Raw genomic sequence first — 144179 nt, forward strand, 5'->3', positions numbered from 1 at the left:
GCCATTTGGTCCTAGACTTTGTTTTGGGGAGTTTTTAAACTACTGATTCAATTTCATTATCTGAATTGGCCTACTCAGAATTTCTATTTCTTCATGACTCAGTCTTGGAAGTTTGTATGTTTCTAAATATATATCCATTTCTTCCAGGTTTTTCAATTTGTTGGCATAGCATTGTTTGTAGTAGTCTCTTACAATCCTTTGTATTTCTGTGGTGTTGAGAAAATATTTTCTATCTAAAAAGATGAAACTTCATTTGCTGAGTATAGGAAAATATATTCTCATAGGAAAACAGTTGCACAATAAATTAACAAATAGCAAAATCATTATCACTTTTATACATGTGAAAAAATACATAATAGAATTATTAAATTTCTCTGGAAATCACTGGCATATCCTGTTCCAAATATTTGTGTATGAAAATAGAGATTCATATTTCAAAAACACCATTGTAGTGACTTAATCAAAATATATGTTTTATATTTTAAAATAGCACTGTAGCAAACATGTTTGTTGCACACATGTTCAGAGCTGTATTGCATGGGAAGATCAAAATAAAGTAATTCTCAGTCAAGGTTTGATTGTGCTCTGTGTTGTATAGATAATGCCTTCCGCTTTAATTCGCTCCAATATTGGTCCATAGATCTCCTTTGAAAAGGGTCCCATCAGGCCTTTAGCATGAATTTCACCTGAAAGAAAATAAATTTGTAGTTACCATTTTAAAGGTAATTAAATGCTAATTTCTGCAGCAAGAATCTCCATATAGCAGTAAAATCAGAGTAAATGAATTGTAGGACTAAACATTTTTAAAATAGCTGCCTAATGGTCCCCTGTTAAAGTATGACTTAATCAATACTCTGCAAAGAAAAAGGGTTAATTTTAGATTGAAAACACAGCTGGACTTAGGGATAGTGTCAGACTTTATACACTTAACTACAATAATTTCTGTCAAGAAAATCAGAGAATAAAGTATAATAAGACAGTAAAGTAAATCTAACTGGTGTGCTTTATTTACTGATGTCATCTTTTTTTAAAGCATAACACCAACAGAATGAATTGAAACCCATCTGGTTATTTGGGCACAGGTATCTGTTGAGATTGCTGAAACAGTAAGAATGGACATGTTCCTTAAAAGCCATTATGACCTCATCCTTCATTACTTCATCCTTCTGATTCCTCAGTAACTAAGTACATGGTTTACCTTGATATTGGCTAATGTGCTCTTACAGATAGCATATCTATAATATCTCATCATCTGATATTGATATGCTTTGATGTTTTCTACTCTTCTCACACTTTCACAAGGTCTAAGTGGGGTATTATATTCAGAGGCAATGCTAACTTGAACATATATGTGATCTCAAGGGAAGAGTGGAGAGTTAAAATTTGAATTCATTTTGTTCAAAATATTTATTGAATACTGATAATATATTGAGACATGAAGATTAATAAAACACAGTCTCAAAAAAAGAGAGTGCTTTCCAGCAAAAACACAAAAATAAAATAAAACATGGTCTTTACATTAGAAGATCTGGAAGTAAAGATACTTTGCTATTTCAGTGTTACCATCCCCAAAATATGAAAAATCAAAGAAATAAATGGAGTTAACATTGCCTAGAGGTCCCTCCATGTGGTAGGAGTTTTATGTATTATTTCTCTTTAATGTCACAACAACCCTATGAATTGGAGATGACAGTCCAATTTAAAGATGAGGGAACTCAGAGATGCTGAGTCAAGTGCACCTCATCACTTAGACATCTCGTGAGCTGGGACAGAAAGCAGGTTCAACTCCAAACCCATGATTTTTACTCCCCACAGAGTCATCTCCCAGTCAGCCAGCACCCGGATCTTCTGAGATGGTTCACTTTTAGTGAATGCAGTGTCACACTCATGAATAGTTATTTGATGTCCAGGCACTGAATGACTTGGAGATAAGGAGACAAAAGAACTTACCATCAAGCAACATTTTGGCAGCCATAGCAGTGGGTAACCCCACAGTTTTAGCCATTGCTGAAAAGCCATTGACATCTCCATACACCACAAGATCAATAATTTTATTTTCTAAATGTCCAGAAGGATGTCTGATCCCAAAGCTGTCTCTCATCACAATCATATCTTTCTCTCCAGGACCTTAAAATAGATACACAGACATTGAAAAGGCATTGTCATCACAACTCCAGTATTGGATTTCCTCTCCACTGTTGCCCTTCCGCCTTCACACATTGCCCTCCCGTTACATATGGCTCTTAGACAATTAGCCACACTGCTTTGTAGCCCAAAGGCCCATTGGAAAACTCAAGGAAATTGTAACTCGAATTACATTCTTCTATCCAAGTTGCTAGCACTACAGCCTGGCTACAGACACGGGGGCACTGCTGTGGAAGCCATCCACCTTTCTCTCAAACGTGCTCCTTCACCTTTTCCAAATTAGCTAAAAATTAAAGCAAAACTAATAATATGTTCCTTTTCTGTATTACCCAAGTTCATTCTTACTTAATAGTTCTCTCATTTGTCCCTCTGGAAAAATAGTCAAGTGCTGTTTTTTTCATGTGGTATTACCCACTCCTACTCCTTGGCTCCAGCCCTCCAAGATAATTGCTCGTTGTTCTGACTGCATCTTATGTTACTTTTTCTGAGATGTTCAGCTAATATCCAATGGCTTACCATAGGAAAGTTTCACAGCCAAATGCTTGGAAAGTGCATCCACAACAGACTCTGCCTGAGGGACTTGTTCATCTCCAAGTAAGCCCAACCTGAGAAACACAGGAGATGGCTGCATTAGTACAAGTCTAGTACATATTCTCACAAGGAAGCAGAAGGGAGTGCTCCTTGGATTTAATCTTGAAGAAAATGATCATCAAATGACAGTTCAAGTCATAGACTCTCCTAAATGGTAAAAAAAATAATAACAATAGTAATGTTATAACCTTAAGAATCATCCCTAGATCCTCCCAGGCAGCTCTCTGGGGCAAAACTGACACATTGGAAATCCACACTGTTGCATAGCTTTTTATGAGATTATCTTGCAGGTTAGTACTCCCACATTAAGGATGACAACAAAATGTGGCATGGCCATGTGAATGAATGTTTTAAAATAGTTGGGAAAAGACAGGGTAATTCTCCTGCAGGAAAAAAAAAAAAGAATTCCACCTTTCTTGGGAACTGAGTAGTAATTGTTTCAAAATAAGTATTTCTCAAGTTATAATTGCCATTGAATTTCTTTCTTAATCTACATTTCATCCCCACATGAATAGGTATATGATGATCTCTCTAAAACAGGCCAACACTAAACCTGCAGATTAAGCAAAGACAATGTAAAATGTTTGGTTTTATTTTTACCTTTCTTTGATGAAACAGAACTAAGTAATCATCTATCAACTAGTTTGCTCTATGTTGACTGGGGGGCACCTACCGTTCAACAGCCTCCAGCTGGGTACTGTCTCCTCCTAGTTTCTTGGAGACAGCTTCTTTAAGCACACCATGCTTGGAGGAAGGTGAAATCCCAACTAGATCACAAAGAAGCTCTCTCTGGTTAGAAAAATAAAAATAAAAATTCTAAGTTCCTAATAAAATAAGTTGAGAAAGTATTTTATTAAGACATTGGACTTCAAATGCACCTTGAATTAAATTAGAAATAGTAAATTGTAACACATACATGTGCATATGTGTCTGCACACCCACACATAAATAAATGAATGGTATTCCAGAATGATATTTGAGCAACAAAAATGAGCCATAACATTAAATCCATGCTAAGCAGAGGGTATCATATTGGCATCACATTTCCTGTCCTTGTACATCGTCTCCATCACTTGTTCACTCATTTCCTCTCGCTCCCAGCAGTCCAGTTTGGCCAGGATGAGTGGAAGAGGCTTACTGCTGTGGATGCTCGTAGTAACCAGAGTTATTCTGTAGGTCCCAGAGATGAAAAAGACCTTGCAGATAATAAAATCTCAAAGGAAGAAAACTTAACAGTGGTCATAGCTTTTTCTACTTTCTAAACAAGACTTTTTTTCAGGCTCCCAAGGGAAAAGTTATGCTTCAGTTTAAGGAAAAACAAAATCAGTTCACCACCTGGCTTTGCAAATAAAAATTTTTATTAAAACTTGCTCATTTGTTGATCTATGGCAGAACTGAGTGGTAGTCTGACAGACATCTCATGGACCATAAAGACTAGCCTAACATATTTTTAATCTGGTCTTTTACAAAAAAAAAAAAAAAGTTTGCCAATCTTTATTCTAGACTATAGCTACCAAGATACTGGGACCAACTCCAAGAATACCTGGATCAACCTTCCCAATGCAGCTGCCTCACCCCCAGATTCACTCTCCTGTCCAACTTATTGGAGAGACACTTATTCACTCCTGTCCAACAAGTACATTTATGGAAGGTAAACTTGAATTGGAAAGGCTCTTGGGTATACAAAAAAACTGAGTCGAAAAGCAACTGACTAGCAAGAATACCAAAGTTTCTTTGGGGAGACTTATTAGGATTAGTATATTAATCCTTTTCTCCCTGTGATAAGTTTCTGGCATTTCTATTGGAATATGGGCAACATTAATTTAAGTTGAATGGCCAGCTAATAACAAGTTAATTCCAGGCAGATAGTGGGAGCTCTACTTTACATTAGTTCCAAGCCTCTAAAGTCCCTTCCAACACTGAGCCTCTAGGATTTTTTTTTTTTTTTTAAGATTAATTTTAATTGATTTTTAGAGAGAGGAAGGGAGAGAGAAAGAGAAACATTGATCTGAAAGTGAAACATCAACCGGCTGCCTCCTGGACACGCTCTACAGGGGATTGAGCCCACCACCCAGGCATGTGCCCTGACCTGGAATTGAAGCAACAATCTTTCAGTGCTCGGCACAACGACCAACCAAGTCACACTGGCCAGGGTGCCTCTGGAATTTTAATACAACACAGATACGGGATGAGCTTAGGAACTGAAAATTCAAATTCCACTTCATTACAAACGGCCAAATGAAAGAACTGACGGGATTCATGGGTTAGGAATCCAGTTCTGTGGTGTCACCAGCCGCCCTCATGTGTTATGTTTTAAGAGGCCCAAACTTAACTCCTCTCACTGGGTCACCAGGTAGACTAGTGGCAGAGCTCAGAGAACAAGTTCATCTCTTCCTGGGGATGAAGGAGCCATCAAGTAGTAGAAGTTGCTGAGGAAACAGGCCCAGGGGGCCAGCCTCCAAGCTTTCTCCATGCTCCCTCCATTCTCTCATCACCGTGAAGGGAAAGGGGACTTTGGGGCTAGGGTTTATCTTCCTGTGCACAAGCCACCGAATGGGTTCTTTTGCTGGTCCAAACCAAGTTCAAACCTGACCATGTCAGAAGGCATTTCTGCAGAGCAGCAGACAACGCGTAATTATGGAATCACTCACCCAGGTGAGAGGCTTGGCCTCACGTCGAAGGGCAGGAAATGCATCTCTGTTTATAAGACCCAATTTCACAAATCCATTCAAAGCTTTGGCATATCCCTGTAATGAGAAGTATTAAGCAGTATATGAAAATATTCTCTTCAAAGAAAAAAAATTACTTTTTTTTTTGAAAGAGGGATCTATCTTTATAACTTGTTTAGAAAGCGGGCTGAAAGAGTCATTTGCATTGCTCATGTGGATGCAACCTCCTTCAGGTTCAAAACAAAATCAATAGTGTTACAATTCCATTGGTTTACATAGGAGAGATTGCAAAACTTGGGTCTTTACTTTTTCTTCTGGGATCATCGGGTGGTATTCTCTGGAAGCATAACGGCAAATTTCCTTTTGCGTCATAAACTTTCAGTTCAGCAAACAGTCTTCAATAGGACAGTTGTTTTCTCTCATAAAGAAAGAAGGGGCTTTTAAGAATAGTCACCAAAAGCAAATAATCCATTCCAATGATTAAGAACCACTATTCTAATGCATATAGAGAGCAGGACAAAAAGGTAGATCAGAAAGATTTTCCACAATGTCATAACTCATAAAAATTCCACATGTGCTCTTCATTGTCTACAGGACAAGTCTGAAGTTCTTGGTATATTACATAAAACCCATTCCAATATGCCCCTCCAGCCTGACTCACTAATCGGCATCTCCACCACTCACTATTCCCCAAACATGCTTCATTCTTCCAGAGACCTGGGCCTCTGTGCATGGGATGTGGGAGCCACCCTTCTTCACAGATAAAATGTTTACTCCTTCCTTAAGACCCAGCTCAGCATACCTACTGAGCCCCCTTCTTCTCTGTATTCCTGTAGCATTTTACACATATCTCTCTTATGGCACTTGACACAAATTGTAATTGTCTATTCAGCTGCTGAACTGTAAATAGAGAATGTGTGTGTGTGTGTGTGTGTGTGTGTGTGTGTGTGTGTGTGTCCATGCCCTCATCCAATTATTCATCATTCCAGTAAGCTGAAAGAGAACAAGTGACCGGATGAATAGATTCTGAATGATGATGAAGTGATTGAAGTCCATAATTGTATGTTCTTCTGTGAGCAAATGGGGGGGGGGGGGCAAATAAAGGGCTTTGTATCTGCTGCAATTACAGAAACTGAGACAGAGAGACAGGGAATGAGCAGAGGAGGAGGAGGAGAAGCAGCAGGAGGAGGAAGAAAAGAATGTAAAATTATTTTAGCAAACAATAAAGTATTAACATATAAAAGTTTCTGTAAACATCAGACAGTTCACCATTTAATGTGTGGCCACCTAGTAGTTTTCACATTTCTGAAAGGTTGTATTATTCAAACTGTTCAAAGGTTACTAAAGAATACACATTTATTTTATCTTATCCAATGCAAATATAGTTCAAATAGAAGAAACAAAAAAAACAATATCTCCAGCTTGTTTCTAGAATCTGATAAGTGGCAGAGATCCCTTCATCCAACATCTCAAATACTGAGACATTTCAAGATATTTTTTAATCTTGGAAATATATTTTTATGGTAACCTCTAGAAATGAATTTATTGTATGTATTCATTCATCAGTAAGCATTTAGCAAATTGCTGCCACATGTCAGACTTGTGCTAGGGGCTGAGACCACAGAGATGATAAATGAAGTCCTCACCCATGAAGAAACTGAAATCCAGTAGAAAAGTTGGATAAGTCAAACAAAAAGATGTCTAGTACATAGTGAGCAAAGCTACATGGCCACTGCTGACTACAATGCAGTAGAATATTACAGGTGCTATGACAGAGGTCAACACACAGCTATGGGATCTCACATAAATTGGGAGGGGGGGGGCAGTCACAGAGAAGAAGTTAAGAAAGATTCCATGGAAAGTTGATATCAAACTGAGTCTTCAAGGACAAGCAGGTGATGGGCAGGTGCCAAATATTATCCAAGGTGTCTCCATCACGCTTGGATGATAGTGTCTCATCTCTAATACCAAAAAGAATAATCAGGTTATAGAAAGGTTGTTGACATTGCTCAGGACTGTGACCCTCATGGATATGAACACTGTGACATCTTCCATCCTCCAGTGTTGGGTTCTGTCGTGTGGCTCTTACCACATGATTGAGAGCTTGGTTCAATTCTTAAATCTCTTAAAATCCTGTTTCTGGGTCTACATATTTAGCCAAAGACTATACCTAAAAGTAACATACAATCCTAATTCCTACAACCCCCCACCCCAACACACACACACACAGTTACTAATTTTATTCTGAGAAAAAATTGAAGACAACAGAATCAAGAAATGTGCCAGAGCTGGGGGTGGTTTGGTTCGATTCAGACTAAAATTTCTGTTGTGCCTACAGGCTTATAGAACACCTGGGGTTCCTAGACCCCTTAGGATGTTACCACAGGCATCTCAGCTGATTCCCGAACAGTAAGGAATCACATTCACAACAGGTACCTGCCCTCCAGGGGCTTAAAATCTGTTTCAGGAGACAAGAAAAATATACATAAAATCTAACTTAAAATGCTGAGAGTAAATGCTACGTGCCAACGAATGCAGCAGAAGTGCTAAAGAGTACAAAATGTAGTGGTTGTCTTCTCTTTAAGAATGAACAGGTACCAGCCCTGCCCATACTCTGATTTCAGACTCTGACCTCCTGAATGGTGAGAAAGTAAACGTCTGTTGTTTCAGGCCACCTAGTTAGTTGTAACTTGTTATAACAGCCCTAGCAAACAATTTCACTGAAATTGTCTACTCTGGTTATACTGGTAACTACTCTTGTGATTAATAAATGTGTAGTGAACAGTTGTATTTATGCTTCTAGAATTTATACCGCATTTTGTGGTAAAAAGATTTGCTGGGGGGAAAATGAGGCTGACTCCATCTTCAGCTTTAGGAACACACACTGAGGGCAAAGCTAATTGGCACATTTCATCCCACTGGCCTCAGGGGCTAATGAGACAAAAATTACATTTTTAGCTATGAAGATGATGCACTTTTTCATTCTTCCTGGATTTGAACCTAAGAGGTTGGAAATGCTACCACCATCCTGCCACTGTGGGAGCCTGGGAAGGAAGACCTAAGAGGTGAAGAGAAACCAAGGCCCACAGTGTTCACCTGGCTCCCCGAAACGCATTACACCTGAAGCGAGTCCTCTGCCTGACCCCTGCTGTTCTTGAGTCAAAAATCCCTTTTTGCTCAAACCATTTTGAGTTGTCTCCTAATGCCTCTTAATCAATAGTCGTGTGGAAACAGATTCCAGCCTGGCCTAGCATCTCAATTATTTTGATTACTAAGAAAAATGAAGCATACACTTCACTTTACGTCAAAACAGGCAACATGTTTTATCTGAAACACAGTCGCTTACCTTATATCTTAGTGTCCCCCGCAACAAAGTGTGAGCAGATGAAATGCCATAAATCTCAGCATATTTTGTACTGTCTCTGTTAGGATAGCCTTCCAAATTCAACCCAGGGTAATAGTCCATGGGGGTGACTGCATCAAGGAAGGAGACACCCCCTGCAACGTTCACAACCTGAGGAACATCGAAAAGGTACACCGGGTTACAATACTGTGTCCCCCTTGAATTTATCTGTGTTATTTGCATAATAAAGAAATCAAAGTTTTCAAAGGAAGCAATAGAAATGTTTTTTTGAAAAATACTTTACTTTCCATACTCCAGCTGTTTCACTAATATGATAATTCACAAATCAATTATGCTCCCAAACTTCATTTTATTTTTTAATTTTTATTAAATTCATTGAAACAACAATTGGTTAGTAACATATTACATATTTCAGATCTACAACATTAGTTTGATATTTGTATCCTCGATTGCATGCTCACCAATAAAAATCTAGTTGTATTCCACTACCACACATTTGACCTCCTTTACCCAATTCACCCTCCCCACAATCCCTTCCTCTCCTCTCAAAGTTGAAAATCAGATGTAAGCATTTAGCATTTTTACTAAGATCTTGTTTTCTTTACTTTCTCTCATACTATGGAGTTTTGTTTTTAAACAAACAATAAGCTAAAAGACACTCACTTAAATGGCTTCTGTGCTCAAAGAGCAATGGCAATGTTCTTACTGTTCTTTTTCTTTACTCCCGTCCCCGCTTCTGAATCCACATCATGCACCAGCCTTGTATATTTCATTCACACAGTTAGCATTTACTGAGCACCTACTCTGTGGTACTGGATCCCGCTCACTGAGGGAATAAGAATGATGGACAAGATACAGTTCCTGACTCCATTCACTCCTTTATTTATTGAATAAACATTTCCTGAATGTCTACCAAGTTCCAGGAGCTGTGCTGGAACAATTATAAGGACCCCACAGCCCAGACTAGTCAACATACAGTGGTATGTTAGAGACAAGGAGTGGGGGACATGTCCCCTCACAAGAAAAACAACCCAATGAACAAATAGTGAAACTCAAGAAAGTGCTACCCCCAATCTTACTGCTGATGAGAATTTAAATTACCAATGACCGAGCTCTTTTAATTTCTCAGTAATCTGGCTTGGCCAGTTTGGCTCAGCAGTTAGAGCATCGGCCTGTGAACCTCAGAGTCCTGGGTTCAGTTCCTACTAAGGACACATACCTCAGTCGCAGTTTGTCCCCGCCTCAGTTGGGGTCATGTGGGTGGCAACCAGTTGATATGTCTCTCTCACATCGATATTTCTCTCTCTCTCTTCCTCCCTCTTTCCCTCCCACTCTATCTGAAAATAAATGAAAAAAAAAAAAAAAAAAAAAGTCCTTGGGTGAGGATAATTTCTCAGTAATCCTAGTACCCCTTACCCTCCCCAGCACATACTCAAAATGCAGTGAAGCATTTTTTTCTCTTTAATTTTGATTAAAAGACTAAATTTTTCTTTTAGCTGGTGAGGTTTACGATCATCCTTGATATAACAGAAAAAATCCTGGAATGATATAAATCGGGGCTCAGATTCTCAGGCACGGGGTGTGGCTGCTGGTGGAACTGGATTTTGTCCTGCTTGCACCATGGGAAACAAGTTCTGAACACATGTGTGAACCTGCACAGAACAATCCTGCACATCAGTGACCCTTGGGGGAACGCTGAGGGATTCGCCAACAGGAATCTCCAGCTAAACCTAATGATTCCCACGGCTTATTTGTAGAAAGGTTCTGTATGTGCCTTGGTATAAGAGACAAAATGAAAATGTGTGTCTCTCTACAGCTGAAGCCCAGAAGGAAACACACTATGTTGACTATAGAGTCAGGCCTAGTGGAGACTCTCCATTTAAAGGCTCATTTTGTAGAACGCCAAGCACCATCTGAAACTCCAGGAGGGAGAATCTAAAAAAAGTAAAGAATGTTTATTTCATTTTTCTATGAAACTCTTCGGGTTCAAGAGAAACCATTTCTGCACCCTTTCTTTAAAACAAAGTTCTTCTATTAGGAGTCTAAATATTATAGAAAAATTTATTAAGAAAGCAATACTTGACCTTCAGTGTCTCCAAACCCATCTCATTTCTAGAACCTATGGCAATGTAAATCTCATTTACTTGTTTGAAGGTTAGAAATTTTTTTTTACAGAAACATTCAATAAAGACTACTAGACTCCAGCAATTTACTAATCAGAACAAAATCAGCTGGTTCATACATAAGTCTACCGTGAGATCCTTGTGAAGAAAACATGGAAATGTAAGCTGAACAATAATGATTCCTGTAGAGACTGACAGCTGCTGAAGCAACTTGACCCCACAATTACTGCATTATCATTTGATATCATCTCAGACTTGTATTTCTAGTGGCATATTATAAGTTTCATTAATAAGCTCTGTCTTGTTTAATATTTTGTTAATGACTTGGATGAAGACAGAAATAATTATTTATATATTTGGTAAAGAATATGCATTTTTTTGACTCAATAATACTCACATGTAAGACCCAATCCCAGCAGAAACAGTGGCTCCTTACTCACTGCTGCTGCAGGTGGTTCTAAATACAACTCCTTTACACAAACACACACACACGCCCCTCCTAACCAATGAGAATCAATAATAAGCTTGATTATTAAATTAAAAAGAAATATAACACAGAAAATATACAATCATTTACTCAGGGCCCACTGTGTTCCAGGTGCCTTAGAGACATTACCATTAACACACACAATAACCCATTTTTCAGAGGTGAAAACTGAGGCTGAGTCACCCAGAGGCACATTTGAACCCAGGCCTACCTGACTCCAATGGCCATGTTCTTTCTCCTATGCCATATCTATACCCTTAATGGTGCTTATTTCTGGACCAGTTCTTTGCCTGAAAACTGCATTAAGCACGGTTGCAGGCAATGGAGAGTAGTGTCAGCTTTTATGCATGTGTGTGAAAACATTTGTTTCATTTTACAAATACTTTAGGAAACATTTGCAGAAATGGAATGTCCTACAAAGGAGGGGTTGGGTGTGGCTGTCAAGGTAAACTTGACTTGCAGGCAAACTTGAGCGTTAGGAGACTTATCGCAACGCTGTGTTTGCAGAGCAAGCGGTCCCGACCCGGTTAGCTATGTGTAGCTTGGGAAAGGAGGCTGCTGGGGGTGATGGTGAAGCTCTGGCACGTCATTCCCAGGTGCCACCATTATAGGAAAGTATCCCACCACCCGTGGAGGGAACAGAGATAAAACAAGACACAATCACTGTGTCCACAGATGTGGAAGGAAAGTAAGTGTCATTAGAAATAGGGCTAGAAGTTAGAAGCTAGAGATCGCACCAGTGGCTGGAAATCACTGCAAAGGTGTAGGACAACGGATATGTCCTAATTCATAGGCCACTGCCCAAGTCGCTGGGAAAGTTTAAGGCTTCACTTTTAAGCAGAAGCCAGAGGTCCCCTGGCTCCCCGTTTATGACTGTGAATTACGTAAGGCCTGCTCCACAGTCCCAGAGGGAGTGCAGGGATAAGAACACAAGAGAGACTTCTGGGTTGCGAGACAGACTGATACACTTGAATTACTGAGTGAATAATACATCATCTGAGAAATTCTTAGACACAGACAAAGTGTGGGAGTCCAGACAAAAGAATAGTGAATAAGGGCCGGAGCGGTCATGGAAAGATCCATCCACAAGAGGAAACTTGAGCGGGACCTTGAAAAAAGTATCATTTTAGCAAAGAAAAGCATCATGTTTTCTCTTGGTGTCCTTCACAGAGTCAGGGCAATGCAAGAGCACTTTTTTTTATGAAAGGAGTTCAGGATGAAAGGAAAAAACTTCAAATTCAACAAATACAACTTCGGCTGCCTGAAAATAACCTCTTCCTTTCCCTGAGTTTTCCACCACCAATTTCTTCAGGTCACTAATGTTTGCTAGAGACTTATAACATGCCTGACAATCTGATAAGCAGATTGTAATTTATGTGAGTTCACTGAGCCCTAAGGCAGGGACCCAGCAAGACTGCTGTTATTATGTTTATCTTTAGACTGGAGCCCAAGCTCAGAGAGATGAAATGATTATTCTAGTGCCCCTCCAGCCCAGCCAGAACTCACAAAGCCAGGTCAACGGACATCAACTGACAACAAAGGGTTCTGTGTTCTGTGGGTTGCACTCTGCTGACCTTTCATTGTTTCATTGTTCATAAAGTCATCTTTATCACTTATATGGCCTCCTGAAAACAAGCATTTTGCCCAAATGAAGCAAGAATTTTTCCTGCATTCACTTATTAAGCTAGTCTCTTTTTCAAGACTGCAGAGGTGAAGGGGGCATCAGGAGACAGGCTATGGCAGAAAAAAGATGTGTCCTTGGTAGAATGTCAGACTGAGTTTCTTGCCCAAACCTTCATGATTCACAGACTTGGAGAACTAGATGGAACCCTGGTGCTCACATTATGCATCAGGAGACAAAGTTCCAAGGGAACTTCACAATTGCCTGGTCTTTGGTGACATTGTGACAGGTGCCACCACTTGGAACAGACTCAGGGGTTCTGTTTCATATCTTGAAACATGTAAGTGTATCTTTCCAGCATCAAATTTAAGTGTCCTGTTTGTTTACTTATTTGTTTGTTTGTTGTTAATCCACACCCGAGGATATTTTTTCCTTTTTTTTTTTTTTTAGATAGAGTGAAAGAGAGGGAGGGAGGGAGAAAGAGAAATATCAATATGAGACACATCAATTGGTTGCTTCCCCTTTGATCTGAGGGCCGACACTCTAACGACTGCGCCAAACCGGCCAGGGCCAGTGTCCTGTTTGTTTAGTAGATTCTTAAGTGCAGCTCTGGTCCTCTGGTCACTAAATTGGTTCCTCTCAAATTCAGCTGCACATTGGAATCACTTAAGGAATTTTTAAAGATCCAAAACCCAGGTGAAACAGAAGCTCTGGGAATGGGGCCCAGACATCAGGATTTTGTAAACTGGTCGGTAATCCCAGCCTGCAGCAAGGCTGGGAGCCACACTGCCCACCACAGGCTCAGAAGACCACGGCTGCTAACGACATGCACCTCATTCCTAAGAAACTTATTTCGCTTTCCTCCTTTGTTCATACACTTAGATTCACAGATACACTGAGAATTTATAATACTGCTGTCAGAGTAATCTTTTCAAGACACATCTAGTCACGTAAGTTATCGCTCCCTGAAGGGCCAGGAAGAGGGGGAGAATGGAGGGAGGCACCAAGGTCACAACATGCAAAGGGGGGGCCCTCAGCCTAGTCACATTTGTTCCCAAATATGAGTCTTTCCTTAGGCTATGGGGATAAACTCTGGAGGTAGCCCAGTGTGACTCGGTTACTGGCTGTGCCACTTGCACTCTAACTGTGGCAGTTAGCTAAGCTTCTTATGCCTGTTTTCTGCCTTACAAACCTCATAAGATTGTTGTAAGAATCAAATGAAGTTGCCGCTTAGCACAGTCACGAGTGGCAGCACCTCTGCCCGGCTGGCAGCTTCTTATCCTTCAAGGCTGAGCACATCTTCTCTACTCTGCTAATTTTCTCCTCCCCACCCCTTACCAAGGTCAAATCAACTGTCCTCTCAGCTGCTCTGTGGTAGGCACTTCAGCACACTTCGGAACTGCTCTCACTGGATGGCAGCTATCTGTCCAATGTCTGTCTAGCCCACTATAAGGCTAGCAGTAAACGGGGAGAGAAAAATGCCCTGACATTAGCTAATAATGTTTGAATCCCAGCTGAATGATCTTAACATTCTCGTTAAGTCACAGTTTCCTTATTATAAAATGATGAAAGTAATACTAAACTCAGAGAGCACTTATATTCTGGTACACAGCAGTTGGGGGAAATTTCCTGATCTACCAGACCCTCCATTTCAAGAGCCACCCCATTTCCAGCTGTGAATTCTCTGAGGTCAGGAACATCATTCACTGTGACAACCTTTGGAATCTTGCCCCATGGCCAGCACACGGTAGGGACTTGGTACTTGTTTGCCATGCTGAAATAAATCACAAGACCAGTATTTACACATGCAGAGAAGTTGAGAAGTGAGTTTTTGAAATGCAGAAACAACTTGTAAGAAGAGGAAAGATTGAGCACAGGTCATGCTGGGAACAGTGAGGTGACTAAATGGAACAGAAAATAAACACTGGGAAATGCCAGAGGAGGAGAGGATGGAGCACAAGCAGTGTAGCCAGTATTAAAGGGCCTCGGTATCAGGGAGAAAGAGTATGGATTTCTCAGACAGTTACTTTAGGTTTGTATCTAAAGCTTTGATGAGAATCCTTCACCTTTCCATTCAGCAGGTAGGTGGCGGGCTGCATTATGTTCATCAAAACTCCCACTGGACTCCAGCTAAACTTGTACCTCAAAGGATTGTCTGAATGTTCAGGAGCTGGAAGCCCACCACAGTAAGAAATATAAGATTCAATCTGTAAAACAAAGAATCAGTAAATTAGGTGGAAGATAGGACAGAGGGGAAAATAGTGATGGAAAAAATTAATTAAAAAAAAAATTTTTTAACTCATCTCTATTGTTGAATGTATTACAGATGGTCCCCATCTTTTTTTCCCCATTGACCCCCCTCCTCCCCAATCCCTCTCCCCTCCTGCCTTCCCCACACTATTGTCGGCGTCCATTGGTTATGCATATATGCGTAGAAGTTCTTTGGTTTATCTCATCCTGCCTTCCCTCCCCCCTTCCCTTTGAGGTTCATCAGTCTAACAACCAATTTGTTCTTCTTAATTCCTTCTTGTTTTTACCCATCTCCCCATGCCCCACCCATCTGGCAATTAAATTTTTTAAAAATTCAATAAATTAGGCCCTGGCCGGTTTGGCTCAGAGGTTAGAGCGTCGGCCTGCGGTCTGGAGAGACCCGGGTTCGGTTCCGCTAAGGGCATGTGCCTTGGTTGCGGTTTGTCCCCGGCCCTGGTTGGTCGTGTAGGTGGCAGCCACTCGATGTGTCCCTTTCACATCGATGTTTCTCTCTCTCTCTCTTCCTCTCTCTCCCTCCCACTCTATCTGTACAAAAAATGGAAAAATGTCCTCGGGTGAGGATGAAAAAAAAAAAAAATTCAATAAATTAGGAAGAATTAACAATAAATTAGGGAGTATAATGGCATGCATGAGGTACACTTGCTACAGTTTTTCCTTTCTTAAAGTTACGAAGGCTTTCCAAAATACGTCCTCAAAGGCAAAAACCATTAGATTAAGTAACAGTTATATTTCATGTACACTACTTTTTTTAAAAAACTCTTTAGAGCCCTGGCCGGTTTGGCTCAGCGGCTAGAGTGCCGGCCTGCGGTCCTGAGAGACCCGGGTTCGGTTCCCGCTAAGGGCACGTACCTCGGTTGCGGTTTGTCCCCGGCCCTGGTTGGTCGTGCGGGTGGCAGCCACTCGATGTGTTCCTTTCACATCGATGTTTCTCTCTCTCTCTCTCTCTTCCTCTCTCTCCCTCCCACTCTACCTGAACAAAAAATGGAAAAATGTCCTCGGGTGAGGATAAAAAAAAAAACTCTTTAGAGATTGTGACTAACATTTTGTTCACTTAAAAATCTAACTATTAATTCAGTTCTCCTTGGTCAGTTCCTCCTGACTTTTGCATTAAATTGTATGTTTGATTATATACATTTTAATATGTAATTTTAAATATATTAATCAATATATGACATAATTAATGTATAATTATAATTAATTTTTAATCTATATTTGATTATATATATTATATACATAAAATCTAAAACATTTAATCTGATTCATCACATTTAATGTCCAGTAGTTCTTTCTCATTTATAAGAGATACTTATGTACCAACAGATGGATAATATTGTAAAGAATTTTTCCCACTTTTAAAAAGTCAAACCTTACTATAGAATCTCCAAGGCAGTCTAAAATATTTTATTAAACCAAAATATTATGGCAGCATCTATTTCTCTAAAATTTGACTGCTAAGACTTTGACATTATTTTACCATGTAGATATTTCTGCAGTTACAGAATTTTACTTGAAATTTCTTGTCAAAGAAATATAGCAACACATTTAATCAAAATTGTAGAAAGATTATTTTCAAGCACAGAAACCTGGATCTTTGAATGTTTCCCTAAATGAACCTTTGCGTGTAAATGGGGCTCACCGTGGCTCCTATTTCTTTGGCCTTATCTATTGTGTCCATTGCCAACATATGATCAAGACCAGGGTCCAATCCCAATTCACCAATGACTGTGATTCCAGCATCTTCCACACTATAACAGGTGAAAAGAGGAGGAAGAAAAAGTTGAATATAAAATAAAAATAATGCCATGGAGCTACTTTGTTGAAAATGACTGAAACTTACCTCTTTTCTAATTCCTTTAGCGCTGGTGTGATGTAGCTTGCAGTGATCATGTTAACTTTGCTTCTGATACATGCTTTGGCCACAAGAGGATGCAATACATAAGGCAACAAGCTTAAAAACAGAGGGAGGAGTTAATCAGAAACATTCTTGTCCAAGGGTACCTTCCAGTTTACCTTGAACTGCACTAAAGCTGAGACATCGCTCTGATTAATTTATTCTCACAATAATTTCTCGAGTACTATAGTATAAAAGCATTTGGTTACCGTGATTAAAATTCTCCAAAATATGACCTTCACCTAACTTTAGCATTTTTCTCTCTCTATCTCCTCCATTAATCATATGTGAAAACCAAGAAGCTGTTGTAATTCTCAAATCCCAGTCTTTACTTTGTCATCTCTGAACCTTTACTCTCACTATGCCTTCCACATGGGATGCTCCCTCCACTCTTCCACCCCTACCCAGGCCATAGCCTCTTTAAAGAAATGTCTGAACCACTATCTCCTCCAAGAAACTTCCCCAGATTTCCCCAAAACCAGATTTCCTTCCTCTTCAGTCATCCAACTTTTTTTTTAATAACATTAAATGGGATATATTCCATTTTTCCTTATACTTCTGTGATTTCCTATCTTGGGTCCCCTACTAAAAGATAAGGTTGCTGTCCTTTTCCCCTCTACATCTCCCAAATGGCTATCAGGAGGGGATAAAATTTAGTGTAGGTGGTCTGTGTGTTACATTAAAGAGTAGAGCTTAGGAAGGGCCAGAGCAGAACAGAGGTTTAAATGGTGTTGACTAGTGTAAAGCCTATCAAAATGGCTAGAAGTCTATGCAGTGATCAAAAAATGAAGATGTATATAAAACTCAACTTTAAGTGGGTTTTCTAAAATTTGGTTTTGGTATTTTAATTTAGTGCTGGGAGTACACAATAACAACAACAACAACAAAAGAATTTTCACAAATGTTTGTATAAATGAGTATATTCAGTCTATCCAAGAAATAGCAAAATATACTGTCTATCACTTAACAGTATTTAACTTTTACTAGTTCATTGCCTATTTGATAAAGCATGCAACATAGTAATAATGAAAATATAAATATAAACTTATAAACACATTCACACTAAATCTCTGTATATGTCAAAGTCATCCTGCATACTTGAGATTTTCTCTGTTTCACACAAAAGTAAAATCTCTTAGGCTCTTACTCCTTCTCAAATTAATAGAATAAATATTGCTAAATAGATTTATCATGTAGGATAAAATTGTGTACATATTTTGCCGGTATCAATAGGAAAGCTCTTGATCTCTATTTTTTGTTTTATTTTTTTTTCTTTATTGATTTTTAGAGAGAGAAGAAGGGAGAGGAAGAGAAAGAAATAGAAACATCAATGAGAGAGAACATCCATTGGCTACCTCCTGCATTCCCCACACTGTTGGATTGGGCCCATAACCTGCACATGTGCCTTGACTAGGAATTGAACCGGCAACCTCTTGGTGCATGGGTTGACTTTCAACCAGTAAGCCACACTGGCAAGGCTATTTCCTGGCTTTTTTAATCTAAGATAATTATTACTGAAGGTAAAGAGACGGAAAAAAAAATTCCATGCAAATGAAAATGTAAAAAAACTGGGGTAACAATACTCATATCTGTCAAAATAAAATTCAAAACAAAGGCCATAATGAGAGACAAACAAGGTCACTACATAATACTAAAAGGTTTGATCCAAAAAGAGGATATAACCCTTGTAAACATATATGCACCAACATAGGAGCACCTAAATATATAAAGAAAATCTTGGTGGACATTAAGTGAGAGATTGACAGCAATACAGTTGTAGTGAGGGATTTTAACACCCCACTGACATCAATGGATAGATCTTTAAAACAAAAATCAACAAGGCAACAGGGACTTTAGACAACACACTAGATCAGATGAACTTAATTGATATTTACAAAATATTTTAACTCAAAGCTGGAGAATATTTTTCTCAAGTGCACATGGAACATTTGCAAAGATAGACCACATGTCAGGACACAAAATAAGTCTTAATAAATTTAAGAAGATTGAAATTACATAAAGCATTTTATTTGACCACAATGGTATAAAGCTAGAAATCAATTACAGTAAAAAAAAAAAAAAAAAATCAAGCATATGGAGGCTAACTATGTTATTAAACAATAAATGGGTTCATAATGAAATAAAAGAAGGCATCAAAAGTTACCTGGAAACAAATGAAAATGAACACACAATAACTTAAATGGAACACAGCAAAAGCAGTCCTGAGAGTGAACATCATAGCATTACAGTCTTACCACAAGAAGTAAGAAAAATCTCAAATAAACAATGTAACCCTCACCTAAAAGAATTAGAAAAAGAACAATAAACAAAGTCCACAGTAAGTAGAACTAAGAAAATAATAAAGATTAGAGTGGAAATAAATGACATAGAGATTAAAAACAATATAAAACATCAATAAAACCAAGAGCTGGTTCTTTGAAAAGTTAAACAAGATTGACAACCCTTTCACAAAGTTATCAAGAAAAAAAGACAGTGTTCCCAAATAAATAAAATCAGAAATGAAAGAGGAGAAGTAACAATTGACACCACAGAAATACAAAGAATTGTAAAAAAAAATATTATGAACAACTGTATGCCAACAAATTGGAAAACCTAGGTGAAATGGAACATACAATCTTCCAAAACTGAATAAAAATAGTCAGAAAACATGAATAAACTGATTATAACTAATAAAATTGACGTTGTAATAAAAAAAAAAAAAAAAAAAAAAAACTCTCAGCAGCAAAAATCCAGGACAAGATGACTTAAAAGGTGAATTTTACCAAACAGTCAAAGAACTAACATGTATCCTTCTCAAACTATTCCAAAAAATTCAAGGGGAGAAAAGACTTCCAAGATCTTTTACAAGGCCAATATTATTCTAATTTCAAAACCAGATAAAGACAACACTAAGAAAAAAATTATAAGCCAATATTTCTCATAAACATAGATGCTAAAATTCTCAAAAATATTAGCAAACCAGATCCAGCAATACATTAAAAAGATCATACATCATAATCAAGTGGGATTTACTCTGGAGATATAAGGTTAGTATAATATTTGCAAATCAATAACATGATACATCACATAAACAAAATGAAGGATAAAAATCACATGATCAATTAATAGCTACAGAAAAAGCATTTAATAAAATCCAGCACCCATTTATGATAAAAACTCTCAGCAAAGTGGGAACAGAGAGATTATACCTCAACATAATAAAGGCCATATATGACAAACCCACAGCCAGCATCATACTCAGTGAACAAAAACTATAAGTGTTTCCCTTAAGAGCAGGAACAAGACAGGAATGTCCACTTTTACAACTCATATTCAACATAGTTCTGGAAGTACTGGCCAAAGCAATTAGACAAAAAGAAGAAATATATGGCATCCAAATTGAAAAGAAGGAAGTAAAACTGTCGTTATTTGCACATGACATGGTATTGTATTTAGAAAACCCTAAAGACTTCACCAAAAACTATTAGAGCTAATAAATAAATTTGGCAAAGTAGCAGGCTACAAAATTAATATTCAGAAATTGGTGGCATTTTTATATACCAATAATGAACTATCTGAAGAAGAAATTAAGGAAACAATCCCATTTACTATTGCAATAACCAAAACAAAAACAAAAAAACCGGTACCTAGGAATAATTTTTTTTTATCCTCACTCGAGGACATTTTTGCATTTATCTTCAGATAGAGTGGGAGGGAGAGAGTGTGGAAGAGAGAGAGAAACATCAACTTGAAAGAGACATATTGAGTGGTTGCCACCCACACAACCCCAACCGGGGCTGGGGACAAACTGCAACCGAGGTACATGCCCAAACCAAACCCAGGCCTCTCTGGTTAGCGGGCTGCCACTCTAACGGCTGAGCCAAACCAGCCAGGGCTATACCTAGGAATAATTTTAATCAAAAAGGTAAAAGACCTGTACTCAGAAAATTATAAGACACTGAAGAAAAAAATTGAGGAAGATACAAATAAGTTTAAGCATATACCATGCTTATAAATTGGAAGAATTAACATCATTATAATGTTTATACTACCCAAAGCAATTTATAAATTCAATACAATTCCTATTAAAATACCAATGGCATATAACAAATATTCCAAAAATATACAGGAAACCAAAAAAGACCATGAATAGCCTCAGCAATCTTGAGAAAGAAGAGCAAAGTTGGAAGTATCACACTACCTGATATAAAAAATACTAAAGTCCATAGTAATCAAAACAGCATGATTTGGGTACAAGAACAGGCATACAGATAAAAGAAACAGAATAGAGAGTCCAGGAATAAACCCACACCTTTATGGTCGATTAATATGTCATTAAAAAGTCAAGCACAACAATGGGGTAAAACATTCTCGTAAATAAATAGTACCGGGAAAATCGTACAAATACATGCAAAAAAAAGGAACTAGACCACCAACTTATACCATACATAAGAATAAACTCCAAATAGATTAAAGACTTAAATGTAAGTCACAAAACCATAAAAATCCCAGTAGAAAACATTGACAGTAAGATTTCAGACATTTCTCATAGCAATAGTTTTGCCAATATATCTCCTTGGGCAAGGGAAACATAAACAAATGGGACTATATCAAACTAAAAAGCTTCTGTACAACAAAAGAAACAAAATGGAAAGGGAACCCACTGAATGAGAGAACATATTTGCCAATGATACATCTGATAAGGGGTTAATTTTCAAAATATATAAAGAACTTATACTACTCAACACTAAGACGACAAACAACCCAATTAAAAAATAGGCTAAGGGCCTGACTAGGTACTTCTTCAAAGAGGATGTACAAATGGCCAATAGACATATGAAATAATGCTCAATGTCATTAATCCTCAAAGACATGCAAATTAAAACCACAGCGAGATACCATTTTATGCCTGACAGAATGGCTACCAGCAATCAATCAACAATGAGTGCTGGCAAAGATGTGGAGAAAAGAGAACCTTGGTGCAGTGTTGGTGGGGATGCAGCTTCTGTGGACAACAGTATGAAGTTTCGTGAAAAAAATTAAAAATGAATCTGCCTTTTCACTCAGTGATCCCACTTCTCGGAATATATCCTAAGAATCTCAAAACACTAATTCTAAAGCATATATGCACCACTATGTTTATTGCTTCTTTATTTACAATAGTCAAGATCTGGAATCAGCCAAAGTGCCCATCCGAATATGAGTAGATAAGAGTTGTGGCACATTTACACAATGGAATAATACTGGGACATCAAAACAAAAACAAAAACAAAACAGGAAATCTTATGTTTTGTGACAGCATGGATGGACCTGGAGATTATAATGCTACATGAAGTCAGTCAGTCAGAGAAAGTACCATATAAGCTCACTTGTATGTGGAATCTAATGAACAAAATAAACTGACAAACAAAATAGAAAGAGAGGCATAGGTAGATGGAACAGACTGAAAGCTGTCAGAGGAGAGGGTTTTGTGGGGCTGGGTGAAAGAAAGTGAAAGGATTAAGAAAACACACACACACATCTAACACAAAGGTACAGAAAATAGTGTGGTGAGAGACTGATAGTCAGAGGAAAGGTGCATGGGAGGTAGGTGTAGGTGGGCAGAGGTAAGGAAAATGGTGACCGAAAGAGACTTTGGTTAGGGTGACGGGAGCATGATGCAGTGTGCAGATGATGTTTTGTTGAGTTGTACACTTGAAACCTGTATAGTTTTGTGAATCAATGTCACCCCAATAAATTCAATTGAAGATAAAGTTAACATGAATAAATTAAGAGCTGCATGGGTATTGCATCTGTCCTGTTTAGCATTTTTACTTTTGACTGACAAGTGCATCAACTATTTAATCACAAGAACATTAAATTTAGGTGCAACCCACTAACTATTATATTGCAGTATATTTTTAGGAGATTAAGAATACTTTGAAGACAGCCTTGGCCTGGACCTCTCATCCTTTTCTATCTGGAGTGTGACTGCCGCGCTGCGCGGCCCTTCCAAGGCAAGAAGGAAAGTTGAAGATGTTGGAAATGTGGCATTAAACTGGAAGTTATTTTAGGATTCATCCTTGCGACCCAAACTCGAGTTGCACATCTGCATCACGGGGACCTAGACTGATCATTACAATGGAAAAAATCAATAATTTCAAGATACCAAGCAAATTATCTAAAAAACAAAAATCTGCATTGTGCTCAACTCCAAATGTAAATATTTCTGCCTCTCTCTTTATTCAGAAGCTTGGCTATGGAACAGGGGTAAATGTCTACCTTATGAAAATATCTCCAAGAACCTTGTCTCATTCTCCTTGGGCTGTGAAAAAGATTAATTCTAGATGTAATGGTCATTACCAAAGTATGTATCAAAAGAGACTAACTGATGAAGCTAAGCTTTTTTTACGTTTCTTATAATTTTATTTTTGTTACAGATGTTTCTCCTTTTTTATCCCATTGACACGCTCCTCTCCACCCCACCCCACCCCACCCCATCCCTGGCTTTGTTGTCCATGTTCATGGGTTATGCATACATGCATAAAAGTTCTGTGGTTTATCTCTTCCCTCCCCACAACACCCCCTCTTCTAAGGGTTGTCACTCTGTACCCTACTTTCACGTCTCTGGGTCTACCCTACTCCTCAGGCTATTATGTTCATTATATTCCACAAATAAGTGAGATCATATGATATTTGTCTTTTTCTACTTGGCTTGTTTCACTTAGGATAATACTTTCCAGGTCCCTCCATGTCGTCTCAAAGGATAAGAGATCTTTCTTTCTTACAGCTACATAGTACTCCATTGTGTATATGTAACACTGCTTTTTTTATCCATTCGTCTACTGATAGACTTCTGGGCTGTTTCCAGATCTTAGCTATTGTAAATAGTGCAGCTACAGACATGGGGGTATATATATTCTTTCTGATTGGTGTTTCAGGCTTCTTAGGGTATATTCCTAGAAGTGGGATCACTGGGTCAAATGGCAGTTCAATTTTAATTTTTTGAGAGAACATCATATTGTTTTCCACAGTGGCTGCACCAGTCTGCATTCCCACCAGCAATGTACTAGAGTCCCCTTTTCTCCACACCCTCACCAACACTTGTTGTTTGATGATTTGTTGATGGCGGCCATTCTGATAGGTGTGAAGTGATACCTCATTGTTGTTTTAATTTGCATCTCTCTGATGATTAGTGATATTGAGCATTTCTTCATATGTCTCTTGGTCATTTGTATGCTGTGTTTGGAGAGGTGTCTATTCAGCTCCTCTGCCCATTTTTTTATTGGGTTCTTTGCCTTCCTTTTGTTGAGTTGTATGAGTACTTTATATATTTTGGAAATTAACCCCTTATCTGATGTATCATTGGCAATGATGCTCTCCCATACAGTGGGTTGCCTTTCCATTTTGATGGTTGTTTCTTTTGCTGTGCAGAGGCTTTTTAGTTTGATGTAGTCCCATGTGTTCATTTTTTCCTTTGTTTCTGTTGCCTTAGGTGATGTATCAGTGAAAATTCTGCTGTGTATGATGTCCGAAGTTTTGTTGCCTACATTTTCTTCTAGGATTTTTATGGATTCATGGGTCACATTTAAGTCTTTTATCCATTTCGAGTTTATTTTTGTGCATGGTGTAAGGTGATGGTCTAGTTTCATTTTTCTGCATGTAGCTGTCCAATTTTCCCAACACCATTTATTAAAGAGGCTGTCTTTACTCCCTTGTATGTTCTTGCCTCCTTTGTCAAATATTAATTGAGCATAATGCCTTGGGTCCATTTCTGGGTTCTCTATTCTGTTCCACTGGTCTATATGCCTGTTCTTGTGCCAGTACCAGGTTCTTTTGATTACAGTAGCTTTGTAGTATAACCTGATATCTGGTATTGTGATCCCACCTACTTTGTCCTTCTTTTTCAAGATTGCTGTGGCTATTCGGGGTCTTTTTTGGTTCCATATGAACTTTTGAAGTATTCATTCTAGTTCTGTGAAATATGCCGTTGGTATTTTGATGGGGATTGCATTGAATCTATAGATTGCTTTGGGTAATATGGACATTTTAATGATGTTAATTCTTCCAATCCATGAACAGGGTATGTGCTTCCACTTTTTTATATCTTCCTCTATTTCTTTTTTCAATGTCCTGTAGTTTTCTGCAAATAGGTCCTTTACTTCTATGGTAAAGTTTATTCCTAGGTATCTTAATTTTTTTGCCGTGATGGTAAATGGGATTGTTTTTTCAGTTTCTCTTTCTGTGAGTTCATCATTGGTGTATAAGAATGCCGCTGATTTCTTGATGTTAAATTTATATCTTGCTACTTTGCCAAATTCATGTATTAAGTCTAGTAGATTTCTGATGGAGTCTTGAGGTTTTTCTATGTATAATACCATGTCATCTGCAAATAATGACAGTTTGACTTCCTCCTTTCCAATTTGGATCCTTTTTATTTTTTCTTCCTGTCTGATTGCTCTGGCTAAGATGTAAAGCTAATATTTGAAATGTCTTCATTATCCAAACATTATAGGTTATGGTGCTTTCACTGAAGCCAATAATGGTAGTCTCTGTCTTGCTATGGAATATGGGGGTGAAAATCTCTAAATGACTTAATGGAAGAATGAAATAAAGACGGCCACATTCCTTTTCCAGCAGCCATAATTTTAAAAGTTGCTTTGAACATGACAAGACAATTAAAGTATCTGCACCAAGATAAGAAATTGCTTCATGGAGACATAAAGTCTTCAAATGTTGTAATTAAAGGTTAGTTTGAAATAATTAAAATTTGTGACGTAGGAGTCTCTCTACCATTGGATGAAAATGTGACAGTGACTGACCCTGAGACCTATTATATTCGCACTGAGCCTTGAAAATCCAAGGAAGCTTTGGAGGAGAATGGTATTATTACTGACAAGGCCGACGTATTTGCCTTTGGCCTTACTCTGGGGGAAATGATGATTTTATCTATTCTGTACATTATTTTTTCAGATGATGATGATGAAGATAAAACATTTGATGAAGGTAACTTTAATGATGAATCATACTATACAGCTTTGGGAACTAGGCCACCTATTACTATGGAAGAACTGGATTAAACATACCAGAAAGTAACTGGGCTCTTTTCTGTATGCACTAATGAAGATCCTAGAGATCGTCCTGCTGCTGCGCACATTTTTGTAGCTTTGGAAACAGATGTCCAGTGATGTCACATTCATAACTACCTGAGCCTCAAGCATGGCTCATGTATATAACTGTTTTGTTTGCTGTAAAACATTTATGTAGTTATTATGATAACCCATAATTATTAGACTATTTAAAAATGGCCTATTTTAATATCCTAAGAAGGCTGAAACACCAATCAGAAAGAATACATGTACCCCTATGTTCATAGCAGCACTATTTACAATAGCTAAAATCTGGAAACAGCCCAAGTGTCCATCAATAGATGAGTGGATTAAAAGGCTGTTGTGCATATACATGACGGAAATCTATGCAGCTGTAAGAAAGGTAGATCTCTTATCCTTTGAGACGACATGGAGAGACCTGGAGAGTATTATGCTAAGTGAAATAAGCCAATCAGAGAAAGATAAATATCACATGGTCTCACTCATTTGTGGAATATAATAAACAATACAAGCTGATGAACAAAACAAACCCAGAGACATAGAAAGGAGTATGGTTCAGACTGACAAACCTCAGAAGAGGGGGCTGGGGGAGAAATAAACCACAGAACTTATATGCGTGTATGTGTAACCAATGGACATAGACAACAATGCTGGGGGGGTGGGATTGGGAGGAGGATGTCAATGGGGGAAGAGGAAAAACATCTGTAACAAAAATAAATTAATAAAAATTGCAAAAAAATATAAATAAATAAATAGAAGTGGCCTATTTTAGAACCATAGCACCTTGTTAACATTTGAAAAACTATTTCTAGCTCTGACTGGTTTGGCTCAGCAGTTAGAGTGTCAGCCTGCGGTCCAGAGAGACCCGGGTTCAGTTCCCGCTAAGGGCACGTACCTCAGTTGCAGATTGTCCCCGGTTGGAGTCAAACTGCCATCTCACTTGGATGTTTCTCTCTCTCTCTTCCTCCCTCTCTCCCTCTATCTGAAGATGAATGCAAAAATGTCCTCGGGTGAGGATTAAAAAAATAAACAATTAAATAAAAACTATTTGTATTATAAAGGTATTTTGTGTATACTTATGATCAGAATTTGATATCATAGGGGGTTTTCTATAAAGTTTAAGAAACTTTTAAGTTTAAGGAACAAGTATTAAAACGTCTTCATATAGATTTAAAATGCTAGCAATAAAATGCTGTAAACTCCTGTACCTTACATTATTTTGGGTAGTGGAGCCAATACTTTTATTAATGATCTTTCTTAAATATTCTTTATTTTCATGGATCTATTGAAATTAGCACTTTGTAATACAAAAAAAGTCTACATTTGATTATCTTTTAAAACATTAAACTTTGCTGGTCTTTCTTGGCTAATGTGCTTATTAAATATGGTCACGGGAAGCTGAGAGGATATAGCTCAAAGGAGTAGCACCTTGGGTGTTTCTAAATATTTTTGGTTAAGGTTTGTCTTGCCCTATTGGTTCTCCCAGATCTTTGGTTTTTGCTTTCATTTATTAAACATATTTCTGTACTGAGATCCCTTTTTCATTTTTTATTTACTAATCTAAATCTTAAGCATTTTGCAGTTGTATTGTAAAATTAATAAAACTAATAAGATGATGTAGAATAAAGGACACTTTAGTTACAAAAAAAAATGAATATTTCAATTATGTTTATTCTTTTGTTTTTTGGTTAATCCTTACCCAAGGATATTATTTTTCCATTGATTTTTAGATAGAGATAGAGTGGAAGAGAGGGAAGGAAGGAGAGAGAGAGAAACATTATTGTGAGAGACACATCAGTTGGTTGCCTCCCCACATAATCCCGACAGGAGCCGGGGATCAAACCTGAAACCCAGGTACATGCCCTTGACCAGGAATTGAATCCGTGAACCTTTAGACTGTGAGCTAACAGTCTAACCACTGAGCACACTGGCCAGGGCAAATTATGTTTATTCTTTAATCTTTTTGAATATTGAGAAAAACTTTATTATATTTTTAACATTCCTTAATAAATTATCTATAAACAAATGTAAATAAAAATTATTACTAAATATGGAAACCATTTAAAAGCCAATAATCAAAATACTTGCAAAATTATTTGTTGAAAAATTAATAAAAAGTGTACAATGTCATTATCTTAAATGTTAAGTAGACATTTTTTGTCACTTTCCCATCATTGAAAACTTGCTTGCTAAAAATGTTATCTAGAGCTCTGGCCATTTTGGCTCAGCGATTAGAGTGTAGGCCTGCAGTCTGGAGGGACCCGGATTCGGTTCCCGATAAGGGCATGTACCTTGGTTGCAGTTTGTCCCCGGCCCTGGTTGGGTCGTGTGGGTGGCGACCACTCGATGTGTCCCTTTCACGTCGATGTTTCTTTCTCTCTCTCTCCCTCCCACTCTATCTGAACAAAATATATAAAAAAAAAAAATGTCTTTAGGTGAGGATAAAAAAAAAAAATGTTATCTAGATCCAATAGCTCTTTCATTTGGTATTAATTGCACTAAACTAATAATACGCTGAGAACTAGAATGATATGACTTTGATCATTGGTGCTTTTTACAGACAAAGGGATTAGAATTCATAACTCATTGTGTATGTGATATAATAATTAGCCAAGGGGCCAAAACTCTTGAATTATTTGAATTGACTCTAACTCAATAAATCCAAATACTTGCAAGTGCCTCTTGTAAAAAACATACACAAAATACAAATGTAATTTTCAGAGTAACTCAACAAACTCAATTAATATTTACATTAAATTATCAAAAACTAAAATTAAAAAATTCAAACCATGAAGATTTGACATATTATTATATAACTTTTTATAAAATATATCCCTTATTTTATTTTGGTAGTCCCTACCACTGTGCTTATATCAAAACATTCTTTCTCCAATTAAAAAAAATATTTAAGGAACATTATAGGATACTCATGTTCAACAGTATTATCACCATTCAGCAAAGAAACTCAACTAAGAAAAATTTTGCTAATGCTAACTCTTTTTTTTTTAACTTTTTTTTCTTTATTGATATTAGAGAGAGAGGGGCAGGAAGAGAGGGAGAGAGAAACATCGGTGAGAGAGAATATTGATTGGCAACCTCCTGCACTCCCCTCACTGGAGATTGGGCCCACCACCTGGGCATGTGCCCTGACCAGGAATCAAACCAGTGACCTCTTGGTACATAGGTTGATGCTCAACCACTGAGCCACACCGGCCAGGCTGCTAACTCTTATGAAAGGTTACCAGTTTGCTAAATTTTAAAATCTGAATCAGTCTTATTTTCATAACCATATTACTGACACTTATTTCATAATCATATTACTGACAAATTATATTAATATATTTTTGCTGAATAAAAATTAATGTACTTAAATTTGTATACATTAAATAATGTTTAAGTGCCCCAAATGAGCTTGTTTAAATATATCCAGAAATAATGCAAAACTTCCCACTTAGAATTACCTTTTGTTATATCCGTTTTCCAAATCTGTTGTGTTTTTTTTAAGTAGGACATCACAGAACTTTCTACAAAGATACCATTTGAACCTGATGTAACTTTCTGTAAAAATACCATTTAGCCCAATCGGTGTGGCTCAGTGGATTGAGCATTGACTCATGGACTGAGAGGTCCTGGTTTGATTCCAAGTCAGGGCAAATGCCCGGGTTGCAGGCTCGATCCCCAGTAAGGGGAATGCAGGAGGCAGCTGATTGATGTTTCTCTCTCACATCGATGTTTCTCTCTCTCTCTCTCTCCCCCTTCCTCTCTTGTTAAAAAATATCAATAAAAATATATATACATATTTAAATTATATATATATAAATAATTTAAATCTTATCTAACTATGAATTAACCTAGCTATGAATGAGCAGGTAACTTTCTTCCATTATATTCTAAGAATAAGTTATTATTCTCATCACTTTGTTATTTTGAAATCAAATTTAATTACTAAGTGAATCTCATGTACCTCTATATCCAGAAGTTAGAGCTAAATATTTTGGGCTAGTAATAAATATTATATTTCAAGATCTGTTTCTATTATAAGAGTAAAAATGGTTATAAAGCTAAAGAATTTATACAATTTCATTTAAGCTTTATAAATCCACAGGATAAAATAGCCACCAAAATATATGAGACATAAAAACCTCATGACCCAGCAATTCCACTTTTAGGTCGGTACCCAGAAGAAATGTATATATGTGGTAAACAAAAGACAAATAATAAAATGTTCGTAGCAGCATGATTTATAATAGCCACATTCCAGACAAACCTAAACATCTATCAACAGTCAAATGGATAATAATAATATAATCACACATGGAATATTACACAGCAATGAGAATAAATAAATTAAAATTATAGACAACAACACAACAGCCCTCAAAATTACAACGTTAAATAAAAGGCTGCCAAAAGTGAGAACATACTGAATAATTCTAATTGCACAAGGTTGAAAAATAGCAAAAACTAATCTATGTGCTAGAAGCCACAGTAGTGTTTACCCTTGCGCCATGTGGTTAATAATAGGGAGCAAAGGGGTGGTTCCGGGGTATGTATTCTGTTTCTGGATGTGAATGATGGTTGCATAGTATGTTCACTTCATAAAACTCATTGAACTATACACATGATTTGTACACTTTTTTTGACGCATAATTCGAGTAAAAAGCATATTAGAAAAGAAGAAAGGAGAGGAGCAGAGAAGAGAGGAGAAGAGAGGAGAAACAGAAAATTAAGGAAAGAGAGAGAACACTACCACCAACAAAATACACACCAATCATTTCTTGCTAAATACTAACCTGATGACAAGATCCTGCTTTGCCACCAAGGGGCCCAACTTCTCTTCTTGTTTACTAATGTCCATGATAACAGGATTAATATCATATTTCTTGCTTAACTGTTCAATTTGATTCTTTAGGTCAGAGCCTATTTCAAGAATAAAGAAGCCCAAATTTTAGATTTCCTTCCACTAGTCAGAGAGGAAAAACACATTTTAACATCTCCAAAATAACTTTTCTAAGTTTAGAAACAAAATAGTCATTTAAAATTCACAGGGCAAACATGCTGTGAGATTAGTTTTATTGGTTTTTTCCTTCTTCAAAACTTAGGGAGTACTTACCTACTGTTAGTTCTACATTGCTATCTCTTGACAAGTATTCTAATACAGGCTCAGACACATAACCAGTTCCAAGGACTAAGACTTTTTTCTTAGTGGACATTGAAAGTGACTGAGCACGTTCCCTATAAAAAAATAAAAATAAAAAGGTAGGATGGGGGAATCATTTAACAAAAATAATAAATAAATAATAGAATCTTACTGTCAACAAACCAAATTAAAACTCAACACTATGAAGCAATATTTTTGTCATATTAGTCATAAAAAAGAACCTCAATGTGAGTTCCCTATACCAAAGTTTTTCTTTTTTTTTTTTTTTTATCCTCACCCGAGGACACTTTTTCATTTTTTGTTCAGGTAGAGTGGGAGGGAGAGAGAGGAACAGAGAGAGAGAGAGAGAAACATCGATGTGAAAGGAACACATCAAGTGGCTGCCACCCGCACAACCGACCAGGGCCGGGGACAAACTGCAACCGAGGTACGTGCCCTTAGCGGGAACCGAACCCGGGTCTCTCAGGACCGCAGGCCGACGCTCCAACCGCTGAGCCAAACCGGCCAGGGCCCAGAGTTTTTCATTAATTATTTTAGATTTCGTACAATGGACAATGGACCCTGACACCTCTGAGGTGTATGTCCTTAGACTTTCCTGTATTTGACTAGCAAGGCACAGATGGTGGACCACTGACTGTCTTACTCATGAATGAGAAACTTGGTCTCACACTTTGTACTTCTGGGGAAGTGATTCAAAATCATGCTAGAAGCTTTACCTGGGAAACCTAATTTACTCCACACAATAATCCAAGACAACAATTTGAGATTATTATTACCCATATTAGACATTTGTTTGGTGGTTTATCTTTAGATCACTTGAGAACAGTTGGAACCATAATTCTGAAATCACAGATGTCAGGAGTCAAATACAGAAACCTTAGACAAGTTACCAGGCAGGAATTTAATTATTGAACAGTTTATTCTGTTAAAAATTGTACCTTTTTGACAGAAAACTCTTTCTCTTTTCAACAAACTATTATCTCCAAGACAGTGATTAAGTCTCACTCATCTTTATAAACCCATTAATGCTCAATTTATTCTGTTTTAAATATAGAAGGTATTCATTAAAGGCCTTCTGAATCAAATTCCCAGACATCAATGTAAAACCAAAGAAATGGCCTTGTGCCAGGGACTTAAACAGCATGCTCTGTTGTTGGGATCTTTTAGGCCAGGATATCTCTCAAACTTTAATCTTTCCATTAATTATAAGTGAATTAAAATAACTATAAATATATAATGTCCCTTTCCCTCTTTGCCCTCAATAGTCGTATTACTGATGAGATGAGGTCTTTTTTAACTTCTACCCCCATCCCATTTCACCTCCCAGAATAAAACACCATTATTTGGTTATTGTATATACTTCCTAGTAACACTTTCTACAGTTTATATAATTAAAACATAGTTTGATGTTCCTCAAACATTCCAGGTTAATAACGTTAATAATGCTAAGTGGTGGAGAGGACATAAGAATAAGTCAGGGTGCAAAATAACTTAAATTTCCTTTCAAAATGCAATTGTCATATTACTCTCTTGGCACAAGATTCCACTAGGGAAGGAGGGCAGAAAATCATAGCAATTGGAGCCAATTAAACCTGCTGCTACATTAAATATGGTGTGTAAGAGGGAAGATGTCATCATCACTGGTCATGTTAGATATGACATTAGGATGCATATAAGTGATCATCAGGTGATGAGAATCAAAAGAATAGAGAAAGCTATGAAAAACAAATGCATGTGACATTTTCACAATAATTAACACTCCTAAGGGGTTATAGAGCTAGCTGTTTGTTTTGAAACACAAATTACACACTTTTGCTGTCTTATGCCAAAATATTTCACTGATCCATAAAAAGTTAACTATAAGCAAACTCATGGAAAAAGTATAACAATAATATATTGATCTGTGCAGATCTCTTCATTTACTTCTTGTAGGGACAGCTGAGAAAGAAGATAAGGCAGTTTGTTTGCTTGTTTATTTGTTATTAATGTTCCCACTATGGTTTCTCCTGCGAATTTAGTGCATGAGTCATTTTCTTGGATATGAATAGACCAGTGGAGTGGATATAAACACAAGTCAAATGCAATCAACTGAAGTGGCCTAGAATGTTCCAAAGAAATGTCAATGTTATCAAACTCTGAGTAGGAAAATCAGTTGAGGAAACAATGGCCTTAGCTAAGTACCTTTCTGTGAGAACTATTCTCTCTTGGGTAGATTTGTCAAGGTAATTTTTGACACCTTCCTCCTAAGAAGAATCCCAAGGAAAACTGACCTCTGATCATTTTCTTTCTTCACTGCTTCTCTTAATTTCTAACCAAGAGCACACTGTCCTCAATGTTACACTAAACAAAAGAGAGTCCAAACCCTCAACTAAAAACCAGACTGAAGGCACCACAGAAAGGGTTGGTTTACTCACTGTCTTTTGAGAAAGTAACAGAGGCATAACAATATGCGAAGTGCTAAAAAGAGGGACCCCCAAAAAAGGACCGCTTTTTGGACTTATGTTTGTGTATATACAAGTCTATACAGGATATTAGAAAGCCCAAATGATGTTATAATACTGTACAGGAGAAAATAATTCACACCGGTTTCAGCCAGTCACTTCGTTGGAATTTCCTATATTTATAGGCATTTTCAAAATTTATATCTTATACAAAATACACCTAGTTCTCATGAAGTCACATTAAAATATTAAAAAATACTCATCAAATCCAAGAAAAGAACAATGCTTACCTGCTCTCTCGGAGTTTCTGGATATATTTATACTTATCAGGCAATGTACCGTTGGATGTAATCACTGCCTAAATGTATATGACACAAGACATTTCTTTAATATCCACATTTTAGTCCCACAAACATGGACTCATGACTGATAGAGAAGAGACAGAAAGATAAAGAAATATGGGGAGAGAGAAAGGGACGGGAGAGAGGGGAGAGAAAGAGAGAATGGTAAGGAAAAAAAGTATATTCATGGAAAAAGTTATTTTTATAACTTACATCTCGTACCACAGGAGAAAAATTCTGACTTTCAAGGGGTTGTGTTGCATCTGATAATATCTGAAAAGAAAACGAGATTGGTAAGAGATAAATGACATTGCAAGGAAGGCTTCTTGGCATTTCTATTCATATTAAAATATTAGTCAAGCCCTGGCCAGTTTGGCTCACCAGTTAGAGTGCTGGCCCGCAGATCAGAGAATCCCAGGTTTGGTTCCCGCTAAGGGCACATGCCTCGGTTGCAGTTTGTCCCCAGCCCCGGTTGGGGTTGTGTGGGTGGCAACCAGTCGATGTATCTCTCTCACATCAATGTTTCTCTCTCTTTCTTCCTCCCTCTCTCCCTCCCTCTCTATCTGAAGATAAATGCAAAAATGTCCTTGAGTGAGGAAAATAAATAAAATAAAATGATAAAATAAAATACTAGTCAAAAGAAAAAAGAATTTAGAAAAGTTTTTGAAGATCAATAAAAACTTGGTAGACTTCTACAAGCAGTGAAATCTGCCACCCAAACACATGCTATTCCAAAGCAAGTTACAATTTTAAAAGTAAAAGTTGATTACAATCATTTTTGCTTGCTAGAAACATAAGAAACGTATTCTTCCCCACACGTTACATGTATGACATTGAGCATGATGGCAAATATCACCATATATTTGATAACCTCTATAACCTCATTCTAGGAGCTTCTAGGCCATTTCTAAGGTTCAGGCTGTTCTGTTAGAAGTAGAGAATTAGTCTTCCAGACAACACACCACCAAACCTGTAATAGGAAATCTCCTTCAGGTCAATATTAGTTCTGTATATAGACACATCAGCTTTTCAAAAATGTAGGGGAAATGACTTCACCAAATAGACCTCAAAAAGTCATCTCACAAGAATGAATCAGATGGCCAACAACATCTCTCATATTAACATCCTAGCATCCTTCTTATTCTCCTCTTTCCTTGCAAAGTATCCAACCCTTGAATATACTGCCAAAGAGGGTAAAGGTCATATAAATCGGTATTGTTGCTTCTGATGGTCAGGGCATTAGGGCCAATGAGACAATCATTCCCCCACCTCCCTTATCCATAGGTTAAAGTCTAGAGTACTCACCCAGCTAAAAAAGAGCTAAATGTACCTACCAGATGCTGGCAGGGAAGTATTGATTTACTGTATTAAAATAAATATGAAGCCCTGGCCAGTGTGGCTTAGTTGGTTGGACATCATCCCAGGCACTGAAAGGTTATGGGTTTGATTTCTGGTCAGGGCACATGCCCAGGTTTTGGGCTCATTCCCTGGTAGGAGGCATGCAAGAGGCAGCTGATTAATGTTAAGCTCTCATATTGATGTTTTTCTCTCTCTCTTTAAAAATCAATAAAAATAAAAAATATTGTTTAATTGATTTTATTAGAGAGAGAGGAAGAGAGAGAAACATCGATATGAGAGAGCTACACTGACTGGCCATCTCCTGCATGCCCCCTATTGGGGATTGCGCTCGCAACCCAGGCATGTGCCCTGACTGGGAATTGAACTGGGATCTCTCAGTCCATGGGACAATGCTCAATCAGCTTAGCCACACCAGCTGGGCAATAAAAACATTTTTTAAATAATTAAACATAAAACTAATTTCATGTATCGAAAACACAAGACACCTAGGCATCTGTTCATAACATAGGAACATTTAAAAAAAAAAAAAGGGATCGTCTGGCTGGTGTGGCTCAGTGGTGGAGCGTCGACCCATGCACCAAAAGGTCACCAGTTCAATTTCTGGTTAGAGCACATGCCCAGGTTGTGGGGGGCATGCAGGAGGCAGCCAATTGATATTCTCTCTCATCGATGTTTCTATCTCTCTTCCTCTCCCTTCCTCTCTCTAAAATCAATAAGAAAAAAAAAAGATAGGATAAGCCAGGGCATACTTTGGGAAGTTCATGGAATTAACACACCCGGGCCCCCCCCCCCCACTGTCAATTTCTCCCAGGTACCTTCTCAGTATTCCTTTCTCAAGCTGACTCCTCTACCTACCAACTCTGTATATAGGCTGGAAGACATTAGTAGGTAATAAAACGATGCTTGAATTTTATTGGGCATATGGCCAAATTGTTTAAATCTTTTGTATCTTTTCCCTCTCTAGGCTCTTTATTTCTACAGCCTTATTTAGCCTTACTGGGATCCTGGGAACGACATCCCACCTTTCTTTCATTTAAATCATAAATCTGATTATTTCCTTGTGCTTATTTAACATAACTCAGTATCTTTTCCTTGCCTTCAAGATAAGTCTCTAGTTCCACTGGTTTTCTGCAGGCTGGCTCTGCGTCTCCAACCTCAACTCTCCCTTTTGCCTCAGACCCAACACTTCAGACCTGTGAACAGATGCGGTTGCTTCTCTGCATCATGCTTTTCCTTTTTTTTTTTTTTAAATCCTCATCTGAGGATATTTTCTCATTGATTTTTAGATAGAGTGGAAGGGAGAGAAAGATTGAGAAACACTGATATGAGAGAGACACATTGATTAATTGCCTCCTGCATGACCGTGGCGGGGGCTAGGGATCCAACCTGCAACCCAGGTACATGCCCTTGATCAGGAATCATACCTGTGACCCTCCAGTTCGAGAGCTGATGCTCTAAGCACTGAGAAAAACTGGCCAGGGCTGTGTCATGCTTTTATATGCCTCTGTGCTACACCAGGCAAATGCCTCATATGCTATTCCTCTAACTGAAGCTCCCACTCTTTGTCCTCCAAAGTAAAGCTGAAGAATTGTCTCCTCTGTGAAGTCTTTATCAAAATCTGCCCCCAAACACATCTTGAAGGTAGGAATTACACTTAGCATCTTGCCATATGCCTGCTACATTATAAAATGGTAAATATTCAATTAATATATTAGTGAATACATGCAATAATTATTTAAAGTTCAATGAACTTTTACCCAAAAAAACTAAATAATTGTCACACATAAAAGACAACAAAAGGCTGTTCAACTCACTCGTTACACAAGTGCAAGCACAAGGGTCCTGAAGTAGATGGTATGCCTGTCGCTTTCACATGTAACCTTTGACAGCTCATCACTCTTGCCTAAATTAGTTTCAGGCTATTTCTTCTGATGTTAAGACCTTTTCAATATGGATCCAACATACTTACTTTTCCTTCATCAGAATCTCTAGCTTAAATTAACTCCCACCTTTGCTCTCCTGTCTCAACACACATTGTGCCTCCCACCCCCATGCAAAGGAACAGATCCTATACATCTAGCGAGAGCCAGCTCAAGTGTCACCTCCTTCATGAAAGAGGGTCACACAAGGTCAAGAATAGATTGTGGAGAAGACAATCAGCTCAGCTTTAGGTATACTGATCTTGAAATATATGCAGACTGTGTAGGTGGAGATAGCCAGCAGGAAATTGATTATATAGATCTTATGTGTGGCAACAATTAGAGGTGTTGATTTGGGAGTTATAAGGGTAAAGATAGTACAAGCATACGTTGGAGATACTGCAAATTCAGGTCCAGACCACTTCAATGAAAGGAGTATAACAATAAAATTTAAAAATACATTAAAAACAAAAAAACCTTTCCTAACTTTACCCAACAGGACATAGCCCCTCCCTCCACAACTTCACTACCATCTTTCTAACGATTGTCACATTCCACCTTATGGCTGGGTTGCACACTTGTCTCATCCCCTTCCTGGACCTCATGCTTCTCTAGGACAAAACCTGTGTTTTCTTTCTCTCTATCCATGTATGTGCCTTGTTTCAACAGACAATAAATATCTATTGAATTCAACTAAAACAAAAATTCTATGTTGGTAAAGTAATAGTATATGCTCTACAATGTTATAGAAGTTATATGGACCTTAAGTCAAGAAGGAAAATCGGGGAAAGGAGGGAACAACAGTGCATATACTTTTTTAAATTAATTAATCAATTTTTATTGCAAATGTTTCTCCCCCCAGACACCCTCCTCCCTATGTACTTTAAATACAGTTCTCTTACAGTTATCAAAAGAGATCACAGACAATATACTTAATATATTAGTGGCAAACAGACACATATATATCAAGACTACAAAATACAGACAGTCATCAACTTGCACAAATGTTCAGTGCTTAAAGACAGTGCAGAGATAAATGCCCTCAAGGCAATCACACCAAGCTGTTTAGAGGACTATTGTGATATATAAACAAAAATGGTGTGACAATTTAGAGGTTGACTTATCATCAGACATCTAAGCAATACCACCTCACTCAGTGCTGACCAAAAATGTTCAACACTTCACTTTATGACTTTCTTAACCTTGTCACACTGCATAAAAGTCTATCAACTATTGATCTATGGAGGTATAAACACATTACTCATTTTAATGTATATTTTCCATCCAGCAACAGTAAATTTGCTCTTTTCTGACCAATCCTTCCATTGAGCAAAACCATGTAAAACATGAAATGCCTCAGTTTTTAAGTTCAAAAGGCAGTAAAAACTTGCTGCACCACATTCTAACAAAGGAAGCCCAGAGAACAAGTCCTTGTTCTGAGAGCCTCCATCCCATCAGGTAACACTTTTCCTAGGTGTACTTGTGGGGCTTGGATAACAAGAAGTTTAGCAGAAATCAACAGAGAGACTGAGAAACCGAGAAGAGTCAGGCAACTAAAAAATTAGGTAATAAAAATTGGAATTTAAGTTATGCTGAAGGGAACCCTAATAAGTGCCAGATTTTCACTTGAGATCCTGAAAAACTATATTCTAAAACAAATAATAAATTAAAAACTATCAATTTTCCAAAGGACTAGAGCCCAGCTTTGAGTCCCTGTCAACCCTCACTGAATTGAAGTGCTTTTCTCCTAGGCTACCTGCTGCCAGAAACAGGAAATCTCTGGAGAAAATTACCACAACATCCAGAGTCATAAGTGATCCCGAAAATTTTACATACATAATATTCATCATTCAATCAAAAATAAATAGGAAACTGAGTAATAAGAATTGACTGAAAACAAAAATAAAACCGAACATAAACAGACCCAACAAGTTTAGTGGAATTATCAGGAGTGAGCTTAAATTTCCATTAATATACTCAAGAAATAAAAATTTCCCCCCAAAAGGCAAAACTAAACCATAGTTAGAGGTCAAGATAGTAGGTACCTTTAGGAAGGAGAGTAGGGATCATACTGGAAAAGACACAAGGAGGACTTCCGGTCAAGATGGCGGGTAGGTAAACGCGGTATCGCGTCCTCCCACAAACACATCAAAGTTACAACTAAACTACAGAACAACCATCATTCAAAACCGCCTGAAATCAAGCTGAATGGAAGTTGTACAACTACGGAATTAAAGCAGCAGCCACATCGAGACTGGTAGGAGGGGCGGAGGCGCGAGGCGCGAGGGGTGGTGGCAGCGGCGCGACAGCGGCTGCGGCGACGTGGCGGTGCAACGGGCTGGTCCCACACCCAAGCGTGGCGGATAAAAATCAGGAGGCTCCCGCGGCTGGGAAGGTCCTTCCTGAGGACTGAGGGGTCCCCGTCCCACACCAGGTGCCCCGCTCAGGGTTCCAGTGCCAGGAAGAGAATCCCCATAACTTCTGGCTGGAAAAACCAGCGGAAACTGAGGTTCAGGGAAGCTGAAGCGGCTGGAGCCCCAGGCAGCTCCCTAAAGGGCCCGCGCACGGATTTATCGGACTCTCTCCCTCTAAGCTCGGAGGGGAGGCAGCTCGAGGGGCGCCAGAGACATACAGGGAAGAACTGAGCTGTTCAGCATTGGAGCGAGGGCTGGAGAAGGGGCTTTCTCGGGGACAAACGTGCTGTAAGAGGCCTTTGTTCCTTTGGTGAGCCCTTCCCGGGGGCGGCAGACAGAAGCCATATCTGGGACTCCAGCAACCTGGCTCACACTGGTAGCCCCGCCCTGCTGACTTCCTGAGGCCCCGCCCCGCCCCACACAACTTTCAAGCCCACCCAAGCTGTTGCCACTTGCTTAACCATAGGATTGGCCGGTCTTGGATCCTGCTTCAGGTTTTTCCTAAATTCTTTCAAATGAGCAGCATCGGGTCTCAGCGAGCCCCATACCTCTCATTAAGTAATACACAGAAACAAACACAGGGAGGCAGCCAAAATGAGGATACAAAGAAACAGGTCCCAAATGAAAGAACAGAACAAAACCCCAATAAAAGAACTAAGCGAAACTTCAAAGGGAAAGGGGTTGGGGGGGTGGGAAGAAATAAACCAAAGAACTTATATGCATAACCAATGGACACAGACAATAGTGTAGGAAAAGGTGGGAGGGGGGTGGGAGTGGGGAGGAGGGGGTCAATGGGGGAAAAATGTGGAACATCTGTAACACATTTTACATCCAACAATAAAGATTTAAAAAAAATGGAAAAAAAAAAAAGACACAAGGAGATTTCTGGGTTACCAACATTGTTCTATTTTTTACTTATGTAATGTTCACATGGGTGTTCTTGTGATAATTTATCAGGTTATACACATATGGATTATTTACCTACAACATTTCAATATAGTATACTATTATATAATGTGAAAAAATTATATTTTGTTCTTTAATACAAATTTATTTAAGAAATGCCCTATCCCTCATCAGTGACACAGGCTGACCTTCAATCACAGCCTACTGAGAATTTCATTGACCAGGCTTGCTATTCTCCTAACCATCGACATAAGATCAACTATACTGAATGAATGGCAATTTTGATAAAGGATACATAGGAATAAAAAGCTGTGTTCTAAGGTCCAAAAGAAATAAACTTATAATTGAAATCTTGAAACATAATAATATTTTAGTTGAGAAGTTGGCTTGTAACAACTTCTTAGAGTGGTAAATGATGTTAGAGCAGTCAAACAAAAAGACATTTCAATAAATTTACAGTCAAATCCATCCACAAGGCAAATCAATATTCAATATTTTCCATAACCTGGCCTCATAAGGTAAGACTGGTACTGAAAGACATAATTTTAACATTCAAAACAATGAATAAAAACCAAATGCTCAGCAATAGCTCTTCTACCTGCTCCAAACCTCTGCCGGAGTCAAGTTAATTGAATCTGTGTGTTATGATTGGGAGTTCCAGTTTAGGCAAAGGGGACTAAGTCCTAACAGATTGTCCCTCCTACAGATAACAGCTATAAACTCTAAACAAAATACAAACAAAACTAACTTTATGAGGGCTTCAGAGAATGAAGAAAAGCAGTCAATTTGGGGAGAAATGACAGACCTTGGAAGAAATAATTATCACAGTAGTGTTCTTTTGCCATTGCCCTAAGGATGAGGATGGGCCAAGTGGTTGGAGGGGAAAAAAAACATCAGCAAGTTCCCTGACTTTTTGTTCTAATGACACAGGAATGAAACCCAAAGCAACCACAGCCTCTGGAATGTGAGGAGAAAATGCCAGAAAGGACAGGTTTGAAAAAAGTAAAGCCCAACTTCCACGTAAACTCTGTTCCAAGTCTCTGTACAAGTGTGTGCAGAACTGAGCGTGTGCAGGTCAGATTACCAGCCGCCCAGGTAAAGGTGAAAGAGTTCAACTTTTATTGGCGATACCCCCAAAGTCAGATGAGACAGAGTTTTCAGTTTAGTCTAAGCAAGTTAATTGCCTGCTAAATCCAATAAAGCAACATTCTTCAGAGAACTGTAACAATTCAGAATCTCCATAGCATAACTATTCACATCATCAAACATATTTTAAAGATCACTGAACTTTAGCAAACTAGAAAACTATGACCTGGTCCATTCTCAAGGGAAAAGACAATCAATAAAGTTCTACTGTAAGTTGACCTAGAATTTTGGAAATGTGAGGCAAAGACTGTAAAGTAGCTTTTATAACTATGCTCCATGTGATAAAGTACATCCAAAATAGGTTTAAAAAATAAAAATGATGAACAGAGAAAGAGAAAAAAAAGAGCCAAGTGGAAATTTAGAACTGAAAGAGAGTATCTGAAATTTTTATTTTATTTTTTAAAAAATTCAATGAATTGACTAAAGGAAGTTACAAAATCTGCAGGGAAATAATGCCAAAAGGAAATGAATGAACATCATAAAAAATGGTCAACAGTTGGGTAAACTTATTATTATATTTTTATATACATGTCTTTCAGCCACTGAGATAGCCACTATACAGAATTTTAGAACTGGAGGGAGCCGTTAAGATTATATATTACAATCATCTCTTTTACAGGTGAAACGTCTGAGGCTCAAAAAGTGAGTGCCCAGCCCTGGCCGGTTTGGCTCAGTGGTTGGCGCATCAGCCTGCAGACCAGAGAGTCCTGGGTTCGGTTCCCACTAGGGGCATGTACCAAAAAAAAAAAAAAAAAAAAGTAAAAACAAAAGTGAGTGCCGAGCTCAAGGCCATAAAGTAAGCTGATGTCTCCAGTAAAGCCTGGCATTTGTACTCTGCTTCTCAAGCTACTTTGGTCCCTCAGCACCAATTCTAAACACGTTGCAGATCCTGCATGGCAGCAGCAACCCTTCTCAGATATAACTCCTTTATGTCTCAGTTTCTTAATCTGTAAACTGGGTTTAAAGATAACATCTACCTGAAAGGGCTCTCATGAGTATTTAAAAATTAACATATATAATGTAATTCAAACGCTGTGTGGCACATAGTGGGTGCAATATAATAAAGAGCCAACTATGATAGGGCCTGCTGCCTGCGTTTTCTAAAACATCTCCCTGATGACTTATTCCCGGAGGAAAAAACAAAGGTTCAAAATAAAATAGTATGTGAAAGAAAAGAAGTTCACAACGTTTCACTTATTCATGCCCCATAACGACTGTCCCGTTATAGTGCGAGAGCTCCAGCCTGAAACCGTGGATGGGAAGGACTGCGGCCGCTGACTCACACCTTGGGACTCACTGCCAGAGGCAGACAGCCATTAGCGGTAGAAATAAAGCAAGTTGAGTAAGAAGGCTTAAGGAAAATACTGAAATAAGAAAGCTTATCCTTGGCAAAGAAAATGGGATTTAGATAACACAGCATTTCAGTAGTCAATCACTGGCCACAGTAAAAAAAAATATATAGAGAGAGAGAGAGAGAGGAGAGAGAGAGAGAGAGAGAGAGAGAGAGAGAGAGAGAGAACCTCAAGAAAACCTGGTGCTTAACTAAGCATTAGTGACTAAAATCTAATAAAATTTCCTATATTTCTGATTTTTTCAAATCTGTTAATCACAGACACTAAGAATGACCCAATATGAATTGACCTGAAAAGCAGGAAGAATTGAAAATAAAGTAAATTTTATCTTCCATGTCATGAACATTCTTACTAACATATGCACGAGAGGCAATTGCAACTTTCAATTAAGCATGAAAATATTTATACAATCATATTCCTCATGAGACAAAGAAACAATATGTAATGTAAAATAAGACTGTCAGTAAGTACTTCAGGGTAGGGCTGGCATTTCATTTTACAGCAAATTTCTTAATACCAAAGACCAGAACATTGATAAGATCACGCCACAGTTCTATTTAAAGCTATGTTATTGTTCCAAGGCTCCCAGTTTGCTTACCATTTCTTCAACATAAGGATAAAGCATGTCGCCAAAGTATTCTGTAGCTTCGATTGGAAGCTGCGCCGGCAAATTGTCAATGGAACACATCAGAATCCCAGAGCCTTCAACACTAGGAGAAGCAATATGCTTTATTTGGATGTACAAAATGTTACTTGTAAGCTCTAACTTTTCCAGGTGTCTACTCCATTATATTTGCTTCATATCATTTGTAATATTGTACTAAAGTATGTAACAAAATAAAAGTTTTCAAACAAAACTTTTCCCTTCTTCAGCAACCCATCTGCAATTTAAATATAATACATATGTATCTAAGTGTCCTAATTTGCATGTGGGTTTTCTACTAATTTTTTTTTTTTATCCTCACCCAAGGACATTTTTTAATTTATCATCAAATAGAGTGGGAGGGAGAGAGGGGGGAAGAGAGAGAGAGAAACATCGATGTTAGACACATCGACTGGCTGCCACCCACACGACCCCAACCCAGGCGGGGATGAACCGCAACCAAGGCACATGCCCTAAGCGGGAACCGAACCCAGGTCTCTCTGGTCCGCGAGCTGACGCTTTAACTACTGAGCCAAACCAGCCAGGGCTCTACCTAATTTTTAAATACATTTCAGCATATCTCTGGAAATTTACAGTCTTTATAAAGATGTAAAATATTGAGGATTTTAGACTAATATACAAAGTTAAGTAAATGATGTATTGTTATGTATCTTTCACTATCTAACAGCTTTAGCAAACTCACCTGTCATGAATAATATGCTGGTCTGCATCATACATGCAAAAAGGATGCTCTATTGTCGTACACTCGGTCATAAACTCTATAGATCCTCCTGTGTCTGCTGAAATGTCACATATTGCTACAAGTCTGAAAATAACATCAATATTTAGATCAGAGCATGGAACTCTATAAAGTCTCCAACAAGATAAAAAATGAATAAAAATAAAAGGTGCTTGAAACGATTTTCAAGGTGGCTGCCTACTCTCTTAACCTTTTTTCCCTACAGCTCACTGTGTTCTTCTGGGATACACAGCATCTTCCCACTATGAGTATCAGGCTTTACAGAAGAAAAAGGAGGAGGAGCAGAGGATGGAAGGGGAGGGGAAAGAAATAAAAGTGGAAAATCCCTTTCCTAGATATATCATTGACAACAGCCTACACTGAACCTACTTAACCAACTCCCACCACCCTGCTCAGTACTACATCATTTCATATGTTATTACATGGAAATATCTAGAATCATGAACAAATGTCTCTGCCCACTGTTTGAAATCCTTTAGGTTGAGTCCAATTTTCCTGCCCAATCTCCGTTTACCATTTGCCTATATAAACCCTATGTTATAACCAGACTGCCCCATGCATGTGTCTTAACTGTGCCTTGGTGACTCCGTATCTATCAAGTAGTAATGCAGTTCTCATTCTCTTCACTCCTCCCTCTTACGGCTTCGTTGAGCCCCAGCTCCCACTTTCTTCTTAGCTCTGATGACAATGATTGTTCCTAGCATTCCCCTGGAACTTACTTGCTGCCAGCTACATGCCTGAGGAGAGCAACCACAATTTTACTCTTCTCTATCCTTTAGCTCAGCAGAGTGCCAGACAGACCTGGTGTCCCATAAATATTTATTGGTTAATTAATTAATCGGACATTTAATAATTATTTGAATGTATATTATTTGTCAGGCAATGTCCTGGATACTTGTGGCCAAGAGAAATAGGGGCCGTCCCCTTACTAAGATTAAGTTCGAGTAGGAGAGGGAAAATCATAAACACTGGAAAATAAATGATGGTGAGTTTCAGGAAAAGAAACAGAGGAACAGGAACAGACTAGAAAGAGAAGGGAATGGGGAAGCAGAAAAGGACCTCACTGAAGAGGAGACTTCATTTAGAGCTACGTATGCAGCCACAGAACTTAAGTTTCAAGAAGGAAGAAAGTTTAACTGTCAAATGCTCTCAAGAGCTCACCTATGGTAAGGCAGACAACTGCTCATTAACACACAAGTCGTCTGATATGTGGATTCCCTATGTGTGATACCCTAATAGTGGGCCCTGCGGCTAAAAATCGCCATCATTGCAGAAGTAAAGTCCTTACTTGTGTGGCAATGCAGGGCAGCCTTCCACACCAACAACTGAGGACTTGCCTGGAGCCAGGAGACTCTGAACATCTTGGCGGGTTAGTAGTCGAGGGCTGTTTTGTTCCCAGTAGATTCCATTAATAAGACAAGTTGTGTAGGGTGCAATCTGTAAAGCAAGTTTCAAGTTCAACAATCTAGGAAACAGTGTATTTCAATACGGTATGCTGAAAGAGAGCTATCGGTAAATTCCATGAGAAATAATTTAATGTTATTTCAAGTTGACTTCATTTGCCAGGTCAGTGGACTTCTTTTGGGTCAGAGACAATAAATAATCACCTGTTTTCAGTGTAAATTGATAGAGAAATATATGAACATAAGTGTATTAATACATTTGTTCGATAATATATTACATAGCCAAGAAAAAGAAAGGGACAAAGAATTAGGTGACCTAGCACTCTATTTGCAGCTCAACCACCAATACAGCTTGACCTAAATCAGGCTACCTCAACTTCTCTGGGCTGCTTTCTTTAGCTGCCAGATGGGGATAATACATATCCATCCTCAAAGGAATGTTGTGAAGATTAAATCAGATAACATATACAAGCTCCATGGACAAATGTACTACATACATGTATACATGGTAACTAGGTCATTATAAGTGTTAGGATGTAGCCAATCAGCAATACTTCTGTGATTGGGAAAAAGAGAAGGGATGGGAATTTACTAGATTCAAAATTTTTCAGTTTGACACCAGTTTTGTACTATTTCTTTCTCAGGTGTCTCAAGAATTTGCAAGTTATAGGTAATGGTACTTTCCCATAACATGCTTTACATGCTAAACACTAAATTTCACACCAGAATCTCAAACTGCTATGTTATTGAAACATTCAAAATTATTTAAAACATAATATTCCTTTTCATCATACATGCATGCATTTTTTTTTTTTTTTATTTTGTATTGGTTTCTTTTGAGGAGGACTGTTGCATGACAGACCAATGACTATAGAACACACAAACACATTGTTCTTATATGATGAGGCCAGTACGCCTCTATCAGAAGGATTTTAATTGTAAGTAACTTTTTTGTACACTGGGAATGGGTCTGTGCTTACATAGCCTCACTATTTCATCCTGGGGCCCTGTAATCGATGGTATGCATTTCAAGACAGCTGGCTGAGGTTATGATTACAATTTTTGGTTATGGAAGGAATAAACCTATGTTGAGATCAAACCTCATAGACACTGTGTTTTGCCAACAGTACAAGCTAGTCGGGGATAAACACAGAAAACAGTAAACCACAGGAAATGTGTTGGAGCTATTGGGCACATGCAGACCTAAAGTAGAAACAGAGACAGTGAAGCAAATGGCACAGCCACAGAAACCACCAGAACCACTCAGCAAAGGCCACTGCAAACATCAATAAAAGCCAATGGCTCCTTAGGCCAACTCATAAGATCCAAGGGACTCACAACAAGTCAGTATGAGAAACTGAAAAGCAATGTACACATTCATAGTTTCTCTCCTGAAAATAGCTTGGCTATAGTGTATTATGAGCAGCTAACTCAAAAGCTGAATATGGTACTCACTTCAGTATTAAAACGACTTATGTAGCGCTCAGGATATTTGTCATATTCCACAGGATCATATGCACCATCTGTTTTCCTGACAAGGTGATGATGGCGACTTAACACTGTTCCATACACTTTCCTCAGGTCTTGCAAAGGAGAAAGAAATTAGTAAAGTGGGTAACAAATGATAAAGATTTATGGCGATAAAATATTATAACACAGAAACTGTTAAAAACAGTAAAAAAAATATATATATATATACAGCCACCCTCCCTCTCTTACCTCCAGTTTGTGAAACTTCTTTTAATTCATGTGGTTCCACATATTCACAGGGTAGTTCATTGAAGATTTCTTGGGCTCCCTGTAAATAACACGAGTAAAATTCTAAACATCAATAGAAGAGCCAACATGATTTCATGCAAATATTCTAATTTGTTTTCCCCACAGTTATAAAGTCCCACTTGTCCTGCCTGCAGCCAGGACTTTACATGGACGTACAGATGGGTTCTTGCTCACAGCAAGCAGTTTGAACACCATGCACTGGAAGGGGCTTTAATTCTTTTTAAGTTATTCAGCATAGGAACAAGAGTATTTAAAAATGAGAGCACAATAAAATATTCCTATTTACTTTTTGCTTCTTTGCAGAAATTATTTCAAGTGGGGAAACTATATTTCCTACCAAAAAATTAGATACCTATCTCACAGCATACTACAAATAGTGATGTCTTCTTTGTAAAATATTTTCATTGAAGAGAGATCTATTTTACAAATTTCTCTGGGGCTAAGAGGTAGGGATTACAAATGCATCCTTAAAACCATCTCAGAAGGAAAAATTATTTATTTCAGTCATGAACTGAGCTTCCTAATATCTGATTGGCAAAACTCCAAGTCATATTGAAAAATTTACATCGTGGGGTAACTTCCAAACTTTTGGACATCTCAATGACAGAGGTAAAACAAATCACCCTAAGATCAGAGCTTTATACCATTAAAAATGAGTTATCCCTCTAAAAAAATAAAAAAAAACATTCAAAACCTCTCACAGCTTGGAATCAACTAAAAGCATAGAACATAAATTTGGACTATGACTGCTCTTTACTATGGTAAAGGTACATAGGTAAGGAAAGTACCCAAACTAGAATGCCTATTCATGAAAAAGTGGGGCTCTAAAATGTTCACAAAATGCCCACATCTTTTGGGTTTGTTTCAGAGTTTCAGGCTGCTTTACAGAAACAAGACAGGTGGATTTACCTTAGATACATTACCAGTCCCTGTGAACACAAATGTTAAGGGCCCTATCGACTTGGGCATCAAACCCAGAGATATTTCATAGCCAGCATCACGGACAGCTTGCACAGCCTGGCTGCTGTTCCTATAGTTATGAGCCATGCCAATGTGCTGAAAGCAAGCACACAATTCAAGTTAGTCTACCACCAGAGACATTTTCCTATCTAAAAGTGTGATAAGTATTTACAAAAGAAAATAAACATCTCACCATAAAAGGTGTGTGATGTCCCAAAGCAAGGAGCCTCAAACCCATTCCATGTAAAATGTTGATCATCCCTATTGCAGAATCAGACCAATAGAAAGAACATTAGTTGGGAGGAGTAGAAGCTGTTCCCTCTGCCTCATTCTCCAACCTGCTCAGACTCTAAAGAAGCACAGACCACAGCGTCTCAGATTTGGAAGAGGCCCCAGCCATCATCTTATCCATCCCCTCAACTTTCTGCCACTAAAAGCACTAGGCCAGTTTCATCCCCACCCATCCCTTCCACTTTCAATCTTGCTACAATGGAATGAGTGTTCCTCTTCTTCTCTACAGGTTATCACTCCACCTTTGCTCCAGATGCCATCCCTTTCTGCTTCTCTAAGGAATCCACTCTTGAATTATTCTTTCCACTATCCCTATCCATTAGCTTATTCTTATCAACAATTAAACATCTTCCATTTCTCCTATACCAAAAACAAAGAACAAATAAAAATAAAGTCACCATTGACCTCATGACCCCCATGAGCAATTTTAGTGACCTAAATAGCTAAACTCAGTGGACACATTAGATCTCGACTTGCTTATCAGAGGTATTTAGCAATGTAGAGCCCCACTTTATCGGAATACTCTTCCCTCAGCATCCCCGATTTGAGATTTTTCATCCTACATTTCTGTAGGTACCGCTTCTCATGCCCATTCCTTTTATGTTAGTGTCTTCTGCCCTTTTCTTATACATTAATCAGCTAGTATCAGGATTCTGTCCCAGGCCCTATTCTCTTCAATCATTCTTTTTTTTTTTTCTCTCATAGATAATCTCATCCAGCCCTGAATTCCAAATATTCTCTATATACGGTGACCACAAATCTGTATGCCTAGCACAGATATTTTATTTCAAGACCTAACCATCCACCTTATGAATTTCTCAGTTTGTATGTCCTGAAAAAAGCAAAAATTCCATGCCTGTAGTACAGACCTCAGCATCCATTCCCTTTTTCTTTTTTAGAAATAGACTTTTCCTGTCCAGATCCCTGCCAAGTTTTCTTTTTTTTTATCCTCACCCAAGGACATTTTTGCATTTATCTTAATAGAGTGGAAGGGAGAGAGGGAGGAAGAGAGACAGAGAGAGAGAGAGAGAGAGAGAGAGAGAGAGAGAGAGAGAGAGGTATGTAAGAGAGACACATCATCTCGTCGACTCGTCACAACAAACACAACCCCAACCAGGGCTGGGGACAAACCGCAACTGAGGTACGTGCCCTTAGTGGGAACCGACCTGGGCCTCTCTGGTCCATGGGCCAATGCTCTAACTGCTGAGCCAAACCTGCCAGGGCCCAACTTTTCTTTTATATTTTTTCAGAAATCAATTTTTAAAGGAATAGTTTATACACAATAAAACACACCACTTAAAGTGTATAGTTTAATAACTATTAACAAATGTGTATAGACACATTACCACTAACATAATCAAGATACAGAATATTTCTAGCACCTCAATCAATCCTCCCCAACCCTTGGCTCCAGACAACTACCTATCTTATTTTTGTCTGTACAGATTAGTTTTTCCTACAGTTTCATATAAGTAACATTGTAAGTATATAGTCTTTTTTGTGTGTCTGTTTGCAGCTTAATGTTTTTGAAATTCTTATGTACTTTGTGTGTATCAGTACTTTACTTCTTTTTATTGCTGAATTTTCCACTTTACAGATATATCACAATTTATCCATTCCTCTGCTGATGGGCATTTGGATTGTTTCTAGAATATTATAAATGAAGATACTATAAACAAGTCTCTATAAAAAAATAATTTATTTCTCTTAATAAGTGTCTATGTGTAGAATTTATTTTGTACATTGATATTCAAGATTTATTTAAGTTCTCCTTGAGTTGATTTTGGTAATTTGTGTCTTTCAAGAATTTGTCTATTTTAATCACCATTGTCAAATTCATTGGCCTATTCATAATATTCTCTTATCCTTTTAACATTTATAACTATATAGTGTGAGTCCCTCTTGGGTTCCTAATGTTGGTAAATAGTGTCTTTTTTTTTTTTTATCAGTCTAATTAAAGTTTATCAATTTGATTTATTTTTACTTTTTTTTTCTTTATTGATTTTATAGAGAGAGGGAGAAAGAGATAGAAACATCAATGAGAGAGAATATCAACGGGCCACCTCGTGCATGCGCCCCACTGACGATTTGGCCCACAACCTGATCATGTGCCCTGACTGGGAATCGAACTGGCGACCTCTTGGTACATGGGTTGACACTCAACCACTGAGTCACACTGGCTAGGCAATTTTATTGATTTTTTTAAAAAGAATCAGCTTTTGATTTCATTGATGTTCTCTCATTTTCCTGTTTTGATTTCATTGATTTTCCCTCTTACCTTTATGATGTCCTTCCTTGTATTTATTTTGGGTTTAATTTCTTGGTCATTTTCTACCTTCTTCAGAAGGAAGTTTAGATCATTAACTTGAGACTTTCTTCTTTTCTAATAAAAGCATTAATTGCCATAAATTTCCTTCTGAGCACCACTTTATCCTCATCCCAACAATTTTGGTCTGTTGTGCTTTAAACTTTTACTCAATTAAAAAGATTTTCTAGCCCACCTTGTATGGCTCAGTGGATTGAGCATTGCCCCATGGACTGAGAGGTCCAGGTTCAATTCCTAGTCAGGACACATGCCCAGGTTGCAGGCTCGATCCCTAGTGGGAGGCATGCAGAAGGCAGCCAATCGATGTTCTCTCTCATCGATGTTTCTCTCCCTCTCCCTTCCTCTCTCTCTCTAAAATCAATAAAAAAAATTAATATATATATTTTTCTAATTTTTCCAGTGATTTCTTCTTGATTCTTGAATGAGTTATCAAAAAATACATTATCTTTCAAATATTTAAAAACTTTCTACATGTCTTTCTATTAAAATTTCTGAGTCAGTTTTATTATAGTCAGAGCACACACTCTATGGTTTCAAACCTTTTAAATGTATTAAGAATTGTTTTGTTACCCAGAATATGGATGATTTGAGTGACGTTCCCCATGACTTGAAAAGAATGTGTCTTCTGAAGTTGTGGAAGGTGTGCTCAATAACTGTCAATTACTTCAGAGTGGATGACAGAATTTCAGTGTCCTATATTCTTACACATTTCTGTCTACTTGTTCTGACAATTGCTGACCTTCAGGTTGTCTAATCTGATACAGAGTTGTAACATAGGGCGTTTCCCAACTAAACAAGGTTCAAAGTACCAACTGGGACAAAAATCAAGTAGTTTTTCCCCAAACTCCAGTTTCTGTCCTTTCCAGATTGCTCCTTTGTTGCTCCAGCCCCATACCTTTATCTTCTTTGTTCCTTTTTCTACTCTCCAATTTCACAATTTCTCATCACCAAACTAGCCTCTCCTTCTTGTCTTCCAAACAGAACTACTGAGCAACTCAGAGCCTATCTATACTTGTTATCCTTCTCCCTGCCCTCTCTTTCTTTTTAACATTTGTAATAAATATATTTTAATGATTTACTATCTTATTCTAGTTCCCTGATAGTCACCACCCTCAGACACACCCTTACATTTATTTTTATTGGGGAAAATGGACTCTGCCATCCTCTTGCCACACAAAAAAAGAAAACTTGTAGTCTGTCCACAGTCAAATTTAGAACATGGGTGATGTAAAAGCCCCTGCACACCTACCTGCCACACCAGCCCACTGTCCAAATGCCACGACCCGAATTCCTCTATGATCCACCATTTTCTCATAATCAATAAGTCGGATTTCCTAAAGACATAAAAAAAAATTTTCTTAACCAGACCCATCAAGTTTAATTTCAATGAATAAAGCACATACACGAGCAAGTCAGTATTTCACATTTTTTCCTCTTATAAAACATATCTTGACTTGCCATCATAAGTTACCATAAAGTGCACCCTGATATATTTGGAAAATTTGGGATCACAAGCCAGTGATAGGTTTGTGATTAGAGATGAAAAAATGGTCCTCACTGGGTGCTAAATGCCGCATGAAGGTATTTAAATAATAAAATCATGGTTTCCTTTAAATTTTAGCCCAGCATGATTATAAATATATCTATAGCCCCATTTCTTTTCACATCCTTCTTTTAGCCTCAAAGAAAACAAGTCCCTCTTGAGACTAAGCCCTGTGAACTAGATCCCAGCTTTTTCCATGTCCTCCAAGACCATTTTTCTTGAGTTTTTTCTCTATCCTGATATATTCTTCTCTGCACTGCTCCTTCCCTTCAGCCATTCTGAGTGACATTCACCAGGTCTCTTCCACCTTAAAAATAATAACACCAGTCGCTCTCAACACGCTCAAGTCCATACATACAAATACCTCATTATCTCTCTCCCCCGCTCCTCCTCTCGTTTTTCTCTCTCCATCTCTTCACAAGTAAGTTTTATTTAAAAAGTAGCACAACCTGCCTGGTTTTTACTTTCTTGCTTTCACTAAAACCACAGTCTTCCTCTTTTCTGGAGAGTCTTGCCTCTCTTACGAATGTCTTATTAATTTGGGGTTAAATGCTATTGACATGTAATTATGCAATGTTTTAAATAGTCATTTTATTTCCTCAAAGATCATATGGTTTTACCATGTACATGAATGTAAGAATGTTTAATATTCACCCAACTCCAAGTAATTGGTTATAAACCACTGCCAAAAAGCAGTCCTGCTGGGTCTGTTTTTATTAATTTACTTGTAATGAACAAAAGTTCATATAACAAAAAAAAAACACAAAAAAAATGTTTCTAAAGTACTGGTTTACAGAGTTTATTTGCTTAAGGCAAAACATTCTTCTTATAATATTACTTGAATTAATTACTTTTTGAATTTGTTCTTCAGAAACATTACAAATTAACTACAACCTAGGTCTAGCATATTTCAAATTACTGGGAATGTGTTCTATGCTCCTATGTAAATTACTTCCATTGCTTTTGCTATTTGTGAACTCTCCTGTCCTCTGCCTATTCTCAGATTCTAGTCTAGTTTCTAATGTTCTAACATCCTTGGCACAGGACTTAGACCTTGGACTTCTCTATTTACACTCAATCCCTACTCTCATCCACTCTCGTGGCTTTAGATACCATCTAGTCTCTGGCAACCACAAAATGTGTATCAACTTGATAATTAAAAGTAATATATATATATATATATATATATATATATATATATACTATTTCTATGTTAATATTTATGAGTGTTAGTCACCAATTACCTGTTTTAGAATCTCATCCAGTAGACCCATATTGGCCTCCTGGGCCTTTATTGTGTGAGAGAAGAATGCATAAGTCTTCTTGGATATTAATTTATCCTCTGGTGGTCTTTTAACTCCCAAAATAAGACAAGCTTCAGAAATATCCTCCTGAAGAATGCCACCAGCTTTGACATATTCCTGGGAATGTAATTTTGGTTAAAAGTTATTCCCCTGATTTTTTGTATTCATATTTTCTTTAATGAAGAAGTATAGCAATTAAAGGTACAATCTTATGATGGAATAAAATCTGTATAAATAAGAACAAATAATAGAATAACTACTAATATTTTTACTTGCTGGCTAAAGATCAATATAACATGTTTGAGTTTTATAGCAAAAAAATTAGAAAATTTAGCATACACTCCTATTTAAGAACAGTTAATAGTTTGATCATAACCACTAGATATATGATTTAAATGTAATAGTGAAATATATTTTTATAATAGCAATTCACCAAAATATTAAATACTAAGTAGTAATTTATTACTCAGGTTCATTTTTTTTTTAAAGAAAAATATATCTCCAATATTGACGTTTCTGTGTTTAATTACTGTTTATTACTGCCCTACTCAGTACAATAGACTGTGTTAGAGATGAGGTGTTAAAACACAAAGAAAGACAGACAAATACCTCCTATAAGAAACCCATAAAATACAGTAAAAAAGAAGGCAGGAGCATAGAAAATGAGGCTGAATTCAAAAGAACATTATGACCTGCTGAATCTAAGAGATATTATTAATTCAATGGATACTGAGAAAATTCCCAGGTGAGATAATGAACGAAGTAGAAAAATTTAAATTAATCTAGAAGGTTGGGTAGGATTTAAAGAGGTGGAAATGAGAAATATAAACTGGCATATCAGTAAGAGGCTTTGAAGGAATATATACAAATATGGAGACAGGAAAGTAAAGATGTTTAGGACATATGAAAAAATCAATTTGGAAAAGTAGATTAAATATTATCATGGTAAAGATGCACTTTATTGGATCGAAATAAAATAATCATCATCATTTATGAACATAGGGGTACATTTATTCTTTCTGATTGGTGTTTCAGGTTTCTTAGGGTATATTCCTAGAAGTGGGATCACTGTGTCAAATGGCAGTTCAATTTTTAACTTTTTGAGGTAATACCATAGTGTTTTCCATAGTAGCTGCACCAGTCTGCATTCCCACCAGCAGTGTACTAGAGTCCCCTTTTCTCCACACCCTCACCAACACGTTGTTGTTTGATGATTTGTTGATAGCGGCCATTCAGACAGGTGTGGAGTGATACCTCATAGTTGCTTAAATTTGCATCTCTCTGATAATTAGTGACCGTTGAGCATTTTTCATGTCTCTTGGCCATTTGCATGTCCTGGAGAGTATTATTATGCTAAGCGAAACAAGTCAAGCAGAGAAAGAAAAATATCACATGATCTCACTTAGTTGTGGAATATAATGAGCTAAACAAACTGATGAGCAAAATTGTCCCAGAGACATAGAGGTAGGGTACAGAGTGACTAACCTCAGAAAAGGGGGTGTTGGTGGGGAGAGATGAACCACAGAACTTATATGCATGTATGCGTAACCAATGGACATAGACAACAAAGCTGGGGATGGGGCAGGGGGGATGGGGAGGAAGGTGTCAATGGGGGAAAAAAGAGAAACATCTGCAACAAAAAAAATTAATAAAAATAATTTAAAAAATAAATTTTAAAAAATCATCATCATTTATTAATAAATTACTATGTGCTTTGCTAAGTTCTTTGCATGAATTATTTTACTTAATTCTCACACTCCCATGAGGTAAGTACAGTTATTATCCCCATTTTATCAAGAGGAAACCTGAGGTTTAAACACTTAACTGAGATTGCATAGCTAGTACATGGAGGAAACAGAAATTCATTTCAGATTTTTAAATAAAGGTATAGCATGATACAAGCAGAACTGAAAAGAGTATTAAAGGTGGCAACTGAATAAAATGAAGATAAATCTAGTTGGGAATCTACTTCAAAAGAAAGTAAAAATGGATAGAAGAAATAGTTCAAGAATGAACATATGGTTTATATCTGGTTTCTTTGAAAAGTCTATTTGTCCTCTTATAGCAGACTGTTTAAATAAATCCCATACATAGTTACAGAATTTTTTTATTGTGATGAGAAATATAAAGGACTACTCTCTCAGCATTAACAGGTTTGTTGTTTATTACAATATTAGCATTGTGACTCCAAAATTATTTTATGTATATTTCATGGTAGAGCAAACAACAAACATTCATGTTATAAAAAATTAAAGTTTTCACTGCTGGAGAAACAAATACAAATATGACACTTTAAGGGTAAGTTACATGTTAAATGCAATGTTAAATTTTAATTGGAAATATCAATATTAGAGCATGATTAAATCATATATAATTATGTGTGTGTGTGTGTGTGTGTGTGTATTTCTTTGCTCTCCACTAAAAGGGCTAAAAGTAACAATATCTCAGTACCATAAGCACACTTAGCACTAGATACCACATCTTGGTTTCTATAAACAAAAAGAAATCAGGATTCCTTGATGAAATGACTGATACCAGGTGTGGGGCAGGAAATGCACAAGGTAAGGCTAGGACAATCTGTTGTTTCAGGCAACCAAAAATTCAGAGATAAAAGGATTCATGTCTAGCCCTGACCGGTTCGGTTCAGCAGTTAGAGCGTCGGTCTGCGGTCCAGAGAGACCTGGGTTCGGTTCCCGCTAAGGGCATGTACCTCGGTTGCAGTTTGTCCATGGTCCTGTTTGGGTCGTGCGGGTGGCAGGCACTCGATGTGTCCCTTTCACATCAATGTTTCTCTCCCCCCCCCCCCACTCTATCTGAACAAAAAACAAAAAAATGTCCTCGGGTGAGGATAAAAAAAAAGGATTCATGTCCAAATGACATAGGAGACCCCTTAAGGGGACTCTCACTATCTCAAATTTGAAATAATTAAGACATTATGTACCCATAATGATATTAAAAAGGGCAAGAGAGAAGAGAGGAACTAGTGCAACCTCTTTCTACAGAAGAATATCAGGAAAGAAAAGATTAGTAAAATCAGAAAATCATGACTTTGCAAACCTTCATGTAAAAATTGATTCAGGCAAAAATTATCAATGGATGCTAATATGATTAGTTGAAAGTTGTTGTGAAACAGAAAATTCACAGGTCTCAAAACAGCATCCCACAGATGACCCAGTAAGTACAAAGGGAGAAAGGTATTTTTGCAATGGAGAGATCTGGTAGTAACCACCTCAGCCAAGTGATCATACATTCCTCATGTGATGACTGATTTTTTAATGCCCTTGGTGCGATACAATAGAAAGAACATATATCATTTATGGAATATTTATGTCAAAATTATATAACTTTAATTGTCATGAGGCAAAAAGCAGACTAGTTACACCCAGAAGCAAAACATTGTACATGTCACCTGGCAAGGACTCTTCAAAAAGAGTCAATGTCATTGAAACAAACAAAAATCAGAAGGGGGGAGTGTGTTGTTTTAGATTAAAATAACTAAAGAGATGTAACAATAAATAAAAGAAAATTTAAGCTTCAGCTAAAATAAAAGACATTTGGGACAATGAGGAATTTGAAATAAATTATGTGAGACAATACTATGGAATAATTAATTCTTAGATGTAAAAATTATATAAGACTATACAGGAAAATAGTACTGAAATGCATACTGAGAATTTAGTAGTAAGTATCACAATGTCTGCCACATACTTTCAAATGGCTCAGGGGAAAAAGCATATGTATATCTTTAAAATGAAAATAAGAGTCAAACCTATATCATAATATTATTGTGAAAAGTCAAGGAAATAATGAATGTAAAGGGCTACACAGCGTGGTTGGCAAGGCAAACTATCATGAACAAAGTCCACTCAGTGAAGCATTTCCTGCAGGCAAGTCTTAGAGTCAAAAAACAGTAGTGTCTTATTGGCCTTGTCTCCCCAGTGCCAGAATTAGGGTCTGCCATGAAGGACAGAATGACTGAAGAATATCATCTCCTTCTAAAAGTAATCCCTCTACCATGGAATAAATTTAACCAAGGAGTAAAAGACCTGTATTCAAAATTAGAGGTCACTCAAGAAAGAAACTGAAGAAGATACAAATAAGTGGAAGCATATACCATGTTCATGGATAAAAATAATTAACATCATTAAAATATTCATACTACCCAAAGCAATCTACAAATTCAACACAATTCTCATTAATATACCAATGATATATTTCATAGGACTAGAACAAATATTCAAAAAATTATATGAAACCACAAAAGACCCCAAATAGCTACAGCAATCTTGAGAAAGAAGAGCAGAGTTGGAGAAATCATGCTACCATATATCAAACTATACTATAAAGGCCAATGTAATAAAAATAGCATGGTACTAGCATAAAAACAGACATATAGATCAATGAAACAGAATAAAGAGCCCAGAAATAAACCCACATCATATGGTCAATTAATATTCAACAAAGGAGGCAAGAACATGCAATGAAATAAAAATAGTCTATTCAATAAGTGATGCTGGGAAAATTGGACAGATACATGCAAAAAGTAAAACTAGGCCACCTTCTTACACCATATAAAAGAATAAATTATAAACTTAAAAACATAAGACTCAAAACCATAAAAATCCTAGAAGAAAACATAGGTAGTAAAATCTTAGATATTTCTCATAGCAATATGTTTTCTGATATATCTCCTCGAGAAAGGGAAACAAAAGAAAAAATAAACAAATGAGATTACATCAAACTAAAACATTTTTGCACAGCAAAGGAAATCATCAACAAAATGAAAAGACTAGGGTAGACCCAGAAACATGGAAGTAGGGTACAGACTGACAACCCTCAGAAGAGGGAATGGTAGGGGGTGGAAAGAGATAAACCACAGAACTTATATGCATGTAAGCATAACCAATGGACATGGACAACAAAGCCGGGGATGGGCAGGGGGGATGGGGAGGAGGGTACCAATGGGGTAAAAAAGGAGAAACATCTGTAACAAAAATAAAATTAAAAAAATAAATAAAATAAAATAAAATCTGACGAGCAAGAAAATAAATAAATAAATGCAAATAAATAAATAAATAAATAAATAAAATGTTACTTCTATATTACTGAGTGTTATCATAACCATCTGGGAAGTTCCCACTGAGCCAGAAAAATGCACCAATATTTATACCAAAGAGTTGGTATAAAAAAAAAAAAATGAAAAAGAGAGAACATATTTGCCAATTATAGATCTGATAAGGGATTAATATCCAAAATTTATAAAGAACTTATACAACTCAACACCACAAAAAACAATCTAGTTTAAAAATTGGCAAAGGACTTGAATAGAAACTTCTTCAAAGAGGATATACAGATGGCAATGGACATATGAAACTATGCTTAACATCACTAATTATCAGAGAGATGCAAATTAAAACCACAATGAGATATCACCTCTTACCTGTCAGAACAGCTATCATCAATAAGTCAACAAACAAGTATTGGCATCAATGTGGAGGAAAGGAAACCCTCCTTCACTGTTGGTGGGAAACAGTATGGATTTTCCTTAAAAAATAAAAAATAGACCTGCCTTCTGACCTAGTGATCCCACTTCTGGATAGCCTAAGAAATCTCAAAACACTAATTTGAAAGAATATATTCACCTCTACGTTCATTGCATATTTATTTACAATAGCCAAGAGCTGGAAATAGCCCAAGTGCCCATCAGTAGATGAGTAAATTAAAAAGCTGTGGTAAAAACAACAACAACAACAAAAAAAACTGTGGTACAGCCCTGGCTGGTTTGGCTTAGCGGTTAGAGTTGGCCTGTGAACCAATGAGCTGTGGGTTCGATTCTGGTCAGGGGCATGTGCCTCAGTTGTGGTTCGTCCCCAGACCAGGTTGACGTCTGTGGGAGGCAGCCGGTCAATGTGTACCTCTCACATCGATGTTTCTCTCTCTCTCTCTCTTTTTCCAACTCTATCTGAACAAAAAATGGAAAAAATATCTTCAGGTGAAGATTAAAAAAGAAAAAGCTGTGGTACATTTATACAATAGGATACTATGCAGTTGTGAAAAAGAAAGAAAAGAAAAAGAAAAAATGGAAATCTTACTCTTTGTGACAGCATGGATGGACCTGGAGAGTATTATGCTAAGTGAATAAGCCAGTCAGAGGAAGACAAATACCACATGGTTCCACTTATATGTGGAATCAAATGAACAAAATAAACTGACAAACAAAATTTAAACAGATTCATAGAAACAGAAAACAAACTGACAGCTGTTAGAAGGGAGTGGGGTTGGCGGGCTGGGTGAAAAAGGTGAAGGGATTAAACAAACAAAAAAATTCATATAGCCAAGACACAGACAACAGAAAGGTGATGGTGATTACCAGAGGAAAAAGGGGTGAATGGGGTAGAAGAGGGTAAAAGGTCAATAAATGATGACAGAAGGAAACTTGACTTTGGTTGGTGAACACACAATACAACATACAGATGATATGTTATAGAATTGTATACCTGAAACTTATATAATTTTATTAATCAATGCCATCCAAATAAATTCAATAAAAATTTGGGGAAAACCTCGAATTTTTTTTTTTTTTTAATTAAAACAATTCCGCTATCTCTCAGCTGGAGAAAGTGTGGAATAGAACAAAACAAATACTTTTTTTATTTGGTGAATTCTGGTCTCAAATAAGGATTCTAACTAGCAATCTCATTATAACCAAAGTAAAGGAATATTGCCATGTTGTATTTAAGTGGCACTGGCAACCATTTTATTTTCACTCAGATGCTCCTTAATTTTCATTTACAGGGTCATTTTATTCCCACATATTTATAAACTTGGAAATATTTACCTTATCATGAATGGCTCGGCGATTGGAAGGCTGTATTAAGACTTTGTATCCGAGGTTGGTGATCCCTTTGATGTGCCGGGGAGCCAGAGGGGCCCTCCTCTCCCAGGCGTTAACGTCCTCCCGCCTCAGGGCCATCACAGGCTTGTGGTGAAGCCCTCTGGTGAGGCTGCACCCCAGCCTGCCCAGTTTGGTGCTATGTACATGTAGCATCTTGAAACCTGGTGACTATAAACACATCATAAAAGCACAGAACAACAAAAGGCAGGAAGGCTCACAGATCATTTCTGGTCTTCTAAGAAATCTGCTGTAAAATCCAACCAACTCAGATGATAACAGATACAAAATAGAGAAAAGGAGAGGGAAAACCTGGATGATACCGTGTTCCTTTACCCTAACAAACCCAAATTTCCACAAACGTGGTTATTTATTTAAAAATAAATAAATAAATACAGCCTGCCCTGTGTGGATCAGTTAGTTGAGCAGCAACCAATGCTCTAGGAAGTCACCAGTAGGACTCCGGGTTAGGGCTCACAGGCTCAGTTCCAGGTAGGCAGAGAGCAGGAGGCAGCAGATGGATGTTTCTCATGTTTTTCTCTCATGGATGTTTTCTCTCTCTCACTCTCCCTTCCTCTTTCTAAAATCAATAAAAACTTTAAAAAAAAAAAATACAAAGTGTCCTAGCCAGGTGGTTCAGTTGATTGGAGTGCCGTCCTGTAAATCAAAAGGTTGTGGGTTCGATTCTCCACTGGGGCACATACTAAGGTTGTGGGTTCCATCCCCAGTAGAGGTGCGTACAGGAGGCAACCAATCAATGTTTCTCATATTGATGTCTCTCTCTCTGTCTCTTTCTCTCTCTCCTTCCTTCTCTCTCTGAAAATCAATAAAAACATATCCTTGGGTGGGGATTGAAAAGAAAAAAAAAGAAAAAAAAATGTTATGGGACACAAACTCATGTCTGCAAAGCTGAAGTAAATTTTTAAATATATGTTTTATCAAAGAACTATTCAGGACAAAAGTTTTAAGCAAGTTAACCTGCAATGCAAATGCAGGAAGATAATTTGTGTCAATTTTGAGAGCATAATGTTTGGAATTCTTTAACCAAGTACAAGATTCTTGACAATCTAGATCCAACTTCTTCCGAGTTTCATCTCTGACCATTCTCTAACAAGTGCTATTCAGAGTGTCAGTGAACTGCTTTCATTGGTCAATGATGAGATATGTGCAGAATAGAAAGTTAGCACTTAGAGACCTTTATATCACTTGCTCATTTTTTTACTAATTCATTGTTATTGAATTTTATAAAAGTATTGGTTCTGCACAGATTGAAAATTTAAGAAAATAAAACAAAAATGTTCCTTCACCACAAGTGTCAGAGTTTTAAGAAACTCAACCCTAAATGAACCCCCAGCCCCCACCTGAGACCCCCCAGCCTCACCCTCATTGGTCCTTTTATTGCTCTAAACATGTTGCTCTCTTTCCCAGGGTTTCCTTTCTATAACACACCCTCCTATTATTTAAACCTGAACCTATCTCAACCCGCTTTCTAACTGCTATTCCAGGTTGCAAAATTCCACTCTTTTATTCAATCATGAAATGTTTACAAGAGGCTCCCTATAAATTTTATATACATTTTTAAAGCATAAATATCAAACAGTATTCTACCCCTCTTCATATGGCTACATACATTTGGTAGTCAAATGTCATTTCAGATGATAACTTGCTGGATCATTTGGATGCTAACCCTTAGTTTTCTATGTTTAAGGTTAGCATCAAAATATAGGGACTGCATAATTTCACACCTTCCAGAAATATTCTACCAATTACTGCTAGCATTTAGCAAAATTTGTATGAAGTGCATTTTTGTTATATCAGACTGCAACCTCTAAATCAGACCCACCATGTAGATGGGGAATGTTTGTCCAAACCTGGGGGCACACAAATACTTGCCACAGGAGATATGAAATTTAGAGCGCAACTCACCACACAATAGACCAAAAGAATAAAGCAAACAGCTGGGAGTGCCCCTGAGAAGGCTCGGGGAAGGAGAGGGCATAAACAGAAAGGGCTGCACAGCAAGTGAGCACACAGGCGGTTAGGGCCAAAATCGATGGTCAACATTTTGGTAAAAGACTATTATGCACTCTATCTAAATTTTGTTTTATTTACATAATTTTGTTTTTAAAAGAGACAACACTAAGCCCAAACCCAAACCAAAGCACATAGTATTTATTTTCTACCAAACCAAAGAAAAAAACTATACCATTCCATAGAACTCGAATCCTATTTTCTCAAATAAAAACAATTCCAAAGACATGCAATTCTTTTGAACACACAGATAAGCCCAGAAATGGTTCCATCCTCCCAGCAGGAGTTATATTTCATATACCACAAGAAACAAAGGGACACCACATCCTCTATTCTTTGTACCAATTCTTGGTGTTAACATGAGGGAACACGTTGGGATAATATAGCCTCTCCCTCTGTCCAACATTATTTATAGCCTCCCCTTCCTCAGCGACCATTCCTTCTCTTCCCACTTCCGTCTGGGGTGGTGGGGAGCAAGGTGTTGGAGGAGAGACACTGACACATGCACACAAGTAATGCCACACAGATATTTGCAAAGGCAGACTTTCCATGGAAAGAGGAAAAGAAAGCAGATGTGAGCCCTTGGAGTTTATTTGGGAAGCTACTTTCACTTTCACTTTTTGTAGGCAAATCTCAAATCACAAGTCTTGTAACTTTGTTTTTAAACAAATGTAACAATGGCTAGCATTGATTTAACACAATATGCCAAGCACCAAACTGAATACCTTACAGACATTATTTTATTTTCTCCTTGCAAAAATCTTACTTAGATAAGATTATCCCCATTTAACAGGTGAAGAAACTGAACTGGAGTCTGGGTAGAACTGTTGCTTTAAGCAGAAGCAGGATTCGTAGGTTAATATTTAGCACTAGAGACTTTCTCTTCTTTGCCAAAGCTGGCAGGTCCACACCATACAGATTGACACGTTGTTACTGCTGCCAGCTCCTTTCAGAAATAGAGCAGATCCGCATGGCATACACTTTAGTAGTTACAGTAAATTGTCGGTTCTCCCCCAGCATGGGCCGCCTCTATCCATCCCTTTCCCATGTGTCACCAAAAATCCTTCCTGAGTCTCTGCCAAGGTAAAGTCTCTGGGAGCTTAGAAAAAAGATTTGATTATAGCAGGTGTTATTGTATTGATAATTGCTGGAACCTGAAACTTGGTCTCAGCATAAAACTTTCCAGGCCCACCATTCATTTCATTCTAAAGTCATCAAAAAATATCTAACATGGAGGGTTTCTTAATTGCTTTTAGGTAGGGTACTGCACGTGTCTGGTATTCCATGAAATGCCCAGGTGGACTGTTCTGGGTGTCCCTGTCCTGGGCTTTGTGGGATTCCAAGAAGATCAGGAAGTAAATTTAATATATATATTTCTGGCAGTGCCTTCAGTGAAACAAAGCAGGAAGACCCCTGGTTTACCACTGGCTCTAGTGAGGTCTCTTGACAGTGGGTGCTGATAGGAGCCTGTAGCATGAGCAAAGAGGAGGTGGAAAAGCAAGAGGAGGAGAGGAGAAGGAAAAGAAAGATCTGGGGAGAATAAGGAGGAGGAAGAGGGCAAGAGGAATAGTGGTAGAAAGAAAAGTGTTACCTAGTCAGGGTAGGGAATAAGACCCTTCCCCTGACAAGTGCTAAAGTCTTTCTTTCAACACAGGTAGGGCTAATGTTTCAAACAGTGTAAAAATAAAATTTAAAAGATTCTTTCCTATGTTTTTGTAAAACAAGAAAAGCACTAAAATACACATTTTACTTACCTAGGCTTGATCAGGAATTGGAAATGACTCTAAAAGTCATGGGAGTATCATAGTGAATTAATTGCACAGACATTCACAGAGACAGCAGCACAATCAGTGGATGGACTCTAACAAGAGAACATAGCACATGAGACCACCATACTTCCCTTTCCATCTCTCACTGGGGGAAGACAAGAATTTTTTTTTTTTAATTTACCAATTACCTATCTGCAATGTACATATGAGAACCAGGGGAAGCAAGGAGAACATGCTTATATGTTCTTAGTATTTTCTATCCTTTTCAAGAGAAATGAAAAGGAAAATGGTGATTAGAGATAAAAAAAATAAAAATAAAAAGACAGACAGACAGATGAACTTGGCACTCCACACATACCCCACAATTTTCTCTCAGTGACCATAAAATAAACCATGGTGATTGAGTATAACATCACTCTACATCACATGGAGGAAACAGAAAATTTTGTGAGGTGTATTTATAAAAGATTCTATCTGAGAAAAGGCCACATTCAGAGGCAGAGGAACTTATATGTATTTGGGAAGGGCCTTTCAGATGATGAGCAGACTGTTCAGTCTTTGTGAATATATTAATATAATATATTTAAATGTATATATAAATGCAAATATATTAATATAATATATTATATTAGTATATTAATATAATAGTAGCTAGTCATTTGTTTCAAGCAGGAATATTTTTGAATATTTAAATAAAAATATAATAAAAACACCAAGTTTTCTTGATGGAGTTAGTTTTTGCCCACTGATTATAGAAGAAGTGTTTTTATTTCATTCTTTAATTCGAAAAAAAAAAAAAGCTGGTGGGTACTTAAGGTGTGCATAGCATGATGTTAGGTACTTGTAAAGATACAGAAATCCAGTTTCCGCTCATTTTCATGGGATCCAACAAGCACAGGATGGGACAATTTCATCTAATTAAATGTCCCCCATCAAAATCTGATGGTTAGCCCTAGCTGGTGTGGCTCAGTTGGTTAGAGTGTAGTCCCCGTACACCAAAAGGTGGCGTTTCAATTCCCAGTCAGGGCACATACCCAGGTTTTGGGTTCGATCTCCAGTAGGGGGCATGCAGGAGGCAGCTGATTGATGTTTCTCAGGTCAATGTTTCTCTCCCCCCCCCGCCCCCCCCCCCCCCGTCTAAAAAATCAATAAAAAATAAAAGTGCTTTACAAATGAAGGTAGTGAGCCCCATAAAAATAAGTGATTTTCTGTATTTTATGAAAATCATTTTCCAAGCCTGAAATAATACAATTTTGGTAGGCATAACTTTTAAATGTAACTGGATTAGGTTACATTTATCTGCTACCATTCAGACAGCACTTATACCATAAAACAATGTATTTTATTTGTGCTGGTTTTCATGAGTAAGAGTACAAGGTAGGTTAATAGAGCTGAGGTCTACATAGAGCTTTTTATTCTTTGAACTAATATTCAAATATCCTTTAAGTCTCTTCAATCTTTTCCATAGCATCAACCTAATCAGAAAAATATTTAAACTCACAAACCACTTACCTAAACCAGAGCAATTTGTAAGCAAATACAAGAACATAAGTACAAAAAGGGCCCCCTAATTTCTGTTGTTTCCAGTGGGACATTTATAAAGGATTACAAATTCCTTATTAACAAATTGAGTCCAAATCTTCCATCTCTAGCCCCTCCAGTCAGATATATGCTCTTTGTTCTTGTAGTTTAGATCTTTAAAATAATGCCACTAGAACATAATTCAGTGACTCTAAAACTATCAAATCACATGGGGAGATTTCTCAATGTCATTTATTTGTATTCAAAGGCACACATCTTGATTAAATGTTGAGAGACTAAGAATGGAGTAGTCTTGTCTTGAGTTGAACAAAAGAAGGTAATGAATGAGAAATTCAAATGATTTATACCTACCCTACCAGTTCATTCAAAAACTGCAAGTGTATTTTAAATACCATGGTTTCCCAGGAAGCCCTAGCACTGTAGATACTATGTAGTACAGTAGTATGGGCTATAAGTCTTGGCCCACATTACATAGTACTTGGTATCCAGACTATAATAATCCTGGAGAGGTCCAAAAAAGTTGCAAATTAATAAAACACCTGATGATAGCCTAGAACTAATATAAATACCTCCCAAGCCCAAGGCTTGCTAGAACTAGACTTGGGCATGCAGTAACACTGTCCTCCATATACTTCCTGTTGCATAGGTACATCCTTTAATCCTGCTGCATTAAACTTGGTATAGTTGGCCAGAAGTTAAAAAACAAACAAACAAACAAACAAGTAGACTTGGGTGGGCAGACTCTATTAGTACTCACCAATCTGGTCTAAGAATATTCATATGTTCTCAAGCCCATCAGCTATGCAAAGTCATCCAAAGATATGAGACCCAAGATTCTCCTGGTCTGTAGCCCACAGATTTTGTTTCACTGAGATGGAATGCATAGTTAGTTCTGAATTGGAGGCTAATCCAAAATGTTTATGTGCTTATTTGTCTGTCTCTTTGATAAACTGTAAATGTTTGGAGGGAATAAATTGTGTTTTATTCATCTTTGTGACTGGTGTATAGGAGAACTCAAATGTTTTAAGAAACAATGAATGAACACATGAGCAATTTAAATGAATATTATGAAGACCTATGCAGCAGAGAAAACAAAATAGATACACCAGAGATTTATATCTCCCCTCCCCACCCTGATTGCCTGCCACCACATCCAACAAAAAAATTTATTCTTTGCCAAGATCTTGTACACCAATAAATGTTATGAAATACAATATAATGTGAGAGGAAAATCCAGACCTGGGAGCTAAAAACTATTTGTGGGGTTCCTTCTCTTAACTTCAATTTCCTCCTCCGGACCAGAATATAATACTGAAGTCCTTTTCAGCTCCAATATTGTATTAAGTATGTCAGTGCCTGGGCACTGTGGATTACAAAATCATTAGAATTTTAGAACATGAATGGGCACTCTGACTCATGAAGATCCAACTAAAGTATCCTAAACAAGGAACAAAAACACTAAAAAGAGTATGGGAGACAGGACATTCACCTATGTTACCTGCATTAACTGCAGTAACCAGGAGCCCAGAGCTTACAACAGGAGGCACATACCTCAAAGGAACACCAACTCCTCACCTCCCCAGGTGGCCTGGGCTCCTCAGCTTCCCTTACACTGTGACTGTATTTCATCAAATTTAAGACACATTTTTTTTCACGTCCCTGAAATAGAGATGCATCTTAAATGATAATATTTGAGATTAATATGGTAATAATGTTGTTGATTATTTCTCATTCAAAATCACAGTGTTTCTGTGATTCCATGAATGTCAGGAAATTTTTGTGGCCTCATCAAGGAAACTTGCCACTGTTTATAGTGTTAGTTCTATGAAAAAAATTAACAAAGAATATTTGCAAAAATAAAAAGTTTTTTGTTAAATGGACCCTGACTACACATGAAATACCACTTCCAAAATCTTGAGCCAATGTCTGTTAAACATTAAAGAAAGGCTTAGTTTAGGGGAGAATTTTCTATTGGAAATAATTCCATTAAAGTGTCAATGATGCTGTCACCAATAACAAGTGAAACTGATAACAAATATGAATTTCTGGAGAGTGGGAAAGTGACTAAGGAAAGTTGGTTTAAACCTTTGTCCTCCTAACTCACTTTGCAGAAAGGCCAGAGGTTTACATTGCCTGGTCATGAAGTCCTAGGTTCACGAGTCTTTATGGGGTAAAGGGAAAAAGGGGAGTACAAATGACAAAATCAAAATATACACACACGTAAACACCTCTATACAAAGTGCCATCAGTGATTTTTTAAAAATAAAGTATGTGGAGGGGGACAATGAGAGGGAAGGGAGGCCATCTGTACTACCCTTACCAACAAAGATAAATAAAAATTAAAATAAAATTATCAGAATATTACAAAGCAGTAATACTACTACTCCTACTAATAAAACATGTGAAAGCCACTGCGCGGAAAAAAAGCGGCGGGAATGGGGGGTGACCCCCCCCCCACCACAATCTCCATCAACCACCCTCTGCAGCCAGCCAATCTGAATAAGCACACAGTCTAAGAATTAAGTTTGCTCTGCAGCTTCAACATCAATCTTTTGCTCTTCAGCAGCCGCACCCCTCTCCCCCGCCAAAAAAAAAAGTAATCTGAACTGCATCCCTCCTGCTTCCTATTCAGAAATTTCGGAGCTGCGCCCACCGCCCTCCCTTGCTAGGTTTAAACCTTTGTTCTCACTCTCTCCCTAGCTCCGGGCAGGCAGGCTCCGGAGAGTCTGCAGAGGCTGCGGCGGCGCTGGGAGCGGGAGACAGAGCTCCGCCCCGGCTCCCAGCCGCACAGGAGTCCCGCCCGCCCGTGATCTCCCCGCGCAAAGTCTGCAGCCCCGCAGCTTGCTCATCCGCTCAGCCCCTCGGGGCACCCCCCCTCACCTCGTCCTCTGGGGCGCTGACCGGTCCGCTGCCTCCCAGCTCCGGTCGGGGAGGGTAGGCCCTGCCTGACGTCCCGGCAGAAATTGGGATGTGAGCTGGGAGGAGGAGGTGTTTTTGCTCAACTTCTGAGGACGTCAGGCCTCCTCCTCCCGCAGCCTATCAGCGGCCTCCCTGAGGGCACAACCTTCTCCTCTGCCAATCGGCGGGGCTGCCAGGTGCTAGGTCATGCCCGGCCCCTGCTCCTCCCCGAAAATCCTCTGTCTTTTAGATCGCTGACCTGCGTCCTTAGCTGGGGGCATCTCGTCCTTCTAGGACGGTTATTGACCGAGTTCGTAACTGTCCATAGCAGAGGAGAGACAAAGACGAAAACACTGTGGGTCTCACTGGCTAAATAGATATGTGCATTTCCTGGAAAAAAGTTTCGAGCTCAGGCATATCGCGTTTGTTTTCGATATACACGTCTCAAAGCATTTTCACAGCCCCATAGCAAGTCTATGAAGCCAGATGACAGTTCTTAGAACAGTTTTGGAGTCCAACAAACTCAGACGGAAAAATTCAGCGTATCCACATCCAATGAATATTAAGAATCATGTGTATCTGACAAAGTCCAATGTTCTTTAAAAGTCCTAGGTGGCTCTAGAAATGCATTTCATGAAAACAGCCTCAGCACAGAGACTGAATGAACTCCTGAAGCCCATCCGTGGTCTTCTTAGGGAGTCAGAGGGTAATCTTCCCTTCTGTTTTTATAGCTTTCTCCAACACACTTTTCTCATACCTGCCACAGAGGTGTTAACCTATTAAATTCTCATATAAATAATCTAGAGCTTGGAATATTCTTATAAAGTCCACTCACGTCTCTACTTGCAGAGAAATTCATAATCTTCTTTGGAAGTTGGATTTTTTTCTCTGTATCTTTAGCTTCATATGTCCAAAATTATATTCCTAATTACTCCTCTAACACCTTTTCTTCTTGCCATGTTTCCCAGCTCTGTTCTTGATATGTCTACTTCCTAATCACCACCTATCCAGGCCTGAAACACCAACTTTGCTTCAGTTCTTCCTCTGGCCTATCAACCTTAATCATGGTGTTGACTCTGTCCCTTAAAATCCCTCTACTATCATTCTCGTTCAAACCCCTTTGTACACTACCTAGACTCTGCTCACTAAGCACGTAACTGATCTTCTCATTGGCCTGAGCAAAAAGCCTCCAGGGTTCTCACTATTCCTAGAATGTTGCCCAAAGTCCTTCACACAATGTTGCTTCATAGGGTCATTATGAAGATAAAAATGAAAAGAAGTCCAAAGTGTTCTGACAAGTGTCTAGCTGAAGAAACTGGTGATTATAATTTATTTTTCTCATGTTGTCCACATACCTGTAATTTTCATTTAGAAAAATGTCCACCTCTCTGAAACCAATCTGTAAGGAATCGGGGGCGCCGCCGAATAAAACAGAGAAGAGACTGGAGAGCCAATCAGCCGAATAAACAGGGACCAGGCTTTATTGGGTACACTCCGGGCGGGTTCACAGACTCCGGGGGTCGAGTCCTAGAAGCCGCGCTCAATGTAGGGGCTTGTGTCTTTTATATCTGCCTGTTGCAGCTGGAATTTGTCCCTTAGGGTTTGGCCCTGCGGGGGTTATGCATGGAGCCTCTGGAATATGAATAGATAAGATGGGAGTTAATCTATAGCCTAGAGGCAGGCCGTTCAGGGTGGGAGACAAGGCTGACCAAGGAGACAATGGTCGAGCACTTTGCCTGGTGCCAGTCCCCAGGCCATGGGACACAATCCATCCTTTATGGTTCAATTGAAACACCACTTAATCAATGAGCCTTCCCTGAATGTTTCAACTAGATATGAATTTTCCCTCTCCTTTCTGTATCTGTCTCTCTTGTACTTACTGCAGTCTTCCTTATATAATAGTCATTTGTATTAATCTTATCTCCATTCCTTACCGGTCATCATCATAAAAACCTTTTAAAAAGCAAGTATAGCTCTGGTTGGTTGGGCTCAGTGGTTAGAGCATTGGCCCGCGGACCAGAGAGACCCGGGTTCGGTTCGCACTAAGGGCACATACCTTGGTTGCAGTTTGTCTCCGGCCCCGGTTGAGGTCGTGTTGGTGGCAGCCAGTTGATGTATCTCTCTCACATCAATGTTTCTCTCTCTCTTCCTCCCTCTCTCCATCCTGCTCTATCTTAAGATAAATGCAAAAATGTCCTCGGGTAAGGATACAAAAAAAAAAAAAAAAAAGCAAGTATATACAATTGCTCTTGCTCTTTTTCTTTCCTACTGCTTCTAGCACAATACTATGCACTTGGCATGTCATAGGTGAGCCAGGGTCTCAGAAGGAAATAGATGGCACAATAGATGGAGATAAGAGAGACATAAGCATGTGCAGGGGTAAAAGAGGGCAACAAAAGATAATGATGAACCCTGAAACTAGCAGCAATGAGAACTACCTGTAGGCCTTAACCAGCCCAGAGGAAGGAATAGCCATGAGAATTTGGAAAGACTCTAGCTATGGTGTAGCTGAAGCTATAAGCAGTGCCACCTGATAGAGGTGGCTTTTGAATCAGGCTGGAAGGGAGCTGCCTAAGGAATCAATAACTCCACCCAGAAAGAGAGCTACATAAGGCAGGGGTCAACAAACTTTTTTCTGTAAAGAGCCAGAAAATAAATATGTTAGGCTTTGCAGGCTTTAAGGTCTCTGTCATAATTACGTAACTCTGCCATTTGGAGTGTAAAAGCAGCCATGGATAAAACTTAAATGGCTAAGCATGGCTGTCCAATAAAGCTTTATTTATAAAAACAAAGTGCAGGTCAGATATGCAATAACAGTCATAGTTTTCAGACCATTGTCCTAGGTAATGAATAACCCTACTTCATTCTCCTGCCCTCCCATCTCCTGCTGGTGCCTTCTACAAATTGGACACAAGGCAAGCCAGAGGGTTGGTGCAATCCACAACGGGACAGAGCAGGTAGAGAAGGGGGCAGAAGTGTTTAGGGGTTCAAAGGAGAAAACCCAGCACAAAAGGTGTTGAGCAATGCTTTTTCAGATTAATTAGTCATATGATTGGTCACTGTGAATTATTTTTCAAATGGTTGGAACTCATGGGAAAACTATCAAAATTGCATCGCTGAATAGACAAAGCTGAGAAAGGGCCCGCAGCTTGGTGACTCCACCAACAGCTTGTGAGACTCAGTCAGCTTCTGTCTTGCTTTACTTTGAAATCCCATGCACCTCTGACCTGCTGTCACTCTGATGAAACTTTAGCCTAGCCAAAAAGCACTACTCTCTGAATTCTGTACCGTTCATATGCTGTTGTATTCGAGAATTTTGTAAAATATGCACATGAGAAACATGTTTCTTATGGGGGATTTTAACGTTTTTCATCATAGTGATATTCATTGTAAGTGTGGTAGTTCTCAAATTTCTTCACAATGAAAAGGGACAAGATATGAGAGAAAAACAAGGCTTGTATACACTACAGGTCAGCTTCCACAGTCACCGCAGATGCCTTCAATAAGGGAGACCCTTTCCACCGATATGGGGTGCTAGGTTGACACTCCTGAGAATGAAAGTGATTCTAGGCCACTCATGCTTTTTCTCTTTCTCCTGCCTTTTTTGTTTTCTCTCTCCCTTAGTTTTTCCTTATTTATGTGTTGTTCTTCCTAAAAGACCATGAAGGTGGTAGTTATGCATGTGATCAATGGGGTGAGCCATACCTAGACTGAATTCTTCCTTTGCCAACTCACTAGCAAGTCATTTTGTCTCTTTAAGCCTCATTTTCCCCATCAGGAAAGTGGGAGGCATAGAAGATTCAATTCTCAAAAAGAGAGCTTGTTCTCAATTCATGTGAGCTATTACTGGGGCTTATTATTTTATTCTGTCTCATCCTCCTCTTCCTTGTCTTTGTATTCAGAACCTACTCTCACACTTAAATGACTTTTAAGAGAAAATAACAATAAAGAAAAAAGAGATGGAAGTATTGGGGAGGAGGAAAGAAGGTAGAGCACTCCCAAGTTTGTTCTATTGATTTCTTAAGGCTTTATATTTCTCACATGAACAACAATTTTTGTGATATCAGATATAATCTGTCTACTCTAATAAAGTTATTCTACTTATTAAAAACAAAAGTTTCTCGCCCTGGCCAGTTTGGCTCAGCGGTTAGAGCATTGGCCTGCGGTCCAGAGAGACCCCGGTTCAGTTCCCGCTAAAGGCATATACCTTGGTTGCAGTTTGTCGCCGGCCCTGGTTGGTTGTGTGGGTGGCAGCCACTCGATGTGTCCCTTTCACGTCGATGTTTCTCTCTCTCTCTCTCTCTCTCTCTCTCTCTCTCTCTCTCTTCCTCTCTCTCTCTCTCCCACTGTGTCTGAACAAAAAATGGAAAAATGTCCTTGGGTGAGGATTAAAAAATAGAAGTTTCTCATAGCTAGAAAGTTCAAAGTTAAATGTTGTATAAAATAAAAAGTAGTTTGTTAAAGAAATGTTTTTGAATGACAATTACTGTGTTGCCTAAATCTCAAATTTACTTGGGAATAAAACATACCTTCTTTAATTTCAAGGATTTTAAAAATCTAATCAGGTTAGACCAGAGCAGGAACTATCCACAAATAAATTGCAATTTCTGAAAACAAGTTCTGGGTGGAGATAGTGATGTCCCAGAGGAACACCCTTCCCACCTTCCCCCCCACCCACAACCCTCACATACACACACACACATTCTTAAGTGAAAGAAATAAAGAAAACTCACCCTGGCCGGTTTGGCTCAGCGGTTAGAGCGTCGGCCTGCGGTACAGAGAGACCCGGTTCGGTTCCCGCTAAGGGCGCGTACCTCGGTTGCAGTTTGTCCCCGGCCCTGGTTGGTCGTGCGGGTGGCAGCCACTCAATGTGTCCCTTCACATCGATGTTTCTCTCTCTCTCTCTCTTCCTCTCTCCCTCCCGCTCTATCTGAACAAAAAAAAAAAAAAAGGAAAAATGTCCTTGAGTGAGGATAAAAAAAAAGAAATAAAGAAAACTCATTACTGGTTTACCTCCTGTACTATCAGCAGTATACAGAGAGTCTTCATGAAAAAAAATTCCAGGAAATTTTAAGTCCCTTGTCATTTTCAGGGTCAACCTTTGTTGGTTTCTAATGTTTCACAAAGTCCCCGAGGGTCTATGGCATCCCTGGAGAGTTAGTTCCATGTGCAGGGCATAACTCATGGGGCAGGTTGACTGTACCTCATCTCCTGCTTAGTTAATATGATAAGTCTGCCAGGACTTAGACATTTTCAGTTACACATCACTGTATTTTATATATTGGGTGAGAGTTATATGCTATAATATAAGCAAATTTGCGGAATGCAAACTTTGTAATATATCTCACCAACACATGATAAATCGAATATATTCAAATAAATGGAAAAAAATCCAGAGTTCTTCCTCTCTTGAATGAAAGTCTCAAAAAAAAAAAAAAAGAAGAAGAAGAAGAAGATGTGCTAAAGGACTGAGAAAAGGTTGGAGACAGGTAGGAGAAAGTAATTGAAACAAAAATGAAGCACAAGTATAATTCTTCTGGAGTAATTACAAGTGTAATTGAGCTAGAGACAAATAACAGCCTAGATTTAGGAGGTAAGGAGACTTAGGACTTTCTTTTTCTAGTCCCAGTCTGGATCAGGTACTGAATAAAACCAATCTTTTACAGTAGTCTTCTCACCATAGAGAGAAGAAAGATAAAATAATATAAAAATTGTTGTTTGCAGTGTAAGAGGTAGCAACCAGGACAAATAATCACAGCATAGGCAAGTTCACAGCAAGAGCAGAAAATAAGATAGAGGAAGTGTCCGTCACATTGAAATGACCCTCGTAATGACTGCTATTGGTACAGCTCCTCAGAAACAAATGAAACAGAATTTGAAAGGAATGGGGAAAGGAGGATGTTCCCACTGGATGGTGTAGTGTTGCCACTGCCCATGATAGGCAGAAACCTTTCTGTATTTATCTTTATTACTATTGAACAAATCCAAACCTCTAAAAAAAAACAAAAACAAAACAAAACAAAAAAACAAAGGCAAAAAGCCTAAAAGACCAGAATTCACTAAATACAGAGAGTACTTTTGGGGCCTGTAAACATAAGTTAATTCCAAATGTGTGTTAACTACTTTGTAAATAGAGTTTAGATAAATACTCCCCAAAGCTAAATGCCTAAAATGACAGAGATGTGTCAAGACAAAGACCACAGCAACTCCTAGCAGACAAACAGTTGTGCCCGCCAGTGTCTACTGCCTGCCCATTGCACACTGGAGCCTGAGGGACCTATGTTGTTATGTGAAAGAAATAGATCTGGACACAGATAAAACAGGGGAGTAAAGAAGGACTGAAATGAAGGAGGGTAGAAAAAAAAGGCTAAAGAATGAAGTAAGTGGAGGGTGAGAAACTGATAGCAGTAGGATTAGGGTAAATTCGACTCATTGTTTTCAAGTTCAGAGCAAGGGAAATGAAAATGAGCTGCCACGGAGAACAAAAAATACAAATATTTCAAATGAGCAAAGAAGGAGGGAGGGGCAAGATGGCTGCAGCATAACAAGAGGCTGTGTGCCCTTCCTCCCAGCCACGGACTGGACTTACAGCTAAGGTGCTGTGCAATCAGCTTGGAAAAGCTAGAGAAGTATAGCTGATTGGACTTAGTTTGCCTAAGAAGCACTTTAGAAACAACATAGAGACTGGTAAGAGAGGAAGGAATTGTAGAAAGAGAGAACCTCCTGAAGCTGGTGCTCACCTGACAGGCCCCAGTGATACTGGCTGCAAAGGTCTCTCCCCTCGGGAGTGTGGGTTTGCATCCCCACGCAGGGAGCCCAAATCCATAGCAGTAGAGACTGAAAGGAGTGAGAGCCCACGTAGCATCAGACAGAAGGATTCAGGGAATCTGTCTGCCTGGGAGGCTGGGTCTGTACCTTCTCAGTGAAAGAGCATGCCTACTGTTGGCAGTCCCAGTGGGAGAGGTTCACCGTGGGCTCTGACTATGGGAAATGCTGCGCTGTGGTGTTTGGCTCCCCCCAAAAAAGGGGAAGTCTGAGGGCTGCATCTAGCAGTGACTTCAAGGAACCCTCCGCTTTCTTAAAAGACAATGTGCAGAGCCCCAGGTAGAGACTAAACTGTGTGCTGTGGAGAATGAAGAGGATTGTCCCCCCCTGAGTGTGGGTTGGAACCCCTCCTCCCACCTGTGGAGCCAGATAGACTGACTACTCCATCCTGTGGAGTTGGCAGCAGGGCAGATCAGGGATTTTTGACCTGCACTGAGGAGAATTGGGAACACAAGTGGAACTGGGATTCTTAGGGGCTGGATGGCATCCCACACCACCCCCTGGGAAGGTTATACTGGGGAGACAGATAAATGAGAGCTGGGCTTTATGACTGTTGTGGGGAGGTTGATCTAATTGCCCTTTGAGTTCAGCCAGCCAGTTCTAGGAAGCAGGGATGGAGCACTCCTCCCATTCCTGCAGGCTGGGAACACCACCCCCAACAGGAAAAGGGTTGGATCAGCTCTCTGAAGCCCAGGTACCCTCACTGGGCACAGTTTAATGGGAGTCTGGAAAACAGCTAAGAGCAAGACATTCCAAGAGTAAGACCCTCAGAGGCTATGTCTGGGACCAAGAGAAAATCCTCAGCCCCCTCCTGTGGGCTGGGCAGGCAATATTCTTAACTGGAATCTCTTTTAATCAATTCCACTGAGCCCAGGACAGCTGAAACTTCTCCTGCAGAAAAGGCAGCAGGCTGTATCCAACCTGAAACTGCACCAGGCCACCTTAGGGGGAACTAGAGTAAGAGGATATGGTAGAGACTGAGTTTGACTTTGAAGCAGAGATTAATTTCCCCTCATTAAGTGCCTGATGGTGTAATCTCTAAATAGGGGACCCACTAGCTCTAGCTATGCTAACCTGGATCCACCCTAAAGATTCTCTTCAGAAGACAACGGAGGAAGACCAAGCAACATCAGGTGGGAGGCAGAGTAGCTGACAGGTGGTGGTGGTCCTCAGAGAGTCTCAGACAGACCACAGCTACAACAGGACACCGAGAGCCAAACTTGGACAGCTCCTGACATTGGCTCACACAAAAGTACCTCCTGGAAGGCTTGAAATCAGCCTACAAAACAGTGAGCCTCAGACAATGTAAGCTGCCTAGACTATCTTTGCTTGGCTCTTTTTTATTATTGTTGTTGTTCTTTTTTCCAATATTTTCTTCTGTGTTGCTTTGGTATTATTATGATGATTATCATTATTATTATTGATAGTTTTACTCTTTTCTTTTTTATTTCTTTCATATCTCTTATTGGCCTCCTTCCTTTTATTACTCTTTTTTCTTTTCCACTTTTTCTTTTGCTTTACCTTTTTCTCTCTCCCTCCCCCCCCCCACCCAAGGACATTTTTTCCATTTTTGTTCAGATAGAGTGGGGGAGAGAGAGAGAGAGAAAGAGAAACATCGACGTGAAAGGGACACATCAAGTGGCTGCCACCCGCACGACCCAACCAGCGCTGGGGACAAACTGCAACCCAGGTACGTGCCCTTAGCAGGAACCGAACCCGGGTCTCTCTGGACCGCAGGCTGATGCTCTAACCGCTGAGCAAAACTGGCCAGGGCTTCTCTCTTCTTTTTACCCTTGCATAATTTTTTTCTTTCTTTGTCTTGTTTTTTTTGTTTGTTTGTTTGTTTTTTACCATTTACCTTTCCCTATTCTCTACTCATATTTTGCTCTCCCTTCTTTCCTTTCAGGATCTTTTTTCTGCCCTCTTTCTCTTCCAATATTCTCTTTATTTTTTCTCTCTTTCTTTTTTGTTTCTTATTCTTGTCTCTTTCCTAATTTTCTATTCTTTTGTGGTTGTTTTTGCTGTTGTTGTCAGGATCTTTTGTGCCTTTTTATTTGTTTGGTTTTGTTTTGCCCAGTCAGCACCTGTACAACAGCTTATACAACGTGGCTGTGGCTGAGCCTTATAGTTAGCCAGCCTGAGAGGAGAACTCATCACAAATGGAACAATAATAACCAAGACCCAGTTATAACAGGAGAGCCCAAATAATCAACAAAAGTATCAGTCCTAGAGCACATAGCTCAGTAGTACAATAAGACCACATCACTGGTTCCCACAGGATATTTACTACAAAAGCCTATGCCACAAAGACTAGGAATCATAACAAGTACATATAATACAAATACAAAGAGACAACTAAAAGGAGGAGACAAAGAAACAACCCCAAATTAAAGAAAAGGAGGAATCTACAGAAAAAGACCTAAACAAGATGGAGGTAAGCAAGTTATCAAATATAGAGTTCAGAATAATGGTTAAAAAGATGCTCAAGGAACTTAGTGAGAACTACAAGGAATTTAGTGGGAATGGCATCAGCATAAAATAAGACATAGAAATTGTGAATAAGAACCAGGAACAAATGAAGAGTACTATATCTGACATCAAAAATAGGCTGGAAGAAATTAAAACCCAGCTTGATGAAGCAGAAGATCTAATGAGTGAATTATATAACAAGGTTGAAAAAAATCACTCAATCAGAACAGCAATAAGAAAAAAATACTTAAAAAGCATGAGGACAGTTTAAGAGAACTTTGGGAACAATATGAAACAGAATAACATCCATATCATAGGGATACCAGAAGGAGAAGAAAATGAGCAAGGAATAGAAAATCTGTTTGAAGAAATGATGACAGAAAAATTCCATAAGCTGAGAAAGGAAAAAGCGATACAGGTTCAGGATGCACAGAAGGTATCAATAAAGATGAACCCAAAGAAACTCACCACAAGACACATCATAATTGAAATGGCATACATTAAAGGCAAAGAGACAATATTAAGTGCAGCAAGAGAGAAATAGTGACCTACAGGGGAGCTCCCCTAAGGCTGTCAGTTGATTTTTCAACAGAAACACTACAGACCAAAATGGAAGGGCATGAAGTACTCAAAGTAATAAAAAGCAAAGATCTAAAACCAAGAGTACCCTATCCAGCGAGGCTATCATTTAAATTTGAAGGTAAAATTAGAGCTTCCCAGACAAGAACAAGCTACAGGAGTTTAATGCCAGAAAACTGCAATGCAAGAAATTTAAAGGGACTCTTGTAAGTAGAAGAAAAAATATACAGAGAGAAAACAAAGCCATAAAGAATGTAAATGGCTCCTCTAGGCAAAAAATTAGCAAGGAAACAGAGACTCTAAATGAAGCACTAGACCAAATGGATTTAATAGATATCTATAGAGAATTACACCCCAAAACTACAGAATACACATTCTTCTCAAGTGCACATGGGACATTCTCAAAGATAGACCACATGATAGGACACAAACTAAATCTCTACAGGTTCAAGAAGATTTAAATCATATCAAGCATCTTCTCAGATCGCAATGGCATGAAACTAGAAATCAATTGCAACAAGAACATGCAAAGACATTTCAACACATGGAGGTTAAATAGCATGTTATTAAACAATGAATGGGTCACCGAGGAGATCAAGGAAGAAATTAAAAATTTCCTGGAAACCAATGAAAATGAACACACAACAACACAAAATCTATGGGATTCAGCGAAAGCAGTTCTGAGAGGGAAATTCATAGCACTACAGGCCTACCTCAAAAAACAAGAAAAATTTCTAGTTGACTGTCTAACCTCACAACTTAAAGAATTAGAAAGCAAACAAAAAGAAAACCCCAGAGCAAGTAGAAGGAAGGAAATAGTAAAGATCAGAGCAGAAATAAATGACATAGAGACCAAAAAAACAATTCAAAGGATCAATGAAACAAAGAGCTGGTTTTTTGAAAAAATAAACAAGATAGATGGACCCTTAGCTAGACTCACCAAGAAACAAAGAGAGAGAACCCAAATACACAAAATCAGAAATGAAAGAGGAGAAGTAACAACCAACACCACGGAAATACAAAAGATCATTAACAACTACTATGAACAACTATATGGCCACAAATTCGACAATCTAAGCGAAATGGACAAATTTCTAGAAACACACAGACTCCCAAAACTGGACCCGGAAGAGATAGAAAACTTGAACAGACCAATAACAACTAAGGAAATTGAAGAGGTAATCAAGACTCTCCCAGCAAACAAAAGCCCAGGCCCAGACGGCTTCACGGGGCAGTTTTACCAAGCATTCAAAAAAGAACTAACACCCATTCCCCTCAAACTATTTCAAAAAATTCAAGAAGAAGGAAGACTTCCAAACTCATTTTATGAGGCCAGCATAATTCTAATTCCAAAACCAGAAAAAGACACTACGAAGAAAGAAAACTACAGGCCAATATCCCTGACGAACATAGACGCCAAAATCCTGAACAAAATATTAGCAAATCGGATCCAGAAGTACATCAAAAAAATTATTCACCATGACCAAGTGGGATTCATTCCAGGGATGCAAGGCTGGTACAATATTCGCAAATCAATAAACGTGATACACCACATAAACAAAATGAAGAATAAAAACCACATGATCATATCAATAGATGCTGAAAAAGCATTCGACAAAATCCAGCATCCATTTCTGATAAAAACGCTCAGCAGTGTGGGAATAGAGGGATATCTCGACATAATAAAGGCCATATATGAAAGACCTACAGCCAACATCATACTCAATGGACAGAAACTAAAAACATTTCCCTTAAGATCAGGAACAAGACAGGGATGTCCACTTTCACCACTCTTATTTAACATTGTACTGGAAGTCTTAGGAACAGCAATCAGACATGAAGAAAAAATAAAAGGGATCCAAATTGGAAAGGAGGAAGTGAAACGGTCATTATTTGCAGATGACATGATATTATACATAGAAAACCCTAAAGACTCCATCAAAAATCTACTAGACTTAATAAACAAATTTGGCGCCCTGGCCGGTTTGGCTCAGCGGTTAGAGCATCGACCTGCGGTCCGGAGAGACCCGGGTTCGGTTCCCGCTAAGGGCACGTACTTCGGTTGCAGTTTGTCCCCGGCCCTGGTTTGTCGTGCGGGTGGCAGCCACTCGATGTGTCCCTTCACGTCGATGTTTCTCTCACTCTCTCTCTCTTCCTCTCTCTCCCTCCCACTCTGTCTGTACAAAAAGTGGAAAAATATCCTCAGGTGAGGATAAAAAAAATAAAAATAAACGAATTTGGCAAAGTAGCAGGATACAAAATTAACGCCAAGAAATCGACTGCATTCTTGTACACCAATGATGAACTCACAGAAAGAGAAACTGAAAAAACAATCCCATTTACCATCACACCAAAAAAATTAAGATACCTAGGAATAAACTTAACCAAAGAAGTAAAGGACCTATTTGCAGAAAACTACAGGTCATTGAAAAAAGAAATAGAGGAAGATATAAAAAAGTGGAAGCACATACCCTGTTCATGGATTAGAAAAATTAACATCATTAAAATGTCCATACTACCCAAAGCAATCTATAGATTCAATGCAATCCCCATCAAAATACCAACGACATATTTCATAGAACTAGAACAAATACTTCAAAAGTTCATATGGAACCAAAAAAGACCCCGAATAGCCACAGCAATCTTGAAAAAGAAGAACAAAGTAGGTGGGATCACAATACCAGATATCAGGTTATAGTACAAAGCGACTGGAACCAAAACAGCCTGGTACTGGCACAAGAACAGGCATATAGACCAGTGGAACAGAACTGAAAACCCAGAAATGGACCCAAAGCAATACGCTCAATTATATTTGACAAAGGTGGCAAGAGCATACCGTGGAGTAAAGAGAGCCTCTTTAATAAATGGTGTTGAGAAAATTGGACAGCTACATGCAAAAAAAATGAAACTAGACCATCAACTTACACCATACACAAAAATAAACTCAAAATGGATAAAAGACTTAAATGTGACCCGTGAATCCATAAAAATTCTAGAAGAAAATGTAGGCAACAAAATTTCGGACATCATACACAGCAGAATTTTCACTGATACATCACCCAAGGCAACAGAAACAAAGGAAAAAATGAACACATGGGACTACATCAAACTAAAAAGCATCTGCACAGCAAAAGAAACAATCATCAAAATGGAAAAGCAACCCACTGTATGGGAGAACATCATTGCCAATGATGTATCAGATAAAGGGTTAATTTCCAATATATATAGAGTGCTCATACAACTCCACAAAAGGAAGACAAAGAACCCAATTAAAAAATGGGCAGAGGACCTGAATAGACGCCTCTCCAAACAGGACATACAAATGGCCAAAAGACATATGAAGAAATGCTCAACATCACTAATCATCAGAGAGATGCAAATTCAAACAACAATGAGGTATCACCTCACACCTGTCAGAATGGCCGCCATCAACAAATCTTCAAACAACAAGTGTTGGTGAGGGTGTGGAGAAAAGGGGACTCTAATACACTGCTGGTGGGAATGCAGACTGGTGCAGCCGCTGTGGAAAACAATATGGTGTTACCTCAAAAAATTAAAAATTGAACTTCCATTTGACCCAGTGATCCCACTTCTAGGAATATACCCTAAGAAGCCTGAAACACCAATCAGGAAGAATATATGTACCCCCATGTTCATAGCAGCACTATTTACAATAGCTAAGATCTGGAAACAGCCCAAATGTCCATCAATAGATGAATGGATAAAAAAGTTGTGGTACATATACACAATGGAGTACTATGCAGCGGTAAGAAAGAAAGATCTCTTATCCTTTGAGACAACATGGAGGGACCTGGAAAGTATTATCCTAAGTGAAAGAAGCCAAGCAGAAAAAGACAAATACCACATGATCTCACTTATATACAGAATATAATGAACATAACAGTCTGAGGAATACAGTAGACCCAGAAACATGGAAGTAGGGCACAGACTGACATCCCTCAGAAGAGGGGGTTAGGGGGGTGGGAAGAGATAAACCACAAAACTTATATGCATGTATGCATGATCAATGGACTTGGACAACTAAGCTGGGGACGGGGCGGGGCAGGGGTGGGGAGGGGGGTGCCAATGGGGTAAAAAAGGTAAAATATCTGTAACAAAAAAATAAATAAAAAATTTAAAAAAAAAGAATGTAAATGGCACCCTGGCCAGTTTGGCTCAGCAGTTGGAGCATCGGCCTGTGGACCAGAGAGTCCCAGGTTCAGTTCCGCTAAGAGCATGTACCAAAAAAATAAATAAATAAATAAATATGGCAATAAATAAGTACCTATCAATAATAACCTTAAATTTAAATGGATTATATGCTCCAATCAAAGGACATAGAGTAACTGAATGAATACAAAAACATTACCCATGTATATGCTATCTACAAGAGACACACCTTATAATAAAAGATTCACATAGGATGAAAGTGAAAGAGATGGAAAAAATTTTCCATGCAAAAAAAAGCAGGGGTAGCAATATTTATATCTGGCTAAATAGACTTCAAAGCAAAGGCCAGAACAAGAGACAAAGAAGGCCACTACATAACACTAGGGGATAGATCCAACAAGTGTATATAACCCTTATAAACATATATGTACCCAATATAGGAGCACATAAATTTATTTAAAAAGCTCTTGGAGGACCTTAAGGAAGAGAGTGACAGCAATATAGTCATAGTAAGAGACTTTAACACCCCACTGACATAATTGGAAAGATCTTCCAGACAAAAAATCAACAAGGAAACAGTGACCTTAAATGTCACACTAGAGCATATGGATTTAATTGACATTTACAGAACATTTCACCCCACAACTACAGAATATACATCTTCTCAAGTGCACATGGGGCATTCTCATAGATAGACCACATATTACAACACAAAATAAGTGTCTAAAGTTCAAAATGATTGAAATCATATAAAACATCTTCTGGCATCACAATGACATGAAACTAGAATCAACTACAGTAAAAACAGTCAAAAACATTAAAAAACATGGAGGTAAATAGCACGTTATTAAACAATAAATGAGTTACCAATGAAATAAATAAAAACTCAAAAACTTTCTAGAAACAAAAGAAAATAAATATGCAACAATACCAAATCTATGGGACATAGCAAAAGTAGTCCTAAAAGGGAAGTTCATAACATTACAGGTCTATCTTAAGAAATAAAACAAAAAAAAATTTCAAATAAATAATCTAACCACACAACTAAAAGAATTAAAAATCAAACAACAAGAAAAGCTCAGAGTAAGCAGACAGAAGAAAAAAGTAAAGATTAGAGTGGAACTAGATGATGTAGAGACTAAAAAACTTAATATAAAACCAAGAGCTGGTTCTTTTAAAAGATAAACAGGATTAATGAACCTTTAGCCAGACTCATCAAGACCCAAATAAGTAAAATCAGAAATAAGAGAGGTAAAGTAACAACTGACACCACAGGAATTCAAAAGATTGTATGAAAAAATATATGGTAACAAATAGGCCAACCTGGGAGAAATGGACAAATTCCGCAACATACAATCTTACAAAACTCAATCAGGAAGAATCAGAAAACCTGAATAGACCAGTAACCAATAATGACATTCAAGCAGTAATAAAAACACCCCAGCAAAGCTCAGCCAATGTGGCTCAGTGGACTGAACATTGTTCCATGGACTGAGAGTTCCTGGTTTGATTCCAGGTCAGGGCACATGCCTGGGTTACAGGCTCGATCCCCAGTAGGGGCCATGCAGGAGGCAACTGATTGATGTTTCTCTCTTATGTCAATGTTTCTACCTCTCTCTCCCTACCTCTCCCTCTAAAGAAATAAATAATAACATATTTTTTTAAAAATCCCAGCAAACAGGGGACCGAAAAATGGCGGCGGAGTGAACGGAGCTACACAGACCGTCTTCCAGAACCAAACTGGAATTACAACTATAACACAGACAAATCGACGGGAAAAACCAACAGAAAAGCAGCTTGCGAGGACCATACAACTAGGGACACTGCCTCCATCCCGGTAGGCTTGCGAAGGCACGAGACGGGGCTGGGAGTGCACGGTCGGCAGCTCGGCAGCGGCCTTAGCTGTAAGCGGCGCCCGCAGGTTACACTCCCAGGCGGCCCCGCAGCGCAGCCGGGACAGAGGCTAAAACAGCCACAGCCACTCACCTTGGGCTCCGGCAGAGGGAGAGCGGACTGGACTGGAACTGTGTCGGGACACTCGGGGTTTGGAGGGCGCTCAGAGCTTTGGCTGAGTGCAGCCACTCAGGACGGTGGCCACATTGCTCCTTCCCAGGGCTCTGGGGAGAGGCAGCAGCCCCTCCCTCGGAGATCCAACCCCACCCTGTGGGCCATTGAAGTGCTAATTGAGGCTCACTAACAACCAGCATCTGCCCCACCCTCCTGAAAGCCCCTTGGCTGAGCACCAGAGGGAGTTTTTCAATCAACTGACAACCCAAAACTGATCAATTAACCTAGACTGCTAGCCTCCAGGCAAAAAGCTAGAGGATAACAGTACCTTTCCTGGGCTGCCAACTTTAACCAGGAAAGTAAGACTTGACAGTGGTGTTCAACGTGGGTCCTCCCTCGCTCATCTAAACACAGGAGAGGGAGCCACAAACAGCAGAACACCAACACCCACAGGGAGAACTTGACAGGCTCCAAAGCCCACAGTGATAGCTAAAATGGTGAAACACAGAAACAGAAGCCAAATGAAAGAGCAAGACACCTCCACCGAAGATGAGATCAATGTGGAGCAATTAGGCATGTTAACAGAGCTAGAATTCAGAGCCATGATCTTGAGGAAGCTGAACAGCATGAGTAAGGACACAGAGACACTGAAAATAAGCCAAATGGAAATTAAAAACCAACAAGAAGAGATAAAAAATGACATATCCGAAATGAAAAACACATTGGAAGGTTTAAAAAGCAGAGTAGGGGAAGCTGAGGACCGGATCAGTGAATTAGAAGACAGGGTAGAAAAAATCAACCAAACAGAAAAACAAAAGGAAAAAACTATTAAAAAACAGGAAGACAGCTTAAGAGAACTATGGGACAACTGGAAACGTAATAATATTCGCATCATAGGAGTCCCCGAAGAAGAAGAAAAGGAGCAAGGGATAGAGAATATATTCAAAAAAAATAGTGAGAGAAAACTTCCCTAATTTGGTGAAGGAAGAAGGCATTCAAGTTCAAGAAGCACAGAGAGTCCCAGGTAAGAAGAACCCAAACAGGCCCACACCAAGACACATAGTAATTAAAATGCCACAAATTAAAGACAAAGAGAGAATCCTAAAAGCAGCAAGAGATAAGCAACAGGTTACCTACAAAGGAAACCCCATAAGGCTCTCAGCTGACTTCTCACAAGAAACACTACAGGCCAGAAGAGAATGGCATGAAGTAATCAAAGTCATGAAAAAGAAGAATCTGAATCCAAGACTACTCTAACCCAGCAAGGCTATCATTCAAAATAGAAGATCAAATAAAGAGCTCCCCAGACAAAAAAAAGCTAAGGGAATACATTAGCACCAAACCAGCACTGCAAGAAATGTTAAAAGGACTGCTGTAATTAGCAGTAGAAATGGGAAGAAAAATAGAACCACACTAAAAAAAAATGGCAATAAATAAGTACATATCAATAATCACCTTAAACGTAAATGGATTGAATGCTCCCATAAAGAGACACAGAGTAGCTGATTGGATAAGAAAGCATGACTCAACTATATGTTCTTTACAAGAGACCCACCTCTCAACAAAAGACTCACATCGGTTGAAAGTGAAGGGATGGAAAAAAATTTTCCAAGCAAATGGAAAGCAAAAAAAAGCTGGGGTAGCAATTCTCATATCTGATAAAATAGATTTCAAAATGAAGACCATAACTAGAGACAAAGACGGCCACTACATAATATTGAAAGGATCTATCCAACAGGAAGATATAACCTTGATAACCATATATGCACCCAATATAGGAGCACCAAAATATATTAAAAATCTTCTGGAGGACTTCCAAGGAGAAATCGAGAACAATACAATCATAGCAGGGGACTTCAACACCCCGTTGACAGCACTGGATAGATCCTCTAGGCAAAAAATTAGCAAGGAAACAGAGACTCTAAATGAAGCACTAGACCAAATGGATTTAATAGATATCTACAGAGAATTACACCCCAAAACTACAGAATACACATTCTTCTCAAGTGCACATGGGACATTCTCAAAGATAGACCACATGATAGGACACAAACTAAATCTCTACAAGTTCAAGAAGATTGAAATCATATCAAGCGTCTTCTCAGAACACAATGGCATGAAACTAGAAATCAATTGCAACAAGAACATGCAAAGACATTTCAACACATGGAGGCTAAATAGAATGTTATTAAACAATGAATGGGTCACCGAGGAGATCAAGGAAGAAATTAAAAATTTCCTGGAAACCAATGAAAATGAACACACAACAACACAAAATCTATGGGATTCAGCGAAAGCAGTTCTGAGAGGGAAGTTCATAGCACTACAGGCCTACCTCAAAAAACAAGAAAAATTTCTAATTGACTGTCTAACCTCACAGCTTAAAGAATTAGAAAGCAAACAAAAAGAAAACCCCAGAGCAAGTAGAAGGAAGGAAATAGTAAAGATCAGAGCAGAAATAAATGACATAGAGACCAAAAAAACAATTCAAAGGATCAATGAAACAAAGAGCTGGTTTTTCGAAAAGATAAACAAGATAGATGGACCCTTAGCTAGACTCACCAAGAAACAGAGAGAGAGAACCCAAATACACAAAATCAGAAATGAAAGAGGAGAAGTAACAACCAACACCACAGAAATACAAAAGATCGTTAACAACTACTATGAACAACTATATGGCAACAAATTCGACAATCTCAGCGAAATGGACAAATTTCTAGAAACACACAGTCTCCCAAAACTATTCCCGGAAGAGATAGAAAACTTGAACAGACCAAGGTAACAACTAAGAAAATTGAAGAGGTAATCAAGACTCTCCCAGCAAACAAAAGCCCAGGCCCAGATGGTTTCACAGGGGAGTTTTACCGAACATTCAAAAAAGAACTAACACCCATTCTCCTCAAACTATTTCAAAAAATTCAAGAAGAAGGAAGACTTCCAACCACATTCTATGAGGCCAGCATAATTCTAATTCCAAAACCAGAAAAAGACACTACGAAGAAAGAAAACTACAGGCCAATATCCCTGATGAACATAGACGCCAAAATCCTGAACAAAATACTAGCAAATCGGATCCAGAAATACATCAAAAAAATTATTCACCACGACCAAGTGGGATTCATTCCAGGGATGCAAGGCTGGTACAATATTCGCAAATCAATAAACGTGATACACCACATAAACAAAATGAAGAATAAAAACCACATGATCATATCAATAGATGCTGAAAAAGCATTCGACAAAATCCAGCATCCATTTCTGATAAAAACGCTCAGCAATGTAGGAATAGAGGGATCATATCTCGACATAATAAAGGCCATATATGAAAGACCTACAGCCAACATCATACTCAATGGACAGAAACTAAAAACATTTCCATTAAGAACAGGAACAACACAGGGATGTCCACTTTCACCACTCTTATTTAACATTGTACTGGAAGTCTTAGCCACAGCAATCAGACATGAAGAAAAAATAAAAGGGATCCAAATTGGAAAGGAGGAAGTAAAACTGTCATTATTTGCAGATGACATGATATTGTACATAGAAAACCCTAAAGACTCCATCAAAAATCTATTAGACTTAATAAATGAATTTGGAAAAGTAGCAGGATACAAAATTAACGTCAAGAAATCGACGGCATTCTTGTACATCAATGATGAACTCACAGAAAGAGAAACTGAAAAAACAATCCCATTTACCATCGCTCCAAAAAAATTACGATACCTAGGAATAAACTTAACCAATGAAGTAAAGGACCTATTTGCAGAAAACTACAGGTCATTGAAAAAAGAAATAGAGGAAGATATAAAAAAGTGGAAGCACATACCCTGTTCATGGATTAGAAGAATTAACATCATTAAAATGTCCATACTACCCAAAGTAATCTATAGATTCAATGCAATCCCCATAAAAATACCAACGACATATTTCATAGAACTAGAACAAATACTTCAAAAGTTCATATGGAACCAAAAAAGACCCCGAATAGCCACAGCAATCTTGAAAAAGAAGAACAAAGTTGGAGGGATCACAATACCAGATATCAGGTTATACTACAAAGCGACTGGAACCAAAACAGCCTGGTACTGGCACAAGAACAGGCATATAGACCAGTGGAACAGAACTGAAAACCCAGAAATGGACCCAAGGCAATACGCTCAATTAATATTTGACAAAGGTGGCAAGAGCATACAGTGGAGTAAAGACAGCCTCTTTAATAAATGGTGTTGGGAAAATTGGACAGCTACATGCAAAAAAATGAAACTAGACCATCAACTTACACCATACACAAAAATAAACTCAAAATGGATAAAAGACTTAAATGTGACCTGTGAATCCATAAAAATTCTAGAAGAAAATGTAGGCAACAAAATTTCGGACATCATACACAGCAGAATTTTCACTGATACATCACCTAAGGCAACAGAAATAAAGGAGAAAATGAACACATGAGACTACATCAAACTAAAAAGCTTCTGCACAGCAAAAGAAACAATCATCAAAATGGAAAGGCAACCCACTGTATGGGAGAACATCATTGCCAATGATGTATCAGATAAGGGGTTAATTTCCAATATATACAGAGTGCTCATACAACTCCACAAAAGGAAGACAAAGAACCCAATTAAAAAATGGGCAGAGGAGCTGAATAGACACCTCTCCAAACAGGACATACAAATGGCCAAGAGACATATGAAGAAATGCTCAACATCACTAATCATCAGAGAGATGCAAATTAAAACAACAATGAGGTATCACCTCACACCTGTCAGAATGGCCGCCATCAACAAATCATCAAACAACAAGTGTTGGCGAGGGTGTGGAGAAAAGGGGACTCTAATACACTCCTGGTGGGAATGCAGACTGGTGCAGCCGCTATGGAAAACAATATGGTGCTACCTCAAAAAATTAAAAATTGAACTTCCATTTGACCCAGCGATCCCACTGCTGGGAATATACCCTAAGAAGCCTGAAACACCAATCAGGAAGAATATATGTACCCCCATGTTCATAGCAGCACTATTTACAATAGCTAAGATCTGGAAACAGCCCAAGTGTCCACCAGTAGACGAATGGATCAAAAAGCTGTGGTACATATACACAATGGAGTACTATGCAGCGGTAAGAAAGAAAGATCTCTTATCCTTTGAGACGACATGGAGGGACCTGGAAAGTATTATCCTAAGTGAAAGAAGCCAAGCAGAGAAGGACAAATACCACATGATCTCACTTATATACGGAATATAATGAACATAACAGTCTGAGGAATACAGTAGACCCAGACACATGGAAGTGGGGCACAGACTGACATCCCTCAGAAGAGGGGATGGGGGGTGGGGGGGTGGGAAGAGATAAACCACAGAACTTATATGCATGTATGCATGACCAATGGACATGGACAACTAAGCCGGGGACAGGGTGGTGGGGTGTGGGGTGGGGGGTGCAAATGGGGTAAAAAGGTAAAATATTTGTAACAAAAAAATAAATAAATAAAAAAAATTTCAAAAAAAAAAAAAAATCCCAGCAAACAAAACCACTGGACCAGATGTCTCCACAGGGGAGTTTTAATAAAAATTCAAAGAACTAACACCTGTCCTCCTCAAACTATTCCAAAATATTCAAGAGGAAGAAAGACTTCCAAGCTCTTTTTATGAGGCCAGCATTATCCTAATTCCAAAACTAGATAAAGAAAAAAATTAGCCTAGCTGGTGTTGCTCAGTGGTTGAGCATTGACACATGCACCAAGAGGTCACCAGTTTGATTCCCAGTCAGGGCACATGCCGAGGTTGTGTGCCAAATCCCCAGTGGGAAACATGCAGGAGGTGGCCAATCAATGTTCTCTCTCATCAATGTTTCTATCTCTCTCTCCCTTCCTCTCCTTTTCTCTCTCTCTAAAATCAATAAAAAAAAAAATTTTAAGGAAAGAAAGAAAATTACAGACAAACATACCTGATAAACATAAATGCTAAAATCCTCAACAAAATATTAACAAATATATTCCAACCAAGTGTGATTTATTCCAGGGATGCAAGGCTGGTATAATATTCGCAAATCAAAAAATGTGACACATCACATTAACAAAATGAATGATAAAAATCACATGATTATATCAATAGATGCAGAAAAAGCATTTGACATAATTCAGCATCAATATTTGATAAAAACTCTCAGCAAAGTGGAAATAGAGGGATCATAACTCAACATACTAAAGGTCGTATATGACGATCCTAAAGCCAACATCATACTCAATGACCAAAAACTAAAAGTATTTCCCTTAATAACAAGAACAAGACAGGGATGTCTACTTTCACCACCCTTACTCAACATAGTACTGGAAGTTTTAGCCACAGAAATCAAACAAGAAGAAAAAATAAAAGGCATCAAAATTGGAAAGAAGGAAGTAAAACTGTCACTATTTGCAGATAACTCGATATTATATATAGAAAACCCCACAGAACCCACCAGAAAACTACTAGAGTTAATAAATAAATTTGGCAAAGTAGCAGAACACAAAATTAACAACCAGAAATTGATGGCATTTTTATACACCAATAATAATCTCTCTAAAAGAGAAACTAAAAATAAAAAATCCCTTGCACCATTAAAACAAACAACAAAAGATATCTTGGAATAAACTTAACCAAGGAGGTAAAAGACCTATACTTGGAAAACTATAGCACATTGAAAAAAGAAATAGAAGGAGACACCAACAAGTGGAAGCATATTCTATGTTCATGAATTGGAAGAATTAACATCATTAACATGTTCACAGTACCCAAAGAAATCAATAGAGCCTATGCAATACTTATTAAAATCCCAGTGGCATATCTCACAGATGTAGAACAAATAATCCAAATATTTATATGGAAATAGCCACAGTAATCTTGACAAAGTTGGAAGAATCATAATACTAGTTATCAAATTATACTACAAAGCTATAGTAATCAAAACAGCCTGGCACTGGCACAAAAATAGGAATATAAATCAATGAAACAGAACAGAGACTACAGAAATCCCAAGTAATTAGGCTAACTTAATATTTGACAAAGGAGGTGAGAGCATACAATGAAGTAAAGACCATCTCTTCAACCAGTGGTGTTGGGAAAATTGGACAGGTACGTGCTAAAAAAGTGCAACTAGAACATCAACTTACACCATACACAAGAATAAACTTAAAGTGGATAAATGATTTAAATGTAAGTTGTGAAACCATAAAAATCCTCAAAGAAAATGTAGGCAGCAAAATCTCAGACATCTCATATAGCAGAATTTTCACTAAAACATCTCCTAGGACAAAAGACACAAAGGAAAACATAAACAATTGTGACTACATCAAACTAAAAAGCTTCTGCACAGCAAAAGAAACTATCCTTAAAATGAAAAGGGAATCCACTGTATGGGAAAACATATTTGTCAATGATATATCTGACAAGGGATTAATTTCCAAAATATATAAAGAACTCATACAACTCAACAAACGGAAAACAATCCAATGAAAAAATGGACAAAGGTTCTAAATAGACACTTCTCCAAAAAGGACACACTGATGGCCAAGAAACATATAAAACAGTTCTCAAAGTCACAAATCATCAGAGATGCAAATTAAAATGACAATAAGTTATCACTTCACATCTGCCAGACTGGCTACCATCAGTAAATCAACCAACAGGTGCTGGTGAGCATATGGAGAGAAAGGAACACTGCTCGTAGGAATGCAGACTGATGTAGCCACTACAGAAAACAGTATGAAATTTTTTTACAAAATTTAAAACTGAACTGCCATTTGACCCAGTGATCCCACTTCAAGAAATATATCCTAAGAAGGCTCAAACACTAATGAGAAAGCATATATGCACCCCTATGTTCATAGCAGCATTATTTATAATACCTCAAATCTGGAACTAGCCCAAGTAGATGAGTAGATAGTAAAATCTGTGGTACATTTACACAGTAGAATACACTGCAGCTGTAAACAAAAAAGAAAAAGAAAAAAGATCTCTTACCCTTTGAGATAGCATGGATAAATCTGAAGAGTATTATGTTAAGCAAAATAAGCCAGTCAGAGAAAGGTGTATCATATGTTCTCACTTATATGTGAACAAAATAAACTATAAACAAAATGGATCCAGAAGCATGGAAGCACAGCAGAGACTGACAGATCTCAGATTGAAGAGGGTGTGCGAGTGGGCAGAAAATAACCTAAGATTTATATGCATACATGTATAATCCATGGGCACAAATAATAATGTGGTGAAGGCCTGGGGTAGGGAAGGAATTGGGTGGTGAGGGGGCAATGGGGGACATCTATAATACTCTTAACAATAAAGATACATTTTTTTAAATGAGCAAAAAAATTAAAGGTTTTATGAAAACATCCAAATTTTAGAATGCCTCTGTCTAAGTTGAAGAAGATTTTCATATCTACAAACCACTTCCACTTCCCACTGCTCTTTCTTGTGCACAGGTGACCCTTGTGTGTTTATATCCTCAGCTTCATCTCATCTTCCTGGCTACTGCAAAAGCTCCATGGCTGGTGGAATCATGGATGGGCTATCTGCTGAGCTCACAACATGAAGTAGCATCTCCCAAATAGGAGGGAAACTGTGTTGCTAGCACCTAATGAAGTTTAATGACCTCTGAAGTGGTTTGAATAATGTCCTCCAAAATTCATGTCCACTCAGAACCTCAGAATGTGACCTTATTTGGAAATAGATTCTTTGCAGATATAATTATGATAAAAATCAAGATGAGATCATACCAGATTCAGATGAGCTCTAAAAGTATTGAAAATGTCCTTATAAGAAACAGAAAAAGGAGAAAAAAAAAAATGGCGGCAGAGTGAATGGAGCAATACAGACCATCTCCCAGGACCAAACTGGATTTACAACAAAAATAAAGACAAATCGTCAGGAAGGAGCAACCAAAAGGCATCCTGGAGGACCACATAACCAGGGACACTGACTCAATCCTGGTAGGATTGCGAGGACGCGAGAAGGGGCTGGGAGCCCACAGTCCGCAGCAGCCTGGGCTGGGACCAGTGAACTCGGCTGGGACCAGGGGACTCAGCTGGAAGCTTCTGCCAACTCGGCTGCTTGCTAAGCCCTCAGCTGGTGCCGCACTCACTCGGCTGAAACCAGGGGACTCGGCGGGAAGCTGCTGCCGCCTCGCCTGTGACCAAGGCTAAGTCCTGCTAACTTGGCTGAGTGCTATGCCCTCGGCTGGTGCCGCAGACTCAGCCGCCCTTAGCTGGGAGCAGCGCCATAGGGTTAAAAGTCCCAGAGGGCTCCATGACGCAGAGTCTGGAGAGAGGCTAAATTGGCAACAGCCACTCAACTTGGGCTCCGGCAGAAGGAAGGCAGACTGGACTGGAATTGTGTGGGGACACTCGGGATTTGGAGGATGCTCAGAGCTTTTGCTGAGTGCGGCCACACAGGACTGTGGTCATCTTACTCCTTCCCAGGGCCCTGGGGAGAGGAGGCAGCCACTCCCTCAGAGATTCAACCCCACCTGGTGGCCACTGAAATGCTAATTGAGGCACATTAACAACCAGCATCTGCCTCACACTTGGGAAATTCTCTTACACTGAACACCTGAGGGAGTTTTCCATTCAACTCAGAAACCAAGGTTCTTCAGGTGACCTCTACTAATAGCCTCCAGGCAAAAAAAGCTAGAGGATAACTACCATTCCCTGGGCTAGCAACACTAACCAGAAAAGCTAAGACTTGACAGTGGTGTTTAAAGTGGGTCCTCCCTGGCTCATCCAAACCCAGGAGAGGGAGCCACAAACAGCAGAACACCAACACCCACAGGGAAAACATGGCAGATGCCAAAGCCCACTGTAATAGCCAAAATGGTGAAAAACAGAAACAAACGCCTAATGAAAAAACAAGAGACCTCTACCGAAGATGAGATAAATGAGGTGCAGTTAAGCAAGTTAACAGAACTAGAATTCAGAGCCATGATCTTGAGGAAGCTCAAGAGCATGTATAAGGACATGAGCACCATGAGTAAAGACATAGAAATGTTGAAAATCAACCAGTTGGAAATTAAAAAGACATATCAGAAATGAAAAACACATTGGAAGGTCTAAAAAGCAGAGTAGAGGAAGCTGAGGACGGGATCAGTAAATTATAAGACGGTAGAAAAAAATAAACCAATCAGAAAACCAAAAGGAAAAAACAATTAAAGAACAGGAAGACAGCTTAACAGAACTGTGTGACAACTGGAAACGTAATAATATTCGCATCATAGGAGTCCCCAAAGAAGAAGAAAATGAGCAAGGTTAGAGAATATATTTGAAAAAATAGTGACAGAAAACTTTCCTAATTTGGTAAGGGAAGAAGGCATTCAAGTTCAAGAACCAAAAAGAGCCGCAATTAAGAAGAACCCAAACAGGCTCACACTAAGACACATAGTAATCAAAATGCCAAAAATTAAAGACAAAGAGAGAATCCTAAAAGCAGCAAGAGATAAGCAACAGGTTACCTACAAAGGAAACCCTATATGACTTTCAGCTGACTTCTCACAAGAAACACTACAGGCCAGAAGGGAATGGCAGGAAGTAATCAAGGTTATGAAAAACAAGGATCTGAATCCAAGACAATTCTCCCAAGCAAGGCTATCATTCAAAATGGAAGATCAAATGAAGAGCTTCCCAGACAAAAAAAAAAAAAGGCTAAGGGAATACATTAGCACCAAACCAGCACTGCAAGAAATGTTAAAAGGACTGCTGTAATCAGCAGGAGAAATGAGAAGAAAAACAGAACCACACTAAACAAAAATGGCAATAAATAAGTACATATCAATAATCACCTTAAATATAAATGGATTGCATGCTCCCATAAAAAGACACAGAGTAGCTGACTAGATAAGAAAGCATGACTCATCTATATGTTGTTTACAAGAGACCCACCTCACAACCAAAGACTCACATAGATGGAAAGTGAAGGGATGGAAAAAAATCTTCCAAGCAAACAGAAAGGAAAAAAAAGCTGGGGTAGCAATACTCATATCTGATAAAATAGACTTCAAAATGAAGGCCATAACTAGAGACAAAGAAGACCACTACATAATATTGAAAGCATCTATCCAACAGGAAGATATAACCTTCATAAACATATATGCACCCAATATAGGACCACCAAAATATATTAAAAATCTTCTGGAGGACTTCAAAGAAGAAATCGATAGCAATAGAATTATAGCAGGGGACGTCAACACCCTGCTATCATCACTGGATAGATAATCTAGACAAAAAATTAGCAAGAAAACAGAGACTCTAAATGAAGCACTAGACTAAATGGATTTAATAGATATCTACAGAGAATTACACCCCAGAACTACAGAATTCACATTTTTCTCAAGTGCACATAAGACATTCTCAAAGATAGACCTCATCTTAGGGCACAAACTAAGTCTCTACAAGTTCAAGAAGACTGAAATCATATCAAGCATCTTCTCAGATCACAATGGCATGAAACTAGAAATCAATTGCAAGAAGAACACACAAAGACATTTGAACACATGGAAGCTAAATAGCATGTTATTAAACAATGAATGGGTCACTGAGGAGATCAAGGAAGAAATCAAAAACTTCATGTAAACCAATGAAAATGAAGACACAACAACACAAAATCTATGGGATGCAGCAAAAGCAGTTCTGAGAGGGAAGTTCATAGCACAACAGGCCTACCTCAAAAAAACAAGAAAAATCTCTAATAGATTACATAACCTCACAACTTACAAAACTAGAGAGCAAACAAAAAGAAAACCCCAGAGCAAGTAGAAGGAAGGAAATAGTAAAGATCAGAGCAGAAATAAATGACATACAGACCAAAAAAAAAAACAATTCAAAGGATCAATAAAACAAACAGCTGGTTATTTGAAAAGATAAAGAAGATTGATGGGCCCTTAACTAGACTCATCAAGAAACAAAAAGAGAGAACCCAAATACACAAAATCAGAAATGAAAGAGGAGAAGTAACAACTGACACCACAGACATACAAAAGATCGTTAACAACTACTATGAACAATTGTATGGCAACAAATTCGACAATCTAAGCGAAATGGACAAATTTCTAGAAACACATAGTATCCAAAAACTGGACCAGGAAGAGATAGAAAACTTGAACAGACCAATATCAACAGAAGAAACTGAAGATGTAATCAAGACTCTCCCAGCAAACAAAAGCCCAGGCCCAGATGGCTTCACGGGGGAGTTTTACCGAACATTCAAAGAAGAACTAACACCAATTCTCCTCAAACTATTTCAAAAAATTCAAGAAGAAGGAAGACTTCCAAACTCATTTTATGAAGCCAGCATAATTCTAATTCCAAAACCAGAAAAAGACACTACAAAGAAAGAAAACTACAGGCCAATATCCCTGATGAACATAGACGCCAAAATCCTGAACAAAATACTAGCAAATCGGCTCCAACTATATACCAAAAAAATTATCCACCATGACCAAGTGGGATTCATCCCAGGGATGCAAGGCTGGTACAATATTCGCAAATCAATAAACGTGTACAGCACATAAACAAAATGAAGAATAAAAACCACATGATCATATCAATAGATGCGGAAAAAGACTTCGACAAAATCCAGCATCCATTTCTGATAAAAATGTCAGCAATGTGGGAATAGAGGGATCATATCTCGACACAATAAAGGCCATATATGAAAAACCTACAGCCAACATTATACCCAATGGACAGAAACTAAAAGCATTTTCCTTAAGAACAGGAACAAGACAGGGATGTCCACTTTCACCACTCTTATTTAACGTAGTACTGGAAGTCTTAGCCACAGCAATCAGACAGGAAGAAAAAATAAAAGGGATCCAAATTGGAAAGGAGGAAGTGAAACTGTCATTATTCACAGATGACATGATACTATACGTAGAAAACCCTAAAGACTCCATCAAAAATTTACTAGACTTAATAAATAAATTTGGCAAAGTAGCAGGATACAAAATTAACATCAAGAAATCGATGGCATTCTTATACACCAATGATGAACTCACAGAAAGAGAAACTAAGCAATAATCCCATTTACCATTGCGGCAAAAAAATTAAGATACCTAGGAATAAACTTAACCAAAGAAATAAAGGACCTTTTCGCAGAAAACTACAGGTCATTGAAAAAAGAAATAGAGGAAGATATAAAAAAGTGGAAGCACATACCCTGTTCATGGATTGGGAGAATTAACATCATTAAAATGTCCGTATTACCCGAAGCAATCTATAGATTCAATGCAATCCCCATCAAAATACCAACAGCATACTTCACAGAACTAGAACAAATACTTCAAAAGTTCATATGGAACCAAAAAAGACCTCGAATAGCCACAGCAATCTTGAAAAGAAAGAACAAAGTTGGTGGAATCACATTATCAGATTTTAGGTTATACTACAAAGCAACCGTAATCAAAACAGCTTGGTACTGGCACAAGAACAGGCATATAGACCAGTGGAACAGAACAAAGAACCCAGAAATGGACCCAAGGCAATATGCTCAATTAATATTTGACAAAGGTGGCAAGAGCATACAGTGGAGTAAGGACAGCCTCTTTAATAAATGGTGCCAAGAAAATTGGACAGCTACATGCAGAAAAATGAAACTAGACCATCACCTTACACCCCACACAAGAATAAACTCAAAATGGATAAAAGACTTAAATGTGACTCATGAATCCATAAAAATCCTAGACAAAACTGTAGGCAACAAAATTTCAGACATTATACGCAGCAGAATTTTCACTGATACATCACCTAAGGCAATAGAAACAAAGGAGAAAATGAACACATGGGACTACATCAAACTAAAAAGCTTCTGCACAGCGAAAGATACAATCATCAAAACAGAAAGGCTACCAACTGTATGGGAGAGCATAATTGCCAATGATATATCAGATGAGGGGTTAATTTCCAATATATAGATAGTGCTCATATAACTCAACAAAAGGAAGACAAAGAACCCAATTAAAAAATGGGCAGAGGAACTAAACAGACACCTCTCCAAACAGGACATACAAATGGCTAAGAGACATATGAAGAAATGCTCATCACCACTAATCATCAGAGAGATGCAAATTAAAACAACAATGAGGTATCACCTCACACCTGTCAGAATGGCCGCCATCAACAAATCATCAAACAACAAGTGTTGGCGAGGGTGTGGAGAAAAGGGGACTCTAGTGCACTGCTGGTGGGAATGCAGACTGGTGCAGACACTATGGAAAACAATATGGTGTTACCTCAAAAATTAAAAATTGAACTTCCATTTGACCGAGTGATTCCACTTCTAGGAATATACCCTAAGAAGCCTGAAACACCAATCACAAAGAATATATGTACCCCCATGTTTGTAGCAGCACTATTTACAATAGCTAAGATCTGGAAACAGCCCAAGTGTCCATCAGTTGACAAATGGATAAAAAAGCAGTGGTACATATACACAATGGAGTACTACACAGCTGTAAGAAAGAAAGATCTCTTATCCTTTGAGACTACATGGAGGGGCCTGGAAAGTATCATCCTAAGTGAAACAAGCCAAACAGAGAAAGACAAGTATCATATGATCTCACTTATTTGTGGAATATAATGAACATAACAGTTTGCGGAATGGGGTAGTTCCAGAGACGTGGAAGTGGTGTACAGACTGACAATCCCCAGAAGAGGGTATGGTGAGGGAGAGATAAACCACAGAACTTATATGCATGTATGCATGAACAGTGGACATGGACAACAAACTGGGGACTGGGCAGGGAGGAAAGGGGAGGGGGGACTCAGTGGGGGGAAAAGGAGAAACATCTGTAACAAAAATTAATGAATAAACTCACACTTCTGATTAAAAAAAATAAATAAAATGTGGCATTAAAGTACACACAAAAAAAAAAGAAACAGAAAAGGGCACAGAGGCACTGGGAAGATGGCCATGTGAAAACAGAAACAGAGTTTGAAATTAGGCTGCTGCAGCCAAGGAAACCCAGAAACCACCGGGAACGTGATGGGGCAAGGAAGGATTCTCCCCTAGAGCCTACAGAGATAGCATGGCCCTGCCCACACCTTCATATTGAACTTCTGAGCTCCAGAACTATGCAACGATCCATTTTTCTCATCCTTAGCCACTTTGTGGTACTTTGTTAGGGCAGCCCTGGAAAACTGATAGACTTAAATCACCAAAGATCCAAGTTTCCCTCCAATGTTGGGTGATCACCATGTATCACTGTCTGAGGACACAAAACAAAATAAAATCACACAATGAACGAAAAGATGGACACATACAATTACTGCATAGGAAGAAATTATAAGTCAAAATCACTACTCTAAATCGATCTTCAAAACATTGTTCTGAATATCTAGAGAGATTGAAACTGCGAAATCAATGTAAAATACAGTCACACTACAGTTGTTTGACTCTACTTTTAAAAGAGCTGTGTCTATGGATTTTGGAGAAATAGTCTTACCATGCCTGCAATTTCTGGCTGGTTCATTTAGCTAAAGTATTTCCCTTTAAAAAATATGTGATATTAGTGGAAATAAACTGGTTTTTAATCACTTCATCCCTGACAAGTCTTCTGTAACTCGTGCTCCCTCATGAGGTTGAGTGACAAGCATATCAGAGAACTGGTGAAAACTACTTGAAAACAGATTCATTCTTATTATACATGGTACACTGGAGCACCATAATCCCAGAACATGAGGGGGAAAAAGTCAGAAAAATATCACCCTCAAATGAAACAGATGAACAGCAACGAAATGGAGAGAATAGTGTCCAACTTTAGAAATTGTTTTTATTTTTTTTTATTTTTTATTTTTTTATCCTCACCCGAGGACATTTTTTTTTTTTTTTTTTGATATTTGGTTCAGATAGAGTGAGAGGGAGAGAGAGAGAGAGAAACATCGATGTGAAAGCGACACATCGAGTGGTTGCCACCCACACGACCCAACCAGGGCTGGGGACAAACTGCAACCAAGGTACATGCCCTTAGCGGGAACCGAACCCGGGTCTCTCCGGACCGCAGGCCGACGCTCTAACCGCTGAGCCAAACCGGCCAGGGCTAGAAATTGTTTTTAAATGAATTGCTGAAAGTACTAAGAAACTTCCCAGATCTCCTTCAGGAGCTCCTAATGGTTTTCTCAAAAAGACCTCAATAGAATACAATGGTGTAAACTTTAAGTTTATTGCTTCTTTTCTGTCTGAAGCAATGATATGATAACAGAAGCTGTGAGAGGCATGGAAATCTAAAGCAAGGTAAGCAGTCTTGTCCATAAAAGACAGTCCTCTGGCCCTGGCCCTGGCCTGTTTGGCTCCACAGTTAGAGCGTTGGCCCGTGGGCCAGAGAGGCCTGGGTTCAGTTCCCGTTAAGGGCACGTACCTTGGTTGCAGTCCGTCGCCAGCCCCGTGGGGTTGTGCAGGTGGCAACCAGTTGATGTGTGTCTCTCACATTGATGTTTCTCTCTCTCTTCCTCCTTCTCTCCCTCCTGCTCTGTCTGTAGATAAATGCAAAAACAAACAAACAAACAAAAAAATGTCCTCAGGTGAGGATAAAAAAAAAAAGACAGTTCTCTGGCCATGCCAGCAGAGTGTGTATATCCATCCTGCACTGGAGACAAAGGGGTAGATCCAAATTGGGGAAGGGGGGCACTGAAATACTACGAGATGGACATTTTTTTAATTAAAAAAAAGCAAAATGGTAAATTTAAAATTAAGTACAAAAATAAATAATTTATACTAAAAAAGAATTCATGAATTATTAGAGGCTTGAAAACTCGGGTCAAAGCTAGATCTCTTACCCTTTGAGACAACATGGAGGGACCTGGAGAGTATTATGCTAAAGGAAATAAGCCAATTAGAGAAAGACAAGTTTCACATGATCTCACTTATTTGTGGAATATAATGAACAAAATAAGCTGTTGACCAAAAGAGATCCAGAATCATGGAAGTAGGGAACAGACTGACCAACCTCAGAGGGATGGGGGTGGGGAGTGGGAAATAAACCAAAGAACTTATATGCATATGTACACAACCAATCTACAGGAACAGTAGTCTGGGGAAGGCAGGAGTGGGGTGGGAGCAGGGAAGAGGGGGTCAATGGGGGAAAAGGAAAACATCTGTAATACTTTCAACAATGAAAGAAAGAAAGAAAGAAAGAAAGAAAGAAAGAAAGAAAGAAAGAAAGAAAGAAAGAAAGAAAGAAAGAAAGAAAGAAAGAAAACACTTGGGTCACATTTTTATGAGATCTCAGGCAATTTTTCAAAAGTGTTTACCAGAAATACTTTCTGGTTGCAGTTCTGGCTTCTCCTCTCTACCTAAAACACTCTATAGCTCCTTAGAGAACAAAATGATCTGTATGTCGTGTGTGTGTGTGTGTGTGTGCAGGAGAAGAGTATTAGTATTTCTAGTTAAGTAAACATATATATGTACTAGAATCCAGGTAATTCTTGTTGGAGATGGTAAAGATGTAGTGTGGCTGGTTGTTCAACCAGGGATTCACAGGATGACATTATTTGCTAGAGTCCCCACATTTAAACTTCCTCATTGTTACTAGCATTTTTGTTTCTTAAGGACTGACTCATGCTTATTGAACTCAAAATAGTTTGACAAGCCAAAATGTCAGTTTATTATTCATTTGCAATAAGAAATACGTCCCTGCTTCACAATGCGTTCTTTCCTGTACAGGAGAGTCTCTGTTACCACTGGATACAACCTTCTCTACAGAGACAGATGTAGCATAAAGTAAAAAAGCTTCAGCTTAACCACTCACTTTCATGAGTCCTGTGAGTACTGAGAGTGGCTGGGAGCTATAGAGTGTCTTAGGTAGAAAGGAGAAGCCAGAACTGCAACTAGAAAGTATTTCTAGGTAAACATTTTTGGTAAATTGCCTGAGAGATCTCATAAAAAAATATGACTTGAGTTTTCAAGCCTCTAATAGTTCATGGTGAATTCTTTTTTAGTATAAATATTTAATTTTGTACTTAACTTTAAATTTACCATTTTGCTTCTTTTTTCCTAATTAAAGAAAGTCTTCTGATAATATTTCAGTGACCCCCTTGCCCAATCTGGATCTACCCTTTTGTCTCTAGTGTAGGGATATACACACTCTGCTGGCATGGCCAGAGAACTAGCTTTTATGGACAAGACTCTGTTTACCTTGTTTTAGATTTCCATGCCTCTCACAGCTCTTCTGTTATCATATCATTGCTTCAGACAGAAAAGAGGCAATGAAGTTACAGTTTACATTACTGTATCCCATAGAGATCTTTTTGAGAAGACCACTGGGGGCTCCTAAAGGAGATCTGGGAAGTTCCTTAGTACCCTCAGCAATTCATTTAAGAACAATTTCTGAAGTTAGCCACTATTCTCTCCATTTTGTTGCTGTTCATCTGTTTCATTTGAGGGTGATATTTTTCTGACTTTTCCCCCCTCGTGTTCTGGGGATTATGGTGCTCCAGTGTACCATGTATAATAACAATGAGGCCATTTTCAAGCAGTTTTCACCAATTCTCTGATATGCTTTTTGTCACCCTACCTCATGAGGGAGCATGAGTTACAGAAGACTTGTCAGGGATGAATTGATTAAAAATCAATTTGTTTCCACGAATTTCTCCTTCCAACTTCCAATATCTTGCTGCTGCCTCCCTTTGGCCAAAACCACATGGAAGTCAAAAGGAAAGGGAAGCCTGGTAATGGAATTCATAGAGCTCAGTGTCCTGGACACAGGGTAAGGGGCATGGTATGGATCAAGGTAGGGGTTAAGCAAAGCAAAGAATAACCAGTGCAGTCCATCCCTCTTGGTACTCAGCCTCCACTCTTGACCTTTGCCTGTATGAAGAACTTGTGACCCCAACACAAGAGAAACACAAATCTTATCAGTCACAGTAGAATTGCTGAGTGAAATCAGTTCTGTCATACTTTCTACTGAAAACTAAACTGTAATGTTAGCCACCATTAGCACTCTTAATAAAATGTCATGTAAACAAAAGTCTAGAGATACCTTTTAAAAAAACAAATGTAAAGAGAGTTTATTCATATAATTATTTACAAACTGGAAAATGTAGTCTTCAGTATGAACTAAGAATGCATTCCAATATAGAGGGGATAGGGCAGGGTATATAAAGGCAAAAGTTGCAAGGCGTTGTTGATCAAAGAGGTGGGTTGCTAAGAGAAACAAAACCATAAACTTAGATCATTTGTTTTCTGATTGGTAGGGCAACTGGAATTTTAATGATTGGCAGACTCAGTGATCAAGCAAGTGGAGTTGTGGGGTAAGAACATTAGGTAATATATGTTTAAGCATTTATCAACTTCTGGTTTCAGACCAGGCCTATAGAACAAAAAGACTATCTTTGATCACACAATCACAGTACAGGGAGTATCACTTAACAGTGATGCAAGGAGTTAATATATCAAATGGTATAATCAGCATGGCGAGAGGAGGAGGGCCTGCTGGCTCTGTAGGCAGTTCTAGAGCCCAAAAGGGCAAAGTTATGCTCTGAAAGCAGCTTCAGAGCTCAAGTTGTAAAAATTCAAATATTGGGCCACAAATTATGAAATTAAAATTCTGATAAGTCCTCAGTAAGAAGGAAAGGGGTTAAAACAATTAACTTAAAACTAGACACTATTGAGCTCTATGGCTGGTCACAAGACCTGAACTGGTAACAACAGCTTTCATATGTTAGTACTCATTCCCTTACCCTCTTTTGGCTGAACAGAATTCTTTATTTAGTGGGGTTACCAAAGTCTTCTATTCTGCAAAATCTGAGCCTTTGGCGTTTCTGACTTTATTAAGCTATTGGAATTTTTCATGACTAATGCTTTGAGCTGAGAAATCTAGACTTTAAGTTTACCTTTGTGTACACTCTCCAGAGTAGCCGGAAATCTTCAATTCATTCTACAATCTACCTCGTGGTTGCCACAGCAACTAAACATTTCAGATATTTGATCTCTCACTACTTTATCCTCTCCATATACTCCATCACATGCCACCTTCAATACTTATTTGAGTAATGTGATGTTATCTTATGATATATTATATTCCATTTTCTACCAACAAGGAGGTTATCTATGCACTCAAATGTATGAGCATTCCAATCCTAGAATACTATTTTGAGGATCAACCTCTTGGGGTCACTTCTGGAACCAATATTAGCCAGGGTCTCAGCAGGGAAAAGATAACTAATTCAAAAAGTCCCTTGACGTCTTTTTCTTCCCATACTCCAAACTTGAGCCAGAGTATCTCACTTACCCAACTCAACAAGAAATCTTTTTTTTTTTCTTTATTTGGTACATGCCCTAGCGGGAACTGAATCTGGGACTCTCTGGTCCGCAGGCCGACACTCCAACGGCTGAGCCAAACTGGCCAGGGTTCAACAAGAAATCTTAAGGAAAACTCTGGAGATGTAATCCATAGAAGTCAGCGTCCTAGAGCATAGAACAAGTCAGAGAAATCTGGAGAATAAAAATGGTGGAGCACTGAGATAATAATCAACATATTGGTCACAATAACATTAAAAAAAAAGTTTTGTAAGTTATAACTCCAAGAATCAATTATTATAAAAGATTATATGAACATGTGTGTGTAAGACTCTCTCTGTTCTAGAGACCAGAGACCCCCCTATCTAAATCTACTTCTAAATAGAAAGATTACTCAGCAAATGACAATATGCCTTATAATTCTTTTACTTTGATTATATTTGCCTTTCAAGGTTTAATGAGTTTGAATAATTAATGTAAGCACTGATTACATTTAGCTTTAAAAAGAGTGGAGGAATAGGGAACTGGAGGTCTTGGGAAGGGGGACTTTGGGAGAGATACTCTGATTGTAGGAGCTATCTAATAACCAAGATAAGATCTTACTGAGGCTCAGCATTCTACCTGAGGAGTCACCATTTTCATATAAAAGCTCTTATTTGTATAATTGCAAGTGGACTTTAACCTCAAGATATACTCCTCTAGACTCAGATATAATGGAGTACATGAAGTAGTACAATAGCTGATGCAAATTCATTAAAATGAAATTTATCAGTTTCAGGCATAATTTATCATAAATTACATTTTATATAATTATAACTAGAAGTATTCTTCAATAATTATGTATATGTTTGCTAATGTCATTTGGAGCAAACAAAATTACCAGAACATGTGTAGATTTCTTTTATTTTCTGGCACTAATGAATACTCAAGTCTTATAATTTTAGTAGTCCTTTGGATTTATATTTTTCTATTTTGTTGAATTTTTGTGACCTGCCATAATGGCATGCAAAACTGGAAACCATAGGTGTGGGTTATTCATGTAAATAATATTAAATTCAGTGTAACATACACAGTTGAGAATATTTATGGATGGTAATATATTTCAATTGGAGAACTTATAAAGCTCTGCAACTGATGGATGGAAATTAAGTTTAATAGCACTGATTACATTTAGCTTTAAAAAGAGTGGAGAAATAGGGAACTGGAGGTCTTGGGAAGGGGGACTTTGGGAGAGATACTCTGATTGTAGGAGCTATCCAATAACCAAGATAAGATCTTACTGAGGCTCAGCATTCTGGCTGAAGAGTCACCATTTTCATATAAAAGATCTTATTTGTATAATTGCAAGTGGACTTTAACCTCAAGATATACTCCTCTAGACTCAGATATAATGGAGTACATGAAGTAGTACAATAGCATTTGAGGAAAGATTGTGATATGTTGAAGATACGTATGGTAAATTCTAGAGCACTAAAATAATGATTTACAGCTAATAAGACAAAAAGAGGGGAAATTAATTTTTAAAAAAATAATCTATTCAAAAGAAGCAGAAAAAAGAAATGAAACAAAGACCAGACAGGATAAATAGAAAACAAGTAACATGGTGGTAAATCTTCATCCAACCATATTGGTAATTATATTAAATATTAGTGATTAAAGCATCCCAACAAAAAGGCAGAGATTATCACATTGGATAAAAAAGCAAAACTGACCAATATGCTTCTTAATAAGAAAACATTTAAATATAAAAATACAGGTAGATGTAAAAATAATGAATGCAAAAATATATGCTGTACAAATATTAATCAAAAGAAGACTTATAACGCAGGAATTTCAAAATATAAAGAGGTCATGTATAAAATATCCAAATATAAGAATTAAAACTAGAAAAAATGAGAAAATTTTGTGACAATTGAGTTAGGCAAAGATTTCTTGGGTAGGATACTAAAAACACCAATCAAAAAAGAAAAATTGATAAATTTAACTTTATCAAAATTAAGAATTTCTCTCTGTGTAAAAGTTTTAAGAAAATGAAAAGGCAAGCCAAAAACTTGAATAAATATTTGCAAGTAAATGAGTAATGAAGAACTTGTATGTAGACCATCTCCCATAAGATTGTGAGCTGATTTCTCAACAGAAACTTTACAAGTCAGAAAGGATTAACATGAAATACTCAAAGTGATAAAAAGCAAGAACCTATGACCAAGTTTACTATACCCAGCAAGGTTATCATTTAAAATCAAAGGAGAGATAAAAAGCTCCCAAGCCAAGAAAAAGCTAAAGGAATTCATCACTACCAAACCAGAACTACAAAAAAAAATGCTAAATAGTCTTTTTAAGAAGAAGAAGATTTATGATACATATTTATTGAATATCTAGACAACTTTCAAATAAGATAAAATTATGAAATATTAACTACTGAATGTAGGTTTAGCTTTCGTTTTTTATTACAGAGAAAGATACATGGTAGTAAACATGTTTTTTGCCACATTAAAACATTTTATGCTATAAGGAAAATTTTTTGTAGAAATCATTGTGTTCATAAATATATCAATCTAAAGAATACTAGTGTAACGGGACAGTTCACAATTAGTTACTTCTTAGTTTTCACTAGAAAATAAGATTTTAAAATGAAAAATTCTAGCCCTGGCCTGTGTACCTTTGTGGTTGGAGCATCGGCCTGCACACCAAAGAGTTGCAGGTTTGATTCCTGGTCTGAGGCATGTACCTGGGTTGCAGGTTTGATCCTAGTCCCTGGCTGGGTGCATGCGGGAAGCAAACGATCAATGTGTCTCTCTCACAGTGATGTCTCTCTCTCTCCTTCTCTCCTTCTCTTCCACTCTCTCCAAAAATCAATGGAAAAAATATCCCTGAGTGAAGATTAACAAAACAAACAAAAAAAATTAACGATTCTAATACATGTAGTTAAAGCTATAAAATTAATTATAATAAGATAAACAACTGTATACAAGAAAAATAGAATATATTTTGGCTTGAAAAATGGGTATAAGATATAGAGAGGTAATTTTGAGGGAAAAAAAATCAATATTGTTTTTTAAAAAGTGAGACTGGTTGCCTCAGAATGGAAACAAGGAAAACAGGTTGAAATCTGAATGTAAAAAGGGAAGTTATGGAAGATTTATGAAAACAAAATCTTGAGAGAGAAAATTTTATGGGTGATCAAGCTGAAAAAAACTAAAATAAATGTAATCAAGTAAGTTAATTTAAATATCAAAAGTAAGCTGATGAAAATTAGATTTTAATTTTCTCTGTTAAAAAGGACTATTGGTCTGCTACTGATATAAGATTCTATTTATAATTTAAATTATGGAAAATTTGGCAAAATGTATGAAAAGTTTCGACCTCTAACTAAATAGGATCATAATTTATTATGAACCAATACTTAATTATCCATTTAACCAAAGTGACAATAAAAAATTTCAAAGACAACTAGAGAAATATACATAATTATTAGCAAAAGTTAGTTTTTACTATTGAGGAAATTCCATTTTCTTAAATAATCAAAGACCTATTTAAAACAACATAAAACACAGAAAATTATTTTGATAAAACATAGAATCTTTGCTGTCTAGGCAGAAAAGGTAGTTATTCTCAGGTCAGTAGCAGACCAATAGTCCTTTTTAACAGAGAAAATTAAAATCTAATTTTCATCAGCTTACTTTTGATATTTAAATTAACTTACTCGATTACATTTATTTTAGTTTTTTTCAGCTTGATCACTCATAAAATTTTCTCTCTCAAGATTTCGTTTTCATAAACCTTCCATAACTTCCCTTTTTACATTCAGATTTCTACCTGTTTTCCTTGTTTCCATTCTGAGGCAACCAGTCTCACTTTTTAAAAAACAATATTGATTTTCTTTCCCTCAAAATTACCTCTCTATATCTTATACCCATTTTTCAAGCCAAAATATATTCTATTTTTCTTGTATACAGTTGTTTATCTTATTATAATTAATTTTATAGCTTTAACTACATGTATTAGAATTGTTAATTTTTTTGTTGTTTTGTTAATCTTCACTCAGGGATATTTTTTCCATTGATTTTTAGAGAGAGTGGAAGAGAAGGAGAGAAGGAGAGAGAGAGACATCACTGTGAGAGAGACACATTGATCGTTTGCTTCCCGCATGCACCCAGCCAGGGACTAGGATCAAACCTGCAACCCAGGTACATGCCCCAGACCAGGAATCAAACCTGCAACTCTTTGGTGTGCAGGCCGATGCTCCAACCACAAAGGTACACAGGCCAGGGCTAGAATTTTTAATTTTAAAATCTTATTTTCTAGTGAAAACTAAGAAGTAACTAATTGTGAACTGTCCCGTTACACTAGTATTCTTTAGATTGATATATTTATGAACACACTTAATGATTTCTACAAAAAAATTTCCTTATAGCATAAAATGTTTTAATGTGGCACAAAACATGTTTACTACCATGTATCTTTCTCTGTAATAAAAAATGAAAGCTAAACCTACATTCAGTAGTTAATATTTCATAATTTTATCTTATTTGAAAGTTGTCTAGATATTCAATAAGTATGTATCATAAATTTTAAAGTTTCAGGTTACACAAGAGATTTATAAAACCATTTTTAAGTACACGCATAATATAATTATTGCTAAAGTTAACCTAAAATAAAATTAATGACATTTACACATATTTAATTGACTTGTTCTTAACAATTAAGTTTAGATTACTTATAAAAATGGCATTATACCAAGTTAATTTTTTTGCTAACAAATTTTGCAACAGAGGTAATGTGAACTTATCTGACTAATAAAATCAGGTAATATAAAAGTATTATTTATTGCTGATGATTCTAAAGACATACCTATTGAACCAAGACAAACAAACCAGTTTGAATATCACTTTTTTTTTTCAAATCCTTATCCAAGGACATTTTTTCATTTATCTTCAGATAGAGTAGGAGGGGGGAAGAGAGAGAAAGAGAGAGAGAAACATTGATGTGAGACAAACACATCGATTGGTTGCCTCCTGCAGGACTCTGACCAGGGCTGGGGACTGAACTGTAATTGAAGCACGTGCCCTTGACTAGAATCAAACCTGCAACTCTTCGTTGTGCTGTGGGCCGACTCTCTAACCACTGAGCCAAACCAGCCAGGGCTCACATATTTTTTTAAATCACAGAATTCTAAAATGCATTTAGGTTAGTTTTTGTTATAAGTTTGAGAATCCTCATATATGTGTTTATTTGTTTAAGTCAATTTAATAGAGCTCCTTTTTTATAAGTTAACAATACCATCTGAATGTAGAAAATACCATATAACACACATGAACATACAGACAGACATGAACAGAAACCTCCTAGCCTTTATTTTAAAATTACTGCCACTGCCCAGCCAGTGTAGCTTAATGGCTGAATGTCAACCTATGGACCAAGAGGCCACTAACTCGATTCCTGGTTGGGTCACATGCCTGGGTTGCAGGTTAGATCCTCATTTGAGTTGTGCAGGAGTCAGCCAATGGATGTGTCTCTCTCATCAGTGTTTCCATCTCTCTCTCCCTCTCCTTTCCTCTCTCTCTTAAAATCAATAAAAACAAAAATAAATTAATACCGTTACTGCCATAGAACAGGTAAGATTATGTAAAAGAATAGTAATAGTGTTACTTAGCGGAATAAATTAAGGTTACCTGTGTAGATGACTAAAACTTTTTCTTACTAACGTTTGTGGAGAAAGCACAATTTGTATTTGTCCTAGGCAAGGGATCCTTGGAGCCATGGAAGCAGTTTGTGCTTTCAAAAACAAGTCCCCCAACCTTTTCATTTTCTTCAGTCTTAGGAATTGCGGATGATAAAGATAACTGGGCTTTGAGCTGCCTCTAGAGCTGCATTTTTGGTTTCACAAAGATTAGTATAATAAGAACAATTGTTCTCAAAATTAGGGCTGTAACTTAAGTGATATCATAGGTTAACCTACCTGTCTAACTAAATAATTCCTAATTTGCTCCTTTCCCTCTGGGAATATAGTGTTATTTTAGCTTAGGGAGGGGGTACAACATAAAAAAATTTCCTATCAGGCTCTAAATCTTCAGCTTCCAATTTTGCCAAATTTCTGATCAAACTGTTACTAATTTTTTAAAAATATTTTGTGAGATTTCAGCTGGGAGAGTAAATATTTCTGGCAGTATAAACAAGTCCATGGACTCAAACAATTCCATGGACTCTAATAGCAAAAAGAGAAAACTGACAGCCTTTGTGTCCAGTTCCCCAATGAGACACAGTGGTATTTTCACAATATAATCAGGTTAAAAAGATGCAATCAGTTAACATTTATATAACTCTTTTAAACATACACACTGTTTAAATATTCCAATTTTCATAACTTATCAATTGTTATATTTCTATATTTTTAAAATCTAACTATATCCTGAGTCAGGGCTTCATCAGTGGGTTTTGGTATATCCCATTTTGTTTATTTGATTTGGAAGCTCTTACTTTTTAAGTGCTAATATCCCTGAAGAACATAAATGCTAAAATCCTCAACAAAATATTAGCAAATCAGATACAGAAATAGGTTAAAAAGATTATACACTATGACCAAGTGGGATTTATTTTGGGGAGGCAAAATTGGTATGATATTCACAAATTAATAAATGTGATACATCACATAAACAAAATGAAAGATAAACATCACATGATTATATCAATAGATGCAGGAAAAGCATTTGATGAAATCCAGCACCCATTTATAATAAAAACTCTCAGCAAAGTGGGAAGAGAAGAATCATACCTCAACATAATAAAGGCCACATATGAAAAACCTACAGGCAATATCATACTCAATGGGGAAATCTAAGAGGGTTTTCCTAAGATCAGGAACAACACAGGAATGTCCTCTTTTACCATTCGTATTCAACATAGTAGTAGAAGTCCTGGACACAGAGATCAGACAAGAAAAAATAACAGGCATACAAATTGGAAAAGAGGAAGTAAAACCAACATTATTTGCAGATGACATGATATTATACATAGAAAACCCTGAAGACTACACCAAAAAACTACTAGAGTTAATAAGTGAATTCAGCAAAGTAACAGAATAAAAATAAATATCCAGAAATTGGTGGCATTTTTATACACTAATAATGTTTCTGAAAAAGAAACTAAGAAAACAATCCCATTTACTATTGCCACAACAAAAGAATAGGATACCTAGAAGGTAAAAGACCTGTACTCAGAAAACTACAGGACATTGAAGAAAGAAATAGAGGAAGATACAAGTGGAAGCATATACTATGTTCATGGATTAGAATAATTAACATCATTAAATTGTCCATACTACCCAAAGTAATCTATAGGTTCAATGCAATTTCTATTAAAATACCAATGGCATATTTCACAGATCTAGAACAAATATTCAAAAATGTATATGGAATTTCTGAAAAAAACCCAAATAGCCTCAGCAATCTTGAAAAAGAAGAATAAGTTGGAGGGATCACAATACTGAATATCGAACTATACTACAAAGCCATTATAATCAAAACCGTCTGGTACTGGCGCAAGAAGAGACATATAAATCAATGGAACAGAACAGAGAGCTCAGAAATAAACCCATGCCTATATGGTCATTTAATATTTGGCAAAGGAGGAAAGAATATACAAAAGAATAAAAACTGTCTCTTCAATAAATGGTGTTGGGGAAATCGGACAAGTACATGTAAAAAAAATAAAACTAGACCAACTTAAAGCATACACAACAATAAACTCAAAATGAATAAAAGACTTAAAGGTAAGTTGCAAAACCATAATAACCCTGGGAGAAAACATAGGCAGTGTAATCTTGTACATTTCATATAGCAATATTTTTGCTGATATATCTACTAGGGCAAGGAAAATTAAACAAATGAGACTACATTAAACTAAAAAGCATCTGCACAGCAAACGAAACCATCAACAAAATGAACAGGGAGCCCACTATATTTACTCATTATACATCTGATAAAGGGTTGAACTCCAGCATATATAAAGAACTTATAAAAAGCAACACCAGGAAGACCAACAACCCAACTAAAAAAGGACAAAAGACCTGAATAGACATTTCTCCAAAAAGGACATACAGATATCCAATAGATATATATTGTTTTAAATCAATGCCACTAATCATCAGAGAGATGCAAATTAAAAATACAATAAGGTATCAACTCACACATGCTAGAATGACTACCATCAACAAATCAATAACAACACGTGCTGGCAAGGATATAGAGAAAAGGGAACCCTCGTGCACTGCTGGCAAGAATGCTAAGTGGTGCAGCCACTGTAGAAACAGTATGAAAACAGTAATTAAAACTTTATCTTACATTTTACCCAGCAATTCCACTTCTAGGAATATATTCTAAGAATGCCAAAACACAGTTCAGAAAGAATATATACACTCCTCTGTTCATAACAGCATTATTTACAATAGCTAAGATCTGGAAACAGCTCAAGGGCCCATCAGTAGATAAACTGATTAAAAGAAAAGTTGTGGTAGATATGCACAATGGAATACTACATGGCTGTAAAAAAGAAGAAACTCTTAACCTTTGTGATGGCATGGATGCACTTGGAGATTATTATTCTAAGGGAAATAAACTAGTCAGTGAAAGACAAACACCATATGATCTCACTTATATGTAGAATCTAATGAACAAAATAAACCAAAGGCATGGATACATGGAACAGAATGACATATCTCAGGGGTGAGAGTGGGAGTACTGGGTAAAAGAAGGTGAAGATATTAGCCAAAGAAAGGATTTCAAAATGGTGGTGGAGTGAACGAAGGCTACACGGTCCTTCTCCCAGAACCAAACTGGAATTACAACTATAAAACAGACAAATCGATGGGAAAAAGCAACAGAAAAGCAGCTGGCAAGGACCATATAACTAGGGACACTGACTCGATCCTGGTAGGATTGAGAAGGGGCGAGATGACGGCTGGGCACCCACAGACAGCAGCGGCCTAAGCTGGGAGCAGCGCCCTCCGGTTAAACTCCCAAGCAGCTCCACAGCGCAGAGCCTGGAGAGGCTAAAAAAGCCACAGCCACACACCTTAGGCTTTGGCAGAGGAAGGGCAGACTGGACTGGAACAGTGTGGGAACACTCAGAGCTTTTGCTGAGTTGCAGCCAAGCAGGACAGTGGCCATCTTGCTCCTTCCCAGGGCTCTGGGGAGAGTCAGCAGCTCCTCACTCAGAGATCTAACCCCACCCTGTGGGCCATTTAAATGCTAACTGAGGCTCATTAACAACCAGCACCTGCCCCACCCTTGGGAAATCCCCTTATGCTGACCACCTGAGGGAGTTTCTCAATCAACTGGCAAGTCTAAACTCTACAAGTAACCTCGACTACTAGCCTCCAGGCAAAAGCTAGAGGATAACAGTACCTTTTCTGGGCTATCAACTTTAACCAGGAAAGTAAGACTAGACATTGGTGTTTAACATAGGTCCTCCCTCGCTCATCTAAACCCAGGAGAGGGAGCCACAAACAGCAGAACACCAACACCCACAGGGAAAACTTGACAGGCTCCAAAGCCCACTATGATAGCCAAAATGGTGAAACACAGAAACAACATCCAAATAAAAGAACAAGAGACCTCCACTGAAGGTGATATCAATGTGGAGCAGTTAGGCAAGTTAACAAAGCTAGAATTCAGAGCCATGCTCATGAGGAAGCTCAACAGCATGAGTAAGGACATAGAGATGCTGATAATGAACCAATTGGAAATTAAAAACCACCAAGAAGAAATGAAGAATGACAAATCTAAAATGAAAAACACATTGGAAGGTCTAAAAAGCAGAGTAGAGAAAGCTGAGGACCGGATCAGTGAATTAGAAGACAGGGTAGAAAAAACCAACCAATCAGAAAACCGACAAAAACAAAACAAAACAAAAAAAAACAATTAAAAAACAGGAAGACAGCTTAAGAGAACTGTGGAACAACTGGAAACGTAATAACATTCGCATCATAGGAGGCCTCGAAGAAAAAAATGAGCAAAGGTTAGAGAATATATTCAAAGAAATAGTGACAGAAAACTTCCCTAATTTGGTGAAGAAAGAAGGCATTAAAGTTCAAGAAGCACAGAGAGTCCCAAGGAAGAAGAACCCAAACAGGCCCACACCAAGACACATAGTAATCAAAATGCCAAAAATTAAAGACAAACAGAAAATCCTAAAAGCATCAAGAATAAGCAACAGGTTACCTACAAAAGAAACCCCATAAGGCTCTCAGCTGACTTCTCACAAGAAACACTACAGGCCAGAAGGGAATGGCATGAGGTAATCAAGGTCTTGAAAAACAAGGATCTGAATGCAAGACTACTCTACCCAGCAAGACTATCATTCAAAATGGAAGGTCAAATAAAGAGATTCCCAGACAAAAAAAAAAAAAAGGCTAAGGGAATACATTATCACCAAACCAGCACTACAAGAAATGTTAATAGAACTACTGTAATAAGTAGAAGAAATAGAAAGAAAAATAGAACCACACTAAACAAAAATGGCAATAAACAAGTACATATCAATAATCAACTTAAATATAAATGGACTGAATGCTCCCATAAAAAGACACAGAGTAGCTGATTGGATAAGAAAGCATGACTCATCTATATGTTGTTTACAAGAGACCCACCTCACAAAAAAAGACTCATATAGGTTGAAAGTGAAGGGATGGAAAAATTTTTCCAAGCAAATGAAAAGGGAAAAAGAGCTGGGTAGCAATACTCATATCTGATAAAATAGATTTCAAAATGAAGGCCATAACTAGAGACAAAGAAGGCCACTACATAATATTGAAAGAATCTATCCAACAGGAACATATAACCTTCATAAACATATATGCACTCAATATAGGAGCACCAAAATATATTAAAAATCTTTTGGAGGACTTCCAAGGAGAAATCGACAGCAATACAATCATAGCAGGGGACTTCAACACCTCATTGACAGCACTGGATAGATCCTCTAGACAAAAAAACTAGCAAGGAAACAGAGACTCTAAATGAAGCACTAGACCAAATGGATTTAATAGATATCTACAGAGAATTACACCCCAAAACTACAGAATTCACATTCTTCTCAAGGGCACATGGGACACTCTCAAAGATAGACCACATGACAGGTCACAAACTAAGTCTCTACAAGTTCAAGAAGATTGAAATCATATCAAGCATCTTCTCAGATCACAATAGCATGAAACTAGAAATCAATTGCAACAAGAACATGCAAAGACATTTGAACACATGGAGGCTAAATAGCATCTTATTAAACAATGAATGGGTTACCAAGGAGCTCAAGGAAGATATTAAAAACTTCCTGGAAACCAATAAAATGAACACATAACAATACAAAATTTATGGAATGCAGCAAAAGCAGTTCTGAGAGGGAAGTTCATAGCACTACAGGTTTACCTCAAAAAACCACAAGAAAAATTTCTAATTGACTGTCTAACCTCACAACTTAAAGAACTATAAGGCAAACAAACAAACAAACAAACAAAAACCCAGAGCAAGTAGAAGCAACGAAATAGTCAAGATCAGAGCAGAAATAAATAACATAGAGACCAAAAAAAAAAACAATTCAAAGGATCAATGAAACAAAGAGCTGGTTTTTCAAAAAGATAAACAAGATTGATGGACCCTTAGCTAGACTCACCAATAAACAAAGAGAGAGAACCCAAATACACAAAATCAAAAATGAAAGAGGAGAAGTAGCGACTGGCACCACAGAAATACAAAAGATTGTTAACAGCTACTATGAACAATTATATGGCAACAAATTTTACAATCTAAGCAAAATGGACAAATTTCTAGAAACACATAGTCTCCCAAAACTGGACCAGGAAGAGATAGAAAATTGAACAGACCAATAACAACAGACGAAATTGAAGATGTAATCAACACTCTCCCACCAAACAAAAGCCCAGGCCCAGACGGCTTCACGGGGCAGTTTTACCAAGCATTCAAAAAAGAACTAACACCCATTCTCCTCAAACTATTTCAAAAAATTCAAGAAGAAGGAAGACTTCCAAACTCATTCTATGAGGCCAGCATAATTCTAATTCCAAAACCAGAAAAAGACACTACAAAGAAAGAAAACTACAGGCCAATATGCCTGATGAACATAGATGACAAAATCCTGAACAAAATACTAGCAAATCAGATCCAGCAATACACCAAAAAAATTATTCACCATGACCAAGTGGGATAATTCCAGGGATGCAAAGCTGGTACAATATTCACAAATCAATAAACCTGATACAGCACATAAACAAAATGAAGAATAAAAACCACATGATCATATCAATAGACATTGAAAAAGCATTCAACAAAATCTAGCATCAATTTCTGATAAAAAACACTCAGCAATGTGGGAATAGAGGGATCATATCTCGACATAATAAAGGCCATATATGAAAGTACTACAGCCAACATCATACTCAATGGGGAGAAACTAAAAGCATTTTCCTTAAGAACAGGAACAAGACAGGGATGTCCACTTTCGCCACTCTTATTTATCATAGTACTGAAAGTCTTAGCCACAGCAATCAGACATGAGGAAAAAATAAAAGAGATCCAAATTGGAAAGGAGGAAGTGAAACTGTCATTATTTGCAGATGACATGATACTATACATAGAAAACCCTAAAGACTCCATCAAAAATCTACTAGACTTAATAAATTAATTTGGCAAAGTAGCAGGATACAAAATTAACATCAAGAAATCGACGGCATTTGTATACACCAATGATGAACGCACAGAAAGAGAAACTGAAAAAACAATCCCATTTACCATCGTGACAAAAACATTAAGATACCTAGGAATAAACTTAACCAAAGAAGTAAAGGACCTATTTGCAGAAAACTACAAGACATTGAAAAAGGAATAGAGGAAGATATAAAAAGTGGAAGCACATATCTTGTTCATGGATTGGAAGAATCAACATCATTAAAATGTCCATAGTATCCAAAGCAATCTATAGATTCAATACAATCCCCATCAAAATACCAATGACATATTTCACAGAACTAGAAAAAATACTTCAAAAGTTCATATGGAACCAAAAAAATCTTCGAATAGCTACAGCAATTTTGAAAAAGAAGGACAAAGTAGGTGGGATCACAATACCAGATATCAGGTTATACTACAAAGCGACTGTAATCAAAACAGTCTGGTACTGGCACAAGAACAGGCATATAGACCAGTGGAACATACCTGAGAACCCAGAAGTGGACCCAAGGCAATATGCTCAATTAATATTTGACAAAGGTGGCAAGAGCTACAGTGGAGTAAAGACAGTCTTCTTGATGAATGGTGTTGGGAAAATTGGACAGCTACCTGCAAAAAAATGAAACTAGACCATGACCTTACACCCTACACAAGAATAAACTCAAAATGGATAAAAGACTTAAATTTGATCCGTGAACCCATAAAAATTCTAGAAGAAAATGTAGGCAACAAAATTTCGGACATCAACTTCCGGTCAAGATGGCGGCATAGGTAAACGCGGTATCGCGTCCTCCCACAACCACATCAAAGTTACAACTAAACTACAAAACAACCATCATTCAAAACTGCCTGAAATCAAACTGAATGGAAGTCCTACAGCTATGGAATTAAAGAAACAGCCACATTGAGACTGGTAGGAGGGGCAGAGGCACGACGGGCTGGTCCCACACCAAAGTGTGATGGATAAAAATATGGAGGATACCTCAGCTTGGAAGGTCCTTCCTGAGGACTGAGGGTTCCCCGTACCACACCAGGTGCCCTGCTCAGGGTTCCAGTTACAGGAAGAGAAGTCCTGATAACTTCTGGCTGGAAAAACCAGCGGGAACTGATGCTCAGGGAAGCTGAAGCAGATGGAGCCCCAGGCAGCTCCTTAAAGGGCCTGCGTGCACACCAACTTATCAGACTCTCTCCCTCTAAGTTTGGAGGGGAGGCAGCTCGAGGGGCACCAGAGACATACAGGGAAGAACTGAGCTGTTTGGCACTGGAGCGAGGGCTGGAGAGGAAGCTTTCTCCAGGACAGGCGTGCTGTCAGAGGCCTTTGTTCCTTCGGTGAGCCCTTCCCTGGGACGGCAGACAGCTGCCATATCTGGGACTCCAACAACCTGGCTCACACTGGTTGCCCGCTTTGGTGACTCCCTGAGGCCCTTCTCTACCCAACTTTCAGGCCCACCCAAGTTGTTGCCACTTGCTTAACTACAGGATTAACCTGTCTTGGATCCTGCTTCAGGTTTTCCTAAATTCTTTCCAACAAGCAGCATCTGGTCTCAGTTAGCCCCATACCACTCGTTAAGTAATACACAGAAACAAACACAGGGAGGCAGCCAAAATGAGGAGACAAAGAAACAGGTCCCAAATGAAAGAACAGAACAAAACCCCAAGAAAAGATCTAAGCGAAATGGATATAAGCAACCTAACAGATGTGGAGTTCAAAATACTGCTTATAAGGATGCTCAATGAACTTAGTGAGAACCTCAATGAACTTAGTGAGGGCCTCAAGAGCATAAAAAAGGACCAGTCAGAAATGATCTATGCACAGTTAGAAATGAAGGCGGCTTTAACTGAAATAAAGAATAATTTACACAGATTCAGTAGTAGAGTAGGTAAAGCCAAGAAGCAAACCATCGAGTTGGAATATAAGGAAGCAAAAAACACCCAAAAAGAATACAAAAAAATGAGGAGAGTGTAAGGAGCCACAGGGGCAACTTCAAGCATGCCAACATTCGCATCTTGGGGGTGCCAGAAGGAGAAGAGAGAGAACAAGAAATCAAAAACCTGTTTGAAACAATAATGGCAGAAAACGTCCCTAACTGGTGAAGGAAACAGACATACCAGTCCAGGAAGCACAGAGAGTCCCAAACAAGATGAACCCCAAGAGGCCCACACCAAGACACATCATCATCAAAATGCAAAAGGTTCAAGACAAAGAGAGAATCTTAAAAGCAGCAAGAGATAGGCAGCTAGTTACCTACAAGAGAGCTCCCATAAGACTGTCAGCTGATTTCTCAAAACAAAAACAAACAAACAAAAAAACATTGCAGGCCAGAAGGGAGTGGCAAGAAATATTCAAAGTGATGTAAAGCAAGAACCTACAACCAAGATTACTCTATCCTGCAAAGCTGTCATTTAGAATCGATGGCCATATAAAGACTTTCCCAGACAAGAAAAAGTTAAAGGAGTTCATCACCACCAAACTATTATTATATAAAATGATGAAGGGTCTTTTGAAGAAAAAGACAAAATATATGAACAAACAAAATGGCAATGAATACATATCAACAATGGAAGCTACAAACAAAATAAACAGGTAGAACAGAAACATTCTCATAGATACAGAGAACATTTTGTTGGTTGCCAGATGGGAGGGGGATTGGGAGAATGGGTGAAAAAGGTGAAGGGATTAAGAAGTACAAATTCATTGCTAGACTGACAAACTTCAAAGGGAAAGGGGTTGGAGGGTGGGAAGAAATAAACCAAAGAACTTATATGCTTAACCAATGGAGAGACAATACTGTGGGAAAAGGAAGGAGGGGGGTGGGAGTGGGGAGGAGGGGTTTAATGGGGGAAAATAGAGGAACATCTGTAATTCATTCTACATTCAACAATAAGGATTTAAAAAATAAAAGTAAAAATCTAAAAAAAAAAAAGAAATCCCTAAAGAAGGGTTAATCAGACTATCATCATCTTCAAAGAGTCAACCCTGGAAATACATACGAGCCATAATATCATTTCATATTAATCTGCTATTATAAATCTCACCATCCATTTATAACTAAGAAAATTTACTAAGCATTAAATAGTCCCCTGCTATGATTGTACTGCTATTGGTTTCTCCTTTGAAGTCTTCCAGAAGATTTTTAATATATTTTGGTGCTCCTATATTGGGTGCATATATGTTTATGAACGTTATATCTTCCTGTTAGATAGATCCTTTCAATATTATGTAGTGGCCTTCTTTGTCTCTAGTTATAGCCTTCATTTTGAAATCTATTTTGTCAGATATGAGTATTGCTACTCCAGCTTTTTTCCTTTCCATTTGCTTGGAAGAATTTTTTTCCATCCCTTCATTTTCTACCTATGTGAGTCTTTTGTTGTGAGGTAGGTCTCTTGTAAACAACATATAGATGAGTCATGCTTTGTTATCCAATCAGCTACTCTGTGTCTTTTTATGGGAGCATTCAATCCATTTACATTTATATTTAAGGTGATTATTGATATATACTTATTTATTGCCATTTTTGTTTAGTGCGGTTCTATTTTTCTTCCTATTTCTCCTGCTAATTACAGCAGTCCTTTTAACATTTCTTGTAGTTCTGGTTTGGTGGTAATGTATTCCCTTAGCCTTTTTTTTTTTTTTTTTTTTTTGTCTGGGAAGCTCTTTATTTGATCTTCTATTTTGAATGATAGCCTTGCTGGGTAGAGTAGTCTTGGTTTTAGATCCTTGTTTTTCATGACTTTGATTACCTTATGCCATTCCCTTCTGGCCTGTAGTGTTTCTGTTGAGAAGTCAGCTGAGAGCCTTATGGGGTTTCCTTTGTAGGTAACCTGTTGCTTATCTCTTGATGCTTTTAGGATTCTCTCTTTGTCTTTAATTTTTGGCATTTTGATTACTATGTGTTTTGGTGTGGGCCTGTTTGGGTTCTTCTTAATTGGGGAATTCTGTGCTTCTTCCTTCACCAAATTAGGGAAGTTTTTTGTCACTATTTCTTTGAATATATTCTCTAACCATTGCTCGTTTTCTTCTTCTTCGGGGACTCCTATGATGCGAATGTTATTACGTTTCCGGTTGTTCTACAGTTCTCTTAAGCTGCTTCCTGTTTTTTCATCATTTTTTCCTTTTGGTTTTCTGATTGGTTGGTTTTATCTACCCTATCTTCTAATTCACTCAACCCATCCTCAGCTTCCTCTAGTCTGCTATTTAGACTTTCCAATGTGTTTTTCATTTCTGATATGTCATTCTTCATTTCTTCTTGGTGGTTTTTAATTTCCAAGTGGTTGATTTTTAACATTTCTATGTCTTTACTCCTGGTGCTCATGTCCTTACACATGCTCTTGAGCTTCCTCAAGATTATGGCTCTGAATTCTAGTTTTGTTAACTTGCTTAACTCAACCTCATTTATCTCATCTTTGGTAGAGGACACTTGTTCTTTTATTTGGCTTCTGTCTTTCACCCTTTTGGCTATCACAGTGGGCTTTGCAGCTTGCCAAAGTTTCCCTGTGGGTGTTGGTGTTCTGCTGTTTGTGACTCCCTCTCCTGGGTTTGGATGAGCCAGGGAGGACCCATGTTAAACATCACTGTCAAGTCTTACTTTCCTGGTTAGAGTTTCTAGTCCAGGAGTGTTACAGTTATCCTCTAGTTTTTTGCCTGGAGGCTATCAGTGGTGATTACCTGAAGTGCCTTGTCTTCTGAGTTTAATGAAAAACTCCCTCTTGTGCTCAGAGTAAAGGGATTTCCCGAGAGTAGGGCAGATGCTGGTTGTTAATGGGCCTCAATTTGTATTTCAATGGCCAGTGGGTGGGGTTGAATCTCTGAGGGAGGGGCCGCCACCTCTCCCCAGAGCCCTGGGAAGAAGTAAGATCACCACTGTCCTGCATGGCCGCAACTCAGCAAAAGCTCTGAGTACCTTCCAAATCCTGTCTCCACACAGTTCCAGTCCAGTCTGCCCTCCCTCTGCCGGAGCCCAAGGTGAGTGACCATGGCTATGTTAGTCTCTGTCCTGGCTCTGTGCTGTGAAGCTGCTTAGGAATTTAACCCAAGGGCACTGCTCCCAGCTAAGGCTGCAGCTCCCAGCTTAGGCTGCAGCTCCCAGTTTAGGCTGCAGCTCCCAGTTTAGGCAGCAGCTCCCGCAGAAGTTGCTGCTCACAGTTAAGGCCTCTGCAGTCCATGAGCTCCCAGCCCCCTCTCGCATCTCTGCAAGCCTACCAGGATTGAGTCAGTGTCCCTGGTTATGTGGTCTTCCAAGCTGTTTTTTTGTTGTTTTTCCTGACAATTTGTCTTTATTTTTGTTGTGATTATAGTTTGGTCCTGGAAGATGGTCTGTGTAGCTTCCATTCACTCTGCCACCATTTTTTCTCTCTTGACTTTATTCTTTCTTCTGCCGTGATTTTGATGAAAGTTGCAGGGGTGAAGGGTGGGAAAAATGGATGAAGAGGGTAAAAAGGTACAAACTTTCAGTTATAAAATAAATAAGTTCTGGAAGTGAAATGTATGGCATGGTAACTATAGGTAATAAACTGTATTGTATATTGTAAATTGCTAAGAGAATGAATTGTAAAAGTTCTCATCACAACAAAAAATTTTTGTAATTATGTATGGTGACAAATGTTAACTAGACTTATTGTGGTGAATATTTTGCAATATATATAAATATCAATCATAATGTTGTATACCTAAAACTAATATAATTTTTATAAGTTTTTTTTGTTGGTTTTAGAGAGAGATGAAGTGATAGAGAGAGAGAGAGATATCAATTTGTTGTTCCATTTATGCACTCATTGGTTGATTCTTTTTTTTAAATTTATTTTTGTTACAGATGTTTCTCCTTTTTCCCCATTGACACACTTCTCCCCATCCCCCCACCCCATCCCTAGCTTTGTTGTCCATGTTCATTGGTTATGCGTACATGCATATAAGTTCTGGGGTTTATCTCTTCCCTCCCCCCTGCACCCCCTCTTATGAGAGTTGTCAGTCTGTACCCTACTTCCACGTCTCTGGGTCTACCCTGTTCCTCAGACTTATGTCCATTATATTCATTGGTTGATTCTTGTATGTCTCTTTACCTGAGATGGAATCCACAACCTTGTCATAAGGGGTCGACATTCTAACAAGCTGAGGTACCTGGCCAGGGCTTAAAAAGTTTTTTTAAGTAGTAAGGTATAATAAAAAATAAATAAATAAATAAATAAATAAATAAATAAATAAATAAATAACATTTGCATATTAAAAAATAATAATAAAAATGAAAATAGCCCAGCCAGTGTGGCTCAGTGGTTGAACGTCGACCCATGCACCAAGAGGTCTCCAGTCCAATTCCCAGAAAGGGCACATGCCTAGGTTGTGGGCCCAATCCCCAATGGGGTCATACAGGAGGCAGCCAATCGATGTTCTGTCTCCTCGATGTTTCTATCTCTTTCTTCTTCTGTCTTCCTCTCTCTCAATAACATCAATAAGGGAAAAAAAATGTTTAATGAAAATAGATTCTAATCATTAAAAAAGAATAAAATACTTAGAAATAAATTTAACCAAGGAGGCAAAAGTTTTGTACACTAAAAACTGCAAACTGCTGAAAGAAGTTTTGAAAGACACAAATAAAAGACATCTGGTGTTAGTGGTCCAGTTTCACTCTTAAGCATAGTGCAGCTTATACATGTGTACACTTGTCCCCCTTTTCTCCCAACAGAGCATATCATTCAAGAATGTCATATTTTTACCTATCTATTGCATTCATGGTTCCTGTCTGTTTCCTAATTCTGAAGAGCATTAACAACTGGAATTGCTGTTTAAAGGTGAGGGATTGCACACTGTAGCTAGAGGTAGTTTCGAGAAATAATAAAAGTAACCTAATGCTCTTTTCTCCTCATCCTGTAATATAAAGGGCTAATGTGGTCTCCACTGGGGATATTGTAAAATATAAATGTAGTTTCATCAGAAAAAAAGTCAGGGTTTTGTTGAGAAGGAAGGTAAAGGGACTATATAGAAAACTTCAAAATTTGTTGACAACAGAGTGTCAGCTGAAAGAAAGAAGATAATTGTCCTCAGTGGAGATGTTTCAAGGAGCAATAGTCACAGGCAGGATACACACACACAAATTAGACTCAACTGGATAGGGATGAAAAAGTTGTCAAAGGTAAACTGGAGTGCTTTCATTGGCAGTTTCGTTCCTATAACTTATTTCTTTTCCCTTCTAAGACCCACTGATGAGAAAATATATTATAAAAATCAATAGTTAAGTAAAAGTTTATTGTCAGTTTTATTAAAATCAGAGCATGTGCCCTATATCTCAACGGTAAATGATGGATAAAAAGGTACAGTTTAGGTTTAAAGTCGAAGTGAGATCTTCTAGTCTTTTAAGAGAAGGAAGGATATTTGGAGGGAGGCATGGTATGCAAAGCATATATCTAATTTACTAACTCCAGCACCCACATGAATAAGAAGGACAAGTCTGAGCCATTTACCCAGTCTTCTGTTTGTTATGAAGACAAACCTATCTAATTTTCATTTAAATCCAATTAACATGTCAGGGACCCAGAGACCATGCCACCAAAGGGTATTATTTAGCACAGAGACTCACACTCAGGAGAATCTGTTTTGAAATTCCTCCTACAGAGAGAAATGAGTACTGTATGGGGTGAAACAAAAAGTGCTTAGAAGGGCTCACTTTAAAATTCCTGTGAATATCAAGCATCTTCTCAGATCACAATAGCATGAAACTAGAAATCAATTGCAACAAGAACATGCAAAGACATTTCAACACATGGAGGCTAAATAGCATGTTATTAAACAATGAATGGGTCACCGAGGAGATCAAGGAAGAAATTAAAAACTTCCTGGAAACCAATGAAAATGAACACACAACAACACAAAATCTATGGGATGCAGCGAAAGCAGTTCTAAGAGGGAAGTTCATAGCACTACAGGCCTACCTCAAAAAACAAGAAAAATTTCTAATTGACTGTCTAACCTCACAACTGAAAGAATTAGAAAGCAAACAAAAAGAAAACCCCAGAGCAAATAGAAGGAAGGAAACAGTAAAGATCAGAGCAGAAATAAATGACATAGAGACCAAAAAAACAATTCAAAGGATCAATGAAACAAAGAGCTGGTTTTTCGAAAAGATAAACAAGATTGATGGACCCTTAGCTAGACTCACCAAGAAACAAAGAGAGAGAACCCAAATACACAAAATCAGAAATGAAAGAGGAGAAGTAACAACCAACACCACGGAAATACAAAAGATCGTTAACAACTACTATGAACAACTATATGGCAACAAATTCGACAATCTAAGCGAAATGGACAAATTTCTAGAAACACACAGTCTCCCAAAACTGGACCCAGAAGAGATAGAAAACTTAAACAGACCAATAACAACTAAGGAAATTGAAGAGGTAATCAAGACTCTCCCAGCAAACAAAAGCCCAGGCCCAGATGGTTTCACAGGGGAGTTTTACCGAACATTCAAAAAAGAACTAACACCCATTCTCCTCAAACTATTTCAAAAAATTCAAGAAGAAGGAAGACTTCCAAACACGTTCTATGAGGCCAGCATAATTCTAATTCCAAAACCAGAAAAAGACACTACGAAGAAAGAAAACTACAGGCCAATATCCCTGATAAACATAGACACCAAAATCCTGAACAAAATATTAGCAAATCGGATCCAGAAATACATCAAAAAAATTATTCACCATGACCAAGTGGGATTCATTCCAGGGATGCAAGGCTGGTACAATATTCGCAAATCAATAAACGTGATACACCACATAAACAAAATGAAGAATAAAAACCACATGATCATATCAATAGATGCTGAAAAAGCATTCGACAAAATCCAGCATCCATTTCTGATAAAAACGCTCAGCAGTGTGGGAATAGAGGGATCATATCTCGACATAATAAAGGCCAAATATGAAAGACCTACAGCCAACATCATACTCAATGGACAGAAACTAAAAACATTTCCATTAAGAACAGGAACAAGACAGGGATGTCCACTTTCGCCACTCTTATTTAACATTGTACTGGAAGTCTTAGCCACAGCAATCAGACATGAAGAAAAAATAAAAGGGATCCAAATTGGAAAGGAGGAAGTAAAACTGTCATTATTTGCAGATGACATGATATTGTACATAGAAAACCCTAAAGACTCCATCAAAAATCTATTAGACTTAATAAATGAATTTGGCAAAGTAGCAGGATACAAAATTAACGTCAAGAAATCGACGGCATTCTTGTACATCAATGATGAACTCACAGAAAGAGAAACTGAAAAAACAATCCCATTTACCATCACTCCAAAAAAATTACGATACCTAGGAATAAACTTAACCAAAGAAGTAAAGGACCTATTTGCAGAAAACTACAGGTCATTGAGAAAAGAAATAGAGGAAGATGTAAAAAAGTGGAAGCACATACCCTGTTCATGGATTGGAAGAATTAACATCATTAAAATGTCCATACTACCCAAAGCAATCTATAGATTCAATGCAATCCCCATCAAAATACCAACAACATATTTTATAGAACTAGAACAAATACTTCAAAAGTTTATATGTAACCAAAAAAGACCCCGAATAGCCACAGCAATCTTGAACAGGAACAACAAAGTTGGAGGGATCACAATACCAGATATCAGGTTATACTACAAAGCGACTGGAACCAAAACAGCCTGGTACTGGCACAAGAACAGGCATATAGACCAGTGGAACAGAACTGAAAACCCAGAAATGGACCCAAGGCTATACGCTCAATTAATATTTGACAAAGGTGGCAAGAGCATACAGTGGAGTAAAGACAGCCTCTTTAATAAATGGTGTTGGGAAAATTGGACAGCTACATGCAAAAAAATGAAACTAGACCATCAACTTACACCATACACAAAAATAAACTCAAAATGGATAAAAGACTTAAATGTGACCCGTGAATCCATAAAAATTCTAGAAGAAAATGTAGGCAACAAAATTTCGGACATCATACGGAGCAGAATTTTCACTGATACATCACCTAAGGCAACAGAAATAAAGGAGAAAATGAACACATGGGGCTACATCAAACTAAAAGGCTTCTGCACAGCAAAAGAAACAATCATCAAAATGGAAAGGCAACCCACTGTATGGGAGAACATCATTGCCAATGATGTATCAGATAAGGGATTAATTTCCAATATATATAGAGTGCTCATACAACTCCACAAAAGGAAGACAAAGAACCCAATTAAAAAATGGGCAGAGGAGCTGAATGGACACCTCTCCAAACAGGACATACAAATGGCCAAGAGACATATGAAGAAATGCTCAACATCACTAATCATCAGAGAGATGCAAATTAAAACAACAATGAGGTATCACCTCACACCTGTCAGAATGGCCGCCATCAACAAATCATCAAACAACAAGTGTTGGCGAGGGTGTGGAGAAAAGGGGACTCTAATACACTGCTGGTGGGAATGCAGACCGCTATGGAAAACAAGATGGTGCTACCTCAAAAAATTAAAAATTGAACTTTCATTTGACCCAGTGACCCCACTTCTAGGAATATACCCTAAGAAGCCTGAAACACCAATCAGGAAGAATATATGTACCCCCATGTTCATAGCAGCACTATTTACAATAGCTAAGATCTGGAAACAGCCCAAGTGTCCATCAGTAGACGAATGGATAAAGAAAGCAGTGGTACATATACACAATGGAGTACTATGCAGCGGTAAGAAAGAAAGATCTCTTATCCTTTGAGACGACATGGAGGGACCTGGAAAGTATTATCCTAAGTGAAAGAAGCCAAGCAGAAAAAGCCAAATACCACATGATCTCACTTATATACGGAATATAATGAACATAACAGTCTGAGGAATACAGTAGACCCAGACACATGGAAGTAGGGCACAGACTGACATCCCTCAGAAGAGGGGATGGGGGTGGGGGGGCTGGGAAGAGATAAACCACAGAACTTATATGCATGTATGCATGACCAATGGACATGGACAACTAAGCCGGGGACAGGGTGGAGGGGGGGTGGGGTGGGGGGTGCCAATGGGGTAAAAAGGTAAAATATCTGTAACAAAAAAATAAATAAAAATTCATAAAAAAATAAAATAAAATAAAATAAAAAAATAAAATAAAATTCCTGTGAAGTATGCTTTCCCATTTCTGTAGTAATTGACCCAAAGATTTCAACAGGAATATTAGTGTAAAAAGAATGCCTTTTGTAAGTTAATTCCTAGGCTCATTTTAAACATCAAGGTAATAGAATTAATTATTGGATAATAGTATATTTTACGTAAAAATATCAGCTCCCATGATTTTTGAGGAAATTTATGAATTATGAATTGGTGAGCAAAGTAATCAAGTGTTTATTGTAATTTATTCTTGCATGTTGCAAATGAAAGTTTTTACATCCTACTTCTTGAGCTGGTACAAACTTCCCAGGTCATGAGATGCTGCTCTTTATTTGTTCCTGAGTTTTACACCTCGATCTTAAACAAATTCTCCACTTCAAGAAAGAGTGAATGATAATCTTCCTAGTAGACCAAATCATAATAATTAATCTCTTTATTCCTATAAAGATCTAGCACAATGGCTAACACACAGTAAGTACTCAAGAAATGTTTGTTGAATTAATTAGAGGAAGAAATGAATAGTAATAAACAGGAACAAAGTGATGTGATTATTCCCACCATGGAAATCAGCAAACAGTATGAAATCAGGGCTTTTTTGAGGGAAGTGAGGGGCTGATTTACCAGCACATCACTGCCTATCACTGCCACTTCCACTCCCTCTAATCTTTTCACCTTGGGAGCATCTGTCTTCCTGGAGATTTTAACCTAAGTTTCATAAATTCTGAGAGTCGGCAGAAGAGTCGAATAGTGCCTTCTCTGTCTATCTAGGGTATTTGGGTTGTTCACAATGTAAGAAAGGGTTGGAATGTTGATATCTTAAGAGATCTTAAACTGGACTTAGAAATATATATGTATTTCTATATTTCTATAAATGTATTTTTTTTTCTACTCAAACATTTTTTCTACTCATATAGACTTAAGAAAAGCCTGATATTTAAAAGTTAGCACTGGTCAGAGAACCCAAGGCAAAAGCTAAACAAACTAGCAAACTACAAAAATTGATAATATTACAAATGCACATAAAGTTCATTGACATTCTGTACAAAACAGTAACGCTGTTCTGTCCCATGCAACAGCAGCTTCGGAGCCTGAACAAAAGGCACAAAAATTAAACCTTCAAACACTTTACCAACGTTTCAAAGCCAAGGTCCAAAACATTGAGCACTGCCACTTATAAGCATTCCTGTGGCTCTTACAAAGCATCACTCTGACTAGACTCTACCAAAACAAAATAAAACACACATATTAAGTGCCTCATCCCCAGTGCAGTGTTTCAAAACCATTATTCATGCCTCTGGTATTTATTCTAAAGAATTTCTTTTTCAATTCAATGAGAAAATGCAGTCAAATAGATAGGTTTTGAAGGAGCATTATTTTTAAAAGCCTTGTAATTGTTATTGCCTTCACAATATTGAAAGTCCTTTTAAAAAACTACGCCTAGGTAGATAAACTTGGTGAGCATTTGGAACTAACCAAATTTCTCGTAAGTTAGCTACTCATAGACAATGACCCTTATTATTGTTAGATATATAGTAATAGAAACAAAACTCTTTATATTTCTATTGTGTGATTTGCCACTTAGTATAACTATGAATTTCCCACTCTTTAGGGGTCAAACCCTGGTTTGCCCTGAGGAATTCAATGTCATTTGTTCTATAAATTCGAACTGCAGAAATCCCTGAAGACTGTTAGAAATCTGTGGAGTGAATAGTCCAGGATAAATTAATGGGGTCATAGGACCGATCTACTCCAAAATTGTGATGCAGTTTGAGGTAACTTTCTCTTCCTCTTTCTTCTCCCTCTCTGTGTCCTTTCAGGCGCAGATTTATCTAAAGTGAGAGAAGCTTAATCCTGGGGACATCTCTGTGATGATTAGTTTTATGTCACAACTTGGCCCATCTACAATCCCCAGAAATCCAATCAAGCACTAATCTAGGTGTTGCTGTGAAGATGTTCAATAGATGTGACTGAAGTCCTTAATCAGTTGACTTTAAGGAAAGGAGATTATTTTACTTTTTTTTTTTTTTTTATCCTCACCCGAGGACATTTTTCCATTTTTTGTTCAGATAGAGTGGGAGGGAGAGAGAGGAACAGAGAGAGAGAGAGAAACATCGACGTGAAAGGAACACATCGAGTGGCTGCCACCCGCACGACCGACCAGGGCTGGGGACAAACTGCAACCGAAGTACGCGCCCTTAGCGGGAACCTAACCCGGGTCTCTCAGGACCACAGGCCGATGCTCTAACCGCTGAGCCAAACCGGCCAGGGCGGAAAGGAGATTATTTTAGATAATCTGGGAAGTCTTGATTTTATCAGTTGAAGGGCCTTAAAAATACAGCTGAGACTTTCCTGATGAACAAATTTCACCCAGGAAAAGCAGTTTCTGCCCAGGCTGGGAGTTCCAGTCTTTCCTAAAGATTTTAGTCTTGCCACAATCATGGACATGAACTCCTTGCCATAAATCTTTACTCTATATCTCCTACAGGTCCTGCTTCTATGGATAAGCCATAGAACAATATGTGCTTGCTGTTTTCTTAATTCACAAAAATGAGATAATTTAATTGCAATGATTTGAAACAACACTCTCTTTCTACTCTGCCTAGACCCCTGCCACACTGGTGGAGTCATGTGGCAATAGCCACAAACATTCTGGAGACCTTGCTAAGGAAAAATGTAGCTGGAAATATATTTAGTTTGGGTTTAGTAAATATATTTATGGTTCACAAGCACTTCCATGAATAGTTATTTCTAGCTATCACAGCATAAGAACACCTTCCAGAATATTCCTATTACCAATGTGCAGACACTTCTGGAGTCTGGTAAAAAGTATTCAGGATATGAACAATGTCTAGGACCAGATATATGTGTGGGTAGCAGAGATTTTAAAAGGCTGAAATATGTGGAGCCAGTCAGTGGGAAATTATTCTAATTTCAGACAAGTAAATTTAAACAAAGGAGATGATTCTCATTGACATCTTACAACTTGTAGCAGCACAGTAAATGTTATATTTTTTGCCTCTCAACAGTCAATAAATAAAAATAAATTCCAATTAACCATGCTAAATAAAATACAGAATTTTTTTTCATTCTCTTTATACCAAATATCATTTCATATGAAGAAGTGATCAAAGGGTCAAAAATACAGATAGTTAATTAACAACAGTAATGTTATTTTTCTCGATTTTGTGGTAATCATCACCTTTTAAAACATGTGTGACTTGTTACAGAGATGTTGACTACAGTATAAGGAATATAGTCAATAATACTGTGGATACTTGAAGCATCAAGGTGACCACTCTGTAAAGTACATGATTTTCTAACCACTTTTCTGTACACTTGAATCTAATAAAGAATAATACTGAGTGTAAACTGCAATTGAAAAATAAAAGGATTTAAAAATTAAAAACAAAACATGTATGTCTTGTAATTTGTGTCCTCATTCTAAATAAATATTCACTTTTGTACCTAGTTTTGAAATTTTTTATTCTTGTTTCTTTTTTTATATTTTTTATTTTATTTTATTTTTTTCTCTTTACTTAAATTTCAGGGGTTTTTTATTTTATTTTTTTATGTTACTGATGTTTCTCCTTTTTCCACCATTTGTACCCTCCTATTTTATTTTTTTATTAATTTATTTTTGTTACAGATGTTTCTCCTCTTTTTCCCCAATTGACACACTCCTCCCCATCCTCCCCACCCCATCCCCAGTTTTGTTGTCCAGGTCTATCGGTTATGCGTACATGCATATAAGTTCTGTGGTTTATCTCTTCCCTCCCCTCCCCCCAGCCCTCTTCTGAGCATTGTCAGTCTGTATCATACTTCCACGTCTCTGGGTCTACCCTGTTCCTCAGATTGTTATGTTCATTATATTCCACAAATAAGTGAGATCATGTGATATTTGTCTTTCTCTGCTTGGCTTGTTTCGCTTAAGATAATACTCTCCAGGTCTCTCCATGTCGTCTCAAAGAGTAAGAGATCTTATTCTTATTTCTTAATAAGGAACCTTCAAATTGTAGGAGCCACATACCTCACAAATCAGAATTTGCCCAACCCACCTCCGTGTGTGTGTGTGTGTGTGTGTGTGTGTGTGTGTGTGTTGGTATCTCTCAATACTTTTCCCACTTTATAAGATTACTCAGAGCTTCCTATTAAGAACATGCCTTTGCCTTCTTAATTCTCATTTTGTTTTCTTTCTCTTAACAAGAGGGAGTTGTCAAAATTCATACCACTACCAAAATGTCTTGGCAACCAAAACTAGAGTTAAAATTGTGGTTATAGAGGAGAGCCAAGCAATCAGGTGATCAAGCATTGACTACAGTGTTTTGACTCAATCACACAAAAGGATTTTCACCCTTGAGATTGCTACAATTTGTAGCGAGATTGGTTTGAGAGCCAAGGACCAGGAGCCTATGAGATAACAAAGACGTGGTTAGGAAGAGTAAATGGGATGTTGTCTGAATTGTTTTGGAGACAGACACTAATGAGATCAACAAGGATTTCATGTGATCTTTGTGATAGGTCTCATTTGCTGCCTCAGTCCATTTAAAGAGCCTAGGAAATTACCAGACAAGGGCTTGGATCATTCACTTTAAGTTCCTAAACACAAGGGCCAGGTTCTATGAATATCAACATTGCCAAGCAAAGCACCCAGTCTTTTCACTGTTTGTTTCCTTGCCTCCCCACTTCGGAGACTGAAACCATAGTATAGGCAGTATAGTCTTGGTTCAGCTTCCCCAGGCTTTTTAATTAACTACTTCCAACTACCATCTTGTATTCTCACAGATCAGTTTCAGACATTCAAGAAAGGTACAGCCCTGGCCGGTTTGGCTCAGCGGTTAGAGTATCGGCCTGCGGTCCTGAGAGACCCGGGTTCGGTTCCCGCTAAGGGCATGTACCTTGGTTGCAGTTTGTCCCCGGCCCTGGTTGGTCGTGCGGGTGGCAGCCACTCGATGTGTCCCTTTCACATCGATGTTTCCCTCTCTCTCTCTTCCTCTCTCTCCCTCCCACTCTGTCTGTACAAAAAATGGAAAAATGTCCTCGGGTGAGGACAATAAAAAAAAAAAAAAAAAAGAAAGGTACAGAGACTTGCTCTAGTGGCAGTGTAAAGGTCACAAGTTCATATTCGATCCATGCCTCGAATAATTCATTTGTTTCCTGTGCATTAGGTATTCTGAGATAATGAATACTTCCATTGCAAAAAATATCTGACAATAAATTGTTACCTTGATTTTCACATTTTCAAAGAGAAATCCTTCAATGGCAACCAAACCAGAAGTCTCAGAGATATGCAATAATGGCTACAAGGTGAACAGTTTTTCTATTTTATTTTTTTGGCAACATCATTGATTGATTCTCTTGGAAATGAATTTAGATTGGATTAAGAAATCTTTTTTCTCTCATTTGTTTAGTGTGATATTAACAATTAAAACATGCAGTTGCTTTTGAACAACACAGGTATTTAATGACTTTCATAGATTTATTACATTCTCATACAAATGATTGATAAATGCAATTTTATTTTAAAACTGTCTCTCTGGTTACAATTGTCAAAGGATTCTGCAACCAGAAAGTATGTACATAACTGAAAAAAGTGTAAAATATTTCAGCTATAGTAAATATTTTACAGGCTGAATTCAAAGGACTGCTTCTGCTGTACTTTTTTTTTTTTTTAATCAACCACCTTTCTTCTGTGCACAACACACTTCAGGGTCAACCTTCCTAACATTGTGTGAAACAAGAGAACATTCTGTAATAAATTAAAATTAAGGAAAGACTATACCTATCAGCCATTAGGAAACTGAGCTATGTCTTTATAAGGGCTTCACTGGAACACAGACATGTACAAGGGGTTCCCTAAAAATTTAGAGCTTCAGTAAGCTCAGCATAAGTCCTGAAAGGGTAAGTCCTAAATGTTTGCTTTAAATATCTCTAAACTGGTGTGGTTGGGTATAACTATTAAAATGATATATTACATTTATTTTATTTTTCTGGACCTTCTGCTTGTGGCTTGAGAGACTCCCAATGACTGGCACTCCTCTCTCCCTTACCCCAGTAGATGTAGAAATCTGATAGAGATCAAAGCATGAAGTTTATTATTGATAAAAGCTAGAAGGAGGATGTAGCTTAAATGTTCAACTTCAACTCCAAATGGAGCCGTGAGGAAGGGGAAAAGGCGGTGGAGTGAATGGAAACTACACAGACCATCTTCCAGGACCAAACTGGAATTACAACTAAAATAAAGAAAAGTCATCGGGAACAACCAACTGAAGAGCAGCTTATTACCAGGAATGTAAAGAAAAGCCCAAATCGAGACTGGTAGGAGGTGCAGAGGTGTGAGAGGGCTGGCTGGGCTCTCGTAGGAAGGAGCTGAGAGCTATCTTCACTGTGAGAAGTTCCCTCTGAGAAATTAGGAGTTTACACCCCAAGCCAGCTCCCCAGCACAGAGTGGTGGAACAGGAAAAAGCACCACATAACACCTAGCTGTGAAAAACGCCAGAGCAGAGGTTCTGTCCAGCAGGGAGAGGCACTGGGAAAGCCAGCATTTCCCTGAAGAGCCAGTGCACTAAATTACAGCTACAACCACTCACCTAGGGCTCCAGCAGAGGGAAAGTGGACTGGACTGGAGCTGTGTGAGAAGAGTCAGGGGTTCGTGGCGCTGGAGAGAGAGCTGGGAATGAGGCCTTCAGGAGCCCTATGCTGAGTCATTCCCCCACGTTGCAATAGCCATTTTTCTCAGGCAGTCCTTTCTCATCAGAGTGGCTTTAGCCTGGGGAGGTGGGGGAAAGCAGCTGCCCCTCCCTTGGGAATTTAACCCTACTCAGCCAGGAGGAGTCAGAGCCTAGCACAGAACTGCAACTTGAAGCTCATTAACCATAAGAGATAACCAGCCAGACAGCAGACGAAGATGAGTCTCTGGGCGCTTTGAGCTTTGGGCCTGGCTTTTAGCCAGTGGTCACTGGTCATTGGGTTTTGAAGCACTGGGGTCAGAGCTGTGAAGGTAGCTGCCTGGGAACCTGTGCTGAGTCATTAACCCACACTGCAAAAACTATTTTCTTCAGGCAGAATTTTTCTCTCAAAACAGCCTTAGCAGAGGTGGGGGCAGGAGAAGCAATTCCCTCACCCACTGGAAATCCTCTTATCCTGCCCACTTGGGGGATTTTTCATTCAGCTGAAGGCTACAACCTGAGGATCATTAAGTGACTGAGACTAAAAGTCACCCTGTGGGCAAAGACTGAAATATTTGAACCTTTGCCTGGCCTTCAACTCTCTACCCAGAAAAGTAAGACCAGACATTGATGTTCAGCTTGGTTGCTTCCATACTCATCCAAAACCAGCTGAGGGAGCTACAATCTGTGGAACATCAATACCCACAGGGAGTTTTTGACAAGCTCCAAACCCTGCTGAGACAGCCAAAATGGTAAAACATAGAGACAAATCTCAAATGAAAGAACAAGAAATTAATTACAATAAAAACACTCCAAAACATTCAAACACATGGAAGCTAAATAGCATGTTATTAAACAATGAATGGGTTACCAAGGAGATCAAGAAAGAAATAAAAAACTTCATGTAAATCAATGAAAATTAACATACAACAACACAGAATCAATCTGATACAAGTCCTGAGAGGGAAGTTAATGGCATTACTGGCTTACCTTAAGAAACAAGAAAAATGTCTAATAGACTACCTAACCCTGCATCTTAAAGAACTAGAAAGTAAACAAACAAACAAAACTAACAAAAAAACCCAGCCCTGGACAGTTTGGCTCAGTGGTTGGAGCATCAGCCTACAGACCAGAAAGTCCCTGGTTCACTTTCCACTAAGGGCACATACCTCGATTGCAGTATGTCCCCAGCCAGGTTGTGGTCGTGTGGGTGGCAACCACTCTCTCACATGTGTCTCTCTCACATCGCTGTTTCTCTCTCTCATTCTCTCTCTCCCTCCCATTTATCTGAATATAGAAATGTAAAAAAAAAAAAAACAAAAACAGAACAAGTAAAAGGAAAAAAAATAATAAAGGTAAGTACGAAAAAAAGAAACTAGACCACCAGCTTAGACCATAAACAAAAACAAACTCAAAACGGATGAAAGATGTAAATGTAACTCATGAAACCATAAAAATACTAGAAGAAAATGTAGGCAGGAAAAATATCTGACATTACACATAGTGGAATTTTCACCTAGGGCAAGAAAAACAAAGGAAAAAATTAATAAATGGGACTACATCAAACTACAAAGCTTTTGCATGGCAAAAGAAACCAGCATCAAAATGAAAAGAGAACTCACTCTCTGGGAGAACATATTTACCAATGATACATCAGGTAAGGGGTTAATATCCAAAATATACAGAGTACTCATACAACTCAACAAAAGGAAGACAAAATCCAATTAAAATGGGCAGAGGACCTGAATAGACACCTCTCCAAGCAGGACAAACAAATGGCCAGGAGACATATGAAAAAATGCTCAACATCACTAATCCTCAGATTAAAATGACTGTGAGATATCACCTCACACCTGCCGGAATGACTGCCATCAACAAATCTTCCAAGTGCTGGTGAGAATGTGGAGAAAAGAGTACTCTAGTACACTGCTGGTAGGATTGCAGACGGGTGCAGCCACTATGAAAAATAATATGGTGTCTCCTCAAAAAATTAAAAATGGAATTGCTATTTGACACAGTAATTCCACTTCTATGAATATATCCTAAGAAGCCTGAAACACCAATCAGAAAGAATATATGCACCTCTATGTTCATAGCAATGCTGTTTTCAATAGCTAAGATTTGGAAACAACCCAAATGTCCTTCAGTAGATGAGTGGATAAAAAATCTGTGGCACATTTACATAATGTAATACTATGAAGCTGTAAGAAAGATCTCTTACCCTTTGAGATGACATGGAGGGACCTGGAGACTATTATGCTGAGCAAAATAAGCCAGTCAGAGAAAGACAAGTACCACATGGTCTCACTTATTTAAGGAATATCATGAACAAAACAAGCTGTCAATCAACAAGGACCCAGAGACATGGAAGTAGAGAACAGACTGAAAAACCTCAGAGAGAAGGGAGTTGGGGGGCGGGGGGGTTGGGAAGAGACAAACCAAAGAACATATATGTATATATGCACAACCAATGGACAGAGACAATAGTTTGGGAAAAGCAGAAGGGATGTGGGAGCAGAGAGGAGGGTATCAATGGGGGTATTGGGAGAGTAGGACATCTGTAATACCATCAACAATAAAAATAAAAGTAAAAGCAATGTTCAACTTCAATAACTTTCCTAACACATTGCCACCATATTAAGCTTATCCTTAAGGAACATGATAGAGAATCCATTGTACTGGGAGTTGAGACTAGCACCTGGCCACTTTGAGCTTCTTATGACACTGAAACAACATGTAAAAGAGGGGATGATTGATCTTGAGTGAAAAGGGATGATTGAGGTTGCTAGTACATAATGAGAGAAAAAAGAGTTTATGTGAAAAACAGGAGATTCTCTGTAACACCTGTAAGTAAAGTCCACGGAAAATGACAACAATGCAATTTAAGCAGAACTGCTAATGGCTCAGATCCCTCTGGAATGAAAGCTAGGTCACCTCGCCAGGCAAAGAACCATGATCAGTTAAGGTAAATGCTCAGGGCAGAGGAAATATGGAAGGAGTAGTGGAAGAAGACAGTTATAAATAGTAGCTACAAGCATGTGATCTATTGCAAAAATGAGGACTGTAATACTTATGAGTGGTTTTACTTATTTTTATATTAATATTTTTTCTTACCTCTTTCAACCCTTATTATCTAAAATTAAATGCAGTAATAGTCGTTAATTCAATATTTAAGTTAACAAGATATCAAAGGGGAGTGTGAATTAGCTAGGAGAAGAATGAGCACCTAAAGATAAAAAAGAGACTTGTAATCTCTCCTGGAAAAGGGTTAGCATGATTTTCAGTTATATATGATACAGTTGTAGCAAGTTAGATGCAAATATGACTATTTTGTTATCATATTTTGAGATTAAGTATAGTTTATTGAGATGTGTATAGATGCCAAGTTAACAGGAATTTGATTGTGGTGACTGGTTAATTTGGTTAGGTTGAATTTCATTTTTTAGAATTCCCTTCCATATTAGTGTCTGATTAGGGTGGGACAGATCTGGAAGCAGAAATATATAGATAGATATAGATAGATATAGATATAGATATAGATATAGATATAGTCTGTATCTTCCTATACCTCTATTTATATATCTACATCTATATTTATAGATATAGATATTTATAAATATACCTATAAATATGTATATAGCTATTTATACATATATCTACATATAGATATATTTATATAATCTATCTTCTCTTCCTGACTACCTGAGCTGTGGACTTCAAGATCCACTGTTAGATGTGATGACAACAGTTTTCTGGAGACAACTTAACCAGCTCCAACAATTGTTCTGTGAGATCAAATTCCTACAACAAATATTTTTAGATATATATCTGTCAGTGGTTCTGCTTCTCTAATTGAATCCTGACACAATATATTTCAAAGATGGAACCAACAGAATGTATTAATATGTTAAACTTAGAGTATAAGGTAATGAGGGGCCAAGAATGACACAAGGTTTTTGGCTTGAGAAGCTAGAAGAATGGAGCTTCCATTTACTAGAAAGGAAAGCACTGAGACTGAACAGATCTAAGGGGAAAGTCAAGAATATGTCTATAGCAATGCTATATTTGAAATACCTCCTAGACATCCAGATGGAAGTGTCAGGTAACCTGAATTTACAAGTCTGAAGTCCAAATGAGATAGCTTTGCTACAGATAAAAATTTGGCATCCAACCCAAATTTTGAGTACTTAAAAGTTAAATACATACTTTTTATGGTACTTAAGTATCTCAATTACTGTAAATAGTATTAAGGCCATGCACATAAATGAAATCATCTAGGGGGTAAATTTAGAAGGAGAAAAATGTAGAATGATCTGAGAATAAAAAATTGAAAGAGGAAAAAGAGTTAGAAAAATAAAAAGGATTCACCAAAGGCGATTAAGGAGCAACCAGTGAATAGAGAAAAGGGTGTCCAATTGTGTAAAATACTTCTGACACATAGAGATGGATGAGGACTTAAATATATCATTGGGTTTAGCAAAGACGAGGTAATTTCTAACTGGGATCAGAACAATTTAAGTAGAGAGATGAGGATGAGAACCTAAGTAGAGGGAATTCACAAGAAAATGAGAGAAGAAGAGACTGAAAAAAAAAGTCTACTTTCTGAGAACTTTTACTGTCAAGGGGAACAGAGAAATGGCAGGAGCTGGTGAAAAATATTGGATCAAGGGAGCCTTTTTTAGATGAGACATTACAGTACATTTATGTGCTAATGTGAATGATCAAGTAAATCAAGAAAAATCTATGATTGATGAGAGAAGAGAAGAATTGTTAGAGCAATGCACTTGGGAAGATGAGGAGAAATAGAAACCAGAGCACAAGTGGAGAGATTGGCCGTGGATTGAAACATAGGCTGTTCATCTCCTTTAAGTGGAGGAAAGATGGGTATGTGGTTTGGGTATAGGTATTTTAGTGGATTAGTTAGTGGGAACCTATAGTGTCCTTTGCTGATTACTTCTATTTTTTCAGCAAAGAAGGAGGCAGTTACAAAACAACCCAAAATCTATTGGACACAGTGAAAGCAGTCCTGAGAGTGAAGTCCATAGCACTACTGGCCTACCTCAAGTAACAAGAAAAATATCAAATAAACAATCTAACCTATAAGTAAAAGAACTAGAAAAATACAACAAGAAAAGCAGTATCAAAGATCAATGAAACCAAGAGCTGGGTTTTGAAAAAATAAATAACACTGATGAACTTTTAGCCAGACTCACCAAGAAACAAAGAGAGAGGACCCAAATTAATAAAATCAGAATTGAAAGAGGTGAAATAACAAGTGACATCACAAAAATGCAAAGGATTATAAGAAAATACTATGGAGGAGATTCCAAAATGGTGGCAGAGTGAATGAAAGCTACACAGACCGTCTCCCAAGACCAAACTGGAATTACAACTAAAATAAACACAAATCGTCAGGAAAAAGCAACAGAAAAGCAGCTTGCAAAGATCATATAACCAGAGATACTGACTCGATCCTGGTAGGATTGCGGAGGTGCGAGAGGGAGGCTGGGAGCCCACAGACAGGAGCGGCCTTAGCTGTGAGCAGCACCCTCCGGTTAAACTCCCAAGAGACTCCATAGCCTAGAGCCAGGACAGACACTAAAATAGCCACAGCCACTCACCGTGGGCTCCGGCAGAGGAAGGGCAGACTGGACTGGAACTGTGTGGGGACAGTCAGGATTTGGAGAAGACAGGGTAAAAAAAATCAACCAATCAGAAAACTGACAAGAAAAAACAATTAAAAAGCAGAAAGACAGCTTAAGAGAATTGTGGGGTAACTGGAAACATAATAATATTCATATCATAGGAGTCCCTGAAAAAGAAGAAAATAAGCAATGGTTAGAGAATATATTCAAAGAAATAGTGACAGAAAACATCCCTAATTTGGTGAAGGAAGGAGGCATTCAAGTTCAAGAAGCACAGAGAGCCCCAAGTAAGAAGAACCCAAACAGGCCTACACCAAGACACATACTAATCAAACAGCCTAAAATTAAAGACAAAGAGAGAATCCTAAAAGCAGCAAGAGATAAGCAACAGGTTACCAACAAAGGAAACCCAATAAGGCTCTCAGCTGACTTCTCACAAGAAACACTACAGGCCAGAAGGAAATGGCAGGAAGTAATCAAGGTCATGAAAAACAGGGATCTGAATCCAAGACTACTACCCAGCAAGGCTATCATTCAAAATAGAAGGTCAAATAAAGAGCTTCCCAGACAAAACATGCTAAGGGAAAACACTAGCACCAAACCAGCACTGCAAGAAATGTTAAAAGGACTGCTGTAATTACCAGGAGAAATAGGAAGAAAAATAGAACCACACTAAACGAAAATGGCAATAAATAAGTACATATCAATAATCACCTTAAATATAAATGGACTGAATGCTCCCATAAAAAGACACAGAGTAGCTGATTGGATAAGAAAGCATGATTCACATATATGTTGTTTACAAGAGACCCACCTCACAACAAACGACTCACATCAAACGGAAAAGAAAAAAAAGCTGGGGTAGCAATAATCATATCTGATCAAATAGATTTCAGAATGAAGGCCATAATTAGAGACAAAGAAGGCCATTACATAATATTGAAAGGATCTATCCAACAGGAAGATATAACCTTGATTAACATATATGCACCCAATATAGGAGCACCAAAATATATTTAAAAACTTCTGGAGGACTTCCAAGGAGAAATCGATAGCAATACAATCATAGCAGGGGACTTCAAACCACGCTGACATAGCTGGATAGATCCTATAGACAAAAAATTAGCAAGAAAACAGAGACTCTAAATGAAGCACTAGACCAACTGGATTTAATAGATATCTACAGAGAACTACACCGAAAAACTACAGAATTCACATTCTTCTCAAGTGCACATGGGACATTCTCAAAGATAGACCACATGTTGGGGCACAAACTAAGTCTCTACAAGTTCAAGAAGATTGAAATTATATCAAGCATCTTCTCAGATCACAACGGCATGAAACTAGAAATCAATTGCAAGAAGAACATACAAAGACATTTAAACACATGAGCTAAATAGAATGTTATTAAACAATGAATGGGTCACCGAGGAGATCAAGGAAGAAATCAAAAACTTCCTGGAAACCAATGAAAATGAAGACACAACAACACAAAATCTATGGGATGCAGTGAAAGCAGTCCAGAGAGGGAAGTTCATAGCACTACAGGCCTACCTCAAAAAAGAAGAAAAATCTCTAACAGACTACCTAACCTCACAACTTAAAGAACTAGAAAGCAAACAAACAAAACCCCAGAGCAAGCAGAAGGAAGGAAATAGTAAAGATCAGAGCAGAAATAAATGACATAGAGACCAAAAAAAAAACCAATTCAAAGGATCAATAAAACAAAGAGCTGGTTTTTCAAAAAGATAAACAAGATTGATGGACCCTTAGCTAGACTCACCAAGAAACAAAGAGAGAGAACCCAAATACACAAAATCACAAATGAAAGAGGAGAAGTAACAACTGACACCACAGAAATACAAAAGATTGTTAACAACTACTATGAACAATTATATGGCAACAAATTCGACAATCTAAGCACAATGGACAAATTTCTAGAAACACATAGTGCCTCAAAACTGGATCAGGAAGAGATAGAAAACTTGAACAGACCAATCACAACAGAAGAAATTGAAGATGTAATCAAGACTCTCCCAGCAAACAAAAGCCCAGGCCCGAATGGCTTCACGAAGGAAGAACTAACACCCATTCTCCTCAAACTATTTCAAAAAATTCAAGAAGGAAGACTTCCAAACTCGTTGTATGAGGCCAGCATAATTCTAATTCCAAAATCAGAAAAATACACTACAAAGAAAGAAAACTACAGACCTATATTCCTGATGAATATAGACGCCCAAATCCTGAATAAAATACTAGCAAATCGGATCCAG

General features: G+C 38.0%; 1 protein-coding gene and 1 pseudogene across 1 annotated transcript; one reads left to right on the top strand and one right to left on the bottom strand.

The window, feature by feature from the left end:
* Window positions 1–204: 204 nt before the first annotated feature.
* Window positions 205–65038, bottom strand: AASS (aminoadipate-semialdehyde synthase). The gene is made up of 24 exons (XM_036246725.1): window positions 64977–65038; window positions 61138–61362; window positions 54240–54416; window positions 52702–52786; window positions 49029–49096; window positions 48785–48931; window positions 47816–47894; window positions 47552–47679; window positions 45982–46130; window positions 44637–44759; window positions 43889–44000; window positions 34408–34467; window positions 34144–34211; window positions 31365–31486; window positions 31045–31171; window positions 17109–17219; window positions 16908–17016; window positions 15067–15207; window positions 8752–8919; window positions 5388–5483; window positions 3410–3525; window positions 2662–2750; window positions 1951–2127; window positions 205–686 (listed from the first exon to the last, which is right to left on the bottom strand). The coding sequence occupies exons 2-24, from the start codon at window positions 61345–61347 to the stop codon at window positions 568–570; spliced, it is 2781 nt and encodes a 926-aa protein (XP_036102618.1). The 5' UTR covers window positions 61348–61362; window positions 64977–65038; the 3' UTR covers window positions 205–567.
* On the top strand, window positions 23283–26329 carry LOC118619893 (annotated as a pseudogene).
* Window positions 65039–144179: the final 79141 nt, after the last annotated feature.

The sequence above is a fragment of the Molossus molossus genome, unplaced genomic scaffold (assembly GCF_014108415.1).
Source record: "Molossus molossus isolate mMolMol1 unplaced genomic scaffold, mMolMol1.p scaffold_m16_p_7, whole genome shotgun sequence".
Lineage (NCBI taxonomy): Eukaryota > Metazoa > Chordata > Mammalia > Chiroptera > Molossidae > Molossus > Molossus molossus.

Coding starts and splice junctions, on each gene's coding strand:
- AASS (XM_036246725.1), bottom strand. CDS start 61,347: ATGCTACATGTACATAGCACCAAACTGGGCAGGCTGGGGTGCAGCCTC. Junction 47,895..48,784: donor GGACTGGTAATGTATCTAAG/GTAAATCCACCT, acceptor TGTTATTTACAG/GGAGCCCAAGAAATCTTCAA. Junction 31,172..31,364: donor CAATGTAGAACTAACAGTAG/GTAAGTACTCCC, acceptor TTCTTGAAATAG/GCTCTGACCTAAAGAATCAA.